Source organism: Hemiscyllium ocellatum, chromosome 1 (assembly GCF_020745735.1).
Source record: "Hemiscyllium ocellatum isolate sHemOce1 chromosome 1, sHemOce1.pat.X.cur, whole genome shotgun sequence".
NCBI classification, from domain to species: Eukaryota; Metazoa; Chordata; class Chondrichthyes; order Orectolobiformes; family Hemiscylliidae; genus Hemiscyllium; species Hemiscyllium ocellatum.
This window is the reverse complement of record NC_083401.1, coordinates 36,414,644-36,558,822: the sequence shown is the minus strand read 5'-3', so window position 1 is coordinate 36,558,822 and position 144,179 is coordinate 36,414,644.

Sequence of the window (144,179 nt, the reverse complement as noted above, 5' to 3'; positions counted from 1 at the left end):
ACCCTTTGGATTCTCCTTTTTTTTTGCCAAAGCTATCTCATGTCCTCTGTTTGCCCTCCTGATTTCCCGCTTAATATACTCCTACTGCCCTTATACTCTTCTAACAATTCTCTTGATCTCTCTTGTCTATACTTGACATATGCTTCCTTCTTTTTCTTAACCAAACCCTCAATTTCTTTAGTCATCCAGCATTCCCTATACCGACCAGCCTTTTCTTTCACCCTGACAGGAATATACTTTCTCTGGATTCCAGTTACCTCATTTCTGAAGGCTTCACATTTTCTAGCCGTCCCTTTACCTGCGAACATCTGCCCCAATTAGGTTTTTGAAAGTTCTTGCCTAATACCATCAAAATTAGCCTTTCTCCAATTTAGAACTTTAACTGTTAGATCCTTTTCCATCACTATTTTGAAATTAATGGAATTATGGTCGCTATCCCCAAAGTGCTCCCCCACTAACACCTCAGTCACCTGCCCTGCCTTATTTGTCAAGAGTAGGTCAAGATTTGCACTTTCTCCAGTAGGTACATCCACATACTGACTCAGAAACTTTTCTTGTACACTCTTAACAAATTCCTCTCCATCTAAATCCTTAACACTGTGGCAGTCCTAGTCCATGTTTTCCTGAGTTCTACCATACCAACTGAAATCTTTGACTACAATGTCTTTCACCTTTGTGAATACAGATGGTAAGTATTCATTTGCGACCTCACCCATGTTCACTGGCATCACACACAGCTTGCCTCTTTGGTCTCTAATAGGCCTCATTTGCTATAAAACACTTACTCGTATTATACATGTCAAAAGCCTTGCAGTTTTCTTTAATATTTCATGACCCTTCTTTGACTTTTAATTTCCTCTTTTAAGCAATCTCCTGTACTCTCTATACTTTTGGAGGACCTCCCCTGTTTATAATGTACCTGACATATGCTTCCTTTTTTCCCTTAACAAAATTTTCGATATCCCTTGACATCCAGGATTCCCTGAACTTCTAGGCTGTGGGAAGTACCTGTACTAGGAACTCAAAAGCAAAAGACTCTAGATACTGGAAAAACTCAGCGAGTCTGGCAGCATATGTAGAGACAAAGACTGAGTTAACATTTCAGGCTAACATTCAGGTCCAGTACTTCCTGTATTTACGACCCATGCTTTGCAAAATGGTGAGTGATGAGGGGACAGGTTGCATGCACTAAGCTGGTGTTGTCAACTGAATATAGAAGATTGAGACACTATCTCTTTGAGATGGTTAATAGATTGAGTAGGATATTAGCGAGTTTTGAGAAGATTTGTAGCTCAGGTTGAGGTTTTGGATGTAGGTTTGCTCACTGAACTGAAAGGTTCATATCCAGACATTTTGTTACCTTACTAGGTAGCATCGTCAGTGAACCTCAGGTGAAGCAATGCTGAAAATTCCTGCTTTCTATTTATATCTTTGGGTTGGTGATGTCATTTCTGTGGTGATGTTATTTCCTGCGGTGAAGTTACTTCCAGTTCCTTTTCTCAGGGGGTGGTAGATAGGGTCTAACTCAATGTGTTTGTTGATAGAATAGGGTATTGAGTAGAGTATGTTTTGTAATCACCAGTCATGTCATGATATGTATCACTAACCTTTAGGCATGCTGCTCCTAAATGTACACAGACTGCTGCATTGTGAATTTCACCTTTTCTGTTGTTAATTTCGTTCCTGGGCCAACTACTGGAGATCATATAAATTTAATAAAAATGATGGCATTGCATATGCTAAACAACCAATTACAATGAAGAATCCTAACAGTCATATAAAGAGTGGTGTGTGTATGGAATGAGCTGCCAGAGGAAGTAGTGGAGGCTGATACAATTACAACATTTAAAAGGCGTCTGGATGGGTATATAAATAGGAAGGGTTTAGTGAGATATGGTCAAAATGCTGGCAAATGGGACGAGATTAGTTTATGGTATCTGGTTGGCATGGACGAGTTGGACCGAAGGGTCTGTTTTCGTGCTGTACATCCCTATGGGTCTGTATCTGTGCTAAACATTTCTATGGATCTGTATCTGTGCTGTACATCTCTGTGGGTCTGTTTCCATGCTGTACATCTCTGTGCTGAAAATGTGTTGCTGGTTAAAGCACAGCAGGTTAGGCAGCATCCAAGGAACAGGAAATTCGACGTTTCGGGCCAGAGCCCTTCATCAGGAAGCCTTCCTGATGAAGGGCGCTGGCCCGAAACGTCGAATTTCCTGTTCCTTGGATGCTGCCTAACCTGCTGTGCTTTAACCAGCAACACATTTTCAGCTCTGATCTCCAGCATCTGCAGACCTCACTTTTTACTGTACATCTCTGTGGGCTTATTTAATGCTGTACATCTCTGTGGGTCTGTATCCATGCTGTACATCTGTATGGATCTGCTTCTGTGCTGTATATCTGTATGGACCTGTTTCCGTGCTGTACATCTCTGTGTCTGTTTCCGTGCTGTACATCGCTGTGGAGTGTATCTGTGCTCTACACCTCTGTGAGTCTGTTTCCGTTTTGTACATCTCTGTGGGTCTATTTCCGTCCTGTACATCTCTGTTGGTCTGTTTCCATGGTCTACATCTCTGTACATATCTGTGCATCCGTATCCGTGCTGTACATCTCCACGAGTCTGTTTGCATGCTGTACCTCTCCACGGGTGGGTTTCCATACTGTTTCCATGGTTCTGTTTCCGTGCTGTACATCTCTGCGAATCTGTTTCTGTGCTGTACACCTCTGTTGGCCTGTTTTTCATGCTGTACATCTCTGTGGGTCTGTTTCTGTGCTGTACATCTCTGTGGGTGTGTTTTCTTGCTGCACATCTGATGGGCCTGTTTCTGTGCTGTACACCTCTGTGGGTCTGTTTCCGTGCTGTACATCTCTGTTGTCTGTTTCCATGCTGTACATCTCTGTGGGTGTGTATCCGTGCTGTACATCTCTGTGGGTCTGTATCTTTGCTGTACGTCTCTGTGGGTCTGTTTCCATGCTGTCCATCTCTTTTGGTCTGTTTCCGTGCTGTCCATTTCTGTGGGTCTGTTTCTGTGCTGTACATCTCTGTGGGTCTGTTTCTGTGGTGTTCATCTCTACGTGTCTGTTTCTGTGCTGTATATCTGTGTGGGTCTATTTCCTTCCTGTACATCTCTTTTGGTCTGTTTCCATGGTCTACATCTCTGTGGGTCTGCGTTCATGCTGTTCATCTCTGTGGGTCTGTTTCTGTGCTGTACATCTCTGTTGTCTGTTTCCGTGCTGTACATCTCTGTGGGTCTGTATCTTTGCTGTACATCTCTGTGGGTCTGATTCCGTGCTGTCCATCTCTGTGGGTCTGTATCTTTGCTGTACATCTCTTTTGGTCTGTTTCCATGCTGTCCATCTCTGTGGGTCTGTTTCTGTGCTGTACATCTCTGTGGGTCTGATTCCGTGCTGTACATCTCTGTGGGTCTGTTTCTGTGGTGTTCATCTCTACGTGTCTGTTTCTGTGCTGTATATCTGTGTGGGTCTATTTCCTTCCTGTACATCTCTTTTGGTCTGTTTCCATGGTCTACATCTCTGTGGGTCTGCGTCCATGCTGTACATCTCTGTGGGTCTGCGTCCATGCTGTACATCTCTGTGGGTCTGTATCCGTGCTGTACATCTCTGTGGGTCTATTTCCATGCTGTACATCTCTGTGGGTCTGCGTCCATGCTGTACATCTCTGTGGGTCTGTATCCGTGCTGTACATCTCTGTGGGTCTATTTCCATGCTGTACATCTCTGTGGGTCTGCGTCCATGCTGTACATCTCTGTGGGTCTGTATCCGTGCTGTACATCTCTGTGGGTCTGTATCCGTGCTGTACATCTCTGTGGGTCTGTTTCTGTGCTGTACATCTCTCTTGGCCTGTATCTGTGCTGTACATCTCTCTCGGCCTGTATCTGTGCTGTACATCTCTCTCGGCCTGTTCCTGTGCTGTACATTTCTCTGACTCTAGTCAGCTAACCAAGAAGCAGAAGAACCAAAGTAAAAGAACTAAATATTTTACTGAAAATGAATGAAATGTTAGGATACACACATGGGTCTTAGTGGAAGCAGTATATAATAGACAACTCCCCAAATTTCAAATACATTGCAAATATCTCTGAAAACCTTCCTTACCACAGTGGGGAAAGTTGACATTTCACTCTATTCAAAGTCTGGAACTCCCTCCCTAAAGGTACTGTCCGTATCCTCACACCACCTGTACTGTCGCAGTTTGAGAAGACAATTCGCCATCACCTTCTCCAGGTAATTAGGCAGGGTCAATAACTGGCAACTTTAACATGTTCACAGTATTGAACAAAAAAAACCAAATATCAAATTAGCTTTTCAGATACAATTGTTTTTTTTTCTCTGCAGTAAAAATGATGTAGTACATGTTTCAAAACCAATTACTCCACATGCAATAAAGTGCAAATGTTTTCAAGGTATTCTATAGACACACTAATGATGCATCATGTTCACTTCAATTCAAGTCGATCGTCAAGATTTCCATGCGTTGGGACCTTAGCAGTGGACACTGTGGAGGATCAGGGAATCATAGATGACAATGTGGATTTCTGCTATTTACTGCATATGTTGCGAAAATAGATGAACTGACAGCTGTCAATATCATACGGCAATGATGCCAAATGGTGATGGTTTCACTGTTAATTCAAACTGCAAAATCCAGTCCCGATCCAGAACCCCTGAGTGTGCTGATGGACTGCTGATAAATTACAGGAATTATATTGGATTTATGGGTCCATCTGAAGCCTTAGTTTGCTTTATTGTTCTCTGTTTTCTTCAGCAAAGAGAGGTTGTAATGTTCTGTCACAGCTAATGAACCGATGCTTTACACTGTGCTGCGTTAATGCAAGTGACAGATGAATGACATGTCTTAACAAGGCCTTAAATGATCACCTTTTTACACAGAGAAATACCCTCAGGTAGCATAATTAAAGCTGTCAGGCCACATTTTACACACATCATTTGGTGTTATTTGAACTGGATGGTCTTGAATATAAAGAAGAATTGAGTCAGGCAGAAGCAATATTAATGTCTAAGGAAGGAGCAGTAAAAAGCCCTTACTGGCACTGAAACACTGCACTGCTAACAGTGCTGAAGGAAAACATGCCCAATTGAATTTTAAAGCAGGAACATGGCAAAAAGTTAGCCTTTTCAGATGGGTTTTGAAAATACTGCAAATGGGCCACAAATTGTTCATTAGGAGTTAACTAAGATAGTGATAGAAGACTTGCGTCATGGTGCATCATATTTGGCAGTACAGACTTGATATGGAAAAGGATTTCTTTTGCATGACTCTATGATTCCTGCTTCTGAACTAGATTCTTCATGTTTGAGTCCCACCGTGTTTGAGGTCTTGATGGCTAAGGAAGGGGCGTTTGTAACATGTCCAAAAAGATTATCAATCTTCAAATCTTTTCAATACATATCCTTTGACAATCCTCCTCACTTTCTGCAACTCTGTCAATTTTGGTGTTATTTGCAAACTTACTAATCAGACCACCTACATTTTCCTCCAGATCATTTATAAATATTAAAAACAGCAGAGGTCCCAGCACTGATCCGTGCAGAACACTATTAGTTAATGATCTCCACTCCAGCACCAACCTCTGCCTTCTTGGACCAATCCAGTTCTCTATCCATCTAGCCAGCACATCCAGATCCGATGAGACAACACCCACTGTCCTTCCCTCATCAATCATTCTTGTCACCTCCTCAAAAAACCCAGTCAAGTTGGTGAGACATGATTTTCCCTGCACAAACCCATGCTGCCAATCACTAACAAGCCCATTTGCATCCAAATGTAAATGAACCCTGTCTCTCAGTATCTTCTCCAACCAAGACATTTGGATAAGTTTATGAATAGGAAAGGCTTGGGCCAAATGCAGGCAAGTGGGACTAGATTAGTTTGGGAAAATTGTTTGGATGGACTACTTGGACTGAAGGGTCTGTTTCCGTGCTGTATGACTTGATGTCAAATGTGGATTTACCCTCAAATAGCCACTCCTAATCCACTCCATTGTTTGCTTAATTTGGTTATGGTTGGCCTTCCCCCAATTTAACACCTTCATCTGAGGTCCACTCTTGTCCTTATTCATAGTATCGGAAAATTTATGGAATTATGATCACACTATTCCCAAATGCTATCACAATGGAACTTTGAGCAACTCACTGGGCTCAATTCCCAATACCAGGTCCAATATGGCCCCTTCCTTTGTTGGATTATCCATGTACTGCTTCCAAAAATCTTTGTAGACACACCTAACAAGCTCCTGGCACTAATGATGAAGAGCTTTTGCCCGAAATGTCGATTTGCGTGCTCCTCGGATGCAGCCTGATCTGCTTGTGCTTTTCCAGCACTACTCTAATCTTGACACTAAGGGAGTTCCTGATGAAGGGCTCTGGCCCGAAACGTCGAGTTTCCTGTTCCTTGGATGCTGCCTAACCTGCTGTGCGTTAACAAGCAACACATTATCAGCTCTGATCTCCAGCATCTGCAGACCTCACTTTTTATACTAAGGGAGTTCCAGCCAATGTGGGGGAAGTTAAAATCATTCACCTCAATAACCTTGTTATTTTTACATCTCTCCAATCTAAATACATATTATCTTCCTTTATCTCCTGCTGGCAGCTGGAAAGTCTGTAGTACAATCTCAGCAATATGATTGTACCCTTTCTATTCCTGAGCTGTACCCATAATGTCTCGCTGCAAGATCCCTCCAGGGTGTCCTCCCTAAATACTCCCTATGCTCCCTAACCAGAAATACAACTCCCCTCACCTCTTTTGTTTCCTCCTCTGTCTTATTTAAAATATCAATATCCCAGAACATTATGCTGGCAATCTTGTCCCTCTTTCAACCATGTCTCTGTGATAGCAACATCATAATTGAAATGCATTAATCCAGGCTTCGAGTTCATCTATTTTACCTGATATATTTCTTCCATTGAAGCAAATACAATCCAAAGCCTCCAGTTCTAGTGAGCTCAGCAACCTCTCCCTGACTGGTCTTCACCTCAGTTATATTTGCCTTAGTCTCAAGGTCTTCTCCAGCCTCTTACTTACTGACCTGCTGCTCTGGTTCCCATCCACCTGCCACTGTAATTTAAATCCCACTGAGTGGCACTATCTAACCACCCTGCCAAGATATTGGTGGCCAGTTTAGGTGCAACACGTCCTTCTTGTACAGGTCCCATCTTCCCTGGAAGGCATCCCAATGATCCACATATCTGACGTCTTCTTTAGTGATATGTTCAATTATACTCTGTCTCTGTTCCTAGCTTCAGTAGCATATGCCATTAGACCCATTAGTTTGTCAAATACTTCGGACTTTGTGATATAGACTGTTCCAAGATTTTTCCTACCATTAGTATCTTGCTTATTTGTCATTTTTGAGATGTTTGTAGTGTCCCACCAGCAAGAAAACCAATACAAAACATTGTTTTAAGTTACCTACCATTCCTCTGTTTCCTATTATCAATTCACCAGCTCCCTTTTCCAAGGATCCTAAACTCAGTTTAGCTACGTTCTTTTCTTTTTACATACCTATGGAAGCTCTTGCTGTTTGTTTTTATATTGCTTCCCCATTTTATTTCCCCAAGTGATGTTTTTCCTTCTTTATTCAATTTTAGTCATCTGCTGCTGGTTCCTAAATATTCCAGTTCTCTGATCTACCACTAGTTTTTACCACTTTGTAAGCCTTTTTAGATTGAATATTCTCCTTAACTGTTTTCATTAACTACAAATAGTTAATTCTTGCCTTGAGTCCTTCTTTTTGACTGGAATAAATTTTTGCTGAGCATTATGAAACATTAAATACCTGCCACTCCTCGTTTACTGACCTTCCCCTGAGTCAATTTGCCTCAAACTGCTTTAGATGGCTCTTTCTTTAAACCTCTGTAATTCCCTTTATGCAAGTTGAGGACATTGGTTTGAGATTTGAGTTGCTCTTCCTCAAACTGAATTTGAATTTCTATCATGATGTACTTGCCATTCCCTAGAGGATCATTAAATTTGAGATCTCTTATTAATCCTACTCATGATACCTTGTTAGCTCTGAAATATCGTGTTCCTGGGGGAGTTCGATAATGTACTGCTCACAGAATAGAACTCTGATATATTCTAGTAACTCATCTTCTACCTGATTTGTCCAATCTATATGCAGATTAAACTTGACCCAGTTGTAATGCCCTGCTTATATACTTCCATTATTTGTCAATTCAGACTTTGTGAGGCCACTGTTTAGGGACCCATAGGAGACTCCCACCCATGACATTCTTTCTGTTGTTGTTCCTTATTTCCACACGGACTGATTCGACATCATGATCTGCTGCAACTATGTCACCACTTATCCCACACTGATAGCTTTCTTCATTAACAATGCCACCCCACTACCTCTCTTTTTTTCCTATTCTTTTGGCATGTTGAATACTGCTGAATATTGAGTTCCAGGTCTTGTCACCCTATAACTATAACAAAAAAAACTGCAGATGCTGGAAATCTAAAAGAAAAAATAATTGCTGGAGAAATTCAGCAACATCGTGGAGACAAAGCAGAGTCAATACTCTGAGTCCAAGGACTGTTCTCCTACAGATGTTGCCAGACCTGCTGAATTTCTTCAGCAATTTTTGATTTTGTTTCAAGTTATCTTCATTTATGCCAACAGCTCATCTACCTTGTTACCAATGCTATTTGCATTTGGATAAAAGAGCCCTCAGTTTTGTCTTTTTAATCATTATTACGCTCTCTGGCTCTAATTTCTGCTAATTTCTTCTCATCTGCATATATTTCCTTCCCAGCTCTGATTATCATTGATGACTATTTTAATTATCATTCACCTCTTCACCCCACTCTATCTCTGATTTCAGATTTCTTTTTAGTTTTTAAATGTCTGTCCCATCAATTAAACCTTTGCACATTGTATTCACTAATGTCCTTCAGCAGGAAATTTTTACCCACTCTGGCCTGTGGCAGTATTAAACCAATCTGTTATGAAACAAGATAAAACATGGATGGACCAATGCACAATATTGGGAGAAAGTGAGGACTGCAAATGCTGGAGGTCAGAGTTGAGAGTGTGGTGCTGGAAAAGCACAGCCGGTCAGGCAGCATCCAAGGAGCAGGAGAATCGACGTTTTGAGCATAAGCTCGTTGTCAGGAAGAGCTGATGAAGAACTTATGCTCAAAATGTCAACTCTCTTGCTCCTTGGATGCTGCTTGACCGGCTGTGCTTTTCCAATACCACGGTCCCAACATGCAATGGTATCTTCATGACAAAGGCACACCCAGTGTGGTTGACAATGGAGCATTCTTTTTAATAACATCTCCAGGCTTCTGCTAAAACTGGGAGAGCTGACCCTAAGACTAAGTAAGCAAGCAAATCACCCCAACTCACCAAACAGGCAATTGTACAGACTTCTCCACCATAATCCCTGGCTATGCCGTGACCAATGGTTGCGCAGTGGTATCCAGTGCTGCTCTGAGGGTCACAACACTGCCTCTGCACAGGAACAGGCCCTTCGCCCACCAAGCCGGCGCTAACACAACATTCCTTTCCAAATTACAAACCTCTTGCCCATACATGGTCCATATCCCTTTACTCTAAGCCTATTCACGTATATGTCAAAATGCCTCTTAAACATTGCTTTCATATCTGCTTCTACTACTTTCTCTGGCAGTGCATTCAGGCATTTAAATTCTGTGTAAGAAAACCTACCTCTCACATCTTTAAGCTTTCCCCCTTTTACCTTAACCCCAAGTTCCTGAGTCACTGACATTTCTACCCTGGGAAAAAGATTCTGACTATCCATTTTAGCCATGTGTCTCATAATTTTGTAAACATCTAACAGGTCACCTCTCAGTCTATAATGTTCAAGTGAAAACAAACCAAGTTGATCCAATTTCTGTTCATCACTAAAAGTGATGGGAAGTATGGCGTTATGGTGAACTGTTGTCTTTCTGATTAGCAAACTATATTTAGTTTCTCCCGTGGGTCTGTCTTAGGAAATTGCTTGTCTCAATCTGCATCAATGTCCGAGACCTAGGTATACAGGCCACCCTTTATACTTGTGGAGCACATAAAACTTTAAGGTATTGAGAACTGGTTGAAGGAATGACAGATGACGTTCAATGTAGAGAAATGTGAAGGAATTCGTTGTAACAGAAAGAACAAGGACAGGCATGTAATATCAATTGTACAATTCAAAGGGAGTGCAGGAACAGAGGGACCTGACACTCACAGTAAATGTCATATCCACTTTCTATCACTAGCAACTCTTCCACCACCATACACACAGACACACACACACAATTACACACTCAGAGACACATACACGGTCACACACACACACCCCAAAACACATACCCTGACAAACATGCATACCCTAACCCACACAGAAATAGACATACAGACACACACATACGCCACGCACAAACACATGCACAAGTACAGACACACGCATAGACACAGGATGCTGAGGTTGCCACTTGCCTTTAGCGATGGGAAAAGGTCATTGACCACTGGCAGAATTCCAGCCAGATTTTCTGGTTGGCCAATAACTATCAAACCTCCCCTGCTCGCTCCACCTAGACTTGCTGGGAGGGAAGTCTACCTTTTTGTGCCTCAGGGATAAGACATTGCCAACACACACAAACAACATGAACATGTGCAGAGACATCACTGAACTGTAGGAACCCTCTTCCATCTTGCTTCTATCCTTCCTGCCTGGCTTCCTTGAGAGGATTGAGGATGGTAGCTGGTTGCTGAGTGTGGAAGGGAGAGGTGGGCACAGCTATTCAGATTCTTGCAGGCCTCTGTTTAGAGTAGGATGCGGGTTTTGGTGGGCCTTTAAAAGTGGTGTCAGCAGCTTCATTGGGGACAGATGATGTCTGGAGGTTGATTGGTTAGTGAAGCAGCCTGGTTTGTCATCCAGGATACATCAGCCCATTTGTTTGGCATCTCAGATGCTACCTTCAACTTTTATCTCTTAAACACTGGCACTTGGTTGTAGCAGTGTTTATCATCTACAAGATGCATTGCAGTCATGAAACAAGGCTCATCCAACCTTCCAAAGCCATTTTCCATCCAGAAGGACAAATGCAGTAGATCCATGTGATCACCACCTTCTGTGAGTGCCTCTCTAAGTCACACATCATCATGCCTTGGAAACACATTGCTATTACTTCAGTGCAATAACATCCTGGGGTAACGTTTTGGAACTTTGTCCCTCATGGCACTGTGTGACCACCCCCACCCCATACCCCAAGGTCTGCAGCAATTCAAGAATACAGCTAACTACTACCTTTCCAAGGCAGTTAAAGGTTGACCCAGCCAGAAAGATCCACATCCTATAAGCAAATACTACTTGTGCACCAAGATTTATTTTTGGTTAGAGAATTGGATTTACAAGGATATTGCCAGGATTGGAGGATTTGAGCAATAAGGAGGGGTTGAATACGCTGGGGCTGTTTCCATGGAGCATTGGAGGTTGAGGGGTGACCTTATGGAGGTTTATAAAATCATGTGGGGCATGCATAGGATAAATAGGCAAGATTTTTTCCCTAGATTTGGGGAGTCTAGAACTGGAGGGCATAGGTTAACATCTTCACCCAGAGAGTGGTGGCTGTGTGGAATGCTCTGCCCCAGAGGGCAGTGGAGGCCCAGTCTCTGGATTCATTTAAGAAAGAGTTGGATAGAGCTCTTAAAGATTGTGGAATCAAGGGTTATTGAGATAAGGCAGGAACAGGATATTGATTAAGGATGATCAGCCATGATCATATTGAATGGTGGTACAGGCTTGAAGGGCAGAATGGCCTACTCCTGCACCTATTGTCTATTGTCTATTGTTTATAGTGAGAGGGGGAAAGTCTAAAAGGGATCTAAGGGGCAAAGTGTGGTGTATGTATGGAATGAGCTGCCAGAGGAAGTGCTGGAGGCTGGTACAATTCCAACATTTGAAAGGCATCTGGATGGGTACATGAATAGGAAGGGTTTAGAGGGACAAGGGCCAAGTGCTGGCAAATGGGACTAGAATAATTTAGGATATTAAGTTAGCATGGAGAAGTTGGAGTGAAGAATCTGTTTCCGGGCTGTATATCTCTATGACTCTATAAGTGGATAAGATCTTAGGCAGGCCTGATATAAAAGACCACATTATTTCTAAAGGATGTAGAGGCATTGGAGAAAGCTGTACAACAGTGGTAACACCTCTGAGGCAACTCAGTTCTCAGGAAAGATTGAGCTGGATGAGATTTCCTTCTTTAAACATTCAGCTAAGAAGAGACCTGCTATGGGCTGAACTGGGTCGATTGTTAACTAACTCCATAGAAGCCGGTAACCCATCACCAAGTTCCCCTTTATTTACAGGCAGAGTCCTTGACGCTGATTCAGCTTTTTCAGTGCCAGCTCTCAGAGTGAACAGAACCTCTGACGCTCCTGTTTATTTTCTTTTTTTTCCTCTTCTTCTTCTTTTTTCTTTTTTTTTCTTTTTAACCCCCGCACTACTGCCTCACTGCGGTAGTGCTTATTTTTCCCCAGCACCCATGGTGTGTGTGCAAGTGTGAGATGCAGTGAGAGACACAAAGTGCACACGCTCCTGTTTATATCTGTCAGCCAGGGCTTCCTGATTGGACAAGATTAACAGCCCCAATTAGAGAACTCATATTCTATGAGATTCATGTGGCTGACCTTGTTCCCATCATTATCAATTAAATATTTCCAGTTGTGGGAGAAGATAGAAGGACTATAATGTGTGGCAATTGCTAATAAATCTAGGATGAAAATAAGGAGTAAAATGTGTACTCAGAGGTTGGATAAGATATGGAACTTGTCAGCACAAAAAATGGCTGAGGCAGATAACTTAAATGCTACCAAAGGGAAACTAGGTGGCCATGTGAAAGAGGAGAGTACAAATATATGTTGAGATTGGATTTGATAAAATGGGGGAAGACTGTTGTTGAAAGTAAACTCTGAGTGGATGGGATGAATGTTATGTCTCTTTGCTGTATTTTCTGTGTAATTATTATACAGACAGGCAGGCAAAATGTTTTAGTTTGCAAGCCACAAACATATGACCCTGGGCTGCTTAAAGATGAAGAGGGACTGTTGACAACACAAATGAATTCCAGTTGTGCTGGTGGTAGGATCAGTGTAATTACTTAGCTCAAAGACGCAGCGACTGAGCCACATGGGTTTACATTATGTAAATATAGGCGTCTCTGTCGAATAACGACAAATGCTGTGGGAATACAGCCCAGTGATGGCCAAGTCAATTGAACGAGACCTCCCAAGAGAAAATGTTGGCTGTAATGATTGGAACAGTCTGTCCTTCAAAAAGGCGTTAAGATGTCGAGACGAGGCAGGGATTAAAGCATGATTCACAAGTCATCGTATGAAATAGGAACGATGGCTTAACTTAGGCCACATAAAGCCACTGTCTTGCTCTGTCAGTGCTGAAGGCTGGTATAATTTCTTCCTCTCAATGGAACAACTAACAACAAGCATTAAAACGTATTGGCACAATAATGCTTGGCAGCTATAGCATAGACATACTACTAATGACTTACGCATTTGCTCTATTTTGTACACACAAACCTTTGCCCATGCTCTTTTTTGATTGGCGTGGCGATGATGCGAAGCGTTTATTTTCAGTGGATTTGTTGGGAACTGACGTGGCTTGGTGTGAAACTGTGTTCCCTCACGAGTGAGGTTGTAATTTAAATGAAAGAAGTCGCCATGACGTGTGAGTGAATGCTGAATCTGCACAGTTTCAGTCCTCTTATAGTCAGCCTGAGAGAAAGGATGATAAAAATATTCAGAAAAAAAATCTGTAACCACTTGCAAACTTGCTCCTTTCTTGTTTGTATTGGCGCCGTTAACTGTGTGTGATTTTTCCTTTAGATGTGTTTATTATTTTTAGAAGAAACCAAATACATATTTGTTTTTGTAATGTTCCAATTGATTAGAAACAGAAGCTGTTTTCCCTCTCTTTCCTTGAAGGTAGTTACTCATCATGGGATGCTGTTTCTCTTGTTTCGGTGAAATTGTCCAAGGGGCCTTTCTTGCTCGAGTGACTGGTCCAAAGTGGGAAAATGGAGGCTGGTTGATTTATACTCATTACAGTACATATTGCTAACCAGGTGCTGGATCAACTACTTGTTAAAACTATGGGACTGAAGGTTACAGAGATGTTGGACTATTGTTTCTTGGGAGGTGTGGGGACTGAAGTTCTTAACATTGTGACAGTTGTCAAGGATGTTGCCCCTCCCTGGCATTAAGCACAGAGGTCAAGTGAAGCTATTGGTAGTGGTTTGGTTGGTAGCAGTCTTGGCTCAGATCCAGATGATTCTGGGTTCGAATATTGCACTGTGGTAAATTCAGCACCAATTTTAGGCTGCCACAACTGAGGCAGTGTTGCTCTGTCAGACATACTGTTATTCTAGGCCGAGATACACTCTCTCACCTCTCAGGTTTACATCCAACATGGCAGCAGAATCAGGCTCAACTGCTCTATCTGTATTTTTGCTCCTTTCGTTGTGCATTTTTTGAAACTTACTCAGATGGGAATGGAGGAGGTGACTCCCAGACCGGAGGGATGTCATGGGGACATGAGTCCTGGACTGGATGGATGTCGTGGGGAAGGGAGTCCTGGACTGGAGGGATGTTGCTGGGAGGTGAGTCCTGGACTTGAGAGATGTTGTGGAGAGGGGAGGCTTGGACTGGAGGGATATCATTGGGAGGTGAGGCCCTAACTGGAGGGATGTTGCTGGGGGATGAGTCCCTGACTAGAGGGATCGTCGATAGGTGGTGAGTCCTGGACTGGAGGGATGTCACTGGAAGGTGTGGCCCAGACTGGAGGGATGTTGCTGGGAGGTGAGTCCCTGACTGGAGGGATGTCACTGGGAGGTGAGTCCCTGACTGGAGGGATGTCGCTGGGAGGTGAGTCCCTGACTGGAGGGATGTCGCTGGGAGGTGAGTCCCTGACTGGAGGGATGTCGCTGGGAGGTGAGGCCCTGACTGGAGGGATGTCATGAGGAGGTGAGTCCCTGACTGGAGGGATGTCATGAGGAGGTGAGGCCTTGTGGACTGGAGGTGAAGCTGGTGCGGTCTGGAGGCTATGCGCTGGCACGGACTTGGATGGAAGAACCGTAAATGAGCATTTGTTTTGCTTTTTATTGTTATGCTGGACTTCTTATTTTCTTCTATTTTATACCAACTACTTAAGTATCTGTACCTAGATAACTTGTACTTAAGATGGTGGTGTAAGTGACGACATTGGAAATATTTCACTGTACTCATTCAAGAGCATGTGACAATAAACTAATTCAAAGCTAAAGCTAATTCAAAGCTAAGCTTTCATTGTAGTAATGTGAAGATCAGGTCATTATCTCATTGCTATCAGGGGAAGATGTGCACAAGTTAACTGCGGTGGTTCCTACAGTACAGCAGGGACTGTGTAACAAAGTAGCAACACGACATTGTAAAGTAATATAGAATACCCTTAGGTTCTGGAACAAAATATACTGTATAAATGTAAGATTTTCTTCTAAAGCTTTCCTGATGTGTAACTCTTTATCTCTGACCTTCCTGATTGAATGTTGCGCTCCAAGAAAAAAAAACTTGTAGCACATGGGCCAGCAGGGGAGCAGAAACAGAAGCTGGTAACATTCTATTCTATTAAAGGCACTACAGAAATGCAAGGTATTTGTAGTCACTACTCTGCAGAACTCTCTACTTTGTTAGAAATCTAAAGTCTTGGAAGCCTTTCCCCAAACACTTTAGTTAAACAATTTTCAGACCATTCAATAGTAAAAAGAGGCAAAACAAGAAAACTACAGACATTGGGAATGCACTGGAACTATAAAACATCTCAAGGAAAACAGGCAGAATACAGTTTTAGGTAAAAGCTTGGCATTAGGACTCCTGAGCTCTGATGCTGAATGAGCTGCCCGGATTCCCAACACTTCTCATACTTGGATTGAGAATAAAGCAGAGGCTGTGCAAAACTGATTAAATATCCCCAAAGATATATCATCAACAATTCAAAACTGGGGGAAGTGATAGGAGGGAATTACCCACAACAATTACCATGGCAAAAAAAAATCAGTTAGGGAATCTGATGAAAAGTGATAATTGAGTGAAGACTTCAACTCAGGCAGATATTACATTTGTACATACAAAAGACATGAGTGGAGTAATGTATGCAGTTCTGGTTGCCCTACTATAGGAAGGATATTATTAAATAGGGGAGGGTGCAGAATAGATTTACAAGTATGTTGCTGGGAATGGAACGTTTGCGATTTGAACATCGATTGGAAAGACTGGGATTTCTTTCACTGGAGTGTTGGAGGTTGAGAGGCGATCTTATTGAGATTTATAAAATCATAAGGGGCATTTTTCTTATGGTGAAGGAAAAGGGTCTTTGGGGGAGTCCAGGACTAAAAGGGCATAGTTTTGAGGTGAGAGGAGAAAGGTTGAAAAATGACATGAAGAGCAACCTTCTTACCTGGAGAGTGGTTTGTATGTGGAATGAAAGTGGTGGACGCAGGGACCGTTTTATAACATTTAAGAAACATGAATAAGGAAGGTTTGGAAGGATATGGGCCAAATGCGGGCAAGTGGGCCTGGTTTATTTTGGGAATATGGTTGGCGTGGACCAGTTGAATTGAAGGGTCTGTTCCCATGTTGGTTGACTGCATAACGCTATGACAATGACTCTATGCGAACAGATGTGACAACACCGGAGACCCTCTATCCCATTCAACACAGGCAAAAGTGATCCTCAGTACATCCACGTATGTACTTGCAACTTGCTTCATGTAATAAAACAAAGTCCCTTGATTGGGCCATCATTGGCACAGTGGTGCAGCTGGAACAGTTAATTGTCAATCTTAGTTCCCAGACCAGGCAGATCGACTCTGATTGGCCAGTGTGTTCCTTTGGGAATGCAATGGGGATTGACAGTCTCCATTATCCCTTTCCCAATGAAAAATGCGCAATGTATGTTCAATGGCTTTTGATTGCTAAGAACAGTGTCCCTGTGTATTAATGCTTACAGTTTTTAGAACACACAACTGCATCATGCTGGAAACCAAACTGGTGACCTTAAATTTATTCCCAGTGAATTCTTAGCACCGTCCGCATGATTTAATCATAGATTTCCAGGATCAGAATTACATGTAATGATTGAGAACAGTTGGCATGCTGCTCACTATAATGGTCAATGGGACTCATTGCTTGATATGAGACTCTGCAGGCACCCTGCCTCTATTCCAGATGAAGGGCTTTTCCCCGAAATGTTGATTTTCCTGCTCCTGGGATGCTGCCTGACTTGCTGTGCTTTCCAGCACCACTCTGATCTAGACTCTGGTTTCTAGCATTTGCAGTCCTTGTTTTTACCTTATTGCTTGATATGGGGCCTCTATCACTGGGATGTACATACCTTTCCTGCTCTGTCGTGTAAGCCATATGTCGCAATGACTGGTGGACCACAGCAAGCAAAATAATTAAATATCCTACTCTTAGTATTTCACGAATTTAGTGTAGTGACGAGATGAAGCAAACTGACAAAGAAAGGCTGAGGTAGAATCCATGGTGTGTACATAACTGCACGGTGACAAGAGCAATAGAGCATCTGATGGCTCTAAACCACTAATTCTCCTGGTCTGGCATACACGTGAGTCAAAATCCACCACAATATGGTTGACTCTTAAATACTGTCAGTAAATAGCAGCGCCAATAGTGGCAAGAATATTAACTATCCATAAGATATAAGTCAGCCAGGCTCCTTTGGTAGCATTTTCCAACCCTGTGAGGTGGTCAAACCTGTTTGGACAAAGGCACCAAGTACTTAGGAATACCATGAAAGGTTTCACATTGATTAGGGAGAAGAGTTGGATAAACTTCTGGTCCTTAAAGCTGACAAAGCCTCTGGGCCTAAATGAGGTGTACCCAAGGAGTTTGGAGAAAGTGAGATTACCATTGACTCAGGGTAGGTGCCAGATCCCTGGAAAACTATTGATACCACACCCTTGTTCAAATATGGCTCTAAGCATAAGCCCAGCAATTACAAACAGTTTAATTTCAGCCATGGAGATGTTTTGAGGAACAATTAATCAGGATATAATTAGTAATCCCATGGAAAAAGGTGGGCTAATTAGGAAGACTCAGCATGGGCTTTGACTAGATTAGATTACTTACAGTGTGGAAACAGGCCCTTCAGGTCTACACCGACCCACTGAAGCATGCCCACCCAGACCCATTCCCCTACATTTACCCCTGCATCTAACACTACGGGCAATTTAGCATGGCCAATTCACCTAACCTGCACATTTTTGGACTGTGGGAGGAAACCGGAGCACCCGGAGGAAACCCACGCAGACACGGGGAGAACGTGCAAATGCCACACAGTCAGTCGCCTGAAGCGGGAATTGAACTCAGGTCTCTGGCGCTGTGAGGCAGCAGTGCTAACCACTGTGCCACCGTGCTGCCCATCCACGCTAGGTCGCTGGAGATTTTTTGAAGAGTTAACAGAAGGTTTGAGAGGGTATTGCTGTTGATGCGGTTTACCATCGGCTTCCAGAAGCTGTTTTAAAGAATGTGACACAAAAGCCTCGTGAGGAATGTTCAAGCTTATGGAATGAAAGGCACCGTAGCAATTTGGGTATACAATTGTCTGAGTGAGAGGAAACCCAGAGTAATGTTGAATGGATATTTTTCAGTGTGAAGGGAGATTTATAGTGGAATTGCCCAGTGGTCAGTACCAGGATCTTCACTTTTCCTGATGTACATTAAATTATCTGTATCTCAGTATCTCAGTAATTTCCAACTTTGCGGATGATACAGAATTTGACAATGTTGTAAACAATGAGGAGGACAGTGCAGAATTTCAAAAGTTTAAAATCACATGACGCCAGGTTATAGTCCAACAGGTTTGTTTGGAAGTACAAGCTTTCGAAGCACTGTTCCTTCATCAGGCAGTGCTCCAAAAGCTTGTACTTCCAAATGAATCTGTTGGACTATAACCTGGTGTTGCGTGATTTTTAACTTTGTCCATCCCAGCCCAACACCGGCACCTCCACATCAGAACTTCAAAAGGACATTGACAAGTTGGTGGATTGGGCAGCTAGGTGGCAAGTGAAGTCCAATGCAGGAAAGGGTGAGGTGATGCAGGAAGAGAAGTATTCATTGGCAGGATTGGTATAATAATAGGCTAATGTCAAATATACAGTTATTTTTTAGCTGCTTATTCATGTTCAAATTTGACTGTGTACCTGACGACCATCAAATATCTTTAGACACTACATTCTTATAAGTCTCACGTTCAGTTTGTACTTTGTGGTTTGTTCTGTCTGTTCTGTTCTCTTCCCTTTCATCTTCAGACAAGATAGCTACACTACTAGGAGGTAGAGTTCATCTCTCTGAAATAACAACATCAAAGTTATTCAAGAATCTTAATAATTCTTTCCCCTAAGCATGAACAGCGCTAACAATGCTTGTCAGGTAAGGCTGGTTGATTTCTGCTTATTCTCTCTTTCTGGGGCATTGACATCTTCATCTTGGGTAAAAGCAGTGCTGAAGCTCTCCAAAAATGGAATAGTTGTGACAATAGCTGCAGACTGATTCTGCTGTGCTATTGCTGTATCAGATGAGGATTTACTGTTAATGTCAAAGCTTTGACTCTGTTAGTCAGAGCAGAAACCTATGCTGCAGACTCAAAGAATCCCTACAGTGTGGAAGCAGGCCATTTGGCCCATTGAGTCCATACTGACCCCCTGAAGAACATCCCACCCACAACGCCAACCTATTCCTGTAACCCTGTATTTCCCATGGCCAACCCACCAACCCTACACATCTTTGGACTGTTGGAGGAAACCGGAGCACCCAGCAGAAATCGACACAGACAGTTGCCTGAGGGGGGAATCAAGCCCAGGTCCCTGGCACTGTGAGGCAGCAGTGCTAACCACTGAGCCACCATACTGCCCTATAGCCTGGAAAGGAACACTAAGCATTTGCTTCAGTCATTCCTACTTCAAAAGAGAGTATAGGAGCATCACAGATCGAAATGGATCTTTGTCTGTGCAAGTAACAAACTGTTTCCTGTGGACGTCTGCATGGAAATGAAAGACTTGTTTGTTTGAAAGGATAGTTTTACAGTTCATCATAAGGGCCACTGGGGACACAATTCAAAGTCTGAGCACACATTTCCAATATACAGCAAACAGATATTTCACAGGGAAGCACAGGTTCAAAAGGAATTTAATTCTCTTGATTTTTCTCATTTTCACCTGAAGATCTGTCTTAGATATAGCGAGAGATAGTTATTGTTTTGTGTGATGTATTGATTATGAGTCATCTTAGAACTTTTTTTGACTGCATAGAGTCAATGTACAATTGTAAATTGAATTGATATTGCTCACAGATCCTGTTAAGAATTTACTTTCCTCCATTTACTGCTCTGTTACAGCAATAGGACTTATTGATAATCAGAGGCAGTAATACCAGGAGCAAGCACATCTGTATGTTCCCACAAGCATAAGCATAAGCTGCTCAATATCTGGGTGCTGCAGTGGGAATTTAGACCGAAGTCATAACAAGTTCATCTTGTTATCTCACACACACTCAGATGTCTGTGGATACCAGAGTTCATAATGGCTGAGGAGCTGACCTAGGACAGTTGTCCTTAGAGCTCGAACCTGCAGCCCTCTCTCAGGATGACAACAGTCACTCTCCGATTAGTGCCACTCTGCCAGAGTCCCTGTTGTTGACTGTCAGTAAGCCAGCCCAGGCTGCTGCTGCCAGTGTTTTTCGAACCTGGAATCTGGGACCCTGGTGCTGTGAGGCAGCAGTGCTAACCACTGAGTCACCGTGCCACCCACACTGACACTGCCACCAGATGCTGCATCATGGATTGGTCCACAGGCGCTCTCAACATGGCCACCATTTTCAAACTGGGAATGATGAGCACTGGAGGCAGCAGTCTGAGTGTGTTGAGGTGGCATAGTCCAATACAGGCTTTCTAGCACCAGAGATATTCTGTTGGCATCCAATATGGCTTAATTATATCAACTTTGTTCCACTACATTACAATATCATATTGCTTATACATCAATTGCATTAAAGTTAATAGAAAATTAAAACACACTTTAATCTGACAATGACTACTACTTACAACTCAAACTTCGTCCTTTTCTCTGACACGCCAAAAGACAACCTCTAACATTATGAAGGACTTACCTACACCTGCCAATGACACCTTACTGCTACAGATATGTATGTGAAATAATTTCACTGCTGTGTAGGGAAATCTTTTTTTTTGTCGAGTTCAGGAGTTCTTTTGTGTTCAACCTTGAAGACAGACAGGAAATGTCAGTGAACAGTACAGCACTATCTCAGCACTGTGCCAAGTGCTAATCTGACTCTTTGTGCTAAAATCTCGGGACTGGAATTCAAACACAACCTTCTGGCTCAAAGGTGAGCATGCTGCTACCGAGCCCGTACCGTCGATATACAAATATATTTTCTGAACCGCAGACACACACTCGAAGGAATCCTTCCCCTTGATGAAAGCCGCAAAAGTCTGAGTAAGTTAAAGTAACATGGGCTTAATTAAAACAGGGGTGTGTCCAACAAACCAAACTGAGCAACTCAGGCCATTCCATTGAGGTCCATTGAACCCAACTCAATTGTTAAGGGTAGCAAAGGTCATGTTGATCTTCGGTCAGCTTTGAAGAAGACTGTAAGACATAGCAGCAGAAGTAGGCCATCAGCCCATCAAGTCAGCTCCACCATAGAGTCAGAGATGTACTGCACGGAAACAAACCCTTCAGTCCAACTCATCCATGCCGACCAGATATACGAAACTAATCTAGTTCCATTTGCCAGCACTTGACCCATATCCATCTAAACCCTTCCTATTCATATACCCATCCAAATGCCTCTTAAATGTTGCAATTGTACCAGCCTCCACCACATCCTCTGGCAACTCATTCCATACACGTACCATCCGCTGCGTGAAAAAGTTGCCCCTTAGGTCTCTTTTATTTCTTTCCTCTCTCACCCTAAACCTATGTCCTCTAGTTCTGGACTCCCTGACCCCAGAGAAAAGACTTTGTCTATTTATCCTATCTATGCCCTCATAATTTTGCTTATTCTGAGAGGAAAAAGGTTTGAATGGGCTCGGAAATTGGATCCAGCTCAAACTCAAGGAACTTGTAAGTCATGAAGATTCAATGGGGTTGCACACTGCTGATACTCAGGAAACTGATTAAAACTACCAGCCAAAGTGTAATGTAGGATCAAGCAGATTGATGTTAAATAGCCACAATGGGATGATGCTGAAAATGCAACATTTCCATGTCACAGATCAAACTGAATTGCAGGTGGAGTAAATGAAAGTGACATAAGTGGAGTTTGTAAATTACTACCAAAAATCAGTCAAATGAAAGCATATACTCAACCTAAATTTTAAAAGAATCACACCTATCTTTAAGGACATTTTCCAATTGCTAGGATTTGGAAACAGATTTTGCTTTCCCTGTGCTGAAGTGGTAGGCAGAATGTTGTGTACTTTCCACACATATAAATAATACGAGGATGACCCGATCAGGCCTTCAGGGCTCTGCCTGAATCTAAAGAGGTCCAGCTCCCAGATGAGTGGACTGAATGAATGACATAATTGTGGATGGGAAATTATACTCCTGTTACTTGTAGAAATATAAACTGATTAAAATATAAATTTAAAAAAGGGGCTTGTTATTGATGTTCAGCCCCAGTCTCTTGGTTACAAAGGTTAGGTGCAGACTAGATGGACTGAAGGGCCTTCGCTGTGCTCCATGAGTCCACGATTCTAATCACTCATAAGGGACGGCAACTTGAGTGAACATAGAACATAGAACATATAACATAGAAAAATACAGCGCAGTACAGGCCCTTTGGCCCTCGATGTTGCACCGACCCAAGCCCACCTAACCTACACTAGCCCACTATCCTCCATATGTCTATCCAATGCCCATTTAAATGCCCATAAAGAGGGAGAGTCCACCACTGCTACTGGCAGGGCATTCCATGAACTCACGACTCGCTGAGTAAAGAATCTACCCCGAGCATCTGTCCTATACCTACCACCCCTTAATTTAAAGCTATGCTTTACTGTACTGTACTTGGCCCTGACTCAGACATTAGCTTATATTTTCATTTCATCTATTTTAATAATCACCTTGCTCATTCTGGTAAACACTCAAGTGTAAATTTTGAATTTGTTTCTTGTCAAAGATTAAAAACGAGTGAGACACCGGTGTATGGTATGGGGGGGTGTAGGTGTTTGCAGATACAAACTGTGACAAAGCAGTAGGTGAGTACAGTACAAGCCAGCCATATCATGGCAACATCTTCTTCATCCGTGTCAGTAGTCGGACTTGCACAGGAGGAGTTGGGGGGAGGAACAGCTGGATAGATTTGGCCCCTATTTGGCAGCTGGACTAAGTTTGAAAAATCTCCAAGAGTAAGATGACAGGACCATTGTGAGTTGTTTGGTTGATGAGCAGCTGCTATTAGTCTTTAATTTAAATTAAGTGGTACTTAAAATATAAGGAACAAGGTAGGATCGCTAGTTTGTACCTAATTATCTCTAAACCTGAGGGAAAAGTGATGCAGGAAGTAATTTAAGTGGAAGCGCTGGGCCAACAATTATTTACAATGGATGAGGAAAGTGAATACATTATAGCCAAATTTACTAATAACATAAAAGTAGGTTGGAGGGTAAGTGATGACACAAAGAGCCTGTAGAGGAATGTAGATAATATAGAGTTTTTGTTTCAATAGTTAGACAATCATGCAGTAACTTTATCACCTTTAACAGTGTTGACCTATGAGGTAGTCAGACTTCTGCAGAAGCAGTAGGGGAGAGGAACAGCTAGGCAAAAGCTTGGCTGATGGAATATATTGGGAAAATATGAGGCTTGGTAGGAAAAATAGAGGAGCTGACTATTGTCTATATGACTGTAGAAGGACTGTAGAAAACTACAGTTCAGATGGCTTTGGGAGTCCTCCTACATGAATCACAAGAAGTTAGCTTCTACATTCAATGGGTAACAGGGAAACCAGATAGGAATGTTGATCTTTATTTCAAAGGGAATGGGCATATAAAAAAGGGGAGGTTTTGTTTGAAATACACCAGGCACTGGTCAGACCACAGCTGGAAGATTGTGAAAAATGTTGGGCACTCATTTTATAGGGAAGATAAACTAGTATTGGAGGCAGACCAGAGAAGGTTTCCAGTTGAGATCAGGTATGGACAGATTATTTTATGAGGAGAGGTTGAGTTGATTGCGTTTGTATTAATTGGCCTTTAGGAGAATGAGAGGTGATCCTATTGAAACATACAAGAATCTTCGGGGACTTGACAGGGTAGATGTAGACAGGCTGTTTCCCCTTGTGTGAGAGACTAGCGCCAGAGGGATGGTCTCAGAACAATGGATAAGAGAGAGGTGAGAAGGGATTTCTTCTTTACTGCAGAGGACCTGTTGAAGCTGGGTCATTATTTATACTCAAGGCTGATAATGGACAGATTCTTAATTAATAAGGAAATCAAAGAATACTGTTAGGGATAAGGCAGGAAAGTGAAGTTGTGGGTTATCAGGACACACACAATCTTGTTGAATGACACAACAGACTGTATGGCTGAATGGGAGACAGTGAGGACTGCAGATGCTGGGAAATTAGTTAAAAAGCAAAGCTTCAAAAGTAGTCTACCAGCCTTCCTTTACCACTTGCAAGATCAGAGGGAGCAAAAAAGGGATCAGGGCTTGGAAGGGTGCATAAAGACACACGAAATCTGGAGCAGGGAGAGGCAGTGGGACAGGAGTGAGGAGTGGGATAAGACATGTGCAAATTGAAACTGGAGAAACCTAGAAAGGAAAATCAAAAGAACTGCAGATGCTGTAAGTCAGAGACAAAGATAGAAATTGCTGGAAAAGCTCAGCAAGTCTGGCAGCATCTGTGGAGAGAAATCAGAGTTATTGTTTCTGATGGAGTGACCCTTCCTCAGATCTGGAACACTTGACCTGAAATGTTAACTCTGATTTCTCTCGAAAATGCTGCCAGACCTATAAAGGAGCAAGATTTGGGAGAAAGCAATTACTGCATTTGATGGATGGAAGATGGCCTTACCCTTTTTGAAAAAAAAAATCATTAAGAGCCAAATATGTTAAAGTTCAATTTAAAACATAATGATCATATGGTGAGCACAAACCTTGCCTCAGCCACATGGCTATCCTTATTTATTAGCTTTTCTCTCACCCTCTTCCCATGTAATTAATTCCCTTGGGGCCTCATTAAAGAGAATCAAGCATGTTTCACAGAAAATCAATAAGATGTGTTAGTGGATCATAGAATCTTTCTCTCTTGAATTTAATTATAATGTTTTTCCCTTCATGTTGATACACAAACGCTACATATCACTCAGTGATATGTTCAGTCAAGATAGAACAGTGGAAATACACCCAAAAACTGCAAACGTTAGTTATTCTTCACATGGAAATCATTAATCTGTCCCTTGCTCTGTGGATGCTGACTCTGTATTGGCAGTATTTTTTGTTTCATCGCATCATATTTTCCCCCTTTATCTGCGCCTTTTACCAAACTGTTGCCCTGTGATCCCACTTGGCTACAAAAGCAGGTCAGAGGTCAGGAATACTGTTGCGAATAATTCACATCCTGACTCCCCAAACCTTACCCAATACCTGCAAGGCACTAGTCAGGAGTGTGATGGAATACTCTCCCATTTGCCTGGATGGATGCAGCTCCAATGACACTCAAGAAGCTTCACACCATCCAGGACAAAGCAGCACTTCACATCCCTCCACATCCACTCCCTCCACCAGTGACGCTCAGTAGCAGCAGTCTGTACTAGCCCTGCAAGATTGACTGCTGCAATTCACCAACCAGCAACTTCCAAATTCATGACCATAAGGGCAGCAGATACACGGGAACACCACCACGCTCAAGGTCCCCCTTAAAGACACTCCCCATCCTGACTTGGAAATATATCGCCATTCCTTCACTGTTGCTGAGTCAAAATCCTGGAATTCCCTCCCTAAGGGCATTGTGGGTCAATCTCCAGTACATGGACTGCAGTGGCTCAAGCAGACAGCTCACCACCACCTTCTCATGGTTGGAATGGCTCACATTCCCATGAGTGAATTAAAAAGAAAGAGCAATTGGAGATGGCCAACAAATGCTTGCCTTCCCAGTAACCCACATCCAATGAAAGAATAAAGGGAGAATGGTTTCTGTAGGTGGACACAGCAATGATTTTCACATTAGTTCTGGTCCTTCACCAACTCCAAACAAATTGTGCCTATTTTCCTTTCAATATGCTTCACTCATTTGAGGGAAGAGGTGATGAGGCCTGGCTCGAGTGATTGTGGGTGACTGAGAGTGAAGAGAAGGAGGGCAGTTGTTTGATGGAACTGCTCCCTCCCTCAACACAGTTGTTTTCGAAAGCCTGCAACTAGATTAGAGTTTGGTTTTCCTTTCCATGTAGGTTTTAATAATTGAGTATTCTTGTTGCTAGACCAGAGATCTAAAGCAGTGCTGATGGCAATGTTTTACACAAATTCAATATCATGTCTGACACTTGTACTCCAGCCTTCTTCTTATCGATCTCAAAATCGTGATTACTGTCTTCTGTGCATCCCTTTTCCCTTCATATCTCCAATGGGACAATTTAAACATTGCCTGACCTTGCGAGATCTAAGAGAAAATACAGAGCCATATTGTATCTGAAGGGATGTTGTGGTTGGGTTCTTCACATTTTAGTTGCTGCCTTTAAAAGCCTGCAACTAGATTGCTGACTCACAATGCAAAGTTTGTGGTAAAATTTCTATTTTAATTTGAAGTCAAAACAGTTTCATGAACTGCTAACAAAAGGTTGATCAGACTAGGGGCAAATAAATTGGATTAAGATTAAACAACCAGGCAAAGGAAGAAAACTGAGATGCTGTGTGCTGAGAAGGATTATCAGAAGACAATTTGCAGTTTGCAGCTCTCTTTACCCAAGTTTGTGACTAGTGCCATGAGTAGTTTCAAATTTCCCATATTCTGGGGAATAATGAGTCACAACAGCACAGCTAGTTTGAATCTGCTCTTTGAACAGCTTATGAATGCAGAGGAGATGGCTGTTGGTTGGAAAGCTCTGACGAGTGTTGGTCCTGATCATGCAGATTCAGACTTCAGCCTTGACCTTGCTCAGGGGCTGGTGCATTCCACAAGCTGCTAGACAATTCCAGCTGAAAGCCTGTTTAATCAGCAGATTTAAATTTCCCACAATCTGGGAAGCTCCAAATCAGTAACCACGGCAATGCAAGGTCATTTTAATCCACTGTTTGGATTTTTCGCACAGTGTCACTCAGAGACTTCATAACTGATGTTGCTGGAGCTTGGATTATCCAATAGTCATGTCCAGCAGAATTGCTTATTGCATCCCAATCCGTGCCTGTGTGGGAGAGAATGTGTCAAGAAAGAGATGACTCTGTGAGGATTTTGTATTGTGGAATACTCTCACAATAATGTTGTTCCTAGGCATACATTTCGTAACATAAACAGAGCAAATGGGAGGCTAATAGATGCCCATGTGATCCACTACTTGGAAGGCACATCAGATCATATGTTACACAGACAGCAGATCGATGTAAAACAAATTAGGTTTGGCAGCCTCCTAACAACTTTTGATCAATATTTCAAAACCAGATAGAACACACTGATGAGATCATCTTTCAATAGCAGATACCAACTCTCAGAAGTGTCTGCAGATCACTTCATTAATGACCTCTCTGTGTTATCTGAACCACACAACTATGAAAACTTACAAGTGCAACAGATTCATCATCGGTCTCCTTGATAACTCAGTTAGTGAACTTCTCCAATCAAAAGAGGATCGAATTGTAGAATGGACGGTCTTTTTCCTCCCCTGCTGTGCAGCAGAGGCCAAACACGGTATCACAAACCTGGCTGGAGCTACTTTCCCCCGAGGGGCCACTCCCACTCCCCCTCAACAATATTCAAAATGGGACATCTGTTTGAGAGAGGGATGGCCACAGGAGACTCCTGCACTGCTTACCCACGTATATGAGTCTTTTTGGTGGTCATTCAACGCTTTTCTGTCTGTGTAGCTCTTGTTGGTGGTGTGACCAGCTCAATAACCATGCTATCCAAAACAGCCTCAGCTTCAGGATATTCGATAGTGAGTCCACCCAGGCACTCCATATGGTCAATCAGGAGCTGTAGTTGACTACATTTCCTACATACATAGTCACCACAGACAGCATCTGTACTTCCCAGGGTCCTATCATTCAGGGTGTATTCTTTTGCCTTGTTAGTCCTCCAAACTGCATCACCTCACTTTTCATACCGTAATGTAACAAGTTTCTTTACATGAGCAATGACCACCTGTGGTCACTCTACCTAAGGAGAAATTAAACAGTCAGCTGATGTAGATTTGACAGATGTCATCTTATTAAATGGTTATCCAAACAAATATAAGACACTGGTGCCATTCTCATGGTTATCTCAGATGATATTCCATGCTTAGCTGAGATGAACATCTGACCTCCAGACTTAACAACATGTGTTACTGGCTTGTACACACAGACATATAAAGAAATCATAGAATACCTACAGTGTGAAAGCAGGCCATTCAGCCCATAAAGTCCAGCATCCCAGCCAGACCCATCCCCCTACCATATCCCTGTATCCCCATGGCTAATCCACCTAACCTACACAATCTTGTTTTCTGTGGGCAACTTAGCATGGCCAATCCATCTAACCTGCATGTCTCAGAACTGTAGTAGGAAACCAGAGCACTGGAGGAAAATCATGCAGACACGGGGAGAATGTGCAAACTCCACACAGACAGTTGCCTGAGGGTGGAATCGAAACCAGGACCCAGGCACAGTGAGGCAGCAGTGCTAACCACTGAGCCACCGTGCCAGAAGTTGAATGTTGTAATGACATTTAAAGATCACAAATATGAAGAAAACGCATACGCCATCAGTAAGCAGCAATCTTCCCAATTGAGTAAAATGCACATGTAACCACTGTAACATTTTTTAAACCACAGGATTTGGGTTTGAAGACTTATTTCAAACACAGGCATCACCTTTCTAGCATTAAGGATTCACTTCCTTTCACTGGTCAATTTTTATCTTTTTTCAATAATCAATTTCCCTGTTCCTCCCAGATGTCAGGGTTTGTGATGTCCCAGATCATGTTTTTGGGATCCATAAGCTGGGGGGTGAGCAGCCCCAAGTCATTTTCCACATAGGCACCAAAGACATAGATAGGGAAAGGGACGTGGATTTAAAACAGAAATTCAGGGAGCTAGGGTGGAACTTAGAGCTAGAACAAACTGAGTCGTTTTCTTTAGTTTGTTACCTTTGCCATGTGCTAGGACATGGAGAGAGAGGGGTTGAACATATGGCTACAGGGATTGTGCAGGAGGGAGGGATTCAGATCTCTGGATAATTGGGGCTCATTCTGAGGTAGCTGGGACCTCTACAAACAGGATGGTCTACACCTGAAACAGAGGGGTACCGATATGCTGGGGCCAAATTTGCTAATGCTCTTCGGGAGGGCTTAAACTTAGTCAGCAGGAGGATACGAACCTGAATCGTAGCTCTCAGGTTTAGGACATTAAGTAGTGAGCTCATAAATAAGGTTTCAAGGTCGCAAGAGTGTACAGACAAAAAGGTGGTATGAAGTGTGTCTACATCTCCACTAGGAGAATCCAGAATAAGGTGGATGATCTTGCAGCATGGGTTGGTACTTGGGACTTCGATGTTGTGGCCATTTCAGAGACATGGATAGGGGCGGTACAGGAATGGTTATTGCAGGTTCTGGGTTTAGATGGTTCAGTAAGAACAGGGAAGAGTTTATAAGAGGGTGGGGTGTGGCACTGTTAGTCAAGGACAGTATTACATTAGACATGTGATGAGGACTTGTCTACTGAGGTAGTGTGGGCTGAGGTTAGAAACAAGAAAGGAGAGGTTACCTGTTGGGAGTTTTCTATAGGCCTCTGAAAAGTTCCAGAGAGGTAGAGGAAAGGATTGCAAGGATGATTTTGGATAGGAGTGCAAGTAACAGGGTAGTTGTTACGAGGGGGTTCAACTTTCCAAGTATTGACTAGAAACGCTATAGTTTGAGGACTTTAGATGGGTCAGTTTTTGTGCAGTGTGTGCAGGAGGATTTCCTGACACAGAATGTAGATAAACCAACAAGGGGTGAGGCCACATGGATTTGGTACTGGGAAATGAGCCAGGCCAGATGTTAGATTTGAAGGTAGGTGAGCAGTTTGATGATAGTGCCCACAATTTGGTTACATTTACTTTAGCAATGGAAATGGATAGGTATATAACGCAGGGCAAGAGGTTTAACTGGGGAAAAGCAATTACGATATGATTAGGCAAGATTTAGGATGCATAGAATAGGAAGGAAACTGCAGGAGATGGGCACAATTCAAATGTCGAGCTTCTTCAAGGAACAGCTACTACGTGTCCTTGATAAGTATGCACTTGTCAGGTAGGGAGGAAGTGATCGAGTGAAGGAACTGTGGTTTACAAAAGAAGTTGAATTTCTTGTCAAAAGGAAGAAGTCTTATGTAAAGATGAGACGTGAAGCCTCAGTTCAGGTGTTTGAGAATTACAAGTTAGCCAGGAAGGAACTAAAGATAGAACTAAGAAGAGCCAGGAGGGGTCAGGAGAAATCTTTGGCAGGTAGGATCAAGGAAAATCCTAAAGCTTTCTATAGGTATGTCAGCAATAAAAGAATGAGTAAGGTAAGATTAGGGCCAGTCAAGGACATTAGTGGGAAGTTGTGTGTGGAGTCTGAAGAGATAGGAGAGGCACTAAATGAATATTTTTCATCAGTATTCATACAGGAAATTGACAATGTTGTCAAGGAGATTACTGAGATTAGGGCTATTAGACTAGATGGGATTGAGGTTCATAAGAAGGAGGTGTTAGCAATTCTGAAAAGTGTGAAAATAGATAATCCCCTGGGCCAGATGGGATTTATCCTAGGATTCTCTGGGAAGCGTGGGAGGAGATTTGCAGATCTTTATGTTGCTATTGTCTACAGGAATAGTGCCAGAAGACTGGAGGGAAGCAAATGTTGTCCCCTTGTTCAAGAAGGGGAGTACAGACAACCCTGGTAATTATAGACCAGCGAGTCTTACTTCGGTTATGGAAAGTATTGGAAAGGATTATGTGAGATAGGGTTTATAATCATCTACAAAAAAGTAATTCTATTAGGGATAGTCACCACAGTTTTGTGAAGGATAGGTCATGTCTCACAAACCTTATTGAGTTCTTTGAGAAGGTGATAAAACAAATGGATGAAGTTAAAGCAGTTTGTATGTGGATTTCAGTTTGATAAGGTACCTCATGGTAAGCTATTGCAGAAAATATGGAGGCATGGGTTTGTGGATGCCTTAGCCAATTTATGATCTAAAATGCAATGTGAAAGAAGTCAGAGGTGGTGGTTGGTGGGAAATGTTCATCCTGGAGTTCAGTTACTAGTGGTGTACCGCAAGGATCTGTTTTGGGTCCACTATTGTGTGTCATTTTTATAAATGACCTGGATGAGGGCATAGAAGGATGGGTTAATAAATTTGTGGATGACACTAAGGTTGATGGAGTTGTGGACAGTGCAGTTTGGTAGGTTACGGAGGGATATAGATAAGCTGCAGAGCTGGGCTGAGCAATGGAGTTTAATGTGGAAACGTGTGATTCACTTTGGAAGGAGTAACAGAAACAGAGAGTACTGGGCTAATGGTTAGATTCTTGGTAATGTGAATGAGCAGAGAGATCTTGGTGTCCATATACATAGATCCATGAAAGTTGCCACCAGATTGATAAGTTTGTTAAGAAGGCATTCAGTTTATTAGCTTTTACTGTAAGAGGAATTGAGTTTTGGAACCATGAGGTCATGCTGCAGCTGTACAAAACTCTGGTGCAGCTGCACGTGGAATATTGTGTACAGTTCAAGTCCCATTGCATAATGGTAAGGATGCAGAAAAATTGGAAAGGGTGCACAGGAAATTTACAAGGATGTTGCCTGGTATTGAGGGAAGATGTTATGAGGAAAGTCTGAGGGGCTTGAGGCTGTTTTCAATAGAGAGGAGAAGGTTGAGAAGTGACTTAATAGAGACATACAAGATGCTGAGAAAGTGAGGACTGCAGATGCTGGAGATCAGAGCTGAAAATGTGTTGCTGGAAAAGCACAGCAGGTCAGGCAGCATCCAAGGAACAGGAAATTCAACGTTTCGGGCATAAGCCCTTCTTCAGGCTTATACATCCAAGATGATCAAAGAATTAGATAGAGTAGACAGTGACAGCCTTTTTCCCTGGATGGTGATAGCTAGCACGAGGGGACATAGCTTTAAAGTGAGGGGTGATAGATATAGGACGAGTGTCAGAGGTAGTTTCTTTACTCAAAGAGTAGTAGGGGTGTGGAATTCCCTGTCTGCAACAGTAGTAGACTTGCCATTTAAGAACATTTCAATGGTCATTTGATAAACATGTGGACGATAATTGAACAGCATAGGTTAGATGGGCTTCAGATTGGTTTCACAGGTTGGCACAACACTGAGGACCAAATGGCCTTTACTGTGCTGTAATGTTCTATGTTCCCTGGGGAACATGATTCACCAAGGATATAAAGAGGAGAGCTCCTGGAGCCGTATGGTGGCCAGACATCTTAAAAGACCTCAGGCATAACCTTGTAGGACCCTGAGTGATGTGAGCTATGGCGAGTTTTGTGGCAGATTTGGGCATGACATCTGGTAAGGCCCATCTTAACATCAGGAACCCCTTGTTCCACGTTATATGATTTTGACAAGTGGCAAGGTCAAGCAGTGGTAATTTGTCATTTCGGAGGTTATAGCTTCTGAAACACTTTGTTTATGGTCCAACACACCTCATTAATATTCACCGTACCAAACACATCAAGCATGTTATGCATTGAGAACTCCTTAGATGAAGCCAGGAGGGGCACTTGGCAATTTCAGCTCACTGCTGACTGTGAGACATCCCCATGTTAATCAGGAACATACAGCATTCTCAGGGCATGATCCATGGCACAAGCACCCCTGTCCACAGACATTGGCATCCTACATTTGCCAACACCATGACCATTATGACATTTCTCCAGTACATTTGTACATGGAGACGAGGCAGCAGCCTGAAATCTAAACTGTCTTTAAATATTGTGACGAGACTTGAGTCTGTTATATTGGTGATTTCCATACATTGTACTATCGAGTCGTACAGCTATACGGCATGGAAACAGATCCTTCGATCCAACTATTCCATGCTGACCACGATCCTAAACTAAAGTTATCCCACCTGCTTGCATTTGGTCCATATCCCTCCAGACCTTCCTTATTCATGTACGTGTCCAAATGTCTTTTATTGTATTTAACTGTGCCTGGATCCGTCACTTCCCCGGATGTTCATTCCACACACAACCAAATGAGTAAAGAATTTGCCCCATTTGTCCTTTTTCTCCTCTCACCTTAAAAATATGCCACATAATCTTGAAATACCCACCCTAGGGGAAAGACACTCGCTATTCATCTTATCAGTACCCCTCATGATTTTAAAACCCTCTATGAGGTCACCCCTCAACCTCTTACACTCCAGTGAAAAAGGTCCCAGCCTATCCAGCCTGGTCCTATAATTCAAACCTTCCATTCTTGGCAACATCCTGATAAATCTTTTCTGAACCTTCTCCAGACTGATAATACCCTTGCTATGGCAGGGTGACCAAAACTGAATACAGTAGTCCAGAAGAGGCCTCACCAATGTCCTGTACAACCTCAATATAACATCTCAACTTCTTTATTCAATGGTCTGAGCAAGATAAGTGAGCATGCTAAATGCCTTCTAAACCAACCTGTCTACATATCTTAATACGTAATAAATGTTTTTATAAAGAAGGTCAAGTCTGAAGACATTTGTTTGCCATCCCTTCAGCCACTCTGCCTTGAAGTCAAATTTACTAATCATGCTGAATTCACAAAACATGCAATAAAAGAAGGCTGTGTTCTAGTTCTTAATTTTGACACTGTGTCAATATCAAGAATGCAGAATACAAAGGGCAATCTACTTAAAGCTTAGCATCAGCAAGACAATGTTCAGTAAAACTGCAAAGGATGGCAGTGGAGCTTGAAGAATTTCTATAATGGTGCTTTGGCATTTGTCATTAGTGATGCACACAATGTTATTGCCTCTTACACAGGATGTGAGCATTGCTAGCAAAGATTTGTTGCCCACCGTTAAATGCCCTTGATTTGAGTGCTTTGCTAGGCCATTTCAGACAGCTGTACAGTGTCTCCTGCATTGCTGTGGATCTGGAGTTACATGGACGCCAACCCAGCTAGGAAGAATCAGATGGGCATTTACAACAATTGTTGAAAGCTTTGGGGTCTGATTTACCAGCTTCCTATCCCAGATTTATTATTGAATTGAAATTCTACCAGCTGCCCTCTGGTATATGAACACAAAGCATTAGCGAAGACCTTGTGCTATCCCAGTGACGTTATCACGATGCCACTATCGCCCCAGATGTTCAGGTCTTTGAATCTTTAATAAAATATAATGCAGGGAGATGTGGCTGACGTTTAAATGCCCTGTGAAATAGTCTGGCAAACAACTTAGTCCAAGGGTGATTAGTGATGGGCAATACATACTGGCCATGCAATTGATGCCTGTATTCCATAAAGAATTCCAATAAGTAATGGCGCAGATTAAGTATTACTTGCACAAGAATTGATTCAATTGATGTGCCTGCTTTCAATGAACCAGAAACCCACAAATTAATTCCCACGGGCATTATGTATGTAATCTCCAAATTTACCAGCAGGTTTACCAATAGAGGTTTTAAACTCTTTCTGAATCACTATACACTCTCAGCAAAAAGTAAACAGCTCAAATCTTTCCAGTAGAATAATCAGACAGGTACCAGCCAGTGTCAGATCAGTTATCACATGAGAATATGTCCTACCAATAGGATTACATTACAAAGACTGCAGTTAACACATCCAGACATAACTTACTGATAATATCAGCTTTACTGCTGTTCACAAGCAAACTATCCAAGGTATCAGCCACCCATCATTTTTCACTATTTCTAAGTCTCCTAAAACATAAACAAAAAATATGCAGTGATTATGTCCTTCATTAACTAACCTCAGCTCACAGTTTAGATGCAAGACTATACAATAAGTTAACTCACTGAGTAAGTTGTTAACCATTGATTAAAGCCACAGCTAAAACCATAAAACCACAAGGTATAGCAGCAGAATTAGGCCATTCAGCCCATTAGGTCTGTTCCACCATTTGAATATGGCTGATATGGTTCTCAATCCCATTCTCCTGCTTTCTCCCGCAACTCTTGATCCCCTTACTAATAAAGAACATAGATATCTCTGTCATAAACAGAATTAATCACTTGGCCTCCACAGCCCTCTGCGGTAATCAGTTCCACAGATCACCACTCTCTGACTGTAGTATTCTCTCCTCGAAAGGGATGTCCCTTCACTCTGACGCTGTGCTCTTGGGTCCCAGTCTCTCCTACTGGTAGAAATATCTGCTGCATATCTACTCCATCCAGTATTCTATAAGTTTCAGTGAGGTTCCACCTTATCCTTCTGAACTCCACTGAATACAAACCCAGAGTTCTCAACCACTCATCAAAATTAGAAAGCCATTCATCTCTGGGATAATTCTTGTAAATTAATCTTAGGCATTTGTTAAACCATCTGTGTCCTTAACAAGCAGGCTCCTTTGCTTCTGAATAACATTCAGTTTCTCCTGCTGGTAAATCAGCAAATTTAGGTATCAGATAAGAGCATGAGTTGTAATCTTTCCCAGGGTTAAATACCCTGTCACACATCAATGACTGCAATTCAGGTGAAGTGCTGGAAAACAGCCAGTTCCCACTGAAGTATTTTCCAAAATCTGTCAGCCTCTTCTGAAAAGATTTGGTCTATAAAAATGGTATGATCTTTGGTTTTAAATTTTGATTCAGGCTCTACTTGCTAGCATACCTAGCAGATGAAAAGTATTCATCCAGTAATTTAAAACATATACAGGTCTTAATAGATATGTTACAAAAAAAGTTAAAACATTCCTTGGCTCATTTCAACCAGCCAAATTATCATATTGAAGCTGCATAATGATCAATTTGTTACAGAACTCGATGCCACTGTATTCTTAGATATTTTTTCAAGTCACTGGACAGGCATTTGTTTGTTGACCATCTCTAATTTCCTTCAGAACATGGTCATGAGTTCCCTTCTTGAACCTCTGGTGTGAAGGCACATCCACAGTTCCGTTAGGAAATGAATTCCAGGATTTTGACTCTGTGAGGGGACAGTGATATATTTCTCTGTGTGTGTAAGTGTGCTTATAGAAGATTTTATGCAAGCCTTTTCATTTCTCTTAGTTGATTTTTCCCCTCCCCTCGTCACCTCTGTTCTTGCCCCATTGAAGTCGGTCCTACCCCAGTCAATTATCCTTAACTTGGATTGTTTGTTGTTCTTTTCATGATTTGGAGATGCCGGTGTTGGACTGGGGTGTACAAAGTTAAAAATCACACAACACCAGGTTATAGTCCAGCAGGTTTGATTGGAAGCACACTAGCGTTCGGAGGGACAATCACCTGACGAAGCAGCGTTGCTCCGAAAGCTAGTGCGCTTCCAATAAAACCTGTTGGACTATAACCTGGTGTTGTGTGATTTTTAACATTGTTTTTTCCTCTGTCATCCTATATCTTATGATAAAACAATGACTGCCCCCTAAATGTTCTCCCACTGCCACTTGATCCCACCTTGTTCCCAAGAATTGGATCAAGCAGTGTCTCTTTTCTTGTTGAACTGGATGCACATTCTCCTGAACACAACCTTGGATCACTTGACCATTGGTGATCTTTGTGCCACCACAATCAACATCCAAATTCAGGTAAATGAAGTTCCCATCATTACCTCTCTGTAGTGTACGTACCTCTCTGTAATTTCCTTGCTCTACATAGAACATATAGAACATAGAATGATACAGCACAGAACAGGCCCTTCGGCCCATGATGTTGTGCTGAACATTTGTCCTAGCTTAAGCACCTATCCATGTACCTATCCAATTAAATCTTTCCCATTAGTTGACCGTCTATACACTGCACCAAGCAATACCATTGTCCCTGTTTTCATAGAATCACAGAATCCCTAGAGTGTGAAAACAGGCCTTTCAGTCCATCAAGTTCACACCTACCCTCCAAAGAGCAACCCACTCAGACTCACCCCTCCTTGCCACCTTTTCCCTGTAACCCCGCATTTCCCATGGCCAATCCACCTAACCTTTGGACTGTGGGAGGAAACTCTGCAGATGTGGAGAGAATGTGCAAACACCACACAAACTGTTGCCTGGGGCTGGGATTGAATTCAGGTCCCTGGGCAGTGAGACAGCAATGCTAACCACTGAGCCACCATGCTACCCCCTCCTTAGTTCCAGCTAAATTGATTTTGTCTTTGAAACCTCTTGAAGATCCTCTTTTGGTAGTTATAAATGGCTCTCCTTAACTAATATCTCCTCCTTTTTCTCCTTTCCTATCTTTTCTGAACACATTAGATTCAGGAAAATTTAAGATGCATTTGGTCTCTTCCTCCAGCCAGGTGTTGTAGCCACAACATCCTAACTGCACATGCTGATCTGTGTTTGTAATACCCCAATCTTTTGCCTGCATATATTCACAAACCTTCAATGTAAGCACAGGTCAAGATTCTGTTTCTTTCTTGCTTTCTGTAACTCAGCCAATTGACATACTGTTCTCTATTGTAATGCTATCTGTCTCTCCCAGTTTTCCTCTAACTTACCGTGTGGTTTAATAAATAAAAATGTATAGACTTTCCTGTGTCCAGTTTTCTCTGCAGGGAAGTGAAGACCCCAAGCCTCCCACTCCCTTTTATCTGCTCCTGAGTAGACATGTCTCCTGCAGGTCTGATTCTCTCTGCTACATTAAGCATTAATGTACATTAACCACTTTCATTGTGGATTTTATAGAATTAATTTTATGATTTCTGAAATAACTCCACAGAGGCTGTGGAGTTATTTCAGAATGAGGTCAATTTAAAAACAATGACTTTTGAATTATTTGCTCAGAGATTATTCCCTGTTTTTGAAGCTTTAGTTTTGTGAAATTAGTTGTAGACTTTCACATCATAAAGATTATGGGATTAAGCACTTCCACAGAATTGTGGGTGTATACGTTTGGTTCAGACTTGACGTCTTCTTATTCTATTCATTCTTGAGTTGTGAGGTTCCCAGTCAAAGTCAGCATTGATTGTCCATCCAGTATTCACCTATGAGAAAGTGGTGAAGACTTGCCTTCTTGACTCACTTAAAAGTATATCTGGTGTAGATGCAGTCATTGTGCTGTTAGGAAGGGAATCCCCAAACATTGACTCATCAACCCTTCCATCACCTTAGACTTTGGCACACTATGACTCTGCTGTATCCTGTCTATAACATATACACAGCAACTCATCAAGGCTTCTCAGAGAAACTTCCCAACATTCTGCACCTGAAAGGGCAAGGCAGCAGGTAGATGTGAATGTCATCACCTCCAAATGTCCATCTTGGCTTCACACCATTCTCAACTTAGACCTAGATTGGTTTCTGGAACTCCTTCCTGATGAAGGGATCCTGCCCAAAACATCGATTTTCCTGTTCCTCGGATGCTACCTGACCTTCTGTGCTTTTCCGGCACCACTCTAATCTTGACTCTGACCTCCAACATCTGCAGTCTTCACTTTCGCCTTCTGAAACTCCCAACCAACTGCACTGGGGAAGCACCATACAGATGGCAAGGGTTTACGAAGAAGGCTTATGGCCACCTTCTCAAGGGCAGCTGGGGCCTTGCCTACCATGTTGGCAACAAGCCCTGATTATACTTCAAGCAGCCTGTGCAAATAACATCTCACAAGACCTGAGCAATTGAGTATAATCTCCTACATTTTATTTTAATTAATACCTTGCCTTCCTTATAGGCCCACCCGGCTCCTCCCCCCCCATTAGACTATAAATACTGTTTCCGAACACAGCGTGGCACCCCCACGTGATGGAAGACATGCTGAGTTATTTAGCTGCAGCGTGTATGTGATGTGAAAGAAAACCACGACCAGGCATCGAACCAGGGCCGGAAGAAACAAAACATTTCTCTGAATCTAGAAACTTCACCAAGCTGCTTGGCCTGTCCTTGTCTATCTATTTCAACCGATGTAAAATCCAGAGGCTCTGCCAAGTTTTCACAGTATCCAACGGCTGTAAGGCAGAACAATGGTTTTCAGCACTTTCTGATTTGGCTCTCTTGATGGGAGATGCTTTACTCATCTCGAAAAGTGACCCAATCTTTCTCATTTTTAGAAAAGCACACTTATGAATAAATGTAGATTTATTCAGCCTCACAACCAGCGCAAAGTGTATTGACGACATGTTCTGTACTGAGCAGGTGCCCTCTACCTGACCTGGATTTTAAATAATAACACACAAGGCAATTTCTTTAACGACTCCTGAACAGAGCTGACCAGAATGTTGAAATCATTTTCTGTAGCAAGGGAAAAGCGTAAACACAAATGAGAGCTGATATCTGTGTGAGAAAATTATCTCCAAATAAAACTTCTGGAATTCAAGTTCAATATTGAGCAAAAACGCTTTGCTCGGGATTTTATTAATTTGTTTAAGTGATTTCACAAGAGGTTTCAATTTGCTTGTTTTTCTTCCTTGATGGGTTCAAGCCACAGCCCGGTTTGATTAAAGACGGAAAGAGAATTTATTTAGAAGTGACCCATTGTGAGACACAGGGAGACAGACAGAAGCTGACTATCATGAGCAACTCAAATTGTTTGGATTGGAATGAAATCAATTGGAAAGGGGAAGAACGGGGTGAAAAAAAATGCGATTGAACCATAAGCTCAGAACATCAAACAGAAAACTAGCTTTGGCTCAAAACAACCATTTTGATGGTGCTCACGTCTGTGTTCTGAAGATGTGGAAATCTCCTCAGCCCCTCCTTGCCTTCATAGTAAATGCTAGTTGTCTCTACCCTGACTGTTGTGAATCTGGGGTTGACATTCCATTGTGTAACCTTCACACTTAGGAAAGTCACTTTACTAAAGAAAAGAAAACAATTAGAACCTCTGCAGTCAAGTTCAAATTCTGAGGCCCAGAGCACAGTTAGTTATATGAAGGAAATCAGCTGCCCGGAGACAATCAGCCTCATTATCATTCTGCTCTGGCACTTTTCATGGCTCCATTCCAGAATTCTTTGTTGTTCAATAGACCCTCTTGTTAGAGCTGATCCCTTTTCTTAACAGTTCAACACAGCTCAATCCAACCTCTTTTCTTTCTGAAAACTTTTACTTTCCTTTCCACCATTTCCATCTCTAAGGTGATGGGAATGTGACCAGGAAACTTGCAGCTCCTCCCCCACCCCCCACCCCCATCCTCAGGTGGCCCTGAACTGATGTCCTCTACTCCAGTCCCTATTGTATCCTGCTGCCAATCTCAACCCTGGCCTTTCACTCAGTTGGTATTTAAATGCCTCATGATTGTCGCCACAATCGCACAAGGAGCATTCCACCTCCCTGCTCAAATAAAAATAAATGAGAATAATGTAAACTCAATGTTGCAACAGGAATCACATACAGAATTCTGAAATGATATTAATATATAATTAAAGTTGATAGTTTTGAATATGTTCACTAGTTGGTTTTGTTTATTCAATTTTATAAACAATTAACTATACAGTGTAGTGTTTCAGTCTTTAAGGTATCAGCACCTTGTAGATGGGCATACAGTTGGCAGAATGCTGCTTACTGGTGCCCTCTGCCCAGCAGCAACCCAACTCTATGCATGTGTTTTCCTTTCAGTTGATCATGAGATGTAAACAGTGCTGGCAGCACAGTACTGATCATCCACCCCTACTCCTGCCTTTTACTGTGTGATGTGCCATTTGTGAATGTTTTTTTTTCCCCCAGCACCAATGCTGTGTGTGTGCAGGTGTGAAACACAGTGAAAGATAACAGGTGTACAAATCTTTATTCAATTCCCACCACCAGGAAGGGAGGAAGTACCAGGGTAGCTGGTGACAAGCAATGCCCTTCTCATCATGAGGCAATGCTGCATGATCAAAAAATGAAGGACAGGATAGGGATTAAATCAAAATAGAATTGGAAGGGGAATTAAAGTACTCCACTCCCTGGGGTGCTCACCTCTTCCTGAAGAGCTCCAAAGAGTTGGTAGACACTGTGTGCTCCTTCTCCAGGGACAGCTGGGCTCGGACGTAGCTGCAGTAGAGGGGCAGGCAATCGGCACTAGTTATCCCTTCCACGGCCCTCTGCTTGGACCTGTTTTGTGAATGCATTGTTTACTGGGAGTAACATTGAAGAACAAGACTGATTATTACTGACAAAGTAATTGCCATCAAATCCAAACATACTGATGTAACTGCTCACAGAATGGGAAAAGTATTTTTTAAAGTCGATGTTCCAAACTGTATCATGCACCATTGGCATATTCGAATTCAACAGTGCACATGCTCCAGACTGTATGACTAGAGTGATCAAATACTGAGACATGTTGAAAAAGTATGGGAAGGTGAGGTTTCATGATGATTAATATGTTGGGTGACCAATGGTAGGAGTCTCAGGGAAGGGCACTTGATGGTGAGTGACCATGTAATGTCCAGCCAGAGATGGCAACACTATGCTGTAGATCATTTTAATGTAAATCATCAGCAATGGAGCTGTCTGCACCAAAGCAGTCCATGACAATGCCCTTGGTCACAGTTTCTGGGCGGTGGATACAGGGACATTGATTCACTGCATGCAATTCAATTCGGTGGAGTGGCTGTTTACCAAGGAAGGGTATTTTTCCTCATTCACAGGATGTGGGTGACGCTGGCTGGTCCAATGCCCAACAGTACACTAGCAATAAGTATAAGAAATAAATAACATTATAGTATTATTAGTAACATAAATAATCAAGTTTGTGCACTTAGTGTTGTACCTTCTACAACATATTGATCCCTCTCAATTAAAACCTGACTGTCTGTAGAGTGAGATTGTTTAGCTTAGTTGGCTGGATGGCTGGCTGGTGATGCAGAGTAACAACAACAGTATGGATTCAATTTCCACCACTAGCTGATGTTAGAATAAAGCATTCTCCTTCTCAATGTTGTCCCCTACCTGAGGCATGGTGCACCACCAGTCACCTCCTTGTAATAAGAGATACCAGAGTTGTACTTGGGTGGACAAGGTCAAAAAACAAGCATTCAGAGCTCAGTTCCTCCCTCAGGCATGGTATAGTTCAAGTAAACCTGACGGACCTTAACCTGGTGTTGTTTAATTTTTGACCCTGTAATAAGAGAGCAGCCCTATGGTCTATTAGGTCAATGGTGACTTCACCTTCTGTACATGCAGGTGGTTTATACTATTTGCTTGCTCACAGAACATGCAGGAAATAGCTTTTCTTGGTAAGAGAATGAAGGGCCGGGAGTTCCCATTTTGAGTTTAAAGTATAGTCATTGGCTTCTTAGATGGCATCTTCGTATCACGATTGGCATTTAATTTTCTCAGGAACCATTAACTTTTCAGCTCTTTCCACAGATACTATAGACACTTAAACAATGAACCATTTATAGGTGGCATGTGGACGTTCTTGCCCCCATTGGGTGCCATGTTTAAGGGCACACAGGAAACTCACCACAAACCAGGAGCTCCATAACAAAATCTTATCATCGCTCCCACCCCAACTCCCTGCTTGAGGTATCTGCAAGGTGCCAGAAAGTGACTTTCCACTTTGTAGTGTCCTCATTGAACTCCCTGCTCCAGGCCAGAAAGAAGCTCCTCTTCCCCTGTGATGATGAAGAAAGCCCTGGGTGGGTATGGATGAGGTTTCCTGTGAGCCCACTGCCTGAGCAGGATTTGAAGAAGCGGGAGCCAGTGCAGGAAAAGGGTGAACAATTTCAGTGGTCAGTGCCACCAGCTTCTCACTGCCACCTCATGTTCCTAGGGCTGTAACTCAGCCTGACTGTGCCACTGTATCCCATAGCCCTGCCAGCCTCATAATCCCATCTACAGTACTCACTGAGGGCATCACACCCATCTTATTCTGGCACCACCCAGGCACTATGTTTCCTACTCACTTGGAGGGGGTGTGGAGGTTCACCACTGCACAGGGCACACATTCCCAACACACGCAGACCTTCCCAACCTCTCAGTGCAGCACCAATAAATGTACAATAATAAAGAGAGGGCCTGACCTGCAGAGGCACTCCAGATCGTCTCATCCTCATTTCCTTTCACAGAGTCACAGTCCAACTGGCAGGTGAGGTACAATGGAGAAACTTTTTGTTTATCACCAACTAATTCTCTCTCTCTTAGGGTCATAGAGTCATAGAGATGTACAGCATGGAAACAGACCCGTCGGTCCAACCCGTCCATGCCAACCAGATATCCCAACTAAATCTAGTCCCACTTGCCAGTACCTGGCCCATATCCCTCCAAACCCTTCATATTCATATAACCATCCAAATGCCTCTTAAATGTTGCAATTTTACCAGCCTGAACCACATCCTCTGGCAGCTCATTCCATATACGTACAACCCTCTGCATGAAAATGTTGCCCCTTAGGTCTCTTTTATATCTTTCCCCTCTCACCTTAAACCTATGCCCTCTAATTCTGGACTCCCCGACCCCAGGGAAAAGACGTTGTCTATTTATTCTATCTATGCCCCTCATAATTTTGTAAACCTCTATAACGTCACCCCTCAGCCTCCGATGCTCCAGGGAAAACAGCCCCAGCCTGTTCAGCCTCTCCCTGTAGCTCTTCCTTATTCATTCACTTCTTCTTTATTCATTCATGTGATGAGGGTATCACTGCATGGACTGGTATTTATTGCCCATCCTCATTGTCCAGAGTGTGATTAAGAGCCGACAACAATACTGTTGGTCTGGAGTAACCTGCAGGCCTGACCAGGTAAGGACAGTAGATTTCAAGAGACAATAGACAATAGATAATAGGTGCAGGAGTAGGCCATTCAGCCCTTCGAGCCTGCACCACCATTCAATATGATCATGGCTGATCATTCCTAATCAGTATCCGCTTCCTGCCTTATCTCAATAACCCTTGATTCCACTATCTTTGAGAGCTCTATCCAACTCTTTCTTAAATGAATCCAGAGACTGGGCCTCCACTGCCCTCTGGGGCAGAGCATTTCACACAGCCACCACTCTCTGGGTGAAGAAGTTTCTCCTCATCTCTGTCCTAAATGGTCTACCCCGTACTTTTAAGCTGGTTCAGCACTCATCCATCAGCTGAAACATGTTTCCTGCTGCCAGTGTCCAATCCTTTCATAATCTTATATGTCTCAATCAGATATCCTCTCAGTCTTCTAAACTCAAGGGTATACAAGCCCAGTCACTTCAGTCTTTCAGTGTAAGGTAATCCCTCCATTCCAGGAATTGACCTCGTGAACCTACGCTGCACTCCCTCAATAGCCAGAATGTCTTTCCACAAATTTGGAAACCAGAACTGCACACAGTACTCCAGGTGTGGTCTCACCAGGGCCCTGTATAGCTGCAGAAGCACCTCTTTGCTTCTATACTCAATCCCTCTTGTTATGAAGGCCAGCATGCTATTAGCCTTCTTCACTACCTGCTGTACCTGCATGCTTGCCTTCATTGACTGGTGTACAAGAACACCCAGATCTCTCTGTACTGCCCCTTTACCTAAATTAATTCCCTTGAGGTAGTAATCTGCCTTCCTGTTCTTGCCACCAAAGTGGATAACCATACATTTATCCACATTAAACTGCATCTGCTATGCATCTGCCCACTCACCTAACTTGTCCAGGTCACCCTGTAATCTCCTAAGATCCTCATCACATTTCACTCTGCCACCCAGCTTTGTATCATCAGCAAATTTGCTAATGTTATTTCCATCCCTAAAAACATCAGTGAATGAATTTGAGGCAATTGACTTGGCGGCCATTAGATCAGCTTAGTTTCCTCCCAGATTTGTATTGAATTTGAACTTCATTATCTGCCATGACAGCATTAAAACCTATGTCCCCACAAGCACTAGCCTGGAGTCCTGGATTACTGGTCGAATGATATTGCCATTACACCAGCACCTCCCCTCTTTCACAGGAGCAGTCAGCAGACAGCAAAAATCAAGATGCTGCATGGTTCCAACCACTCTGGGGTTGTAGCCTGGGAAACTCAGAGATCAGGACTTAAAAATGTGTTGCTGGAAAAGCGCAGCAGGTCAGGCAGCATCAAAGGAGCAGGAGAATCGATGCTTCGGGCATAACCCTTTCTTCTGAAGAAGAAACGTCGATTCTCCTGCTCCTTGGATGCTGCCTGACCTGCTGCGCTTTTCCAGCAACACACTTTTAAACTCAGCGATCACACTGGTTTACCTGCATAACCACAAGTATAGAGATCACCATCTCATGGGGGGATGGTACTGCAACTGGAGTAAACTTAGGGGCACTTTCTGATAAACACATTCTTGACCCGCATGTACAGCTGCAGAAGGAAGAAATGTTTAAAATCTGTGACACTCAGAAAACTGCTAGAGACCATGTAACTGCTCAGCTCTACTGTTCTTGGAGACATGTGACATGCTCAACCTGTAGAGACAGGTATAGGATGGGACCTCAATAAACTGGAATGGAAGATAAAGGAGTCTGTCCACTCTCAGTCAACTGCTGTGGTTCCTGTTTATCAGCACTTGGCTGTTTCCATGGAAAGTGAGAGCATTTGCAACAATCTCCAGACAGAATAGCAAAGTGGATGATCCATCTCATTCCTCATCCCAGTCTTCAGCCAATTCGATTTATCCCACATGATATTAAGAAATAATTGGAGGCTATTGGATCTTGTAAAGGCTATGGGACCTTACAACATTCTGGCAATAATACTGAAGACTTGTGCTTCATGGAGTCCAGTCCATCTCGAGAAGCAGCCTTCCTCCCATTGACTCCATCTATAATTCCCACTGCCTTGGGAAAACAGTCAACATAATCAAAGACCTCACTCCCCCGCCCCCACCCCCCCACCGATTTTATTTTCTTTTGGATGTACGTTTGTTTGCTGAGCTGGAAGGTTCATTTTCAGACGTTTCGTTACCATACTAGGTAGCATCATCAGTAAGCCTCCGGATGAAGCTTACTTTCTTGTAGCCCACTTTCTATTTATTTGTGGGTTTCCTTGGGTTGGTGATGTCATTTCCTCTCGTGACGTTGTTTCCAATGGTGTTGTCATTTCCTGTTCTTTTTCTCAGGGGGGTGGTAAATGGGATCCAAGTCAATGTGCTTGTTGATAGAGTTACGGTTGGAATGCCATGCTTCTAGGAATTCTTGTGCATGTCTCTGTTTGCCTTGTCTCGGATGGATGCGTTGTCCCAGTCAAAGTGATGTCCTGCCTCATCCATATGTAAGAGTGAGAGTGGGTCATGTCTTTTTGTGGCTAGTTGATGTTCATGTATCCTGATGGCTAGTTTTCTGCCTGTTTGTCCAATGTAGAGTTTGTTACAGTTCTTGCAAGGTATTTTGTAAATTATATTAGTTTTGCTTGTTGTCTGTACAGGGTCTTTCAAGTAGTCTGGCAGTCATTTCCAAGATGTCTTTGATGTAGGGGAGAGTGGATAGGGATCAACATCAACCTGGCCAAGGAAACACTGATTACACTATGAGATGAACTAAAGACACAAACACCAAACACCACCAACTTCATCAGCAAGGACAGTATCATCAAGCTAGTGGATCGCCCTCTTAACCTTCAACAATAACCTTGACCTACAGACAAACCAACAGAACACCCATGGGATCTCCAATATCAGGGTTCTTAGCAGAGGCAATAATGCAGAGACTCCAACAAACAGCTCTGCCAACCATCCAACCCAAACTTTGGGTCCGCTATGTGGATGACAACTTTGTTATCACTTAATGAAACAAATTAGAGGAAACCTTCAAGACCATCACTAATACCCTTACTGGAATAAAATTCACTAAAGAGGAGGAAAACAACAACAAATTGTGATTCCTAGATGCTGCAGTAGAGCGGACAGCCAATGGGGAACTTCAAATTAACGTCTACAGGAAAACAACACATACTGACCAAATACTTAACAACAGAAGCAACCATCCCAACATCCACAAATGAAGCTGCCCTAGAACATTATTTCAATGAGCCTCGACACTCAGCAGCATAGTGGAGCTATTAAGAGTAAAGGAAAATCATCTATAAAATGTATTAAAAAAGAACTGGTACCCAACAGACTCTGTCCACTAAGTTCTCAGAACAAACCCGCACAAGCAGACAAAACACATCCAGAAACCTTAACCACTCTCCCATATATCAAAGACATCTCGGAAATGACTGCCGGACTACTCAGACCCCTTGGCATCATGGTAGTCCACAAACCCACCGACACACTCAAACAGCAGCTAATGAACTTGAAAGACCTTATACAGACAACAAGCAAAACTAACGTCATTTACAAAATACCTTGCAAGAACTGTAGCAAACACTACATTGGACAACCAGGCAGAAAACTAGGAGAAAGTGAGGACTGCAGATGCTGGAGTACCAGAGTTGAAAAATGTGGTGCTGGAAAAACACAGTAGGCCAGGCAGCATCTGAGGAGCAGGAGAATCAACGTTTCGGGCATAAGCCCTTCTTCAAGAATGAGGCTGGTGTGCCAAGCAGGCTGAGATAAATTGTAGGGGGGAGGGAATTTGGGGGAGGGGCGCTGGGAATACGATAGGTGAGGGTGAAGGTGATAGGCCGGAGAGGTCGGGAAGAAGATTGCAGGTCAAGAGGGCAGTGCTGAATCCGAGGGTTGGGAAGGAGATAAGGTCGGGGGAGGGGAAATGAGGAAGCTGGAGAAATCTACATTCATCCCGTGTGGTTGGAGGGTTCCTAGCCGGAAGATGCGGCACTCTTGCTCCAGGCGTCGTGTGGCCAGGATCTGACGAGAGGGAGGCCAAGGACCTGCATGTCCTTGGCGGAGTGGGAGGAGGAGTTAAAGTGTTCAGCCACAGGGCGGTTGGGTTGGTTGGTGTGGATGTCCCAGAGATGTTCCCTGAAATGTTCTGTAAGTAGGCGGCCTGTCTCCCCAGTATAGAGGAGACCACATCGGGTGCAGCGGATACAGTAAATGATGGAAGTGCAGGCGAACCTGTGACAGATATGGAAGGATCCATTGGGGTCTTAGAGGGAGGTAAGGGGGGAGGTGTGGACGCAAGTTTTGCATTTCTTGCGGTTGCAGGGGAAGGTGCCGGGAAGTGAAGGTTGGGTTGGTGGGGGGTGTGGACCTGACGAGGGAGTTGCCGAGGGAGTGGTCTCTCTTGAATACTGATAAGGTGGAGAGGGAAATATATCCCTGGTGGTGGGGTCTGTCTGGTGGTGGCGGAAATGACGGAGTATGATATGATGTATCCAGAGGTTGGTGGGGTGGAAGGTAAGGAACAGTGGGCAGAAAACTAGCCACCAGGGTACATGAACATCAACTAGCCACAAAGGTACATGACTCTCTCTCACTAGTATGCTTACATATGGATGAGGAAGGATGACTGGGACAACACATCCATCTGAGGATAAGCCAAACAGAGACATGCACGAGAATTCCTAGAAGCATGGCATTCCAACCGTAACTCTATCAACAAGCACATTGACTTGGATCCCATTTACCACCCCTGAGAAAAAGAACAGGAATATCACCACAGAAAATGATGTCACCAGAGGAAATGACATCACCAACCCAAGGAAACCCAAACACACAATAGAAAACAGGCTACACCACCAGTGTTTCATCCGGAGGCTTACTGGTGATGTTACGTAGTATGGTGACGAAACATCGGAAAATGAACCTTCCAGCTCTGCAAACAAACCTATATCCAGAACCTCAACCTGAGCCACAAATCTTCTCAAAACACATTTACTCTCTTCCATTGGGTAGAAGGTACAAAAGTTTGAAAATAGGTTTAAGAAGAGCTTATGAACAGTCCTCTCATATATTAAAGCTGATTTTTCTCTGCACCTTCTCTGTAGCTGCAATACTATATTCTGCATTCTGTTCTATTACCCTTTTGCACACAGGTAAGGTATGATTTGTCTGGTTAGCATGCAAATCAGTACTTTTCACTGTATATCAATACATGTGATAATAATAAATCAAATCAAATCAAAACTTGCTGCTCCCAAAGCAAGCTGTTCCAGTATAGTTACAATACTGGCATATACCTGACAATGTGGAAAATTGCCCAGGTATGCCCTGTACATGAAAAGCAGGATAAACTCAACCTGGCCAATTACTGCCCCATCAGTCTATTCTCAATCATCAGTAAAGTGATGTTAGGTGTCACTAACAGTGCTATCAAGCAGCACCTGTTCAGTGACACCCAATTTGGGGTCCACCAAGTCCAATCAGATACTGCCTCATTACAGCCTTGGTTCATGCATGGACAAAGCTGCTAAATATCAGAAGTGAGGTGAGAATGACAGCCCTTAACATCAAGGTCACAGTTGTTCCATTGTGGTATTGAGGGAGCTCACCGGTGATTGTGCAACGTTCAGCACCATTTGCAGCTCCTCAGCAGTCCATGTCCAAATGAAGCAAGATCTGGACAATATGCAAGTTCGCCCTGATAAATATCAAGCAATCTTTGTGCTAGACAAATGCAAGGCAATGGTTACCTTCAATAAGACAGAAGCTCATCATAGCTCCTTGACATTCAATTGTATTAACATTACTGAATCCTGCTCTATCAATATCCTGGGGGTTTCTATTGGAAGTGCTTGTGTTGGTGCCCTGTGACAATGGGGATGTTTCTGGACAGCATTTATCTTCCTTGCTGCATTGCTTACCACAAACCTGAGAGATCATGAGGTTGCAATCAACTGGGAATGTCTCCAAGAGCTCTCTTTGGGGTGTGAGAGACAGAGTTCTGGTGATCCAATGGCAATGTAACAGTTGAGGATAGTGAGACCTGATTTCCCATGCACTGGACTCCTGATTAATGGGAGACCCCCCCCTTCTCTGTCAGACAAAACTTGCAAGGTGTAACTCCAAAGGCCCGCTTCTGCTCCTCATTTGTATGTTCATACATAGAGACTGATCGGCCATCATTCAATTAAATGATAGCGCAGACTTGGGTGGCTGAATTATCTTCTTCTGTTTCTTGCCAATTTGACAATATCTGTTGGAAGAGAGCTGTGGACATTAGTGGGCATAGACCATTTATTGATCTGCACCTAAGATGTTGAATTCCCTGTTTTTCCAAAAGATTCTGACTGACTTGTTGAATTATTTCTGTCTTGATTTTCTGATTCTCAGCACTAATATTTTGCTGTTCTTTGTGGTGTTCTCTAATGCTTTAGCTTTGGGTTCTTTCTTATTATGATTGAAAAGCTTGCCCTCTCCCGTTATATTATAGCTTTGATCAAAGTGTTATCTGGTTGGTACAGACTGGTACAATGGTGACCTCCTTGTCACATCAACTAGATGACCAAGGGTAAGATAGACTGCTAATATGTCATAGGATCTGAGAAAAGTAGGCAGAAAGGATCATAAATAATAATATGTTTAAAGTATATTTGTTTTGTATGAAGCATTAGAAACATGAACCATGTACGGCCCTGGGAAAGGGGAAATGAAGAAAGGGGTGAGCAGTATTACCAATACTGTGTCAGGAACATTCAATTCACATTCAGCTGCCAGGTCAACAACAAAAAAAATTATATTTTATATCGTGCCTTGAATGCAATGATGGATCCTATGCCTTTTCATAGAAGTGTTATAAACCAAAGGATCAACATGGAACCACACAATGAGATACCAGGTCAGATGGCAAAAATAGGAGAAAGTGAGAACTGCAGATTCTGGAGTACCAGAGTTGAAAAATGTGGTGCTGGAAAAACACAGCAGGCCAGGCAGCATCCGAGGAGCAGGAGAATCGATGTTTCAGGCATAAGTCCTTCTTCAGGAATGAGGCTGGTGTGCCAAATGGGCTGAGATAAAAGGTAGGGGGGAGAGAATTTGGGGGAGGGGCGCTGGGAATACGACAGGTGGAAAGGAGGTGAGGGTGATAGGCCGGAGAGGGGGTGGGGGTGGAGAGGTCGGGAAGAAGATTGCAGGTCAAGAGGGCCGTGCAGAATCTGGGATTGGGACGAAGATAAGGTGGGGGGAGGGGAAATGAGGAAGCTGGAGAAATTTACATTCATCCAGTGGGTTGGAGGGTTCCTTGGCAGAAGCTGAGGCACTCTTCCTCCAGGCATCGTGTGGTCAGGGTCTGGCGATGGAGGAGGCCAAGGACCTGTACGTCCTTGGCGGAGTGGGAGGGGGAGTTAATTGATCAGCCACGGGGTGGTTGGGTTGGTTGGTGCGGGGGTCCCTGAGGTGTTCCCTGAAACGTTCCACAAGTAGGTGGCCTGTCTCCCCAATGTAGAGGAGACCACATCGGGTGCAGCGGATGCAGTAAATGATGTGTGTAGAGGTGCAGGTGAATTTGTGATGGATATGGAAGGATCCATTGGGACCTTGGAGGGAGATGAGGGGGGAGGTGTGGGCACAGGTTTTTCACTTCATGCGGTTGCAGGGGAAGATGCCGGGAGTGGAGGTTGGGTTGGTGGGGGGTGTGGACCTGACGAGGGAGTCGCGGAGGGAGTGGTCTCTCCGGAACACTGATAGGGGTGGGGAGGGAAATATATCCCTGGTGATGGGGTCTGTTTGGAGGTGGCGGCAATGATGGAGGTTGATATGATGTATCCAGAGGTTGGTGGGGTGGAAGGTGAGGACCAGTGGGTTGTGTCCTGGTGGCGATTGGAGGTGCGGGGTTCAAGGGTGAAGGATGTGGTGGAGAGCAGCGTCAACCATGTCAGAGGGGAAATTGCGGTCTTTGAAGAAGGAGGTCATTTGGGTTGTTCGGTATTGGAATTGGTCCTCCTGGGAGCAGATGCGGCAGAGGCAAAGGAATTGGGAATATGGGATGATGTTTTTACAGGGGGCAGGGTGGGAGGAGGTGTAATCTAGGTAGCTGTGGGAGTTGGTAGATTTGTAGAAAATGTCTGTGTTGAGTCGGTCGCCCAAGATAGAAATGGAAAGGTCTAGGAAGGGGACGGAGGTCGGGGTGGAAGGTGTTAGTAAAGTGGATGAACTGTTCAACCTCCTCGTGGGAGCACGAGGTAGCGCCAATACAATCATCGATGTAGCGAAGGAAAAGGTGCGGGGTGGTGCCAGTGTAGCTGCGGAAGATGGACTGTTCCACATATCCAACGAAGAGGCAGGCATAGCTGGGGCCCATGCCCCAGGAAGTGGGAGGATTGGAAGGAGAAGTTGTTAAGAGTGAGGAGCAGTTCAGTCAGTCGAAGGAGGGTGTCAGTGGAAGGGTACTGGTTGGGTCGGCGGGAGAGAAAGAAGCGGAGGGCTTGGAGGCCTTCGTGATGGGGGATGGAAGTGTACAGGGACTGGATGTCCATCGTGAAAATAAGGCGTTGGGGACCGGGGAAGCGAAAGTCATGGAGGAGGTGGAGGGTGTGGGTGTTGTCCTGAATGTAGGTGGGGAGTTCTTGGACTAAGGGGGACAGGACAGTGTCAAGGTATGCAGAGATGAGTTAGGTGGGGCAGGAGCAGGCTGAGACAATGGGTCAGCTGGGGCAGTTGGGTTTGTGGATTTTGGGCAGGAGGTAGAAACGGGCGGTGCGGGGTTGCGGGCCCCAGCTATGCCTGCCTCTTAGTGGAACAGTCCATCTTCTGCAGCTACACTGGCACCACCCCCCACTTTTTCCTCCGCTACATCGATGATTGTATTGGCGCTACCTCGTGCTCCCACGAGGAGGTTGAACAGATTATCCACTTTACGAACACCTTCCACCCCGACCTCAAATTTACCAGGACCGTCTCAGACTCCTCCGTCCCCTTCCTAGACCTTTCCATTTCTATCTCGAGCGACCGACTCAACACGGACATTTACTACAAACCGACCGACACCCACCGCTACCTGGACTACACCTCCTCCCACCCTGCCCCCTGTAAAAACGCCATCCCACATTCCCAATTCCTTCGCCTCTGCCGCATCTGCTCCCAGGAGGACCAATTCCAATACCGAACAACCCAGATGACCTCCTTCCTCAAAGACCGCAATTTCCCCTCCGACGTGGTTGACGATGCTCTCCGCCGCATCTCCTCCACTTCCCGCACCACCGCCCTTGAGCCCCGCCCCTCCAATCACCGCCAGGACACAACCCCACTGGTCCTCACCTTCCACCCCACCAACCTCTGGATACATCATATCAACCTCCATCATTGCTGCCACCTCTAAACAGACCCCATCACCAGGGATATATTTCCCTCCCCACCCCTATCAGCGTTCTGGAGAGACCACTCCCTCCGCGACTTCCTTGTCAGGTCCACAACCCCCACCAACCCAACCTCCACTCCCGGCACCTTCCCCTGCAACCGCAAGAAATGCAAAACTTGCGCCCAGACCTCCCCCCTCACCTCCCTCCAAGGCCCCAATGGATCCTTCCATATCCGTCACAAATTCACCTGCACCTTCACACACATCATTTACTGCATCCGCTGCACCTGATGTGGTCTCCTCTACATTGGAGAGACAGGCCGCCTACTTGCGGAACATTTCAGGGAACATCTCTGGGACACCCGCACCAACCTACCCAACCGCCCCGTGGCTGAACACTTTAACTCCCCCACCCACTCCGCCAAGGACATACAGGCCCTTGCCTCTTCCATTGCCAGATCCTGACCACATGACGTCTGGAGGAAGAGAGCCTCATCTTCCGCCGAGGAACCCTCCCACCACATGGAATGAATGTAGATTTCTCCAGCTTCCTCATTTCCCCTCCCCCCACCTTACCTCAGACCCAACCCCTGGATTCAGCACCGCCCTCTTGACCTGCAATCTTCTTCCCGACCTCTCCGCCCCCACCCCCTCTCCGGCCTATCACCCTCACCCTCACCTCCTTCCACCTGTTGTATTCCCAGCACCCCTCCCCCAAATTCCCTCCCCCCAACCTTTTATCTCAGCCCGCTTGGCACACCAGCCTCATTCCTGAAGAAGGGCTTATGCCCGAAACGTCGATTCTCCTGCTTCTCGGATGCTGCCTGGCGTGCTGTGTTTTTCCAGCACCACATTTTTCAACAGATGACAAAAATAGTCAAACAGGAGTGTCTGAAAGGTGGAAAACAAAGTCAACAGGAGGAGGACAAAGTTGTGAGGTGGACAGATGGAGGAATATATTCCAAAGCTGAAGGCCTTAGCAACTGAAGACGAAGAGACCAGAGCAATAAAAACTGGGGATTCATGAGGATTTGAAGAGGGATGAGAGGCTGTTGGATGTTACAGAGATGGGGAAGGTGAGGCCATGGAGAGATGTGAAAATAAAGATGAGAGTTCTAAATTCAGTACATTGTTTGACTAAGAAGCAATAAAGGGTAGGTAAGTATTACTGACCTCAAAATATTACCTCTGTTTCTCTCCCCATGGATGCTGCCAGATTTGCTGAGTTTCTCCAACATGTTTTTGTTCTCTGTGTTTGTTTCGGATTTCCAGCAAAAGTATTATCTCGCTTTTGTTTGAAGGTTGGTAAGTAATGGATTGGGTGAGAAAGAAATGGGACTTACTGTGAATTAAGACACAGGGATTTGAATGACCTCAAGTTTAAGGACTGTAGACAGTGAGGATCCCATCCAAGAGAACATTGGAATAGTTGGGTCTAGAGAAATTAAAGCATGAATGAGGGTTTCAGCAGCAGACAAAGGTAAGGTGGGGTGAAGCCAGACATTATTACAGAGATAGAAATAGCTGCTCTTAGCAGGCGGCATGTGGCACGGTGGTTAGCACTGCTGCCTCACAGCGCCAGAGACCTGGGTTCAATTCTTGCCTCAGGTGACTGTGTGGAGTTTGCACGTTCTCCCCATGTCTGCATGGGTTTCCTCCCACAGTCCAAAGATGTGTAGGTCAGGTGAATTGGCCATGCTAAATTGCCCGTAATGTAGGGGAATGGGTGAGTTTCGCTTTGGCGGGTCGGTTTGGGCTGAAGGGCCTGTTTCCACACTGTAAGTAATCTAATCTTATTGATGGCATTAATATGAGGTTGAAAGCTTATTTGGGGATATGATATGTCACCAAGGTTGTGAACAAAAGTTTAATTTCTGCCTTTGAGGGTAACTTGGATGGATGGCTGGTTTGTGATGTAGAGTGATGCTAATAGCAAAGGTTCAATTCCTGTACCAGCAGAGGTCAACATGAAGGTCCTGCCTCCTCAATGCCACTCTTTGTCTGAGGTATGGTGACCACAACTAGTCATTTCTTTCTAATGGGAGAGTAGCCCTCTGGTTCTCTGAGACTATGGCAACTTCACAAACATATTGGCCCAGAGTGAAGTCATGAGCTCGAGAACAGAGTTTAGGGTAGGGACCCAAAATAATCACATCAGACTTTGAATTACTTGTTGACAGGCTGATGTGGTAAAATTTATTGTGAATTATTGTGGATTTAAATTGTAAAGAGAGAATTGAAGAACTTTACTTGTGGTTCTTTGGAGAAAAGATTGAGGGGGGAGACATCTGGGTCTATAAGTTGTTGAAGGGGTGTGGACCGTGGAGATACAATAAAAACATTTAAGTCGATTGTAACAACAAAATGGATGGGGTGGAAAAAGTAACAGAATTCAGATGAGGCAAGGAACCATAAATTTTTTTTCCATCTAAAATAGGGAGTGCTTGGAATAAATTACCACCAAAGCCAATTAAGTCCTTCAAAAGAAAGTTATATAAACATCTGGTTAGGAATAGATTTGTTGTTTTTAATGTTTAGTATAGACGGTTGAGTGCTATACAGAACATTGTGGTGGCGAGACCATGGAAATATCACCTGTGGGATGGAGCTGATTCAAGGTGTATAGTTAGATTTCTCTGGATATCTTTGGGAATAAAGCCAGGAGAAATTATTTGAGAACTTTACATCTGTGGACTCATGTACAATTGAATACAAGACCAGATGGGTCAGATTACACATGGGTGGCCTCTAACACAGTCCTTGGGCTGTTCTAGCTATGGTGCCGATGTAATTCAGACCCTCCTTCCATTTCTGCAGGAATACAATGACCTTGTCTAATAATGTGATGTCAGCTGTTTGTCAGGTTTTTCTGGTGCTCTGTGCAAGCTGGTTGGTGATGTGCTGGGAGGAGTGGCACTAATTGGATAGATATTTGAAAGAGCTGCCTCAAGTACAATGGACTGATCCTGTGATCAGTTGCAAAGCTTGGGATTTTGGACACAAGTGATCAGTCAAGAGACGCTGAATACAAATTGTATGAAAATTTGCCATGCCTTCCTGTTGACTGGGATTGGGAGCTGTGACAGCTGGGAATCTTGGATGTGCAAGCAACAAACTTCTGCAGCATGAGAGAGGGAATTAGCTCTATTGGTTAAACAGTTTGCTCGCAGGAATAAAGTTATAAAATGTGTTTGCTCTCTTACTTCAGAATCAGGATGTATATCGTATCTGGGAACATTGACTTCCATGCTGAATTATCGAAAGCTTGGTGTAAAAAGTTGAAATACGATAACAGTCAGTGATATTACACACTGATCTCACTTCCAAACACTGCATTCAGTTCCGGTCTCCCTGCTATAGGAAGGATGTTGTGAAACTTGAAAGGTTTCAGAAAAGATTTACAAGGATGTTGCAGGAATTGGAGGATTTGAGCTGGGACTGGGGTTGGGGCTGTTTTCCCTGGAGCGTCAGAGGCTGAGGGGTGACCTCAAAGGTCTATAAAATCATGACGGACATGCATATGGTAAATAGACAATTTTTTTTCCCAGGGTAGTGGAGTTCAAAAGTAGAGAGCGTGGGTTTAAGGTGAAGGAGAAAGATTTAAAAGGGACCTGAGGGGTAAATGTTTCATGCAGAGGGTGGTGTGTGTATGGAATGAGCTGCCAGAGGAAGTGGTTGAAGTTGGTGCAATTACAACATTCAAAAAGCACCTGGACGGGTACATGACTAGGAAGGGTTTTGAGGAATATGGGCCAAATGCTGGCAAATGAAACTGGATCAGTTTAAGATATCTGGTCAGCATGGATGAGTTGGACTGAAGCATGGACGAGTTTCCATGCTGTACAATTCCACGGCTCTATCTGAATAACTTCTCTGCCTTCCTATTTAGTATGTTGCCATGACACTGCTCATTGTGTCGCAAGACCTCCCATATGGAACTGCAGGGGTTAATCAAATGAGTATATAATTCTAGTTGAGAGATTTATCTGCGGTTCCCACATGTTCGGAAGCCCTGAACAAACATCCATGGCTCCACTATGAATGGCTGGTGGGCAGTGCTTGGTGTCAGATGTAGATGTACTTGGAATCTCAGTCTACCATGCAAAAATGCAATTGGTTTTAGCACTGACATCCTCTGTGGACAAATGGGAAGCCAAGATTCACTCACTGCATGCATACATGAAGTGAGGTCCTTGACATTCTCTGTCCCTCTTGAAACTATACCCTAATAGCCAGTTCGAATTTCCTGGAGATGAACCAGGGAGAGAAATGGCATAAAAGAGAAATTGGAATAGGAAGGATAGAATTTGCTTTGCACTTTTGGAATCAACATGATGTGTTTGCAATAAAATAATTGCTTCAACATTTCCTAACCAGTCCCATTTTCAAATGTGGCTCTCAGCCATGCTTTGCAACACAGCAATAAGACTCGAACTGTGTGTGTGGTGCGTCTTTTAGCAATTTTGTGGGCTTGAGAAGCCTGCTTGATGCAATTAACGCAGTTCTGTGAGGCAGTGACATGATAAAAATAACAAAGAGAAACAGTAGACAATGAGGAATTGGTCTACACAATTTTGTGACTTGACATTACACCTAATTATTAGTTGGAATATATGAGGAGTTCGTCTTTTTGTCAGTCAATAAAAAATGCTGCGGTATTCCCAGATGGAGACAGGACATGATCAAGAATGAGAATCACAACAGAACAGTATACTGAAGGCAGGGCATTTTGCAAATGCCTGGAACATTTACACATTTTAAATTTTGATTGATTTATCTGTGCTTTCACAAAGGATTCTGCTATTGACACTGTGTCCAGCTCTATGCAGTACAGCTTTAGGCTGCACAACTCAGTGAGTTTGTAAAATCAATAGCAAATTGCATCAGCGCAAAAGTCAAGAAGAATACAAGGTCAGTCACTGGTCTGCTTCTGAGCTAATCTGAGGCGACGGTGGGTTCCTAAAAGTGCTCTGATTGTGTAGTTTATGACTGGGAAAATCAGCCTGCTTTCTCTGGTGCTGGTTGCTGTTCTGTGAGCCCTGTTGGAAGCCCATTTGTATGGACGAGCTGTGATTTTTCCATGATTGAATAGCCTTCTGGCAATCAACTGCCAAGATGCAATCATTGAGCAGGGTACCTGTTGCTATCACTCTCAGCAAGACAGAAGTACCTTCAGGAAAGAAAGCAGCAGTGTAAATTGATGCAGGAAAGGAAACATATCTGTTTGACAACTATATAATGTCAGCACAAACAGAATGATCACATACTTTGTTTCTTATTGATGTGGCCTTAGGGAAATGCACTGACCAAGCCCCTGGGGGGAATACTCCTGTTATTCTTCAAAATATCGCCATGGAATCCTTTGCATTCAGTTGAGAGTCTCTAAGAGGCATAAAGTCAACACTATCAATGCAATGTAAAATTGAATTTTATTCTTACAATGTAATAACATCTGAGTATTATGAAAACAAGAATGAATCAGTTTAAATGGTTAGGTCTAGGACACTCCTGCAATGATTTCCTGGAGCTGAGTAGATTCACCTCCAGTAACCACAGGCATGATCGTTTCTACCAGGTATGATTCCAGTCAGCAGAGAGTATTCCTCCTGGTTCCTCTTGACTTCAAAGGGACTCTAAGGTCCAGACTCGGTAAAAAGCTGAAGTAAAAGGCAACCATTCTCACCTCAGCTTTGGATTATTTGGACATTGTTAGACCAAACTTATATTGACATCTGGTGGAACCAGGTGAATATTGGTGAGCAAGCTATTGCTGAGTAAATTCTACTTGACAGCCCTGTTGATGAAAACTTCCATTACTTTGCAAGTTTGTCTTTACCAAAGAGCTGCATACTGCCCAGGCCATGGGGGCAGAGGGGGAAAGTCTGTCTTCAGAAGCTTTTAAAATAGATAAGGAGGAATAGTCTGTTGATTTTTAAAGTTGTGACTAGATAAGATGTGTCCATGGGTACTGAAGTAGGTGAGAGTGGAAACTGTAAGGGCATTGGACATAAGCTTTGATTTCTCCCTAGACTCAGGCAGAGATGCCAAATGACTGGAGAATTGGCAGCAATGACCTTGTTTAAGGAAAGTTGTATGGATAAACAAATCAATTGCAAACTAGTCAGGTTAAATTCAGTGATAAGAACCTTCTAGAAATAATAGCCTGCTATAAAATTAGTAGTTGCATGGAGAAAGGTATAAAGAGTGATTACGTGTTTCATAAGGTGAAATTGTGTTTGGCTAACTTGTCAGAATTTTTTGAAGAGGCAACAGAAGAGTTAATGAGGGCAATGCTGTTGATAGGCCTTCAGAAGACATTTGATACAGTGCCACATAACAGATTGTGAGGAAAGTTATAGGTCAATTTAGTTAATGTTGTGGTCAGCCAAAGAAACATAGTCACATAAGAGTTGCAGATTCTCTTTATAGAGTCATAGAATGACAGAGTCAAACAGCAAAATAAAACAGACTTTTATAATCTAATCAGTCAATGCCAAAAATAGTGCTGTTAAGAAGGCATATGGTGTATGAGGTTTTATTAGTAGGTGGATTGAGCTCCAGAGCCACAATATCATGCTGCAATTATAAAAACACTAGTGCGGCCACACTTGGAATATTGTTTACCGTTCTGGTCGCCATATTTCGGGAATGATGTGGAAGCATTGGAGAAGGTGCAGAGGTGGTTTACCAGGATGTTGCCTGGTCTGGAGGGAAGGTGTTATGAGGAAAGGGTGAGAGACTTGTGCCTGTTCTCATTGGCAAGAAAAAGGCTAAGAGGAGATTTGATAGAGACATACAAGATGAACAGAGGATTAGATAGGGTAGACAGTGAAAGTCTTTTTCCAAAGATGATGACATCAGCTTGTACGAGGAGGCATAACTACAAATTGAGGGGTGATAGATTTAATACAAATGTCAGAGGCAGGTTCTTGACTCAGAGAATGGTAAGGGTGTGGAATGCCCTACCTGCCAATGTAGTTAACTCAGCCACATGAGGGAGATTTAAACAATCCTTGCTTAAGCACATGGATGATGATGGGATAGTGTAGGGGGATGAGCTGAGAATAGTTCACAGGTCAGCGCAACATTGAGGGTCGAAGCTGTATTGTTCTATGTTCTATAATCTCAAACTAAACTAGTTCCACCAGCCCTCTCCTGGTCCCTATTCCTCCAAACCTTTCCTATTCATGGACTTAGCTAAGTGTCTTTTAAACATTGTAACTGTGCCCTCATCCACCACTATCTCAAGAAGTTCATTCCTACGGCTGATAATTATGAGCTGATCCATAAATCTATACCTTTTGTTTTCAGTCATCCTCACAAATGTAAGAAAGATAGATTAGATTCCCTACAGCATGGAAACAGGACTTCAAAGTGTAACCTACCCAGACTTACCTCCCTACATGGGGTGACCAGAGCACCTAGAAGAAACCCACACAGACACAGGGAGAATATGCAAACTCCACACAGACAGCCATCCAAGGTGGGAATCGAACCCCAGTCCCTAGCACTGTGAGATAGCAGCGCAAATCATAGAGCCACCATGCTGCCCATAGAGTTGTGGGATTTAAAGGAAGTCAAGAGACCAAGGTAAAGAAAGGACACTTGGGAATCCCATAAGATCCCCTTTACCAGATTGGAAAGGAAGGTGCTGAGGATGGAAATGAAATTTGAAGGTCTCAATGGTTCTATTGTAATGCTTTGAATACCTTAGTTAAGGATACTGGAAGTTGTGAGGGGAGTCCATGAGACTTACTGGGGTTCATAATAATGAGTCTGAAATGGGAGCTCAGAAAGAAAATTACATGAATTACATTGTAGCTTTCATTAAAATTAAGACGCTAGAGGTAAACGCTTCTGCGGATTGAGAAAATCTGAATTGGGAACATATCAATAAAGAACTGCAGATGCTGGAGATCTGAAACAGAAATGGGAAGTGCTGGTGAAACTCAGCAGGTCCGGCAGCAGCATCTGTGCAAACAAAGCAGAGTTAATGTTTCAAGTTCGGTGACTCTTTATCCAACTCTTACTCAGTAAAGACAGTGTTAGTAAATGGGATAACTGGAAAGTACATCCTGTTCTATTGCACATGTGCAATTGGTGTGTGACTTGTTGACCAGAGCGGCAAGATTAGAAGTTAAGAAATCACTGGTGGACAGATGGGAATTACTCCTGGGGAATAATTTGGTTGGACTAAAGGCTATAGCTTCATCCATAATCACAGCAAGTGAGGTTAATGAGGTTAAAGAGATAGAGCAGTTTCAAGAACAAAGCCCAGGTTTTTTTTCACCATATGTGTGACCACAGCAATGACTAAACAAAGGATATCAGCACAGATCAAAATAACACCATTGCTAGCTGAAACTTTACTTAAAGAAGGAGAAAATTCAAAGGAAATGTTTGACATGCCATCAATTAATTGAGGATCAGAAAGTAGATCTAGAGTTAAATAAATTAACACAAACAGTTCATACTGAAGCACTTAGAATGCTTACAGTGTGGAAACAGGCCCTTCAGCCCAGCAAGTCCACACTGACCCTCTAAACAGTAACCCACCCAGACCCATTCCCCTACATTTATCTCTGACTAATAGGCCTAACTTACACACCCCTGAACACCATGGGCAATTTAGCATGGCCAATTCATCTAACCTGCACATCTTTGGACTGTGAGAGGAAACCCACACAGATAGAGGGAGAATATGCAAACTCTATAAAAACAGACAGTCGTCTGAGGTTGGAATCAAACCCAGGTCCCTGGTGCTGTGAGACAGCAGTGTTAACTACTGAGCCATCACTTTTCAATAGCTAGTTCATTAAAAGTGGAACTCTGACATGGAAGTGGACACATTTTCATGGACCTGAGAATGAAGAATGGGCAACTGTACATGAGAGTCAAGATTGTGGTGCTGGAAAAATACAGCAGGTCAGTCAGCATCCGAGCAGCAGGAAGATTGGTGTTTTGGACATAAGCCCTTCATCAGAAATGAGGCTTATAGACCAAGGGGTGGGGGTTGGGACTAGGGGCGAAGGTAGCTGGGAATTTGATAGGAAGATAAAGATGCTTTTCCAGCACCACACCCTCGACTCTGATCTCCAGCATCTGCGGTCCTCACTTTCGCCTAACTGTTCATGAGATACTGGCATCACCCAGATATTGCAAATAGCACATGAAATCTACGGTAGAACATATAGGAATACGGAAAACACAAGCAACAATAAATGGGAATTTTACTTGGCTAAGACTTTGTGGGGATGTAGTGCAGCATTAGAATTAGAATTAGGTTTATTGTCACGTGTACTCAAGTGCAGGATTCAGGGGTACACTGAAACATTTACAATGTCACCATTCATGGTGCCATCTTAGGTACAAGGTACCTATGTACAAAGTCTTAGGTAAAGAGTAGAAAAATAAAGAAATAAATTAAACGTTGAACATTACAGTTCTTGCCAGTATAAAATTATAAAAAAGAAATGAAGTCAAAAGTTCTAAGTTACTGCCCTTCTTTAGCCATGGACCTGCAGTCACTCCATGCTGAGCATTCCCTGTGAGGGCTTGATCTCTCCTCCATGCTGGGTTCAATTTCTCAATCCCTGCACCTCCATGCTGCCAGCTTGCTATCCTCTCCCTCCTGCACTGAGCTCAATCCCCATGCCTCTGCGCTAGTGTCTTGCTCTTATAAACCATATCATATGTGATAGGTATTAGGAAAACCTCAATGTGTAATTAAACTGGTACCTTAATACCTTTTGAATGACAATATAATCAAATGTTAATCGATTGTGCAGGACCACTGCCAAAAGCTAACGCAGGACATCAGTATATCCTTTTAATAGTAGGTATGAGAAACCAACTTCCAGAGGATATTCCTTCAAGAACAATTACAGTTAGGTTTTGGTGGAAAAAAATAACTTAGGTTTCTACTTTTTATGGATTACAACAGAAATGGAGACTTTGAGATTATTTTTGGTCTTTAATGTTTTGGAGTCTATGTCCAATAGGATTGCAGTGAAACATTAACTCAGACTGAGCATAATCTGCTAGCATTCATTGAAAAGTTTAAAACACAAATCATGAGATTGTTCAGATGAAGTTTGCTGATGCAACCATTCAACTTAAAGACTGTCCACTTTGCTAGTGAAGATAATGTGATAGCAGATACATTTTTCAGAATGCAAAAAAGGATGAATAAGTTAAGAATTTGAGGCAAAGATGATAAGGATTGGAGATGAATATAACTCCTTATTTTGTTGTCTGTCCGTTATATATCTTGTGGTGAAACCTTTTTTTTGAAATGACGTTTCAACTTTCCCAAGTGTGGAGACTAGTCAAGATCACCTTTTTTTGGTTTATGGACTAAGAATGGGAAATGCTATTGCTTTAAATGAAGGAAACTGGAAGGAGATATTGGAAATTTGTAAAAGAGTTAATAGAACTCAATGTGAGTTTTATCTTATTCAGGCAATGGGGAAGGATGTCAAACATATCAGCAATGAAAAATCTGTTGCTGGAAAAGCGCAGCAGGTCAGGCAGCATCCAAGGAGCAGGAGAATCGATATGATGTTTCAGGCATAAGCCCTTCTTCAGGAAGATTCCTGAAGAAGGTCTTATGCCCGAAACGTCATGTCAATTCTCCTGCTCCTTGGATGCTGCCTGACCTGCTGCGCTTTTACAGCAACACATGTTTCAGCTCTGATCTCCAACATCTGCAGTCCTCACTTTCTCCAAACATATCAGCAATGTTTGTAAACGTTCAAGGCAATTTTGCTGAGTGACACTCTTTTGATTCATTTTTTCCAACAGGGCCAGTGTATGGGTTGGAAGTGCTCAGCATAATAATGATTTTGTGATTGGTTCCTGCACTGCTGGCTACAGCCTGGAGCATGGACATTACAGTGTAAATATCTAGCCTGTAAAGTGAAAACAACCATCCCTCTCTCTCTCTGCTTTATGTGGAGAAGTGAAAATAATTCCAAGCAACCATTTACACAGACTCTCTTTGTCATCAATTTCCTGTTGAAAGGAAAATAGATAAAGGGGAAATAGGCATTTAGTTTACATTGGCAACTTAGTGAGTTAAATAGCTCATCAAGTTTGTGACTGGTAAATATATTCCCATTCCTTTACTGATGCTGTGTCAGAATATTACAACTTCCTCTCTAATTGGATTGTGGGTATACAATTGGACTGCAGCGCTTCAAGGAGGCATCTCATCACCACCTTCACAAGGGCAACTAGGGATGGGCAATAAATGCTGGCCAGTCAGCAATGCCCATGTCCCTGGAATGAAGAAAAAAACTCAGGGCTACATGTCACCTGCACCGGAGACTTACAGATTTGCCTTAGAGGGAATGCAACAAATTTATTCTTGGGATAACAGATTTATTTTATGAAGGGACACTGGATACTTTAGTTTAGATTCTATGGGGTTTATAAGAATGAAAGGTGATCTTACTGAAATGTATAAAGTTCGGTGAAGGTTGGACAGAGTTGATGCTGAGATGCTGTTATTCCTCACTGGAAAATCTAGAACGGTGTGGTTCAAAGTCTAAGGCATATAATTACAATAAGTCAGCTGTTTATAATGAGGTGAGGAGACATTTCTTCATTCAAGACACTGAACATTTGGAATTGTCATCTCCAGAGGATTATAGATGCTCAGTCTATTTGAGACCAAGATCGATGAAGTTTTGGATACTGATAGAATCAAGGGGAATGTGGATTGAATGTGAAAGGTCAACCATGAGCCTATTGGATGGCAGAACATGTTAGAAGGGCAGAATGTTTTTTTTTCTCCTCCTATCCAGTTTGTTCTTCTTAGAATCAAAGAGTTATACAGAACAGCCCTTTGACTCATTGAGTCTGAGCTGATCTACCCACAGTAATCCCACTTTCCAGCACTTGGTCCATAGCTTTAACTGTTATAACATTTCAAGTGGGTCATCCAAGTATTTTTAAAAGGTTGTGAGGCCTCCTGCCTCAACCGCCCTCCCACATTGTGCATTCCAGACCCTCACCACCCTCTGAGCGGTAAAGGTTTTCCTCAAATCCCCTCTAAACCTCTTACTTTTCAATTTAAAATGAAACTTCCTCATCATTGATCCTTCATCTAAGGAAAACGGTTGCTTCCTATCCATCCTGCCCATGCTCCTCAACATCCTGTCCCCTCTCAGCCATCTCTTCTGGAAAGAAAACAACGCAAGCCCGTTCAGCCTCTTTTATACCTCACCCAGTTCCTTTAGATATGTTTTTACAGGCTTCATACCCGGACAGCTGAAGACAAGACTTGTCAGCGTCAAGATGATGAAGGTTGTATGGGATGAGAGGCTAGAGTTGGAGGAGTCGAGACATCTCAGAGGATTGCAGGGTGGATGAGGTTACAAGGGACTGAGAGTTTCAATGAAAACAGTACGATCGATTTACATCTTTTGATAGAAAGGATAAAAATATTGGCAGAGAAAGAGAGAGAGAGCCCAAGGGCTAGACAACTGAATGGCTAGCGTTTGATAATATGGCAGGGAACAATGCTTTGAAAACAAGGATCATGACATACTGTAATCAATACCATAGGGGACTGAAAATCTGGAAAGGCAAGGTAATGGGAACGCTGGTCTTATGACTGAAAGGCCAAAGAAGTTTAAATTCATAGAATTTTTTGAAAGGTTCTGAAGAGGACATAGAGAGGAGTGTTTTGAAAAATGAAACCATTAAATGATATGGCATGGGTGAGTGTTTCAGAGGCAAAGGGGGAAACTAAATAGAAATTGTTTTTAATGTAGACAGTAGAGTTTTGTAAAGAACCAGTTTGGAATCAAACAAGAGGCCAACGTTGTGACCCAGCACATAGAATACAAATTGTCAGCAGGACGTTGACATGAGTAGGACCCACAAATTTGTTATTTATTCATTTATCTTAATTACTTACATTTCAGGAATAAAGTAAGTCCTTTCATTTGAGTGGTTTTTTTTTAAGATTAGACTCCCTATAGTATGGAAACAGGCCCTTCAGCCCAACAAGTACACACCGATCTTGCAAAGAATAACCCACCCAGATCCATTCCCCTACCCTGTATTTAACCCTGACTAATGCACCTTACAATATGGGCACTTCAGCATGGCCCAACCTACACGTCTTTGGATTGTGGAAGTAAATCCACACAGATACAGGGAGAACATGCAAACTCCATGCAGACAGACAGTCACCCGAGGCAGGGATTGAACAGGAGTCCCAGGTGCTGTGAAGCTGTAGTGCTAACCACTGAGCCACCGTGCCACCCATTTGGATTGGGTTTTCCATTAAAATTCTTTTAATGACTAATCATTAAATGAAGCTATCAATCTTCCTGGAACTGGATGCAATCCAGCACGGATTAATTTTCAACTGCCCGAACTTGGGCGTTTTATGTCAAAATGCAGAAGCAAATGCTCAGTGCACTTTTTCACTTCACTTGCCAAGTGTCTTCATCCAGAGGGACGTCCCACCTGACACTCAGCCGAGGGTCAGTGCTTGTGTTTGCAATGTTCTCTGGGGTGTAGTCACACTAACAGCTCCCTGACCAAAATAATACAGAAAGATTACATGAGCTGTATTTACTGTGAGCTCTTTGAATTATTCCAATCAGACTGCTTTGTTGTCCATTATTTTTGTTCGTCATGCAGTTGTGGGCTAGATAGAACTCCTCACTGTGTTCATTCTTCGGCAAATAAAGCTGCCCAGGAATCACATTAGCTGGCTGATCCAGACATGTTATGTATCTGACACACCTTATTTCTATTTTGAATATAGAACACAAAACTTTTCAAAAATTGTCATAGTGTCAGTGTACTCATGGATATTCCTTACTGCTTATATTTTACAATGTCCTGAATCTGTGTTGGAGATGGTGGAAGGCACTATTTAATATTTGGGTGCCATGGTGGTGGCTCAGTGGTTATCACTGCTGCCTCACAGTGCCAGGGACCTGGGTTTGATTCCAGCCTTGGGTGACTGTCTGTGTGGAATTTGCACATTCTCCCTGTGTTTGCGCGGGTTTCCTCCCAAAGTCCAAAGATGTGTTGGTCGGGTGAATTGGCCATTCTATATTGCCCATAGTGTTAGTGCATTAGTCAGAGGGAAATGGGTCCGGGTGGGTTACTCTTCGGAGGGTCAGTGTGGACTTGTTGAAGCTGTTTCTACAATGTAGGTAATCTAATAAGTTCTGTTTTAAGCTTCATAACTGTTGTCTATTAGCTTTGTGGCCTGGTTTGACTGAGTGGATGTTGTTGACACGTACCAAGGTGGTTTGTTGGAATGTCATGAGGTGATGAGTCAATGCCCAGATGAGGCTCTCTCAATATAATGTATGTGTTATTATTAGAGAAAATGTTTACCAACTACACATGGGCATTTAAACACAGAAATCAACACCTTTAGAGCTATCTTGTGCTTTGAGAGCATGCCTTGGGCTGCTACAACTGTATCTATGGACTGTGCCTCTTTATTGTTAATTCTATCCAGCCTGGGTTCTGTTGGGAATTGCCTGTCTGTATTGTACTACGTTACTAGACTGCTACTGTGCTAAGTCTGTTACATCTCATCCTTCACTGAAAGTATCTCTCCCTCATTCTCAGTCAGCCGTTCAAACTCTTCTCGTACATCATACAGCTTTCAGGTACCATGTTTCTTGGCGAGGCTACATCACAGGATGGCATTTCCGTCCACACTAACAGTCATTTTTCACAGTATGGCTCCCTGCTCCTCCATGGAATGAATCTCAGCTCTCAAATCAATGTGATGGTGTGTATTCATGGCCAACACTTGACCATACCATGAAAACTGCATTCAAGAGTAAGTGAAGATTTCTTGGTGTGGTAAGTGTTCATTTCACAATCGTGGACATAAGTCAGCGAATACAAAGGGGTTGGCAAACACCTGGCATGTGTGTGCTGCAAGGGTAAAGGTTATAGGATAGAAATAAATGGACATAGGGCTATAAGAAAATAGGAGTATTAAAGGTCAATGGCTAGTGTGTTGAGCTAAACTGTAGCGATTTGGCAAATACAGAAAATCAAGCATATGTGTACTCATTAGATAGAAGTGGAGGACGGTTATTCTGTTGCTCAGGGATGGCAATGTTATATGTGTGTTATTGGGCTCTGTTCCAGTGCACCCTCAGATACATGTGACAGCAAGAAAATTACAAGAAGTTAGCCAATCACTGTCTGAACATCATGCTATTTTTCCTAAAATTCAAGGAACAATTTGAGCCCAAGGTCTGCAAGTCAGAGTATGTGGGATAGAGATGGAACTCTATTAGAAATGGCATTAAAGTTGTATTTAGAGTTTCTAATCTATGCATAATGCATGTAAGACCTCTGCACATTAACTGAAATGTGTTAGGATCACTGAAAGACAGGAATTGGCTGGGAGATGGTTTTGCAGGAAAAGCGCAGCAGGTCAGGCAGCATCCAAAGAGCAGAAGAATCGATGTTTCGGGCATGAGCCCTTCTTCAGGAATTTTTACGTTTCGGGCATGAGCCCTTCTTCTTTGGGCTCATGCCCAAAACGTCGATTCTCCTGCTTTTTGGATGCTGCCTGACCGGCTGCGCTTTTCCAGCAACACATTTTCAGCTCTGATCTCCAGCATCTGCAGTCCTCACTTTCTCCTGGGAGATGGTTTTGTCATGTTTCACAGAGGGTTTCTCTCTGAGAGGCCTTGTGTGTTTTCTCAGACTTTCATCCCAAACCAGCCTCATTAACTATGTATCACACGCTGGTGTACCATTCTTGTGCAACACTAGCCCCATTCTCCTGCTTTCCAGAGGCGGAGATGTTCACCTCTGTCAGGATATTCTTGGCACCAGCATTTCTAAAGGCTGCTGTTTGCCTGGTCAGGTATTGGCAGTTTGGAGGTGACCGGTACAGTTTGTGACATATGCCCAAGACATGGTAGACAAGAGGAAATTGCCCTGCTTTGTAGAAATGAACCTGACGAGAGCAGTCCTCCTCTCCCAGGACATACAGAGGTCACCATGACAACTGACTACACCAGCTGGGTCTGAAGTTGTAACCTGGTTCAGTGCAGCACCACAATACAGAGGAATGCCCAGCAATGTTGGTAGAAGGTCATTGATCTTCTTCCCTCTGCCAGAATAAACACCACTGTTTTCTCTCTGCTACTTCAGACCCTATCGTTAGGAATGAGGGGATGGCCCAAGGGGTCTGAGAGATAAATGGGAGGGGGTAGGACTGTGGGGAAGGTAGCTGAGAATGCCATAATCATATACCATAATCAATGTATTAGCCAATGTACACAGTCCTGTCCAGTGCAAGCTCTTCAGCTGCTGTTTTGTGAGGTTACAGTGAATGATGGTGCCTCTTTGGAGATACAATCCCTCAGTAGCTGATCCCAACCATCTTCCTGTGCCATAACTAGAGAGAAATGGAAGATGTCGAAAGTTATGACGTATACTGGATAGCACGGTTTATAAAATGACTGACAAATAATTAGTGTTCACTGCCCACTTTCACTGGGTGGAATATTAAGCTGAGAAATTGAAAAAAAGAACTGGGCACAAAACCTGAAGGGGTTAAGCAGCTTGCTTTCTCTAGGACAAACTCCCAATTCTTCATTAGTGACCAATATGTCCCTTCAAACGACTAACTCCAAATAAGAGGCATTCAACAGGGGATGGACTGCACTTGCTGGACTTTGGAGTGAATACCATTGCTTTAACCTCTTTGGTGTTTATTCTGTGTCATGTCGGGTGGCTGTAATTTAAGTTGGATTGGCTGAGGAGCTGGAGTGTATTGAGCATGAGGTCATGGAGGCTGGGCAAGGGGGGAATGTCTTTCTGGCCAAGAGTGGCTGGCAGAGCAGGGGAGGGTGGCAAGCAAGTGCTGATGGGCCAGCAACAGGCATTCACCTGGAGAGTCTGAATTTTGTCCCTGACCTGTAGAGAATGTATCCCTATCTAGGTGCCTTTAAACCTGGCACCATATCCTTTAACCCACTCAAGGTTATAGAGGGGGTGGGAAGGGGAAATCAGTCCACTGTGTACACCCCACCACACAATTGACCTTGCTCATTGTGCATGGATACAGAATGAGTTGAGAACCATTGTTGAGAACCTTAGGAAATTTGACCTATCCTCTGAGTAGAGGTAACATGTCTAACACTGACCTTATCATGGAAGATTCCACCCTTTCTCCGTATTCAATACTAAATAAAAACCAAAAGTATGCCCTCACCTACCATCCCACCAGCAGCCACATCAAGAGGATCTTTAGCCATCATTTCTGCCACCTCCAGTGGGATGCTACCATTGGACACATATTTCCCTCCCTTTCCTGTTAGCCTTCTGCATGGACCATTTTCTCCGAGGTGTCCTAGTCCCCTCTTCCGTCACTCCCAACACCGCCCCACAGCCCCATGGCACCTAGCCCTGCAATCCCTTACGGTGTAACACCTGACTGTTTACCACCTCCCTCCTCAGCATCCAAAGGCCTAAACATACCTTCCAGGTGAAGCAGCACTTCAGCTGCACTTCACACAATCTAATCTACCGCATCTGCTGCTGACAATGTGGTCCCCGCTACACTGGGGAAATGAAACGAAGACCGGGTGACCGCTTTGCAGAGCATCTATGTTCTTCCCACAAAAATGACCCCGAGCTTCCAGTTGCCTCCCATTTTAACAGCACAGCATGTCAGGCAGCATCCGAGGAGCAGGAAAGTTGATGTTTTGTGCAAAAGCCCTTCATCTATTCCTGATGAAGGGCTTTTGCCCAAAACGTCGATTTTCCTGCTCCTCGGATGCTGCCTGACCTGCTGTACTTTTCCAGCACCACTCTAATCTAGACTCTGGTTTCCAGCATCTGCAGTCCTTGTTTTTTCCACTTTAACAGACCACCCTGTTCTCTGGCCAACATCTTTGCCTTAGGCTTGCTGCAGTGCTCCAGTGAAGCTCAGAGCAAGCTGGAAGAACAACATCTCATTTTCTGCTTGGGGACCCTGCAGCCTTTTGGATTCAATATCAAGTTCAATGACTTCAGGGCTTGAGCTCTCTCCAGTCACTACCCCAAGGCGCACACACCAGGCCTTGTTATGACACAATTTGCTGTTATACACACCCATTGTTAGCCATTAACAGTTACCTTTAATAACTATTCACCCTCTTAGCCAGATTGTTATCTCCTCCTTCATCTGTCCAACTGTTCTTCTCTCTATTTGGGCTTTATGTCCACCTATCGTTTACTCCTTACCCCCTGCCCCCACCATATCTTCTACATTTTCCTAGCTACCATCAGTTCTGAGGAAGAGTCACTGGACCTGAAACGCTACCTCTGATTTCTCTCCACAGATACAGCCAGGCCTGCTGAGCTTTTCCAGCAACTTCTGTTTTTGTTTCTGCATTTAATACCCGGAAATGCAACATTAAGGTTAATGCTGAGAAACACCACACTCAGCGGTGGTCCTTCATAACTCCCAACTGTTGCCACACACTGGAAAAGATGGGCTTCAGACAACAAATACTTTATCTTTGCAGGTGGTCCGAACCGTGCAAATCTTGTTGTCACATACTGACGTTTATCTTGGCAGACTCACTCCTGTCATTAAAGTATTTCCTGACATTGTCCAGCTTCTTTTAATTTGGGGGATTCCATTCTACCAGTTTTTCCACATATGTTATGAGCTTGCTTCTTTCCACAGGATTGGGCTCTTGGAAATTCTACACAGTGACTTATTTATAGCTAACAATCTTCCTTCTGGCCTTGTGACGTTGGCTGAAGGAAATCTTGTGAAGGTTTGGTGATTTTTACCATCTGCAGCACTGAGGGGAACTGTTTCACTGTGATGATTGTGACCTGTTAATTCATTTAGGGATTTGTGTTGGTCCATCTGACTTAGATGTGTGAAAAGGCAATATCCAGATGAAAATTAATGTTGGCTTTTAGATTTGGCTTACCTCCAGGTGAAAAGGATTTACTGTATTCAGGTGTTTCTGTCCTGTTTTTGTAGGCAGTGTGCTGTGCTGAATGGGAGCGGAGCCTGGAGTTAAGTTTACCATAATTGTAGTACTGGTTTTCTAACCGTGGGCACAGAACAAGTGAAGTTATCATGCAGTTACAGCTGAGCAAGATACAAAGGAGGATTTGGAACACACTCAGCAATGCCTCAAACTTCGAATAACTCATGCTTGTGTTCAAACCTTTCAGGGGCCTCTCCTGATAAGTCCCTCATCCCTGCAGCCTGATGAGATCTTGCAGGTCTGGGTCCCACACTCAGCCTGGACCCTGCTGCTGCCAAGCCTACTTCACCAAATGCTTCGAGTCAATACAGTTAACTGCATTTTGAGGTACTAGTCTGAAGTATCCCAGCTTAGTGGGTCATTGCACATACAACTGTCTCTGAAACTCCTCGCTCTTCATCATTAAGTAAGGCTCTTCAACCCCTTATACATGTTACAAACCTTTATTTCCATCAGTGCACAGTAGATTATCAAGGACAACTCTCTAATGTAGTATCTAAAACCTCATTCTAGCCTGATAGCTGCTTTCCTACTGTGGTCGGAGCCATGTGATCAGTGACATAATAATTTACTTGAATTTCATTATACTGATTGGCCCATAAATTTTGGAAATCTCTCCCAAAACACCTTTGCCTTTTGATCTCCTTCTCCTTCTTTAATATAATGTACCTTTCTGGCCAAATGTTTGTACACAAAGCTTTACTGGCCAAATGTCTGCAAAAATGCAAAATACTGCAGATGCTGGAAAACCAAAATAAAAACAGACCGTGCTGGAAATACTCAGCAGATGCAGTGGCATCTGTGGAGACAGAAACAGAGTTAGTATTTCAGATTGATCACTTTTCATCACTGCACAGGGTTGATAGCTGAAATTTGAGGAACATGTGGGGCCTCCTGAATGTCTGCTCTAACTCCAGAGGAAGAAGTGACATAGATGACCAAGTTGGAGCATTCTGTTTGAAGTTCTCTCCCAGATTATGTTCAATGTTTGAAAGATCTAGAATAAGAAAACTGATCAAATATCAGAGAATTTGGATGGACAAGACGAATTCTGGATTAGTGGTGCTGGGAAAGCACAGCAATTCAGGCAGCATCCGAGGAGCAGTAAAATCGACGTTTCAGGCAAAAGCTCTCCATCAGGAATACAGGCAGAGAGCCTGAAGCGTGGAGAGATAAGTGAGAGGAGGGTGGGGGTGGGGAGAAAGTAACATAGAGTACAATAGGTGAGTGGGGGAGGGGATGGAGGTGATAGGTCGGGGGAGGGGGGAGGGTGGAGTGGCTAGGTGGAAAAGAAAATAGGCGGGTAGGACAAGTCATGGGGACAGTGCTGAGCTGGACGTTTGGAACTAGGGTGAGGTGGGAGAAGGGGAAATGAGGAAACTGTTGAAGTCCACATTGATGCCCTGCGGTTGAAGTGTTCCCAGGCGGAATATGAGGCATTCTTCCTCCAGGTATCGGGTGGTGAGGGAGTGGTGATGAAGGAGGCCCAGGACCTCCATGTCCTTGACTGAATGGGAGGGGGAGTGAAAATGTTGGGCCACAGGGCGGTGTGGTTGATTGGTGTGGGTGTCCCAGAGATGTTCCCTAAAGTGCTAGGAGGCATCCAGTCTCCCCGATGTAGAGGAGACTGCATCGGGAGCAACGGTTTACCTGTATATCCACCAATATCATTGATTGTATCCGTTGCTCCCGATGTGGTCTCCTCTACATTGGGGAGACTGGATACCTCCCAGCAGAACGCTTCCACTCTCCCTCCCATTCAGTCAAGGACATGGAGGTCCTGGGCCTCCTTCATCACCGCTCCCTCACCACCCGATGTCTGGAGGAAGAACGCCTCATCTTCCGCCTGGGAACACTTCAACCCCAGGACATCAACGTGGATTTCACCAGTTTCCTCAGTTCCCCTTCCCCCCACCTCACCCCAGTTCCAAACTTCCAGCTCAGCACTGTCCCCATGGCTTGTCCCACCTACCTATCTTCTTTTCCACCTATCCACTCCACCCTCCTCCCTGACCTATCACCTTCATCCCCACCCCCACTCACCTATTGTACTCTATGTTACTTTCTCCCCACCCCCACCCTCCTCTCATTTATCTCTCCACCCTTCAGGCTCTCTGCCTGTATTCCTGATGAAGAGCTTTTGCCTGAAACGTTGATTTTACTGCTCCGCGGATGCTGCCTGAACTGCTGTGCTTTTCCAGCACCACTAATCCAGAATCTGGTTTCCAACATCTGCAGTCATTATTTTTACCTATGGACAAGATGAAGATCTTTCTGATGCAGAGACTATGCTCAGCCTACTGCTGTGTTTTCCCTGTGGTCAAGTGTTATTATAGACAGGAGGTAGAATTAAATGTGGCTGTTCATCAGGATCCTCTCCGGCCCAGTATATGAAGCAGGGGCAAAAACTTCAGGTGTAGAGGGGAACAGCAGGAAGAAAGCACAATAGAGATGATCAGCAATTATCTCTTGTTTCTCATGACTACAGGACATATTGAAGATCTTCACAGACAATTGAGTATTTTTGCAATGTAATCATTGTGGGATTTTCAGAAATGCTCTAGCTATAACGCAGCCAGCAAACCATTACCAATGTAAGTGACAAGTTACATAGTGTAACATAATAGTGATACATTATTAGGTTGCAATGTTATCTCGATTATCTGGTATTCAATTAACCGAGCTACAGATCATCTGAACAAGATCGCGAGGTCTTGATGCCGGGCTAACTATGTTGTCTGGCATCGATCATCCGACATCCGATTAACCGAATGAAATCCTTTGTGCCTGTGTCCTTCAGATAATTGAGGTCCCTCTGTAGAATGTGTAATTACATGTGTGGTAAAGACAAGATGATCTTGTTTTGAGTTGGTGATTGAAGGATAAATATGGGTCAAGACATCAGTTATAAGTTGACTGCCCTTTTTCAAAATAACATCATGGGTTTGTTTCCAACCACCCAAGCATGGCTACTGCTGTCTCACAGCACCAGAGACCCAGGTTCAATTCCCGCCTCAGGCAACTGACTGTGTGGAGTTTGCACATTCTCCCCATGTCTGCGTGGGTTTCCTCCAGGTGCTCCGGTTTCCTCCCACGGTCCAAAAACATGCAGGTTAGGTGAATTGGCCATGCTAAATTGCCCGTAGTGTTAGGGGTAGGGATAAATGCAGGGGAATGGGTCTGGGTGGGTTGTGCTTTGGCGGGTCGGTGTGGACTTTGAGTCATAGAGATGTACTGCATGGAAACAGACTCTTCGGTCCAACCTGTCCATACCAACCAGATATCCCAACCCAATCTAGTCCCACCTGCCAGCACCCGGCCCATATCCCTCCAAACCCTTCTTATTCATATACCCATCCAAATGCCTCTTAAATGTTGCAATTGTACCAGCCTCCACCACATCCTCTGGTAGCTCATTCCATACATGTACCACCCTCTGTGTGAAAACGTTGCCCCTGAGGTCTCTTTTATATCTTTCCCCTCTCACCCTAAACCTATGCCCTCTAGTTCTGGACTCCCCGACCCCAGGGAAATGACTTTGTCTATTTATCCTATCCATGCCCCTCATAATTTTGTAAACATCTATAAGGTCACCCCTCAGCCTCCGACGCTCCTGGGAAAAGAGCTTCAGCCTCTCCCTTTAGCTCAGATCCTCCAACCCTGGCAACATCCCTGTAAATCTTTTCTGAACCCTTTCAAGTTTCACAACATCTTTCCAATAGGAAGGAGACCAGAATTGCATGCAATATTCCAACAGTGGCCTAACCAATGTCCTATATAGCTGCAACATGACCTCCCAACTCCTGTACTCAATACTCTGATCAATAAAGGAAAACATACCAAACGCCTTCTTCACTATCCTATGTACCTGTGATTCCACTTTCAAGGAGCTATGAACCTGCACTCCAAGGTCTCTTTGTTCAGCAACACTCCCTAGGACCTTACCATTAAGTGTATAAGTCCTGCTAAGATTTGCTTTCCCAAAATACAGCACCTCGCATTTATCTGAATTAAACTCCATCTGTCACTCCTCAACCCATTGGCCCATCTGGTCCAGATCCTGTTGTAATCTGAGGTAACCCTCTTCGCTGTCCACTACACCTCCAATTTTGGTATCATCTACAAACTTACTAACTGTACCTCTTATGCTCACATCCAAATCATTTATGTAAATTGCAAAAAGTAGAGGGCCCAGCACCGATCCTTGTGGCACTCCACTGGTCACAGACCTCCAGTCTGAAAAACAACCCTCCACCACCATTCTCTGTCTTCTATCTTTGAGCCAGTTCTGTATCCAAATGGCTAGTTCTCTCTGTATTCCATGAGATCTCACCTTCCTAATCAGTCTCCCATGGGGAACCTTGTCGAATGCCTTACTGAAGTCCACATAGATCACATCTACCGCTCTACCCTCATTAATCTTCTTTGTTACTTCTTCAAAAAATTCAATCAAGTTTGTGAGACATGATTTCCCACGCACAAAGCCATGTTGACTATCCTGAATCAGTCCTTGCCTTTCCAAATACATGAACATCCTGTCCCTCAGGATTCCTTCCGACAACTTGGTCAGACTCACCGGTCTATAGGTCCCTGGGTTGTCTTTACCACCCTTCTTAAACAGTGGCACCACGTTTGCCAACCTCCAGTCTTCCAGCACCTTACCTGTGATTATCGATGATACAAATATCTCAGCAAGAGGCCCAGCAATCACTTCTCTAGCTTCCCACAGAGTTCTCAGGTACACCTGATCAGGTCCTGAGGATTTATCCACCTTTAACTGTTTCAAGACATCCAGCATTTCCTCTTCTGTAATCTGGACATTTTGCAAGATGTCACCTTCTATTTCCCTATAGTCTATATCTTCCATATCCTTTTCCACAGTAAACACTGATGCAAAATATTCATTTAGTATCTTCCCCATTTTCTGTGGCTCCACACAAAGGCTGCCTTGCTGATCTTTGAGGGGCCCTATTCTCTCCCTAGGTACCGTTTTGTCCTTAATATATTTGTAAAAACCCTTTGGATTCTCCTTAATTCTATTTGCCACAGCTATTTCACATCCCTGTTTTGCCCTCCTGATTTCCCTCTTAAGTATACTCCTACTTTCTTTATACTCTTCTAAAGATTCACTCGATCTATCCTGTCTATACCTGACATATGCTTCCTTCTTTTTCTTAACCAAACCCTCAATTTCTTTAGTCATCCAGCATTCCCTATACCTACCAGCCTTCCCTTTCACCCTGACAGGAATATACTTTCTCTGGATTCTTGTTATCTCATTTCTGAAGGCTTTCCATTTTCCAACCGTCCCTTTACCTGCGAACATCTGCCTCCAATCAGCTTTCGAAGGTTTTTGCCTAATACCGTCAAAATTGGCCTTTCTCCAATTTAGAACTTCAACTTTTAGATCCAGTCTATCCTTTTCCATCACGATTTTAAGACAAATAGAATTATGGTTGCTGGCCCCAAGTGCTCCCCCACTGACACCTCAGTCTCCTGCCCTGCCTTATTTCCCAAGAGTAAGTCAAGTTTTGCACCTTCTTTAGTAGGTACATCCACATACTCAATCAGAAGATTGTCTTGTACACACTTAAGAAATTCCTCTCCATCCAAATCTTTAACAGTATGGCAGTCCCAGTCGATGTTTGGAAAGTTAAAATCCCCTACCATAACCACCCTATTATTCTTACAGATAGCTGAGACCTCCTTGCAAGTTTGTTTCCCAATTTCTCTCTGACTATTGGGGGGGTCTATAATACAATCCCAATTTGTTGGATCGAAGGGCCTGTTTCCACACTGTAAGTAATCTAATCTAATCTAATGGGCCTTGTTTTAACTCCATATCCAACAAACAGTACCTGTGACAAGGCAGCACTCCTTCAGTACTGCCCTTGCATGGTCAGACCTGATTTTTGTGCTGAAGCCCTGGAGTGAGATGTTGATCTGCCACCGTGGTGAGGGCTTTTGCCTCCAGAAGGGTATTTGCATTTGATGAAGTAATGGTTATGTTAACTCCCAAAACAACGGACACCAATAATGTAACACCAAACGATTTATGCCAGCTTCTGGTGTATATATACATATTCCAGTCATCAGCTCTTCTGTATCTGCGATAATACTAAGCCGTTTGGTCACAAACAGCAGCGCACTTCCACCAGTATGCCAGGCTTCAAGTGACCCCAGTTAAGATGGAGTCTCAGACCTTTATACTCTCAGCTTCAAATGTCATGATGCTATTGCAAACATGTCTCTGAAAGGTATATTGTGGACTAGCTGTGAGACATAACAGTTGGAACCTAGGACCTTCTAACTCAATTACAAAGCTGCTACCAACAAAGTCACAGCAAGGAATAAGCTCAATCACCCAATTCAAATGAAAAGTACCATACAGTTTACCTTTCTAACACTCTTTACAAATACAGGATTTCTGTGTCAAGCTCCTTTTGGGGCACATCAATAATTTTACTGTTAATTATATCCATCTGGGCTTTTACCAAGTTGTGGTTGTGAAAAGGCATGTTGCAGTGTGCAAATTAAATACTGATTTCTTCGAATTTGATGCAAATTTTCAATGACTTAGAAAGGAGCTTCAGTTCACTGCCAAGGTTTCTCCAATTTTAAATTAAACCCAGAGCTGCCTTCAGGCTTTGAAGTTTGGATTCAGTCAGAATCTCATTAATCTTTTGCAGACAACATTTGACATTTTTTTAATTCAGAGGCTGAATTTAGTTTCAGTTTTCTTTGAAACACTTTCATTTTATATCAGAGAAAACATCAGTCTCTTTGAGTGAATGATTCTCCAGTGGCACCCTCCACTCTGTTGCCTCTGGCTTACTGTGTATCCCCTCGACCTGGTCTCCACCATCAGTGCCAGGTCCTCCAGCCACAGCCTTACAGTGTAAAGCTCTCTCTCAAATCCCACTCTGCTGGCACTACACAACCCTTCACCTCCATCACACTTTTTAAAAATGAGGCATTTATTGCTGTCCCTAGCTGCCCTTGAGACGGTGATGGTGAACTGCCCTCTTGAACTGCTGCCGTCCATGTGCTGTGGAGTAACCTATAATACCCTGTGGGACAGAGTTCCAGGATTTTAACCCAGTGATAGTGAAGGAACTGTGATATATCTCCAAGTCAGGATGGTGAGTGGCTTGGAGGGGAACCTGCAGGTAGTGGTGTTCCTATGTATCTGCTGCCCTTGTCCTTTTAAATGGACGTGGTCACGGATTTGGATTTGCCTGAGGATATTTGCTGAATTTCTGTAGTGCACCTTGTAGATAACACACACATTTATTTGTCATTATATAACTGATTTAGATGAAAATTTAGGAGGCATGGTTATTGAGTTCGCAGATGACTCCAAAATAAGTAATATAGTGAACAGTGAAGAAGGTTGTCTAAGATTGCAAAGGGATCTTGATCAATTGGGTCAATAGGCTGAGGAGTGGCAGATGGAGTTTAGTTCAGATAAATGTGAGATATTTCTTATACAATTAATGATAGAGCCCTGGATGGTATTGTGGAACAGAGACTTAGGGATTCAGGCACATAAGTCTTCGAAATTTGTGTCACGTAAAGATAGGGTGGTTATGAAGGCAGCAACAGGATAATGCCATTAAAAGGCCATTAACTGATCATTTAAGGGACTTGATTGACCCAAGGGAAGTTGATAACTCTGCTGCATTTGTAGCTATCAAGGTAGAAGGAGCAGGGGGAGGTGGGTAGATACCAGCAGGGTACTTTCTGGATTTTACATGGACCCCCACCTGTGGGTAAAACCCAGCCCCACTTGCCTTTTTTAAGTTCTTTGTTACCTTGACGGAGATTGTACAACAGCACATTCAGAAGCAATCAAACTCATCGTTGACAAACATGAGGCACAGCGTTATGGAGTTGCTGGAGTTGTTGCAGTTACTTTCCTATTTACCAAATATCAGCCCAACCAGTACAAAGGGTGAGAGAATGTCAGCTGTAAGTTATACCCAGTGCACATTTTGTTTTTCGGAACCTTTCGCAATTGCTTTATAAAAGAAGGTGGCGCTGGACGCTGGCATTGTCCATGAAGCCTGCAATGCCCCAGATTGTGTTCATCACCACAACAGGCTTCTCCTCAGTTACATCCATTTGTGGGGCTTTGAGAAGTTCTTAATTATGTTTTTTTTTCATGAATAGGGATTTGAATACCTTTTAAATCTTTCCAACTTCTTTCTGAATTTAGAGTCATCGAGTCAAAGAGGTCAAAGTTATCTTTGGCCCATCATATCTGTGCCAAGCATCAAGTTATTTCAATCCCACTTCCAGCACTTGGCTCATAGCCTTTTATGCCTTGGCATTAAAAGTGCACATCAAACTTAATCTAACTTAATACTCATTAACTGTTATAAGTGCTTCTGCCTGTACCACCCATACAGACAGTGGGTTCCAGATTCCCGCCACCCTCTGGGTGAACACTCTGGGATTTCTTCACATCCCCTCTAAACCTCCTGCTCCTTACTTTAAGTCTATGCCCCATAGTCACTGATCCTCTATCAAGGTGAATGTTTATTCCTGTCTACCCTATCTATGCCCATCAATTTTATACACCTTAATCATATCCTCTCAGAGTCTCCTCTGCTTCAAAGAAAACAACTCCATTCTGAGTTCATAACTAAAACTTTCCAGTGCAGGCAATATCCTGGTAAATCTCTTCTGCGCCTCTCCAGTGCTATTAGATCCTTGCTGTAATGTGAATTCTAGAACAGCGCACAATAGTCTAGCTGTGGCCTAACCAATGTTTTATACAGTTCCAGAATAACTGCTTTGCTTTTGAGCTCTATGCCTTGACTAATAGAGGCAAGTACACCATATGCCTTTTTAACCACTTTATCCAACTGACCTGACCTGATACCTAAATGGAGGAGAAAGTGAGGTCTGCAGATGCTGGAGATCAGAGCTGAAAATGTGTTGCTGGAAAAGCGCAGCAGGTCAGGCAGCATCCAAGGAACAGGAAATTCGACGTTTCGGGCATAAGCCCTTCATCAGGAAGGGCTTATGCCCGAAACGTCGAATTTCCTGTTCCTTGGATGCTGCCTGACCTGCTGCACTTTTCCAGCAACACATTTTCAGCTCTGATACCTAAATGACCTAGGGCACATGCACACTAAGTTTCCTCTGATTCTTGATATTTCCCAGGGTCCTACCGTTCATCATGGATTCCCTTGCGTTGTTTGACCTGCACATGTGCATCACCTCGCAGTTATCCAGATCGAATGCCATTTGCTATTGATCAGCTCATGTGACCAGCCTATCTATAGCCTTTTGCAGGCTAAGGCTATTTTCTTCACTATTGTTCACTCCATCAATTATTTTTGTATTGTCTGTGAACTGACTGATCAACCCTCCGACAGTCAAATCAAAATCGGGCGTATAAACCACAAACAGCAAGGCCCCCAACACTGAGCCCTGTGGAACTGCACTGGACAAGGCCTCTAGTGATAAAAACACCCATTAACCATGACCCCCTATTTCCTGCCACTCAGCCAATTCAGGATCCAATTCCCCAGATTTCCTTGGAGCCCATAGGCTCTTACCTTTACTATCCATTTACCAATAAATTGACTACAACACATCAATTTAAACAGTTCCTAAAGCGGTGCCTGGTTTGCAAAAATAAAATCACCACTGAAATCTAGTGTAATTTTGAATGGAATTTGCATCTGGATCATTGATAGTGCTCAAAGTGGAAATTTGACAAATGTATTTTACAGGAGGGAATAGTGAAAGATTTTCCTGTTTGCGTTTTTGTAAGGGTAGACAAAAAGAATAGAAAATGGGACTCTCTAATGGGGAGAAGGAAAGGCAAAATCTCTGTAAAACATCAGAAATAGTGTCTAAATTGACAGTCTGTTTGAACTGGTGGAAATGCAGGAAACTTGTGTTTTCTGGCTATTTGTGCAGGGGTGGAGCTGGGTTCATGAGCCAAATGTGATTCCAGAGACATGACAAATGATTGAAGAAATTTATGTGTAGCAATGTTTCGGTCGACAACAGCTATGACTTTGTGCGAATGTCCCCAGAAAATAAAGAGCCAATGTAGATCCAGACTCAGCTGTAATTCCAGCAAAGTCTTCCAGGGATATCCAAGCTGTTGTTCTTGCATTGCACAGGTTGGGTTTGAAGCTGCATTTCAAACACTTACTGGATTATCCATTTTGGAGATAAAGTAAGACAACAGGTGGCTTAGATGGTGTCATGTCTGCCGTTGGCATCTGGTGAGGTTTTGTGGAGGTACCAATCGCTTTTCAACCCATTTTGTGTCTAAGTGACTTTCTTGGGGGTTTAGTGAACCTTGTATAATTGTGGGTTCACATTTCTGTTAACACTGTTTGTATGGTTGAGAGCTCAGGCACTATTTTTAAAGAGTGCTCCTTCACTCACTGTAAGCTAGGAGCTCCATCACAACCTCTTATCATTGCACCCACCCCAACTCCCTGCTGGAGGTATCTGCAAGGTGCCAGAAAGTGACTTCTCACCTTCTAGCCTCTTCTTTGAAATCCCTACTCCAGGCCAGAAAGATTAGATTAGATTCTCTTCAGTATGGAAACAGGCCCTTTGGCTCATCAACTCTCCAAAGGCTAATCCACCCAGACCCATTCTCCAACCTTATATTTACCCCTGACTAATGCACCTAACACTATGGGCAATTTAGCATGACCAATTCACCTGATCTGCACATCTTTGGATTGTGGGAGGAAACCAGAGCACCCAGAGGAAACCCACGCAGACATGAGGAGAACGTGCAAACTCCACACAGACAGTCACCAAGGCTGGAATTGAACCCAGGTCCCTGGCGCTGTGAGGCAGCAGTGCTAACTACTGAGCCACCATGAAAGGAGCTCCTCTTCCCCTGAGACGAATGAAGAAAGCCATGGGTGGGTAGAGATGAGGTATCCCACGGGCCCACTGCCTGAGCAGGATTTCAAGAAGGAGAGCCAGTGTAGGAAGAGGATGAACAATCTCTTGCATTTCACCAGGGTCACTGCCACCAGCTTCCCATTGCCCTCTCACGTTCTTAGAGTTGTCACTCAATCTGGCCTCACCATTCTATGTGCAGTGTTCATCCACATTATTCTGCCAGTCTTCTAGCATCACCCAGACACTGTGTTTCCTACTCATTCAGAGGGGGCTATGGGGTTTCCCACTGCACATGGCTGTTCACACTCAGAAAGTGCTCCTGCACACATTCCCATCACACTCAGGCCTTCTTGAGCTTTAGGTGCACAATAATAAAGAGAGGGTGTCGACTGGTGAGGCACTCCTGATCGCCAAATCCTCATTTCCTTTCACAATCACAGTCCAGCTGGTGGGTAAGGCCCAAGACTGATTTGGTACTAATGGAGAGCTCTTACACAGGTGATCGTGCCTCAGCAGGCTGGCCCGCAGCTGGTACTGTTGGTACTGTCTCAGCAGTTCACATTCCAAAAAGCAAGACAACCAGCAGAATGGCAGCATTGATCTGCTTCATCTTGATCTCACTCTCAGGAGATCCATGGAGTGAGGATGATCATGCAGGTAGCTACGTTTCTCGCAGACCTCAGTACGGCTGATCTGCCCGCATGCCTGGCAGAAACTGTGCCTCATGATGTTTCCCATTTGGCCTCCTCACCAACCCTAGTGTGTTCTGTGGGAAACTGGTCAGTGCAGGTTCAGAAGACAGCTCCTTGTGAGCACCATGACATGGGCACCATGGACAAAAGCAGCCTGTTCACTTTTCCATTCATAACTGTCAGCTTCCCCTCAGGAATATTGAAGCAAAGGCCTTTGAATGTGGCATTGGATTAATGGTGCTGCCATCTTTGCCCACACTTAAACCCCAGCGCTTGACTTCCTTCCCCTTTTGTGGCAGTGGAATCCTGCCAGGCTGCCAGAACAGGAAGTGCTTGTGTTGGTGCCTTGTGCCAATGGGGCAGTTTCTAGATCATTGCATTGCTTACTGCATTTCTGAGAGATCATGAGGTGGCAATCAATTGGAACGTACTTTGTCTCCCTGACTCCAACAGCTCTCTCTGGGATGTGACAGACTGAGTCCTGAGGACCCACTGACAATGTAAGAGTTGGAGGTAGCTGGACCTGATTGTCCATTTACTGGACTTCTGATGAATGGGAACCCCCTTCAGTTGGACAAAACTGATGTAATTCCCACTCCTCAACAAAGCCTCCATCCAGGTTGAGCGCAGCCATTACTACTTTGATGTGATGTTTAGCAGATGCCTTGAGAGATTTTTCCATATAGTGTGATCTATTTGCCTGTTGGACACTTTGCGTTCTGGCATTAATGAGCCACATATGCATGCAGATTACCCTCTTACCAGCTGGGCCCACCACCTGAATGTGTGGGGGGGGGGCAAAAGGAGGTGTTAATCATTGACATTTCTCCTTGACCATTCCTCTCAGCATGGTGGCAGGGCAAAATCCCAATCACATTGTGCAGACTTCGAATGTTTAGAAGATCTTGGATGTACTGGAGAAGGATTAGAGACATAGGGAGGCAGTTAATAAAATACCTTGTTGCATAAACAGAAACATTCTGTAATGAACCATATGCAGGGCGCAGGATGTTAGGCTAACAATTCAACTTGGTTATGGAATTCCAAATGGAATGCCGAACTGCTAAAGTGTGAAAACAAGCTCAGGAAACATGGTCAGTGCATTGAGTACAGGAATTGGGATGCTATGTTTTCTCATTCATTCAAGGGCTGAGGATGCCCCTGGCCAGGCCAGCATTTATTGCCCAAAGGGCAGTTATGAGTCAGTCACTTTGCTGTGGGTCTGGTGTCACATATAGGCCAGACCAGGTAAGGATGGAAATTTCCTTCCCTAAATGGCATTTGTGAACCAAATGGGGTTTTCCCCAACAATTGGCAATGGTTTCATGGTCATCATTAAACTCTTAATTCCTGACTTTTATTGAATTCAGACTTCACCATCTACCGTGGTAGGATTTGAACCTGAGCCCTTGGGTCTCTGTATGAAAAGTCCAGTGATAATACCAGCAGGCGATTGCCTTCCCTATTGGAGTGATGTTGTGGCTATACAGGATACTAGTTAGGCCACTTTTGGAATATTGCATTCAGTTCTGGTCTCCCTGCTAAAGAAAATAAGTTGTTAAATTTGAAATGGTCCAGAAAAGATTTACAAGGATGTTGCCAGTGTTGAAGGGTCTGAACTACAGGGAGAAGCTAAATATTTTCCTGGAGCATTAGAGGCTGAGAGGTGACCTTATCAAGGTTTATAAAACCATGAGGGGCATGGATACGGTAAATAGACAAGGTCTTTTCCATGGGGCGGGGGAATCCAGAACTAGAGGGCATATGGTAAAGGTGACAGGGGAAAGGTTTAAAAGGGACCTGAGGGGCAACTTTTTCATGCAGAGGGTAGTGTGTGTATGGAATATGCTGCCAGAGGAAGTGGTGGAGGCTGGTAACATTTAAAAGGCATTTTGATGGGTACATGAATAGGAAGAGTTTAGAGGGATGTGGGCCAAGTGCTGGTAAATGGGACTAGATTAGCTTGGGATAGCTGGTCAGCATGGATGAGTTTGACCAAAAGGCCTGTTTTTGTGATGTACAATTCTATGACTCTATAACACTATATGTATAGTTTATCATTTTGAATCAGTATCATTGGAAACATCAAGGCACATTCCACACTCTGTCATCATCTTGAATTCTGCTCTGCTATTGCTGCAGGTTCGGGTAATAGTGTGGGCTGTACAAACATGTTAGACAAACTGTGTTGCACCTCAACCTCCAGCAATGGTATATAACACCTTTATAAGCTGTGTAAAGTACTGTATTTCCATTGTCATTTACTTTAGTGTTAAGTGCTGTATAGTCAGTTTTCATTGTGTAATATTCCTGTATTTGAAAAGAGGATGTGGTGCTTTCGATGTGAACTGGATATTGCAGGTTTTAGTAAAACAAAGACAGAAGCTCAGGAATGACATTGCAATGTTGGACAATCTAGAAATATTCAAAGGATACGGGAAGCATTCACACTGCTGTTGCAATGCACTTTCTGAAAGTATTGCAGTTGTGTAGATTCTGTAATCCCATTTGCTGGGGGCTATTTGTTAAAGACAGTAATAATTCAACACTTACTATTGAATCAGTAGACTCACAGACCACTGGACCTCGTCTTAAAGAAACGTACTTCTTCAGAATCGTGTTAGTGCTGTAAAAGCATTTTCTTCACAGCTTCTCAAAGACTGAGCTGTGTGGGTGGTGTGCCATGTGTGGGATGGTGGGGAAGGAGAGGTATGGGGACTGTTAATGACTCATTGCCCTATTCTGGCTTTCTGTCAGGTTGTGTTTGGCCATTGTACCTTGATAATATTTCCCTTTGCTTTTCTTTCCTGACTGTAAATAGCAATAAAGTTCCAGATGCTTGAAAGCCACTATTCACGCCACTCATGGGGAGATTTTATGAAGGTAACACCTAGAAAAGGAGCAACCGAAAGTACAAAGGAAGGTCTACTTGCAGAATATTCGATTCCTTAGAGTCTCTGGCTTTAGTGCTGTGGTATCTGGATAATGTGTTTCTTTAAGGGGCATATAATTCATGCAGTGAATTCCAGTGTCCTGACTGAAATGCCTGAGCACCCGCAGGAGGAACCATTCGTTTCACAAAAACATTGTTAGGACTATTCACCATCTTATACATTTTAATCGTGTCACCCCTTACTCTTTTAACCTCCAGTGGAAATGTGTCCAGTCTGTCCAATCTTTCCCTGAAAGACAACCCACGCATAATAAAGTTGTTCTTAAGTGGCTCCAATGTATTTACTTCCCTCCTTACAAGAAGGAAGACCAAAAATGCACACACCAATGCCACATACAACTGAAACATAACGTGTCTCTTTTTATGTTCAGTTTCTCTCTTTCTAAAGGATATCGTTCCACTAGCCTTCTTAATTAGTTGTTAGAATTAGAACCAGAATTAGGTTTTTTGTCACATATACTCAAGTTATAAAAGAACAGGTTAAGCCACTTGTGGAATACTGTGTGCAATTCTGGTCTCCTTCCTATTGGAAGGATGTTGTGAAACTTGAAAGGGTTCAGAAAAGATTTACAAGGATGTTGTCAGGGCCGGCAGATTTGAGCTATATAGAGAGGTTAAGACCATGAGACCATAAGACATAGGAGTGGAGGTAAGGCCATTTGGCCCATCAAGTCCACTCTGCCATTCAATCATGGCTGATGGGCATTTCAACTCCACTTACCCACATTCTCCCTGTAGCCCTTAATTCCTCGAGACATCAAGAATTTATCAATCTCTGCCTTGAAGACATTTAGCGTCCCGGCCTCTACTGCACTCTACGGCAATGAACTCCACAGGCCCACCACTCTCTGGCTGAAGAAATGTCTCCGCACTTCTGTTCTGAATTTACCCCCTCTAATTCTAAGGCTGTGTCTATGGGTCCTAGTCTCCTCGCCTAACGGAAACAATTTCCTAGCGTCCACCTTTTCCAAGCCATGTATTATCTTGCAAGTTTCTATTAGATCTCCCCTTAATCTTCTAAACTCCAATGAATAAAATCCCAGGATCTTCAGCTGTTCCTCGTATGTTAGACCTACCATTCCAGGGATCATCCGTGAGAATCTCTGCTGGACACACTCCAGTGCCAGTATGTTCTTCCTGAGGTGTGGGGACCAAAACTGGACACAGTACTCCAAATGGGGCCTAACCAGAGCTTTATAAAGTCTCAGTAGCACAATGGTGCTTTTATATTCCAACCCTCTTGAGATAAGTGACAACATTGCATTCGCTTTCTTAATCATGGACTCAACCTGCATGTTTACCTTTAGAGAATCCTCGACTAGCACTCTCAGATTCCTTTGTACTTTGGCTTTACGAATTTTCTCACTGTATAGAAAGTAGTCCATGCTTGTATTTTTTTTCCAAAGTGCAAGACCTCGCATTTGCTCACATTGCATTCCATCAGCCATTTCCTGGACCACTCTCCCAAACTGTCTAGATCCTTCTGCAGCCTCCCCACTTCCTCAGTACTACCTGCCTGTCCACCTAACTTTGTTATCATCGGCAAACTTCGCGAGAATGCCCCCAGTCCCTTCATCCAGATCATTAATATATAACATGAACAGCTGCGACCTCAACACTGAACCCTGCGGGACACCGCTTGTTACTGGCTGCCATTCCGAAAAAGAACCTTTTATCCCAACTCTCTGCCTTCTGTCAGACAGCCAATCCTCAATCCATACCAGTAGCTCACCTTGAACACCATGGACCCTCACCTTGCTCAGCAGCCTCCCGTGTGACACCTTATCAAAGGCCTTTTGGATGTGTAGATAGACCACATCCACTGGGTTTCCCTGGTCTAACCTACTTGTCACCTCTTCAAAGAATTCCAACAGGTTTGTCAGGCACGACCTCCCCTTACTAAATCCATGTTGACTTGTTCTAAGCCAACCCTGCTCTTCCAAGAATTTAGAAACCTCATCCTTAATGATGGATTCTAGAATTTTACTAACAACTGAGGTTAGGCTAATTGGCCTATAATTTTCCATCTTTTGTCTTGATCCTTTCTTGAACAAGGGAGTTACAACAGCGATCTTCCAATCATCTGGGACTTTCCCTGACTCCAGTGATGTTTGAAAGATCTTAACCAACCCCTCCGCTATTTCCTCAGCCACCTCCCTCAGAACTCTAAGATGTAGCCCATCGGGGCCAGGAGATTTATCAATTTTAAGACCTTTTAGCTTTTCTAGCACTTTGTCTTTTGTAATGGCAACCATACTCAACTCAGCCCCCTGACTCCCTTTAATTGTTGGGATATTACTCATGTCTTTCACTGTGAAGACTGACGCAAAGTACTTATTAAGTTCTCCTGCTATTTCCTTATCTCCCATCACTAGGCTTCCAGCATCAATTTGAAGTGGCCCAATGTCTACTTTTGCCTGTCGTTTGTTTCTTATGTATTGAAAGAAACTTTTACTATCATTTCTAATATTACTGGCTAGCCTACCTTCATATTTGATTCACTCCTTCCTTATTTCTCTCTTTGTTATTCTCTGTTTGTTTTTGTAGCCTTCCCAATCTTCTGATTTCCCACTGCTCTTGGCCACTTTATAGGATCTCTCTTTTTCTTTCATACATTTCCTGACTTCCTTTGTCAGCCTAGGCTGTCTATAATCTCTCCCCAGATAATCTTCCTTTTCTTGGGGATGAACCTCTGTTGAGTCGGCTGGGAATGTTTTCCCTAGAGCATCGGAGGCTGAGGGGTGACCTTATAGAGGTTTATAAAATCATGAGGGGCATAGAAAGGATAAATAGGCAAAGTCTTTTCTCTGGGGTGGGGGAGTCTGGAACTAGAGGGCATAGGTTTAGGGTGAGAGGGCAAAGATATAAAAGAGACCTAAGGCGCAACTTCTTCATGCAGAGGGTGGTACGTGTATGGAATGAGCTGCCAGAGGAAGTGGTGGAGTTCTGGTACAATTGCAACATTTAAAAGGCATCTGGATGGGTATATGAATAGGAAAGCTTTGGAGATATATGGGCCAAATGCTGGCAAATGGGACTATATTGGGTTGGGATATCTGGTCGCCATGGACGGGTTGGACCGAAGGGTCTGTTTCCATGCTGTACATCTCTATGACTCTATGACTGGAGTAAGTGAAAAGTGTAAAATGTCATCATCACATGTGCCTCATTCCTCTGCAGCTCCGAATTCTGCAGTCATTCGCCACTGAAGTAAGAGTCTGCTTCCACTGCCTTTTGAGAAGAAAGTTCAATGGACTCAGACCACACCCAGAGTTCCCTGAATGATGAAAGTTACAGAGAGTAAAGTAGAAATGAGAAAACAAATGTGTTGACAGAAATCAGGTAGATAATATGTTTGAGAATTGAGAATCTTCAATATAGAAGATTCAGAGGACAACTGTAGAAGCAAATACAAGAAACAATGAGAGTAAGGGAAGGGACTGTCTACATAGTAAAAGTGCTTGATAGATAAAGGTTCCATTTAAAGAGTTAATATACTGGTCTGACTAGATGGGATATATAGAAAAAGATTGAAAATAAATAAAAATAAATAGCTAAATAAACAAGTAAATAAAAAAGAAAGAAAAAGGGTAGAAATTAGGAATGCAGTGCCCACAGCTTACTAAACTTCTTCCATCGAAGTGTGTTTCCAGATTTCTGGCGAATGTGAAATGTTGCACCCTTCTTCAAAAAGGAATGTGAGGAAAATCCCAACAACTACAGGCCAATCAGTCTAACCTCGGTGACAGGGAAGCTTTTAGGAACCATAATAATATAAGAAATCGTATCCGGAGCAGACCATTTGACTCCTTGCCCCACAATTCAACAATGGAATGGGGAAGATGCCCCATGCAAAGGAGGGAAAGTTATTAGTGGGCATTAGAGGGTTAAAGGGATGAGGATAGATGCCCATGAGGGAGGAGGGGAGCACTGATAGGAAGGAAAGCTTCAGATGGCATGGGAGAGAAGAGTACAAATGGCACTGTGGGGGATAAAAAGATCATTTGGCAGGAGAATGTCAAATAGTAATGGGAAGGCACGAAAGGGATGAATGGTAGGTGGGGATGTCACAGGAAGGAGGGCTGGACAGGAATAGCATTTGAAGAAAGAAACAGCAAGGGATTGAAAGAGATACAGCTGCTGTGGGAATACAAATTTTACCGTAAATGTTTTGTGAGTCTCTGCTAGTATATAGAATCATATTCATGTCTAATCAATGAACGATGGTATTCTATTAACCTTGATAAAATATGACTCAGAGTTCAAGGTTAAATGTACAAGTACTTGAAGTGAAAGAAAAGGTCATCACCAATGTACTCAAGGACAACAAACAAATATTGGGTAATAATAATCTTTTCACAGCCCACCTTAGGGCAACACAGGTTACAATCTGATTGAAAGCAGCTCTGTTTTCTGATGAATGGTTATGTTGAAGCACACACAGTGGAACCAAAAGCACCAGGGATTCAGACAAAACCTTAAAATTGAAAATTTGGAATGATTTCAGAGTCAACACATTAAAACTGCACCAATGAGCTTTTATTTTCTTGCAGATCAGAGTTTGAATTCTGCAAATACCTTTCTCCCAGATGCTCATTATCTGAAAGTCTGATGTGCCATTAAGTTATGTGACATTAACTAATGATCCATTTCTTTCCAGGGTACGGAAAGAGGAAATCATTTTCATTTTAAAATTTGGGAAATTTGTAAGTACAGTTTTAAGATGTAACAGGAGTTGAGTCTGAGAGTCACTTGCCTTACAAAATGGATTTTAACATGGCAATACAAAAGGATATCAGCGGGTGTACTGGTCAATAATGATTAACTGTTTTTATCAAACTGTGCAGTTGACAGAGAATGGATTCTGGGTGCTGACATTTACTTGCAACACTGATTTTTTTTTAAACAGCTAGTCAGTCACATATCTGTGACAATCAGGTGATCTAACATTCAGGAGACAGTTAGACTCAGTTCTGTATGAAATGTCAGGCTGTAGAACAGTAAAGGATCAGAAACTGCTGAATTTCTTATGTCGAAGGGTTTGAAAGATAATGAAACCAAGCTACTGGACACAGAGGGGACACACAAGGAATACTTCGTTTCTTTTGACCAGGGTTTTCTTCCTTTGCTGAATGATCTGAACTCTGCTGTTGAGGGTACTGTCCAACTGGCCACCAGTATTCTCATTTCTGATATTTATTCTGACATGTTTATGAATATGTAGCTAGCTCAGGATTACCAATGGATCTCTGTCCATACCTTCACCCATGGAATTCCAAAACTACTTGGCAGCCTTTTCTTTCTTATTTACACATGACTTCCTTGTAACATCGTCCACAATGACTGGGTCAGTGTCTACATACACACCCCCAATGGCAGAGAGAGATACTTTTTCACCTACTACTTTCTTTGGACTGTTGATTATCTCTGTGAATGGTGAATGGCTTCTATAATAATGAACCTTAAGCGAGTCAGATTTGTCCAGCTATATAAGAAGATGGAAACCATTGACTTCAACCTTTTGATTTCCCCTTTACCCTTCCTGGTCACAGTGTGAATTCTAATTCTGTTGAAGCTGGTCTTATTTGATCCTGAGTTTAGCTTCAGACATTCTAAGGGGCAACAGAGCTGTCCCTTTGCAAAATCACAACATTGATTTGGTTTGTTATTGCCACATGTATCAAGATAAAGTGAAAAATGTTATTTTGTGTGCTATCCAGACAAATTATACTTTACATAAGTATATCTGGGTAATAGAACAGAATGCAGAACAAGCCTGATAACAGCAGTAAAGACGTTGTTCTTCAATCTGTCTGTATGTGTTTCATCTCCAGTCAATTCTGCACTTTTACTGCTGAAAATTATTCTAGCATGAGGAAGGATTTTCCAGAGAATTGGAGCTGAAAGGGGAGAAATAGGAAGCAATTTTAAAGAAACTTTACAGTAACAAAGAAACTGAAGTAGGCCATTCAGCCTGTCCTGAAAGGTTCTGACCTGAAACGTTGACTCCCCTTCTCCTCTGATGCTGCTCGACCTGCTGTGCTCTTATCAGCTCAACTCTCTATCCACTCATTCAGTCTGTTAGCCATACCCTGCCATTCAAAATGCTCATGGCTTATCAAATACTTCAATGTTTTTTTACCCACACATCCCCTATAATTCCATACACCACTGGTAATCAGAAATCTGTCAGTCAATCTCTGCTGAAAACAAAAAAAACAGTTCTGGAGATTACAGCAGATCAGACAGCATCCATGGAGAGAAAGCAAGCTCATGTTTTGAGTCTAAATGACTCTTCATCATCTACCAATCTCTACTTTAAACATACTCAATGAGTGAGCATCCAAAGCCTTCTGTGGTAGGTAATTCCAAAGATTCACAACTTTCATGATCTTGGCCAGCACGGTGGCTCAGTGGTTAGCACTGCAACCTCACAGCACCAGGGATCCGGGTTCAAGTCCCAACTTGGGTAACTGTGTGGAGTTTGCACGTTCTCCTCGTGTCTGTGTGGGCTTCCTCCGGATGCTCTGGTTTCCTCCCACAGTCCAAAGATGTGCAGGTTAGGTGAATTGGCCATGCTAAATTGCCTGCCCGTAGTGTTAGGTCCATTAGTCAGGGGGGAATGGATCTGGGTGGGCTGCTCTTTGGAGGGTTGGTGTGGACTTGTTGGGCTAAAGGGCCTGTTTCTACACTGTAGGGAATCTAATCTAAAATACATATTCTCCTTGTCTCTACCCCCTTATTTATAAGTTGTACTCTCAACTTGGGGAAGCATCTCACTGGCATCTCCCTTGTCTATCCCTTCATGCTTTTGGCTACCCCTTCACTTTTGAAATGACCTAAATAAAAAATAAGAAGTTATCTTTCTGCTCCATAGAATGAAAACCCCTTGCCTAATGTATACCAGAATCCTTTTGTGAAAGGTGTTCAAAATTTGTTATCCATATTTTTTAATCCTATAGTGGAAACCAAATAAGAATAATACTGCCCTTCATTTTACATTTCACACAGAAATCATTTTGATTTTGGATTATAATAGAAGAAAAGATAGCACACTGCAGTTCTTAGTTATGCATAATTGAAAGATTTTCAGTTGCGTGTGTGTCTGTGTGTATACACATATATCCCTGTAACAGGCAAATGTGCAATAGTGGCATGTACATATGATGTGCAGGTACGTAATAATGGCATGGATAATAACATCTGCAATGCAGACATCACTCTGCATGTCCCCGAACCCCTGTCATTTGGCAATAGCACAATTTTTATTCTCGTCTTTTCATTTAATTACACTAAACATTTAAAAACAACTCTTCGCTCTAAGAGCTATTAACAATTTACACAAATTAATAAGCATCCAGACTCCCTGGAATCAATCCCACAAACAACTCTTCAAAAACGTTACTGCTTTCTTCACACAAAAAAAATAAATTAGCATTAATGTACACCCTTAAGGAAGGATGAACAGGCTCCCCTTCTTATTCATCTATTCCCCTGGTTAAGGATAATTTAAAAAAAACCCTTTGCTTTTGATATCTTTATTCTAGACCACATTATCTAACGTTTTAAAAAGACCCTGGTCTACGTGTGACTCTGTGCAACAGCTCTCTGAATTGGCTGAGACAGTGAATCAGTTCATGGACAGTCAGAATGGGCAGCAAAGACTGGCCTTGTTGGTGATGTCCATGTACCAGGCAAGAATATATTAAATTCTCTCAAATGTTTGGGCTATACTTGCCTTAGTTGGCAGCTTTCATCCCCCTGGGTCAAAGGGTTATGGATAGATGCATTGCCACAGTATATGATATAACCTGACATTGGAGGGAAAGTTACCGAGCTGCCAACCTCTAGGCAAACTTTTAAGCTTGTAAATGGTTCAGGAAAATGTTAAAATTCCCAAGGCACTATTTGCATAGATGGTGGGAAAGCGAATATGCAGCATGTTTGGAAAAAGAAATGAGGGAAGCTGGTTCAGAAAATAAACAGTTGGTCCAAATAGCCTGCTCCAACACAATGTAAGTCCAAATTGCTCTTGTGACAATTTTGTGCAGACATACATTTTCACTGAAGCTGCAAGGGGGAGGGGAGGGAACTAAAATATTCTTCCCTGTAGTGGATCTGACCTCTGTAGTACACAGAATCTTTTAACAATAAATAACAGAACTTTGAATAACTTTCTTAAGAATTCTTCCAGCAAATTTTCCACTCATCCTGACCCAGTTCCAGATGGAATTATCTGGCAAAGGAATTTGAAGGACTTTTGCAAGTAGAGGTGGATGGATAACATCATTGTTAATTCTACATATTAAGTGTTCTCTCTTTGGTTTTTCCTGTCCTCTTCCCCTCATTGTCTAGGTCCCTCCATTACTTTCTACTCAATGTTGAGATGATAGAACAACTCTGTAAAGGATATTATTAACACAAATATAAACACTGAGGGGAAAAGGTACTCATGCCATCTTGATTCCCTCTGGAAAACTCCGCTCTCTTCATCACAGCAGCCAATTGGCAGTAGCACTCAGCAATTATCATCTGCAGAGAAATGATAATAACCTCAAATTCACCGAGGAAGAGAAAAAACACGACTCTGCTTCCCAGAGGGATCCTGCTGTGATCTTCGGTTAACTTCATAAGAAACAGATTACATTGGACCACCCAGATGAGAGCTAGAGACAGGAATGAGAAGCAAGACTAGGTGTTTCGTTTTCTTTGGAGAAAAATGAACTCAGAATTGGCCGGACTGTTCTGGCAGCTCAGCTGGACAAAGGCGTCAATGTCAGACCCTGCTTTGAGGCAGGTCTTGAGCCATGGGGAAGGGTAGTGGGAGTCATCAAGACTCCTGGGGAGGTGAGGGAGGAATCCTGCTCCTTCTGGTTCCAAAGAAATGGTCATCAACAAATTTATTTTTAAACTCAACTGGAGTTTTTCATTCATGGGATGTGGGTGTGTCTGGCTAGATCAGCATTTATTGCCTCTCCCTAATTGCTCACAGGCCAGTTCAGAGTCAGCCACATTACTGTGGGTCTGGGGTCACATGCTGGCCATGCAGCAGGGTCTTTTTCCATTGAAAGCCATTAGTGAACTTAATGGGTTTTCACCAAATAATTGGCAATCGGTTCATGTCCGTTAGATTTTTGATTCTAGATTTTCTCTTCCCCAATTCAAACTTCACCATCTGCCAGTTAGGATTAGGACCAAGGTCCCCAGAATGTTACCTGGGTCTCTGGATTAATAATCTATCAAGAACACCACTAGACCAATGCAGCTGACAGCTACTCGTCACTATAGAGTCTGTGTCATTAATGGTCAATAAATTTCTTGATGTTAAGCTCTTCATCCTTTCTGATATATGTAAGATGTCCATTGCTTGTGCTAGATATTTGTCCATGTTGGCTTAAACAGGTTCTTCATGAGGTCAGGCTTTGTGTGATTTGGGTTAATCTTGTCCAACATGTATTGCTGTTACGTTGAACTCAATACACAATGGCTGACATTAAGGAGTTAGTATTCTATCCTAGGGTAAGAGCTGCCCTTAGTTGCAGGGTGTGTCAGCATTTCCAGTTGTTACAGTACATAATATTCAAAGCAAAAATACATTTACATGGGGACGTGGGTATGTAACCCATTGAATTTAGGCCCTTTCTCCTAATGGTGAAAGGAAGGTAAGGCATAGATGAAGAGATAAAGATGACAAATAAACAATGCTGCAACCAACATCTTCTGTGCACAAGTGTAAATCACTTCCAGAGTGAGACGGTAGAACACTGATAATGTCACTGGATGACTGATCCAGTGGCCCAGGCTAATTTCTGGGTAGTTGTTGTAATTTATATTTAATTAGTAAACCCAGAGAGATTTATTGTACAATAGTTAGCATTATTCATGACTCCTCAGATACTAATATTGTGTACATAAGCAGCAAGATCTGGACAATATGAGGTTTGACAAATAGCATGTCACATCTGTGCCAAAAAAGTGCCAGATAAGGACCTTCTCCAAAAACAGAGAATCCAACCATCACCCATTGTCATTAAATGACATAGTCAGGGATTCAGTTATAGCAATCAACATCCTCGGGTTTACCATTAACCAAAAAAATGAACTAGACTAGCCATACCAACAGGGAGATTTAAACAATCCTTAGATATGGGCGGCACGGTGGCACAGTGGTTAGCACTGCTGCCTCACAGCACCTGAGACCCGGGTTCAGTTCCCGACTCAGGTGACTGACTGTGTGGAGTTTGCACGTTCTCCCCGTGTCTGCGTGGGTTTCCTCCGGGTGCTCCGGTTTCCTCCCACAGTCCAAAGATGTGTGGGTCAGGTGAATTGGCCATGCTAAATTGCCCGTAGTGTTAGGTAAGGGGTAAATGTAGGGGTATGGGTGGGTTTCGCTTCGGCGGGTCGGTGTGGACTTGTTGGGCCGAAGGGCCTGTTTCCACACTGTAAGTCTAATCTAAAAAGCACATGGATGATTTTGGGATAGTGTAGGGGGGTGAGCTGAGAATAGTTCACAGGTTGGTGCAACATCTCTGCGCTGTATTGTTCTACGTTCTAAATACTGTGTCTGCAAGAGGATGGCATGGTTGCTCAGTGGTTAGCACTGCTGCCTCACACCTGCATTCGATTCCAACCTCAGGTTAAAATTGTTCCAACCTCTGAAAAACATAGGCCAAGTCAAGAATGTTTGGATGATCGAGTGTGATGTCCAGCAAGGATTACACTGTTGATCAGACTGAGCTAGGGACACATAGTATCTCAGTGACACTTACATCACTTTCCATGTTCTCTTGACTCCTAACAGTGAAGTGTCAGTGGAAAATGTCTGTGACCATGCCCAAAGTGAAAGGGGTTTCTGTTTGCTTTCTCTGTCAATACATGGGCTCCATCCTGATGAAAGATGCCCTTCAATGGGTGAATGCATCCATCAAGCACTTGCAGAGTGAAGTTTGCAGTCATACTATTGAGCATGTGGAATGCATGTTCTGTCCAACTGGGTGGATGCAAATGCTGCTCCAAACCAATCCTGACCAGGTCACTGGCCATTACAGATCAAAGATAATTGTCTCTGTGAAGCAGAACTAATCTGAGGTGATCTTATACGTGCTGTCTGTGGGACTCAGTAAGGAGAGATCCCATCCAGAGTGAGACACAGTCCAAGTGAGGAGAGTTCAGGGAATTTGGAAGCTGCATGGGAATTTGGTGCAGAGGGGAAGAGGTGTTTTTTTTGGTTTTTTTTGTATGATTTTTCTTTAACAGGATAAATCAAAGCCCAGGATCAGGACCCAGCACAATTAATGACATGATTAGAGTGGAGCTGGAAAAGCACAGCAGGTCAGGCAGCATCGGAGGAGCAGGAAAATCGACGTTTCAGGCAAAAGCCCTTCCTCAAGAATCATTCCTGCTGTGCTTTTCCAGCACCATTCCAATCTTGACTCTGATCTCCAGCATCTGCAGTATGCACTTTCGCCACAATTGATGACATCACAAGTAAGTCATAAGTTGTAAATTTAAAGGCTGCAAACTAAAAGACCAGTAGGATTTTTTTTTAAATTAAGAGCTAAGTAAGTAGAGATGGGCTGGGCTAGGCAATGTGTTGTAACTGCAATGGTGTGGGAGCTGGTAGATACCTTTGTGGTTTCATAGTGGCCACATCTGTAGCAAGTGTTGGTGTTTGAGGAACTACCAATGAGACCACCCAACCCCTCTGCTCCCTCTCGACAAGATGCATATCCTTGGATATTTAATTCCCAGCTTTGATCCCTGCAGCCACATCATTGTGATACCTCCAACATTGTGACTGCAATTTCAACTTGCACTACAAGCTCATTTACTTGTCTTTGTACATTGTGTGCATTTAAGTACAACATCCTCAGTCCTGCATTGACTGCCCCCCTTCCAACAGTTGCCCCTCATCTGCTATACCTGAAGTTCTTCCTTACTCTTTGTCCTATTACTTGCTCTGGAAACATTCATATTCTCTGTTGAGCTTCTTGCTTATTTTCTATGCAACTAAACCAATGTCTTGCTATTTTGTTGGAAGTTATCCACAGCCCTGGTTATATGATTCACCAGGACTCTGGTCCCAGCAGGATTCAGGTGGAATAGCTGAACAACATCCTATTGGAACAGTTCCCTCCTTCCCCGATACCAGTACCAATGTCCCATGAATTCAATCCCATTTCTCCTGCATCAATCTTTCTGCTACACATTTACCTTTTTAATCTTGTTGACCCTGTGCTAATTAGCTCATGGCTCAGGTAGTGATCCAGGCATTATTACCTTTTGCATCTGCTTTTTAAATTAGCCCCTAGCTGCTCATATTCCCTCAGCAGAACCTCTTTCTTATTTCTGCAGATTTCATTGGGTCCGACGTGGATCACAACAACAGGATCTTTCCCCTCCCACTCCAAGTTCCTCTGCAGCCCAAGTGAGACACCCCGAACCCAGGCACCAGGTAGGCAAAGCAGCCTTCGGGACTTTCGATCCTGGTCTCAGACGACAGTACCCATGACTATATTAACTCCAATTACAACTCCATTTCTCTTTGCACCCCCTCCTCTTGAATGGCTCCCATGGTGCAATGGTCAGTTTGCTCATCCTCCCTACAGCCCCACTCTCATCCACACGGGAGCAAGTATTTCAACCTTCAAGCTCAGCACCATCTCCTGGATCCCTCTACTGCCTCACTTGTAGTCACACCCTTCCGTCCCTGACCACTGACCCAATTCGAGGTAGTTAGTCTGAGAGGTGTGACTGCCTCCCGAAACACAGTTTCCAGGCAACTCTCCCCTTCCCTGTAGCTCAGACTCCAGCTTATCAACTCTGAGCCAGAGTTCCCCAAACTGGAATCAGATGTATTGCAGTTGAGCCAAAGTAACGACAAAGACATGAGGGAGGAGCTGGTGAGAGTTGATTGGAAGGGGAGCCTAACAGGGAAGACAGTAGAGCAACAATGGCAGGAATTTCTGGGTGTAATTAGGGAGGCACAGCAGAAATTCATCCCAAGGAAGAAGAAACACACTGAGACAACCATGGTTGATGAAGGAAGTCAGGGACAATGTAGAAGCAAAAGAAAGAGTATGTATATGGTGAAGATTAGTGAGAAGCTGGAGGATTTGGAAATTCTCAAAACCCAATAGAGGCTAACTAAAAAAAGCAATGGGCGGGGGGGGGTGGAGAGATGACATATGAGGGTAAACTAGCTAGTAACATTAAAGAAGAAAATAATGGTCTGATCGAGGTATACAAGGTAATGAGAGGCTTGGATAGAGTCAATAGACAGAGACTTTTCCCCAGGGCAGGATTGATTGGCACGAGGGGTCATCATTTTAAGATATTAGGAGGAAGATATAGAGGAGACGTCAGTGGAAGGTTCTTTAAACAGAGAATTGTGAATGCATGGAATGCGTTGCCAGCTGTGGTGGTGGAAGCAGAGTCATTAGGGACATTTAAGTGACTGCTGGACATGCACATGGACAGCAGTGAGTTGAGGGTTGGGTAGGTTAGGTTATTTTATTTTAGATTAGGAATAATCCTCAGCACAACATCGTGGGCCAAAGGGCCTGTTCTGTGCTGCACTTTTCTATGTTCTCTATGTTCTCAGATTGAAAGATTTTTTTAAAAAAGATATCTAAAAGATAACAGAGAGAGAAGAGTGACAATTGGACAGCTGGAAAATGATGCTGGTGAAGTAGTAATGGGGAATGAAGAAATAGCAGAGGAACTGAGTGGATACTTTATATACCGTTTCACAGTGGAAGACACGAACAACACACCAAAATTTCCACAGGGTCGGGCAGAAGTGAGTGTAGTGGCCATCACTAAGGAGAAGGTGCTGGGGAAGCTGGAAGGTCTAAAGGTGAATAAAACACCCAAACTGCCAAGAGTTCTGAAGGAGATAGCTGAGGTAATCATGGAAGCATTGATGGTGATCTTTCAGGATGATTGGAGGCAGGGAGCATCCCAAAGAACTGGAAACTAGCTAATGTATGGGCAGCATGGTAGCACAGTGGTTAGCACTGCTGCCTCACAGCGCCAGAGATCCAGGTTCAATTCCCACCTGAGGTGACTCTCTGTGTGGAGTTTGCACATTTTCCCAGTGTCTGTGCGGGTTTCCTCTTGGTGCTCCAGTTTCCTCCCACAATCCAAAAATGTGCAGGTTAGATGAATTGACATGTTAAATTGCCCGTAGTGTTAGGTGAAGGGGTAAATGTAGGGGAATGGGTCTGGGTGGGTTGCACTTTGGTGGGTCGGTGTGGACCTGTTTCCACACTAAGTAATCTAATCTATAACCCCCGTTGAAGAAGGGAAGGGACAAAAGACAGGAAAGTATAGGCTGGCCTAGCCTGACCTCAATCATTAGTAAGAATTTAAACTCCATTATTAAGGATGAGATTATGGAAAGCATGGTAAAATAAGGCAGAGCCAATATGGCTTCATTAAGACGAGACCATGCCTAACAAATCTGTTAGAATTCTTCGAGGAGCTAGTGAGCAAATTAGACAAAGGAGAGCCAGTGGATGGGATCTATTTGGATTTCTAGAAGGCCTTTGACAAAGTGTTGCACAGGAGCCTGCTCCATAAGAGTCCATGGTATTAGGGGCAAGGTACTGGCATGGATAGAGAATTGGCTGACTGGCAGAAGGCAGACAGTGAGGATAAAGAAGTCTTTTTCAGGATGGCAGCTGGTGACTAGTGGAGTTCTGCAGGGGTCAGTGTTGGGACCACAACTATTCACATTATATATTAATGATCTGGATGAAGGAACTGAGGTCAGTTGATCAGTTTTCAGATGAGACAAAGATAGGGCAAGGAGCAGGTAGTGTTGAGGAAGCAGGGAGGCTGCAGATCAATTCAGATGCACTAGGTGAGCAGGCAAAGAAATGGCAGATGGAATACAGTATGGGAAAACGAGGTTATATATTTTGGCAGGAAGAATACAAGGGTAGATTATTTTCTAAACTGGGGAAGGCTTCAGAAATCTGAAGCCCAAAAGGACATGCAAGTCCTCATTCATTGATTATTGACTGCAATATTGTTGTTCGAAAGGCAAATGCAACTTCTATTGGTTTGATTTCCATTTGCTTTTGACACTGTTGAATGGAAGTGACTGGTTGGAAGGGTTTTCTGAATGGGGTGGTCCTACATTGAACAACGATAAGATGCTGGGCTAGGGTGGAGATTGGAGAAAGAGTGGCAGTGACTCAGAGAGGGCTTCAAGATGAGATGTGGTTATGGACAGGTAAGCTGCATGGCCTGGGGTGCTGAAAAAGTGACAGGTATCAGAACGTGCATGTGCTTTTGCCACCTATGAGCCCTGTGAAGGGTTTGGTGTGTAGATGCTGTCTCACTGCAGCATGATGTGGGCACTATTGGGGGATGATACCTCGTTAATGAGGCGAGTTTGGGACAAGAGTATGAGAAAACTCACTGAGCCTTGGAGAGAGAGACCTAAATGAATCTCAACAAAAATGAATCAGTGGATTTCTGCTAAGATTCAGCTTGATGTTCCGAAAAGGCAATTCCTAACTTGCTATTTTTTTTATAATGATCTGAATTTTGTATTTGTATAGTTGTGAACAGTACATTGGCAAGTTTGCCAGGAGGCTCGTTGTGAGGCCTAGAAATGAGACGAAGGCACTGTCACTCTCCGTGGGGCCTTGTTTGGGGCAGAGCCTTCATTATTTCCAACAAACTGTCTCCCAAGTCACAAGAGCACTCCTATGCAGTCCAGTCTCAGCTCTGGCTTCTGATGCACTGGATGTCAAGTCTGCAAGATAAACAGAGATATTCTGGTCTATTTGCCAACAGAAGCAAAGGCCATCTGAACATTCAAGCCTGGGTTCAGGCGAAGAAAGCAAAAGAGAGTAAGAATAAGTGAATTGCTTAAAATTTTATTGAACATTCAGCAACAGGCCACAGTGCAACTCTGTCTACAGCAGCACTTACATTCCACTTGAGCCTCCTCCTTTAACACCTAGGGTGGAATCTGGTGCAGGCTCTGTGGGTCTTGGCCACTGGTTGGAAGAATCCCCCACTGCCCCACTTCGAAAAGGCCTGGACTACCTTGTGCCAATCAGACATTTGACAGACCAGTCATTGTTGCTCCTCTGGGGTCAAGGAACAACCCCTACATAAAAATCTCACTCACGAAAAGCTGCTGACCAATCAGAGGGAAGTAACTCTATTGGGGAGGCAGTAGCTGCTGCCATTATAATACCCTACCTCCCGAGTCTGGTAAGTAATGCCATGAATGATCTTGTATGTGTAATTTGCCTTTAAGAGTATGAAGGGCTCCATGCACTGTGTATACAGCATTGTGACTCTGCCTTCCAGTTAGTCTGCTGTTCCAGTTAGTCACACATTCAGAAATCAAACAAAGGTCTGCTATAAAGTCTGGCTTATAACTTGAAATATGTTTTATTGATTTAAATAATCAAACCGACCACCCTCGTCAATCCCTGATGAGTGGTTGATTATTACCACATTATTATAAACTTGACAGAGGGAGTAATGTGAAGGAATGAGTGTCAAGGTGTGGGGGGAGGCACTGAGTGTATTTGAACGTGGGAATGAGAGGTCAGTTAGAGACAAACAAAACTGCGGATGCTGGAATCCAAAGTAGTTAGGCAGGAGGCTAGAAGAACATAGCAAGCCAGGCAGCACCAGGAGGTAGAGAAGTCGACGTTTGAGGTGTAGCCTTTCTTCAGGACTGGGGATGGTGTGGGGGAGCTGCAGATAAGGGGGTTGGTGGGGGCAGAGTGGTAAAGTGGGGATAGGTGAAGACATGTAGAGGGCACGACCTGGTTAGTCAACGGGAGGAATGAATCTGGTTGGCAGCAAGGAGGAGTGCAAGGGAGGGGAAGGGGATGGGAACGGAGTTGGGGGATGGGAATGGAGGTTATTTGGAGTTGGAAAACTCAATGTTGAGTCCTCTGGGTTGTAAGCTGCCCAGGCAGAAAATGAGGTGTTGTTCCTTCAATATACAATTTGGATCGTTGTGGCAATGGAGGAGGCCAAGAATGGTCATGTTGGAAAGGGAGTGAGAAAGGGGATTAAAATGGGCGGTGACTGAGAGGTCTGGTCGGCCCCTGCGGGCCCGGCTGAGATGCTTGGCAAACCGTTCCCTAATTTAATTTTTGAGGTCAGTTGGAACAATTATAGAATCATAGAGTCATAGAGATGTACAGCATGGAAACAGACTCTTCGGTCCAACCCGTCCATGCCGAACAGATATCCCAACCTAATCTAGTCCCACCAGCCAGCACCCGGCCCATATCCCTCCAAACCCTTCCTATTCATATACCCATCCAAATGCCTCTTAAATGTTGCAATTGTACCAGCCTCCACCACATCCTCTGGCAGCTCATTTCATACACGCACCACCCTCTGCGTGAAAATGTTGCCCCGTAGTTCTCTTTTATATCTTTCCCCTCTCACCTAAACCTATGCCTTCTAGTTCTGGACTCCCAGACCCCAGGGAAAAGACTTTGCCTATTTACCCAATCCATGCTCCTCATGATTTTAAAAACCTCTATAAAGGTCATCCCTCAGCTTCAGACGCTCCAGGGAAAACAGCCCCAGCCTGTTCAGCCTCTCCCGATAGCTCAAATTCTCCAACCCTGGTAACATACTTGCAAATCTTTTCTGAAACCTTTCAAGTTTGACAACATCTTTCCAATAGGAAGAAGACCAGAATTGCACGCACTGTTCTAACAGTGGCATAACCAATGTCCTGTACAGCCGCAACTCCGGTACTCAATACTCTGATCAATAAAGGAAAGCATACCAAACACCGCCTTCACTATCCTATCTACCTGCGACTCCACTTTCAAGGAGCTATGAACCTGTACTTCAAGGTCTCTTTGTTCAACAACACTCCCTAGGACCTTACCATTAAGTGTACAAGCCCTGCTAAGATTTGCTTTCCCAAAATGCAGCACCTCGCATTTATCTGAATTAAACTCCATCTGCCACTTCTCAGCCCATTGGCCCATCTGGTCAAGATCCTGTTGTAATCTGATGTAACCCTCTTCGCTGTCCACTACATCTCCAATTTTGATGTCATCTGCAAACTTACTAACTGCTCGCATCCAAATCATTTATGTAAATGAGAAAAAGTAGAGGACCCAGCACTGATCCTTGTGGCACTCCACTGGTCACAGGCCTCCAGTCTGAAAAACAACCCTCCACCACCACCCTCTCTCTTCTACCTTTGAGCCAGTTTTGTATCCAAATGGCTAGTTCTCCCTGTATTCCGTGAGATCTAACCTTGCTAATCAGTCTTCCATGGAGAACCTTGTTGAATGCCTTACTGCAGTCCATATAGATCACATCTACTGCTCTGACCTCATCAATCTCTTTGTGACTTCTTCAAAAAACTCAATCAATTTTGTGAGACATGATTTCCCACACACAAAGCCATGTTGACTATCCCTAATCAGTCCTTGCCTTTCAAATACATGTACATCCTGTCCCTCAGGATTCTCTTCAACAATTTGCCCACCACCGAGGTCAGGCTCACTGGTCTATAGTTCCCTGGTTTGTTTTTACCACCCTTCTTAAACAGTGGCACCGCGTTTGCCAACCTCCAGTCTTCCGGCACCTCACCTGTGATGATCGATGATACAAATATCTCAGCAAGAGGCCCAGCAATCACTTCTCTAGCTTCCCACAGAGTTCTTGGGTACACCTGATCAGGCCCAGGGGATTTATCCACTTTTACCTGTTTCAAGACATCCAGCACTTCCTCCTCTGTAATCTGGACATTTTACAAGATGTCACCATATATTTCCCTACAGTCTATATCTTCCATATCCTTTACCACAGTAAATACTGATGCAAAATATTCATTTAGTATCTCTCCAACTTTCTGCGGCTGATCTTTGAAAGGCCCTATTCTCTTCCTAGTTATCCTTTTGTCCTTAATGTATTTGTAAAAACCCTTTGGATTCTCCTTAATTCTATTTGCCAAAGCTATCTCATGTCCTCTTTTTGCCCTCCTGATTTCCCTCTTAAGTATACTCCTACTTCCTTCTTCTAAGGATTCGCTCAATCTATCCTGTCTATGCCTTACATTTGCTTCCTTCTTTTTCTTAACCACACCCTCAATTTCTTTAGTCATCCAGTATTCCCTATACCCACCAGCCTTTCCTTTCACCCTGACAGGAATATACCTCCTCTGGATTCTTGTTATCTTATTCCTGAAGGCTTCCCTTTTTCCAGCTGTCCCTTTATAGAACATAGAACATTGAACAATTCAACACAGAATAGGCCCTTCAGCCCTCGATGTTGTGCCAATCTGTGAACTTTTCTCAGCTCGTCTCCCTACACTATCCCAAAATCATCCATGTGCTTATCTAAGGATTGTTTAAATGTGACTGAGTTGACTACATTAGCAGGTAGGGCATTCCACGCCCTTACCACTCCCTGCGTAGAGAACCTGCAAACATTTGCCCCCATTCAGCTTTCAAAAGGTCTTGCCTAATACCGTCAAAATTGGCCTTTCTCCAATTTAGAACTTCAACTTTTAGATCTGGTCTATCCTTTTCCATCACTATTTTAAAACTAATAGAATTATGGTCGCTGGCCCCAAAATGTTCCCCCCACCGACACCTCAGTCACCTGCCTTGCCTTATTTCCCAAGAGTAGGTCAAGTTTTGCACCTTCTCTAGTAGGTACATCCACATACTGAATCAGAAAATTGTCTTGTACACACTTAAATTCCTCTCCATCTAAACCTTTAACACTATGGCAGTCCTAGTCTATGTTTGAAAAGTTAAAATCCCCCACCATAACCACCCTATTATTCTTACAGATAGCTGAGATCTCCTTACAAGTTTGTTTCTCAATTTCCCTCTGATTATTAGGAGGTCGATAATACAATCCCAATTCGGTGATCATCTCTTTCTTATTTCTCAGTTCCACCCAAATAACTTCCCTGGATGTATTTCTGGGAATATCCTCCCTCAGCACAGCTGTAATGCTATCCCTTATCAAAAATGCCACTCCCCCTCCTCTCTTGCTTCCCTTTCTATTCTTCCCGTCGCATTTGTATCCTGGAACATTAAGCTGCCAGTCCTGCCCATCCCTGAGCCATGTTTCTGTAATTGCTGTGATATCCCAGTCCCATGTTCCTAACCATGCCCTGAGTTAATCTGCCTTCCCTGTTAGGCCCCTTGCATTGAAATAAATGCAGTTTAATTTCTTAGTCCTACCTTGTCCCTGCCTGTTTGACTCACTGCTGTTCTCAACTGTACCAGTCTCAGATTGATCTCTTTCCTCATTATCTCCCTGGGTGTCCCCCCCCCCCTCCACCCCCACCTTACTAGTTTAAATCCTCCCGAGCAGCTCTAGCAAATTTCCCTGCCAGTATATTAGTCCCTTTCCAATTTAGGTGCAATCCGTCCGTCTTGTACAGGTCACTTCTACCCCAAAAGAGATTCCAATGATCCAAAAATGTGAATCCTTCTCCCATACACCAACTCCTCAGCCATGCATTCATCTGCTCTATCCTCCTATTCCTGCCCTCACTAGCTCGTAGCACCAGGAGTAATCCAAATATTACTACTCTCGAGGACCTCCTTTTTAAATTTCTGCCTAACTCTCTGTAATCTCCTTACAGAATCTCAACCTTTTCCCTTCCTATGTCGTTGGTTCCAATGTGGACAATGACCCCTTGCTGGCCCCTCTCCCCCGTGAGAACATTCTGCACCCTCTCTGAGACATCCTTGATCCCGGCACCAGAGAAACAACACACCATTTTGATTTTTCGCTGCTGGCCACAGAAACGCCTGTCTGTACCTCGGACTAGAGAATCCCCTAACACAATTGATCTCTTGGAACCCGATGTACCACTCGTTGCATTACAGCCAGTCTCAATACCAGAAACTTGGCTGTTCGTGTTACGTTCCCCTGAGAATCCATCACCCAACATTTTCCAAAACAGCACATCTGTTTGAAATGGGTATATCCACAAAAGACTCCTGCCCTAGGTGCCCACCTCTCTTACCTTTCCTGGAGTTAACCCATCTATGTGACTGTATCTGACACTTTCTCCCCTTCCTATAACTGCCATTTATCACATATTATTGCTGCTGCAAATTCCTCATTGCTTCTAACTGTCTCTCTGACCGATCCATTCAATCTGATAAGATTCGCATCCAATAGCATTTATGGTAGATATAATCCGCAGTAATCCTTAAACTCCCACATCTGACAAGAAGTACATATCACTCTACTAAAGGCCATTTTTGCTCCTTCACAATCCACAGACCCAGAAAATAACCCTGTCTTATTCCTCTACAAATACTGCCCCAGGTTAAATTAATAGTTATAACTTATATTTTAAGTTTAATCAAGAGGCATATCTCCAAAAACATATAATCAAGAAAGAACCCACTATACTCACTACTGCAGCCTTTCTGTTGGACACACTTAAAACAATGATTAACTTCTCTGATTCTGTGCTGTGAACCTTTCCCAAACAGCTTCCTCCAAAATTAGTTGTGAATTTCACTGTTTGATCATTTTCCCAGATGCACTCCGATATCCAGTGATACATGAATTCAAAAAACTGCAAAGGCAGTAAATGCACATGTTCTCTCTCTCTCTCCTGCAATTATCTCACCATGTGCTTCCTTTGTCTGTTCTTCTCCCTTTTAAAACTGCTGTTGTTTTTACTTTTTTTTCCCAAAGTTCCAAAACAATGCAATAGCATATGAAACAGTAATTGCTGGTTCTGGAATTTGAGGAAATCACCTCCAGCACCTAAAGTACCTCAGAAAAAGGAGCAGCTGTTATAGCCAGAAATTATTCCCGATGTCCATCTTGGATGACCCAGAATCCTTGTCAAAAGGCTATTCTAGTTATACAGTCATACAACATAGAAAAGGGCTATGGCCCATTGAACCTGGGCTGATAATAACCACAACTAAATGTGCATTAATCCCAATTTCCTACACTTGTCCCATATCCTTTAATGTTACAATATTTCAAGTTTTTGGATAATTGGACTGAAATGGGCAAGAATTAATATCCTGTGGTGAATTTGGTTAATGCATCATTCATTTAATTTCAATGATAAATCATAGAATCCCCACGGTGTAGAAACAGGCCATTTGGCCTAACAAGTCCACACCACCCTCCCTCCTCCCCGAAGAGTATCGCATCCAGACCCATTCCCCAACTCGATTAATCTACATTTTTGCCTGACTAATGCACCTAACCTATACATCCCCGAACACTATGGGCAATTTAGTATGGCTAATTCATCTAGCTTGCATGTTTTGGATTGTGGGAACAAACTGGAGCACCGAGAGGAAACCCACACAGACTCAGGGAGAATGTGCAAACTCCAGTCAGATAGTTGCCCGAGGCTGGAATTGAACCCAGGTTCCTGGCCCTGTAAAGCAGCAGTGCTAACCACTGAGCCACCATGCAGCCCCATGTTAAAAATCACACAACACCAGATTATAGTCCAACAGGTTTAATTGATTGTCTGTATTTTTCAACGTGTAATTTCAGTTACATTACACTGTAAACTTTTGCTAAAAATTCTGTGCCTTACAATTGTGTCCTCCATACTCCCTGATGAAGGAGTACTGCTCTGAAAACTAGTGTGCTTCCAATTAAACCTGTTTGGCTACAACCTGGTGTGTGATTTTTAACTTTGTACACCCCAGTCCAACACTGGCATCTCCAAATAATGCAGCCCAAGGCAGACAGCAAGGTGATGTTTTGCTGTGAATCAGTGTCAGGCAGTAGCGTATATATTTCTCCCTTTAACCGCTCATCCTCCCCTCCATCAGAGTTGATCTCCCATATTGCACAAAAATCAGCAGCATTAAATTGCATGATACATTGACAACAGATTCCAACTGTTGGCATTCTCATTGATCACAAGTTTAGGAGGAGGCGGTTTCAAATATTCAGCTTGGATATCTTTCAACACTCCTCACTTATACTCAGCTCAAATGGGAGCTGCTGTAAGCTAGCATTGCCTTGCCCTGAGCTGAATCTTTGTGGCTAACAGCAATAATACTTTCTAACTGATTAGATTACCTACAGTGTGGAAACAGGCCCTTCAGCCCAACAAGTCCACACTGACCCTCCAAAGAGTAACCCACCCAGTCCCATTTCCCTCTGACACCTAACACTACAGGCAATTTACAATGGCCAACTCACCAGACCTGCACATCTTTGTGACTGCAGGAGGAAACTCACACAGACATAGGGAGAATGTGCAAACTCTACATAGACAGTCACCCGAGGCTGGAATCAAACTTGGGACCCTGATGCTTTGAGGCAGCGGTGCTGACTACTGAGCCACCATGCCACCTGAGTTCTATCAGGAGAGAAGACAAATGCACTGAAGCAGCTTGTGTGATGTAGAACTAGTTTCCCTAACTCAGGGTTAGCAGATTTGGTTCCCAGTTGCTGTGGAGATATGTCAGAACAGGTTAGCTCAAAATAAATTTTAAATTTCCTCATTACCTCTTTTCTGAGTTTTTGTTGATTCTTTGATTGTTGTTACATTGTCCTGCCAGAGGCTCTCTAGCCTACATTTTAGACAGAGTTCCTTTCAACAGAATAGAAGAGAAAATGCCAGGGGCAGAATTTAATCCTGGGTGAGCAAAAGAGGCAGGTCGGAGTGTTGATTAGGCAGGAAGTGAAGTTTCAAGTTCCCCTCATCGAGATAGAGGTGCTGTAGCGCCTGGTACCAGGTTGGAAGGGGGATTGCAGTGCTGATAGTACATGGCACAGAATGAATAGTAATGGGTTTTCACTCCTCAATCATCCACTCACTGACTGATCCAATCACCCACCCACCCATCACTCACTTATCTGTCCACTCACCTGACCACTCACGCACCCACCTGCTCACCCACCCATCCACCCACTCACCTGTCCACGCAAAGACTTTAGACCTTCAGAAACATATGCAAGTATTGCAGCTCCTATAGTAAAAAGGGGTCGTGACATCTCCTTCCGCTGACTCTTTTCAGCTCATTGATTTACCCAGAGTGCTGCCTTTTTCTTCTGGCTGAAAATGAGCAGCACCGCTGAGTCAAAGAAAACATCGTGGGCAGCAGCAATCTGCCCATCATTGCCAGCGTTTGGAAGACCAAGGCCAATTATTTAACTATAATTAGTTCAGTTACTTCTGTGTGAAACCTGAAAATATTAACATGCCTTGCCACTTTGTGTCCTGGGTTGTTTGGAACGATATTTTCATCTCAACAGGGATAGGCATTCGGATCAACTGGGGAAACGGGGTTACCTCTTCCCAAAGTGAGTTTAACTCTTTTGTCGGCTTCTGCCACCGTGATGCAATATTCTGGTATGACAGAGGAGCTCTGTGTTCTCTTTGTGGTGCCTCTGACTTACTCTTTGAAGAGGGAGAATAGAGAAGGAGGTGTTAAAAGTTTACTGATATCTATGTTTAATATAGATTTCTTAACTGCTCACAATTCAAGCCAATGCAGTATGCCTTTAAGAAGAGTTTGAAGTTCTTAACATGATTGACATGAGATGGCTTCCTCTAGGGCTTAAGCAGAAAATCTCCTTTTTGGCAGTAATACTGTGATGTTTCTCCTTCAATGCTTGGGGACCTTATTGTTTTCGATGACATGCTGGCATATCTCGTGGATAGCTTGCTGAATGAAGTCTCAACCATTTTTCAACAGAGATTGACCAGTCACATCCTGCTGCTTTGCCAGTTTCTCAATGTCTTTCTTTGCATTATCTGGCAGATTGGTCCAGCATTGACAGGGAACACAGTCTGGCCTCAGGATGGAAAGCTTTTTGTGAGGTATTCAGCATTCAGCAGCTCAGGGACAGACCGAGTGCCAAGGAGTTTACTGAATTCTTCACTCACTTGTCACTGTTATTGAAAAGTTGAAAAGGTTGATTCCAAATTAGTATATCACGGACAGATTTTCTTGACAGATGTATTAATAGCTGAAAATGTGTTGCTGGAAAAGCGCAGCAGGTCAGGCAGCATCCAAGGAGCAGGAGAATCGATGTTTTTGGGCATGAGCCCTTCTTAAGGAATGGCTCATTAATATGCATGGGATAGGGGGATACAGACAGTGGAGAGGGGAAAGGATCTTAGTTCAGAAAGGCGTCGTGTCTTGGTGGGCCGAAGGGCATGTTCCTGTTCTTTATATCACTTTAAAGTTCCCCGATCTCCTCCCACACCCACTAATTGAATATTGTCACACCTCTCTGTTATTGCAATGGCTTGATGCTAGCCCCACTCGTTCGTATGTTCCTTGAGGGCTGGCGCAGGCAAGGCAGGCTGAATGGCCGTCTACTATGAGCATACTCGATTAGGATTGAAGCCAGTTCATTGGAGCTGGGTAGAAGCTAAACTCTCTCGTGGTGAGCTGTTGAATGGGGTATGCAATCGCATCTTGAATCTTAAAGAACTTTGGCATATTTATTACAACGCTGGTGCAGGTCACTTCAGCCAATCACTATCACCTTGGTTCAACAGTGACACGGCCAATGTTATCAAAACTGATACCTGTTTGCTTTGGTGTAGACATTTTATTTGACAAAGCAATGCAGCCTCCATCCAGAAGACCCACAACGGAGACCAGAATTGCACGAGAATGTAAATGGTTCAGCACTGAGGCAACAGAATCATTAAATCTGAGTGAAACTGAACCACAATTTCACACAACTCCACTCTGCACAGGAACATGAATTCTCCTCTGTTTCAGACATTCAACCTCTTGGCAACCACTGCCAGCCTGTGTTGGATCAAATAAACAATGACAATTGCTGGAAAAGAATGAAACTTCCTAACAAGAAACAAAACTCTGCTCTACTTGTAACCATTGGCAACTTGAGTGCTGTACAAAGCCCATTCCTGCCCAGTGATGGAATGTTACAGTTTGGCAGGCACCAGAGAACACCCATCTCGTGTATCAGACAGATTCACAAACTAACACAGAACAGATGTTTTCAATACATAACCACAAGATTACAAAGTATACTGGAGACTCTCTAATATGGATCTCAAATAGGTTTTCATTTGCTGCAAACACGTTTATATGTCATATGGCTGGTGTGGTAAATGGAGCAAACTCAGTGCTGAGGTTATCATGAATCCAGTTCAGAAGTAGAAGTTGAACTTCCCTTTTTCTTGTACATTTGAGGAAGGCCAGGATAGGGGTCACGGCCAGAAGGGTCTGTAATTGAGGATGATTAATGCAGGATCTGAACAAGTTGAATACAACAAACAGAGAGCTTCAAATTTTAGGTCTGTTGGAATGGTCTTCAGTAATCAGTAGGATGACCTTCTCCTGTACTTCCCTACTCCCTGTCCTGCAAATGGGAGGTAACATGCCTTTCTATTTGCCATCTTCAAGTCTCAGGATCGAGCACAGCATTTTGAGAGGTAGTTATAGCTTGCAGCGTTTCAAATGGTCAGTAACTGGGTTTTAAATATGGGGCTGGAGGTGAATAAGTCGGACAGTTCTTTCCGTGGCGAGTGCTTCTGCGTCTTGGACCCTGCAAATCTCCAAGAACTGGGCCCAACAGACAAATGAGGTGAATATCGAAAAATTTCTCCCGGATCATGGGTGGACCAGCCACCGTGAAACTCACTCAACATCAATTGACTAACTCAAAATTCAACTCCCTGCTACATTCCACTGACAAAGTATACATTTAAGAAAAAAAAGTGATGCTTCATTTGTTTGGTTGGTATCTGTGAGGGCTTCAGCACTGTACTCTGTGGTGGACCAGGGAATCAATGACATCAACTTATGATTCTCCATGTTTAGTTGCACAAGCATTGATGCTAAAAGTCACTGTCAGTCTCCCAGGTTAATGATAGCAAACACTCACTGCTTCATCATCACTATAACCACAAAATCCAGCCCATTCTAACAAAAGAAAAATGAAGGAAGGAGGCACCTTATTGGATACTATAGGTTTACAGCCTTCACCCCTTCTCTAATGAAAATTTAATCAAAGTACGCTGCCCATATTTTAAATGTCACAAAACACCATTAGTAGTCTGCACTTTAGCATCGAAATTGTTAAATGGTGGCACTGGTTCCTGCATAAAGCCTTCACTCTAATTACATGGGTCAAGACTGAAATGGAGACCATCGGTTTGCAAAAGGAAACAAGTTACTTGCACTATGCTACAAATCTAACTTTACTGGCCTCACCTCACCCTCCTCACAAAGTCTCCAGTATTCCTGTGTAAACTGTAGACGCGCAGACTGCTAGTACAAAGGTGATTCATGATATTTATAGACTAAGTCATAAAAAGTGGCAATGGATTTAGTCATTAAAAACTGGCACTAAAAAATAGTCATGAGAAGGGCACTGGTACTGAAAACCAAACTGAATCTCTCACTGTGGCAGCCTTGGATATATTTTTTGAAGACTGTCAGAAGCAAGTCTTATGGACTTAATTCTTTGAACAGCTTAAGGACAGTCTCCACAGGTCAAATGGAAGAGGTCAAGGTGCTTACAAAGAGTCTGCAAAATTTCTCAGTCATGCTGTGAACTGTCTGATTGCTCCCATTATTGTAGAGCTTGAATTCAGTCTGTGAGTAGGCCCTGCTGTGTAATTTATATGCTCAACACAGCAAACACATTGACTATTTTTGCAGTATAAAATTTGAGTCTAAATACAACTGGTACTAAAAATAATCAACTTCATGAATCTAGAGCAATACCAATGAATATTTATTTAGTTTTGGAAACACTAAATTGAAACTTGTTTCAGGAATGTTTCCTTACTTAGGGCAGACAGAGGGCCAGATTCTGTCTACTTAAGCTATGTTTGTGCTTCCTAACAAAATGGCTGTATGTTTTTAACATTTATTCATCACTTGGCTTCCATCCATTTGGATCTTGGGATAAGCTTAAATCCAGGTAATTGGAGACTTTGGGGCAATCCATCTTTGATGCATTTGCCATCTTTCACCATTATGCTACCTCGAGTTGTTACACTGACTGACTAAGCATAGATAGCAGACGTTAGGTGTTTCCCAGTTTGAGACTACATGAATGGGATTCCAAACTGCAATCAAGAGAAAGGTTGAGGTTTCTTCAATTCATGCCTTTGCTGTTCGTAAGTTGCTGCAAGTATTTTGAGAGTTTGTTGGATGTGTTCAGAGATCAAATGGTTAAACCTCCAAAATATGACCAATCGCGGTTGATGATCCAAGCCTAAGGCTCTAAACCACAGCCTCTCCAACTCACTTGCTTCCAAGAGATTTGTTTAAATCCCTCCCCTTGACCAAGTTGCCCCAAACTCTCCATATGTGGTTCAGTATCCAATTTATATTGCTAATAACTACTGTGATGCACCTTGGACCATTTTGCTGATTTAAAGATGCCTTTATAACAGTAAGCTGTTGCTGTGCATAAGGATGTAGCATTAACTGGGCAGTTCCAGAGCACAAAATAAATTCAATTGGCAGCACAGAGAGGAAGGAGTAAGAATTACACGTGTGAAGTATTTGTAAACTATTTTCTCCAGGATGTCTAAGTAATGTGACCCTCACCGAGGGAAACTTCCCCTGCTCTCTCTTTCCCTGTCCTATTGCTCAAGTTATTAAACGTAAATCAATACCTTAATTATTACAACCACATGGGGCAGATTTGATCCTCTCTTTTTTTATATTGTATGTGGAACTTGCTGGAGTTCTTTATAAAAGGCATTCTCAAGCTAATGGTATTTTGATGGCTGACATTCCTGAAATGTATGTCAAGATGGCACATCAGGAACTGGCAATACAGCATCATTGAACAGCCCCTGCCATGCACAATCCTATGTGCAGGAAGAATTTAAACTGGGATCAGTACAAAAGCATGAATTGAGAGAGAATTGCTTTGGGTGTTAAAACTATAAATGTGTTCAGGTGGGGATCTGTTGGCAGAAAGTTAAATTGTGTGTCACCATGGTTGGACATTATAGAGAATCATACACACCATTTCTCAATCAAGAAGCCCAAATCCAGCTGCTCTGTTGCAGACATAGCAGTCTTCAATGATACAAGGTGAGAAGTCAGATGAGCGCTGAAAATGTGTTGCTGGAAAAGCGCAGCAGGTCAGGCAGCATCCAAGGAACAGGAAATTCGACGTTTCGGGCATAAGCTCTTCTTCAGGATTCCTGAAGAAGGGCTTATGCCCGAAACGTCGAATTTCCTGTTCCTTGGATGCTTCCTGACCTGCTGCGCTTTTCCAGCAACACATTTTCAGCTCTGATCTCCAGCATCTGCAGACCTCATTTTCTCCGAGAAGTCAGATGACACCAGGTTATAGACCAGGTTGATTTCTGAAATCACAAGCTTTTTGAGCACTGCTCCAGTGTCAGGTGAAGTTGCCTGTGATAATATGGGCTATCTATTCTAACAAAAGTATTCCTATCCTTAGATAAGGTGATCAGAACTGCATACAATAATTCAGGTGTAGTCTCACAGGACTGAATCCAGACATCTTTGCTAGGTCTTGTTTAAATCTTAAACTAGATTGGTTGGTTTTGATTGGTCAGGGAATTGCCTTGACAAACCAATCAGTGAGTGGATTTTGCTACTGTAATCCTTTTGTGATAAAGACTAATATACCATTTGTCTTCTGAATTGCTATCTGCATCTGCATATTGGCTTTCAGTGGCTTCTGACAAAGGACACCTGGATCCTCTGGATATCCTCACCATTTGAGAAACAAAATACACCTTGGTTTCTCCTAAGCTTGCAGCCACCCATATTATATTCCATCCGTTACTCCCTTGTCCATTTACTCTCCTTAAAATCTTTTTCCATCCCCTCACAACTTGCATTCTCACAAGGTTTTGTATCACCTACAATCTTAGAAGTAGTTGTATGCTAGTACAGGATTTCAATATTGCTGCAATAAATCAGTATCAAGGCTTTTCATCTCTCACTTCTGAAGATATTTCACAGAATACAAAGTCAGATTAAAAACCACACTTTATACCACACGAGAAGAAAGTGTTGATTGCTTGACAAGTAGATTCTGATTGTTCGGGACATGGCATAGAGAATGCGCCTATTAATGCTGATCGATAGTTAACAGCCAGGTCTTGTTTAAATCTTAAACTAGATTGGTTGGTTTTGATTGGTCAGGGAATTCCTTGACAAACCAATCAGTGAGTGGATTTTGTTGTTTGGCTTATTGTGTGGCACTTGCTTGTGAACTGGAAGCTAGCTATATATATTAATTCACAGGGCCCTGTTCTTTGCAATCAGAAGAATATGTGCCCATTTCAACTTAACCAAACAGGTGATAACCGTATGACAGTGCACTTATTAGGGAGATTAAAAGTGATCACATAGTCATGACCTTTGGTGCAGGTGGGGAGATGACTTGAGTGAGTAAACAGCACTGAGGGCACACAGGGTTAGGGGCATCACAGGATTGATGTGAATTAGATTGAATGATGGAAGATGTTTCAGGCAATAATGAGACAGGTAGAGTATGAGCCCTTGTGGGGAGTGAATACAATAGTGGGGAGAGAGTGAGTGCGCGATATTGCAGTGAAGATAGTGGCACTTAGGTTGGCATTCTTCCTACAGTGTTGAGTATTCTGTAAAATGGGCAAGACTGCACGGAGCCAGATAGAAACCTCAGACCAGGCTGGCATGGTCTGGTGTTAGAGCTTCCACTGCTGGTCCTGGGGGTGGAGAATGTCCTGTCGCTGAACAATCCTATGCACCAGCTCAGTGGCTACATAGCAGGGTACCAAGTCTGTCATCTTGGGGGCAAATGTTAGGAACTCAGCAGCTCCAGATCAACAGCTGTTGTCCGGGTGCACAATAGACTTTCAAAGATGGCACCATAGCCCCAGTAGAATGTCTCTCAGTCACTCTGTGACATTCTTGACTCCAGCACCAGAGATGTAAAACATTCAACTATCATTATTTCTCTTGCTCAAGTTCCTTTCTGGACATTCATTCTGATCATGAAGTGAGAGATTATATTCATCTAATTTCTCTCTTCTACCTCACCTATTCTTGGATAATAAAGAACACTTTCTTCCTAAAAGGGAAATAATTTGATGGAATTGAAGAAAGGTGAGTTATCATCCACCCAATCACAAGGGACAGTGCAGCCAGTAACTTGTCACCATTTACACACTGGACCTGATGAGTGCAAGCCTCAGAAATTATTTAAAAATCAAACTTAGCAGAAGAAACAAGTCTTGTATTCATTTCAACTCAACTCACTCCCACTGACTAGGTGCGACATGAATTCAAGTTGAAATTCACACCAACTAGCAGATCTTCAAAGAGCAGGGTTTTCTGCCCAGCCCAGGCTCCTGCCTTGCTATTGACATGCACTCCCCATGCGCGATGGATTGTGTCCTTTGAGTTTTAACGTTGCTCGTTGACGCATGAGTATCCCTATCCAGTGAAACCACAGTCGGATGATCTTAAGGGAATGGCAAAAAACAATGTTGAATCAGAACTCAGCAAGGGCAGGAATGAGCTGGGTTAATCAACCATTAGACATTGTTTACCACTCATCACTTGTTGTGTAGAGCATGCACTTTATTTATTACACCTATTACCCACCACCAATTATTTATATGACATAAAAACTATCAAACTTTATTACTAAAAATCTAAAACTTAAAATATCTAAAATTACATAAAACAATTAATACTACTTAAAATTCCAAAATTAAAAAAGTTATTAAATTATGTCGTAAGGAGAAATTGAGTCCATAAAAATTCGTAGCAGTTCAAGGATCAGAGATAAAACATGGGTTGTGATGTTCTGAGCGAAAGATTTAAATTTCGAGATCCAGAGGCTTTTCATGAGCTCATCGTTTTTTTCCAACCATTTCCCTCGGGAACCTATCACAAAACTATGGAAGGATACACTTCCTCTTCCCATGAGGTCCATTATCTCTTCCTTTAGATGTTTATATTTACTTGTCTTCTCTTCCCATACTGCTTCCAGGGAGTTAATTTGAAGGTCTGTTCTTATTGTTACATCAGCTACAACTATTTGCTGTTCTTTCTTGAATCTTAGATCGGGGATCCATAATTTCCCATCATTATCCTTGATTCTACGAAGATTGTCCACCCATTTTTCCTCACAAATTTAGTTAACTCTTCTGCCACCCTATTATGTCTTTTTATTCTCATGTTCTTGACATAAGGGCACCATCCTGAGATGTGTGCCAGCGTCTCTGAAGGTACATTACATCTTCTGCAAGATTTAATATTAAAAGGTCTTCCATACGTCAAAGATGCCCTTGTCGGAAATGAATTAGTCCTCAATAAAATCAAATTAATCACTTTAGATGTCTTCATAAATTAGATCTTCTTCAACCAATAATTCAAAATACTATCGTTTTTATAGTAATGAGTGCCAGCTCTTTGACATGGGAGGGCTATCCATCTATCAATTTCAGTTGATGTCCAGTTTGCGTTGTTGGTATTACTGAACTTGTCCAACTCCTCATCACTATCTTCCCCAATAGTACCGATTTCTCTCACTTGTCGATTAATATTTGGGATCCAAATCAATTCGAATGACTTTAATTTACTCAATTTACACATTTTCTCCACTATACTTGCATCTCAAAATGAAAAGAGGCATGCAAAATTTCATCTGAGAATTTGTAGAACTTCCCAAACTTTCTCATAATCGAGATTGGGATGAAAGTCGCCAATCTATTTAATGCAAGGCCTCCGTCACGAGACTTAGCATATAATACGCCATCTGTGATCGACTGTGGAAGATGTAATATTTCTTTTGCAGTATTTTTAATTATGTTATCTAATTTGTTAAGATAATTAATTGAGGATTCTGATAAAATTAAATAATACAATCTAGGAATAAAATAGGTTTTTAAAAGTTCTAATTTTTGTATAGGTTTTAGGGGCAATAATTTTAAATTACTAATCCAGCTCTCTAACTGACCTTCCCAGTCTGCCTGGCCTATGCCAATCCACGGGTCTATTTTGGCACGTAAATACTTATCTGTTTGACCTGGTTCTATGAATTGAATATTCCCGTCATTAAGTTTCCAATTAGCCTTATCATTATAAATAATTGTTTTATTTTTAACGGTAAAATAAAATCCCTTAGTCTTTTTAACATTTACCTCCATTCTCGTATTAGCACAGAATTTTTCTACTAGTTTTAAATTGTTTCTCATTCCCTCATAAGATTCGTTAATTAATGCTATGTCATCTGCAAAAGCTAAAGTAGCGCAGTGACAACTCTTCCCTTCTAATCCTAAAAATATTCCTTTTTTCCTTTCTTCAATAGTTGCGATAAGAGGGTCCATCACTGTATTAAAAAGAATTGGTTTGACACCTCTTAAAAATTTAATTCTTTCTCTTCTACAATTAAAACCCTCTATCGGTGTAGAATTATCATCATATAAATTTGCTATTAATTTAGTAAATAGTAATGGGAGACGGAGTCTAAGACCTGTTAAAATTAATTTATGATCTACTGTATCGAATGCCTACCGCTAAGTCTTTCCTTTTCTTTTTAGCTCCCTTAATAATATTTTCTAAAATTTTATTATTCTCTTCGCATCTCGCAACACCGGTCATAAAACCCTTTTGTCTTTTATTAAGGCTTATAACTTTATTTAACCCACCCGCCATTAGTTTAGTAAATAATCTCAGCATAATTGGCCCAATTGTTATAGGTCTCCAGTTATTTGTGTCCTTTAACTCCTCATTACTTACTTAGGGGATCAATACGGTCCTACTCACTTTCATTTCATCCGGGATTTTACCAGTTTTAACCCAGATAGTATAGAGCCTAGGTAGCAGTGTATTATCCTTATTAAAAATCTTAATTATTTCTTTTAATGTCATCTTGTCGGGTCCAGCAGCGGTATCAATGTCCATCGCCTTGATAGCCTGATTGACGTCATCTACCATCACCGGACCCATCAGGACAATATCCTCAGCTTCCTCACCTCCGTTTACATATTTGACGAATCCTCTTAAGTTACTTTTCTCGTTAACCTTAGAAAGTCTTACTTTATAATATTCTTCTAAATCTTCTTTACTAAGGGGACATTCACATCTAGATGGAGCCCCCATTAGGGTTCTCGCCAAATGTTGCCTATTCTTTTTATACAGGACTTGCATTTCCTAAAATTTTCTTTTTTTCCTGCTATATCTCCTTTTAGCATTATTCTCTTTTCCTCTCTTTCTTTGCCCACTATCCTTTAATTTTACTCCTACTTCTTTAATCCTTTTCTTAGATGTTACACCTTTACCCTTGCCTATTTTCACCATTACTCTACACATAATCTCATCAAATTCCTTAATAATACCTCTAGTCCTACCTATTTCATCTTTCATTATTTTAATTAAGTCCTCCAATGACTTATTACTATGGTCCAATTTATCTATCCTACCCTTAACCTCTTGATTATCACTATCAGGAGGCCTTCCTTCCTCAAATATCCTTTCCACTTCTACCTCCTCATTATCTATTTCCTCATTCACACTAATATTATTAAGTACTATTTCCTGATCCACGCCCATATCCTCATCACGGTTTCTATTCTTTTTATTCAATAGCCTTCTCTTATCTGAAATCTGTTTAGCTGTTTTAGTTTCTATTTTTTCCTGTGATGAGCTTATTAATATTTTTACATCCCCTTAATTCCAATTCTAATAGTTGCAATTTTGCAATTTCTTCCTCAGACCATACCCCTTTCTTACTTTTCTCACTATTTACTACCTTTTCCTTGGTCTCTATTTTCCCTTTTTTCCTCTTTTCATTCCTCAAATTGGGATGCGCATGCCTCTCATGCTGGCCCAACCCTCTGGCCGTCTTAAATTTTAATGGGCATAGTTCACAACAATTTAATTTATCACTCTCTACCTCTTCATTAACATCTTTATTATTAGTTGTATTACACTCAGAATAGTGGCAGGCTACCGCTTGGTAGCTCCCTTCCCATCCACACTTACTACACTTCGCTCTAATTGATTTAATCCCCCTACATACTTTTAAATGTTTCCTAAATAACCCGGTCGTATTATAAATATTTTTACAATAATTACAACTAAAATTATCAGATAATTAATAACTAATTCTAATTTTTCAGTCTCCCTATTTACTGGGTGAATAATTGTACCTACATTCCTCTCCTCACTGTGCTCCGATTCTCCATTACGACTAAAATCAATGGGCCCTTTAAAATTCGAATTAAAATAAGTCCGGCTATTAAATACACTGGGCTGTAGAGGGGCCTTCTCCATCAGTCCTTCAATTCGAATTCTGTCTGAATTACTCTGGACATTTTTAACGGCTTCCTTGTGCCTGACCAAGGACAGCCTAGCTGGAGTAATAATTATGGTCTCGTCTGTCTGAGTTGAGACAGCCTGTCTAGTCCATTTTTGGCTAGTACACTTTGCGCACGGTGCCGCCAATAACGGCTGTGCGGGGCAGTTATTCTCGTGGTTTCCCACCCAAATGGAATTTTCAGTGTTAGCCATAATCGCCTCCACCAAAATTGGATTTAATTTGACCGAAAGGTCACCAGCCGTCTCGTATCTTTTCCGTTAGGTCGTATTTGCCGGCCTGATCAGAGTAATGCTTTAGCAACGGGATAAAACAATAAAACTGTCAGAAAGGCATAGCACAGGTTAAAACCGAGGTAAAACCAACCATAAGGTCAAGGTAAAACCATCAGTAAAACTGAACTAAAACCCTCAAACAGATAAAACTGTCCTCCCGTTTAAACTCCCTCTTCCAGGCCATTACCAGGGGGAACCACGAGGAGGTTCGACCTTATTTTGTGATTGACAAAATACGTACAAATGAATCACAAGGGTGACCACTCAGGCACCGGTCGGAGACCAACAACCTTAAAAACACTGTAGTCACATCCCCCCAACAAATTAACAGCAACTCTTTCTTCCCACCCCCCCACCCCACTTCCTTCTGATGGTTCCCCCGCAGCCACAAAACTCTTGGAGGGTCAGAAATTTCTGACCCACCTAAGGAGGAAATCCCTTGTGAAAGCTGCCAGTGGTTAGTCAGATGATCAGGAGTCTGTCACCACCAGGGATGGGACTTACTGCTGGGACTGCAGCCAGTCCTCACTTTAGGTCATTGCTGGAATCAGGATGGCAGGCATTTGGGTGGGGGGGCAACTGGGCGATTTTAATGAGATCCAGGTAAGGGGTTAGGGCTATGGGCCTGCAGGGGTCATGAGGCACGTATCCTTACCAGGCTAGAAGCCCTAGAAATGGTACCTTCAAACATGGAACACAAATACAAATCAGGAGCAGGAGAAAGCCATATGGCCCCTCAATCTGATTGGCCATTCAAGACTGATTGATTAGCTGATAATTGGGGTGGGGGAGCAGTTCAGTCGCCACTGAACATGTCCATGTTCACATGCAATCAGGAACTCAGATTTACTGCTACATGGAATCAATGTTAATAACATACCCTGGGAGTCAAAATCAATAACCACCCAGAAGTTCACACACATTACCAGCTTTAAAGTTGGGAAATCAATTTCTATAGAATGTCTGACAGGAAAATTATATCCAAGAGCAAGTGTCAAACACATTATCAGTCTGAAGGCTGCTGAAAGATAGTATAACCTGTGATACAAACTCAGAAATAAGTGTAAATCTTACTCCAATTATGGGACTAAAGGACACAATTAAGAGACGATTATGGTGCAGACTGAGATATTAGTTACAAACCTAGCCGAAAACGTCATCTCATTGCAGAAAAAGGCTGAAAGGAACTGTATCAAATTCTTCCATACAGACAGGGTTCCCAGATCCTCCTTCAATGTCAGACCAAATGAAACACTATTGTTATGATTCACTGGGGGAATGGGCCATAAATCGAGCTTCACTATTCCTGGAGTTGTACCAAGTGTTCACGTTTTTTTAAGGTACACACACTACCCAATTTACATGACTTTTAAATGGAAGGCTGCGACCAGGGTTTTTGTACTTCATTAGAATTATTGTTAATTCTGAGCAATTAGACTATAGCTACAAGTAAATAGAAAAGAAATTGGAGTATAACATTCCTAATGCAATCTCTGATCCGCTTCTAGGCTCCCCCACACACAGACCCACACACTAACAAACAGGGAAAATGGATTATTGGCAGAGATAGAACAACTAGAAAGTCAATTCAGTGGTCTTTGCTTCTCAATTCTGATTTTAAGAGGACTTGTCTTTAGCTGGCCAGACCTTTATTGTTCAGTTGTCATTCTCTGGAAGCTGTGAAAGACAGGGTCACTGATTTACTTGGAAAATGTCTCCAATTCATTCAGTCAAATGTCTCAGCTTTTAACAACTGCTGGCAAATGGACTAGGTCAGATTGGGATGTCTGGCCCGACTGGTCTGTTCCTGGGCTGCATGACTTTGTGACTCTATGAATGGTTTACTTCAAGTTTAAACTTTTTTTTAAAAGCAGAGGACTGGCAAGTCCTGCTGGGGAGTGCAATGGCACACCCTTGTGTTTTTAACTCTCTCTGTGTCGGTGTTTCTGTCACTTGTTTCCAGTTCCAACCTGCTCAGCTTGCTGAGAGCCAACTTGATTCCTCAGCTTCTGATTGTCTGCATGTCACATGAGCCCCCAGCAACAAAACCCAGAATTCACAACATATATTGCATTCTTTGCTGTGAAATTATGCAGCCATCTTGATAAATCCTCATTTTTAAAAAAAGTTCTTTCTCCTGTGGACCACAATTTTCAAAGGCACAACTATAAAAAGACACGGATCTTAGACTATCAATTCAGCAAGCAGAAAATAAATTACAACTACATAACATTCCCAGTTCAGTTTGAGAGAAAGATTATGTTTTTCACAATTGTGTTCATAGAGGGACAGATTTAAAACACGTATGTAACAGACAACTTGCAAGGACACCTGCCTAATTTCCTTCTGGGAGGCCAGTGCTATTTAAATGCAGTTGGGTAATTACCTGGTCAGCATTGGGCCTCATATAAGCCTGAAACTCTATGAAGGGTGGAACTGCTGCCGCTGGAGCCAAACAGAGGTCTACAACCTTCCATTTGCAGGAGCAGTGAGAGTGGTGAAAGCGAGGACCAGGGGGCTACTGGGAAGGTAAACGAATCCTTTAAAAAACTAATCTCGTGAATAGACGGAGCGCGGCACAGTGGTTAGCACTGCTGCCTCACAGCGCTAGAGACCTGGGTTCAATTCCCGCCTCAGGCGACTGACTGTGTGGAGTTTACACGTTCTCCCTGTGTCTGCATGGGTTTCCTCCGGGTGCTCCGGTTTCCTCCCACAGTCCAAAGATGTGTGGGTCAGGTGAATTTGGCCATGCTTAATTGCCCATAGCGTTAGGTAAGGGGCAAATGTAGGGGTATGGGTGGGTTTCACTTCGACGGGTCGGTGTGGACTTGTTGGGCCGAAGGACCTGTTTCCACACTGTAAGTAATCTAATCTAATCACACTGAGCAGGAGCGGACACAGAATGGCTGAATAAGTGAGGTAATATGTCTGGGCGGTTACTTTACCCAAAACACTATTTAGACAGTGTCTCCCACCCTCCTCCTCTAACTAAAAAAAGGTTCTGTGTACCAGATTGGTAAGGTTACAAGTTTTTTTTCTCTCAATAGTCTCTTTGGGAATTCAGGACAGTGGAAATGGATGTAAGGGCATTTGGATGCTCCTCTTGTAGAATGTGGAAGGTAAAGGTCATCACTGGTGTCCCCACTGATTTCATCTGCGGGAAGTGCACCCAACTCCAGCTCCTTGGAGACTGCTTGAGGGAATTGGAACTGAAGCTGGATGAATTTAGGATAATTCAAGAAGCTGAGGTGATAATTGAGAGGAGTTACAGGGATGTGGTCACACCTCAGGTACGGGAAAAAGGTAGATGTGTTACAGTCGGGGACGGAAAGGGAACTGGCAGGTAGTGCAAGGATCCCCTGCGACCATTTCCCACAATATCAAGCATACTGTTTTGGATATTGTTGGGAGGACAACTTACCAGGGGTAAGCTATGGGGTACAGGTCTCTGGCACAGACTCTGTCCCTGTCGCTCAGAAGGGAAGGGGGGAGCTGAGCAGAGCATTAGTCATTGGGGATTCCATAGTTAGAAAGACAGGTTCTGTGGGGACTAGAGACTCACGGTTGGTGTGTTGCCTCCCAGGTGCCAGTCTTGAATCATGCTTTCAGGATCCTTAAGGGGGAGGGGGAGCAGCCTCAAGTCATGGTCCACAATGGCACCAACGACATAGGTAGGGAAAGGGTTGGGGATTTAAGGCAGAAATTCAAGGAGCTAGGGTGGAAACTTAGAGGTAGACCAAACAGAGTTGTCATCTCTGGTTTGTTGCCTGTACCACGTGCTAGCAAGGTGAGGAATAGGAAGAGAGAGGAGTTGAAAACATGGCTTCAGGGATGGTGCAGCCTGAACCAGAGGGGTACCAATATTCTTTGGGGGGGGGGGGGGGGAAGGGGGGAAGTTTGCTAATGCTGTTCAGGAGGGTTTAAACTAATTAAGCAGGGGGATGGGAACCTGAATTGTAGCTCCAGCATACAGGAAGTTGAGAGTAGTGAGATCATGAATAAGGTTTCGAGGTCACCGGAGTATTGGCAGGCAGGAAGGTGGTTTGAAGTGTGTCTACTTCAATGCCAGGAGCATCCAGAATAAAGTGGATGAACTTACAGTTGGTACCTAGGACTTTGATGTTGTGGCCATTTCAGAGACATGGATAGAGCAGGGACAGGAATGGTTATTGCAGGTTTTGGGATTTCGATGTTCCAGTAAGAACAGATAAGAGGGGGAGGTTTGGCATTGTTAGGCAAGGACAGTATTACTGGAGCAGAAAGGACATTTGATGAGGACTCCTCTACTGAGGTTGTATGGATTGAGGTTAGAAACAGGAATGGAGAGGTCACCCTGTTGGGAGTTTTCTATAGGCCTCTGAAAAGTTCCAGAGATGAGTGATTAGATTAGATTAGACTAGACTTACAGTGTGGAAACAGGCCCTTCGGCCCAACAAGTCCATACCGACCCGCCGAAGCGCAACCCACCTATACCCCTACATTTACCCCTTACCTAACACTACGGGCAATTTAGCATGGCCAATTCACCTGCACATCTTTGGACTGTGGGAGGAAACCGGAGCACCCGGAGGAAACCCACGCAGACACGGGGAGAACATGCAAACTCCACACAGTCAGTCGCCTGAGTCAGGTATTGAACCCGGGTCTCTGGCGCTGTGAGGCAGCAGAGCTAACCACTGTGCCACCATGCCGCCCTTAATGTAGAGGAAATGTTTGCAAAGATGATTCTGGATAGGAGTGAAAGTAACAGGGTAGTTGTTATGGGGTCTTTAACTTTCCAAATATTGACTGGAAATGCTACAGTTTGAGTACTTTAGATAGGACAGTTTTGGTCCAATGTGTGCAGGAGGATTTCCTGACAGTATGTAGACAGGACAACAAGAGGCGAGGCCACATTAGATTTGGTACTGGGTAATGAGCCAGGCCAGGTGTTAGGTTTGGAGGTCGGTGAGCACTTTGATGATAGTGCCCACAATTCAGTTACATTTACTTTAGCAATGGAAATGGATAGGTATATATCGCAGGGCAAGAGTTATAACTGGGGAAAAGCAATTATGTTGTGATTAGGCAAGATTTAGGATGCATAGTATGGGAAGGAAACTGTTGGGGATGGGCACAATTCAAATGTCGAGATTGTTCAAAGAAGAGCTACTGCGGGTCCTTGATAGGTATATACCTGTCAGGCAGGGAGGAAGAGCTCAATCATGGGAACCATGGTTTACCAAAGAAGTTGAATCTCTTGTCAAGAGGAAGACAGAGGTTTATGTAAAGGTGAGACCGGAAGGCTCAGTTAAGGCACTCGAGAGATACAAGTTATCCAGGAATGACCAAAAGAGGGAGCTAAGAAGAGCCAGGAGGGGTTCTGAGCTGTCTTTGGCAGGTATGATCAAGGAAAACCCTAAAACTATCTTTCGGTATGTCTGAAATAAAAGAATGACAAGAGTAAGATTGGGGTCAGCCAAGGACAGCTGTGGGAAGTTGTGCGTGGAGTCCGAGGAGATAGGAAGGGTGTGAAATGGATATTTTTCATCAGTATTCACACAAGAAAATGACAATTGTCAAGGAGAATACTGAGATACAAGCTATTAGACTATATGGGATTGATATTCATAAGGAAGAAGTGTGAGCAGTTCTGGAAAGTGTGGATGGGATTTAGAGTTATAGAATCATAGAGATGTACATCATGAAAACAGACCCTTTGGTCCAACCTATCCATGCTGACCAGATATCCCAATCCAATCTAGTCCCACCTGCCAGCACCCGGCCCATATCCCTCCAAATTCTTCCTATTCATATACCCATCCAAATGCCTCTTAAATGTTGCAATTGTACCAGCCACCAAGACTTCCTCTGGCAGCTCATTCCATATCCGTACCACCCTCTGTGTCAAAAAGTTGCCCCTTAGGTCTCTTTTATATCTTTCCCCTCTCACCCTAAACCTATGCCTTCTAGTTCTGGACTCCCTGACCCCAAGGAAAAGACTTTGCCTATTTATCCTATCCATGCCCCTCATGATTTTATAAACCTCTATATGGTCACCCCTCAGCCTCCGATGCTCCAGGGAAAACAACCCCAGCCTGTTCAGCCTCTCCTTGTAGCTCAAATCCTTCAACCCTGGCAACATCCTTGTAAATCTTTTCTGAACCCTTTCAAGTTTCACAACATCTTTCCGATAGGAAGGAGACCAGAATTGCACACAATATTCCAACCAATATCCTAACCAATGTCTTGTATAGCCGCAACATGACCTCCCAACTCCTGTATCAATACTCTGACCAATAAAAGAAAACATAGCATCCTATCTATCTGCGACTGCACTTTCAAGGAGCTATGAACCTGCACTCCAAGGTCTGTTTGTTCAGCAACATTCCCTAGGATCTTACCATTAAGTGTATAAGTCTTGCTAAGATTTGCTTTCCCAAAATGCAGCACCTCACATTTATCTGAATTAAACTCCATCTGCCACTTCTCAGCCCATCAGCCCATCTGGTCCAGATCCTGTAGTAATCTGAAGTAACCTTCTTCACTATCCACTACACCTCCAGTTTTGGTATCATCTGCAAACATACTAACTGTACCTCTTATGCTCACATCCAAATCATTTATGTAAATGAGAAAAAGTAGAGGACCCGGCACCTGTCCTTGTGGCGTTATCACTGGATTGTTGTTCCAGAACTCATCTGTGGATCTGGGTTCAAATCTTACCACAAACGGTGGTGGAATTTGAATTTAATTTTTTAAAAAAGTCTAACGTTTTCACAAATCCATTGTTGATTGTTTGGGAAAAACCCATCTGGTTCAGTAATGTCCTTTAGAGAAGTGAACCACCATCCTTTACCTGGTCTGGTTTACAAATGACTCCAGGCCAACGTTTAACTGCCCTCTGGGTAATAAATACTGGCCAACCAGTGACACCTCTGTCCAACAAGTGAATAATTTAAGAATTGCCAGATTCACGAGTCAGATGAATGGGTGGCACTGGGAAGAGTGGCCTTCAAGGGGTTGGTGGTTTGAGATGCAAGGATAACGGGTGACTTGCAGTAACTCTCCAATTTTCCGATTTCAAGGTATCTGGATTAGACATTGTCACCTGTCAGTGAGAAAGAGAGAGCCTCTCTGTAGGCTGGTGACAAAGCTAACATGGCGGCTTTCTGACCACCTGTCCGAGTCCTGTCCGTGTGTGTGGTGGGCGGGATCACTGAGATCAAGTTAGAAGATCCTGACAAGAAGAACGAGTGGGTGAGGTTGTTGGGGAGCTTTGTAGACAGGCCAAAGGGGTGTGACTGGAACCAGGGAGAGTGAAATGGGGTAAGCCTAATGATGGCCTTAGCAGATTTGATAAGGAGCCCCACCCTCACCCAGCTCGTGTAGGGAAAGATGCCAAGATGATTGCCTGATGCTGCTTCTCCTGTCACTGCTTAAATACGAGTGGCAGTGGGATGAGACAATTAAGTGGAGCCTCATTTGGCCCTCAGGCCGAGGGGTCGAAAGTGTGACATTGGAAAAACACAGCAGGTCAGGCAGCATCCAAAGATCAGGAGAAAGGGGGCTGAGTGATAAATAGGATGGTGGAGGTGGGGCTGGGGCAAAGGTAGTTGGGAAGGCAATAGTTAGATGAAGGTAGGGGGTAATGGTGATAGCTCAGATGGGAGGGTGGAGCGAATAAATGGGAAGGATGATGGACAGATAGGACAGTTCAATAGGGCAATGCCAAGTTGGAGGGTTGGATCTGGGATGACATGGGCTGAGGGGAGATGAGGAAATTTCTAAAGTCAGCATTGATGCCACGTGGTTGAAAGGTCCCAAAACGGAAGATGAGGCATTCTTCCTCCAGGTATCAGGCGGCTTGGATTGGTGGTAGAGGTGGCCCAGGACTTGCACATCCTTGATTTGTGGCCCTCCCACCCACCCACCCCATTGCAAGGAGGGGCTGTAACATCACCACATGACAGGCTTACAGCAGAGGAGTCCATCCTATCTGTGCCAGCCCTCTGTCTGAGTGTCTCTTCCAGCTCCACTTTCTTACCCTTTCCCCATAAACTCTGCAAATTATTCCTTTGTAGGCAATTATTCAATTCCCTTTCCAAGCTACACATGCCTCCATCACACTCTCAGACAATGCGTTGCAGATCCTGACCACCCACAAATTAAAGGATGTTTTTCTTTTGTGTCACCTATTGGTTTTACTTTTGCTATTCACGCTGCACTGGTGTTCACTCACTTCTAACAATGAGCTTTTCTCTAAAATTTGCCCTGTTGCTGACAGAAGCTGTCCATGGCTGAGTGCTGAGAGGGTCAAGCTCTTTTCTAACTGAACTCTACCTCCTCTGTCCTGACAATAAAGTATCCCTGTGTCTAATGGGATGTTCCTGCACCAGCAACAACTCAAGGTACATGGAAGAGTTGAGGTGGATGACAGAGTCATAGAGCTGTTCAGTACAGAAGTAGACCATTTGGTCCAACTTGTCCATGCTGACCAGAGATCCTAAACTAATCTAGTCCAATTTGCCGCATGTGGCCCAGATCCAGATGCCTTTTAAAAGTTGTATTTGTACCAACCTCCACCACTTCCTCTGGCAGCTCATTCCACACACTCATTTTACCTCATTTTTAGAATAATAGAACTTTACAGAAGGAGGCCATTTGACTCTTTATGTCACTATCAGCTCCTGAAAGAGCTACCCAGCTAGTCCCATTCTCCATAGCCCTCTAACTTCGTCACTTTCAAATGTATATACAGCTTTCTTTTGAAGCCGCCAATGGAATCAGCCTCCACCACTCTCCAAGGCAGCATGTTCCAATTTCTAACAACTCTCATATTGAAGGACTTTACTTCATAAATGTTACATTTTACATCACTGAGCCAACTCTTCAGAAAAGAGACGTGACAAAGCACAGCCTATATCCATCCTTAATTGATTAGTAACTTGTTGGGCAAGACCAAATATTCTAGGCCAAGGCTTTCACTACATTTACAAGCCCTAATAGTGACCAAAGAATGCACTAAAAACCCACATTAATGCAAAATACTGCAGGAAAATGTTTTTCAATCGTCAGAATCCAGAAAACAATTTACCAATCTATGTCAGAAAAATCTGGCGTTTGACAAAATCAGATTATTTTTCATATAAATAGGAGCTGGCAAAAGCCAGAATGACCACCCACACACACGTGAAACACAGACACTCTGATTCACACACACGCTCACTCACTTACGCACACACTTGCACACATCCAAACTGGCGCACACAGACACACACACTCCCATACTAACACCCATACACACAGACACACACATTCCCATACTAATACCCGTTCACACTGACACACAGACATGCATGCGTGCGCATGCACACATATATACACAAAAACATATTGTGAGTGACTTTCCATGCCTTGTATCGTACTTCATAAAGTTTTAACTTGTTTTCTGTAATCCACAGTTTGTCAGCTTAACCCGTGAGGCAAAGTTCTTTGGTAAACATATGCTAATATTAGTTCTGGCTGCTGCCTAAGAAAGTTTTGTGAAGAATAGTAGCTCGATTCATAACTGTGCCCAGTAGGAACCTGGAAAGGTAAAATACTGATCTCCTTACATCAGGTTTTATGAACTCTGATGGCAGTAATTTGTATCAGCCATAAATTACTGTAAATGGATGTGAGTGTGAGTGAGAGTCTGTGTGAGAGTCTGTGTGAGAGTCTGTGTGAGAGTGAGCGTGGGTATGTGTGTCTCTCTGTGTGGGTGTGAGTGTGAATGTGAGTGAGTGTGTCTGAGTGTGAGTGTGAGTGTGAGTGTGAGTGTGAGTGTGAGTGTGAGTGTGTGTGTGTGTGTGTTTTGGCAGTTCAGTTTGACTTTGTGGGGATGGGATGAGTGAAGAGTGAGGGACACAGTGGAGGGGTTGGGCGGAGAATTGAGAAAGAGGAAGATGCTGTGTGGAAACTGGCTGAGCTCATTTTTCACAGCCCACTTCCTGTATTTCTGATTTATGTGTAGCTGGAGCATTTACTAAATTGAACAGCACTGTTCGCACCAAGGCATGTGGGTTTGGCCACTTGGATTTCAAAACTCAGTTACTTTGTAGACCATAATCTTTCTGAAGATTTATCAGTCCTTGTTTTTCAGACAGTAATTTCATAATCTGATCCATAAGGTCTACAAACCGCTCAGTTTGTTTTTATTTTCCTCATCATTTCTCTTTCCCTCCTCCCGCCACTGCCTTTAATTGTAAAGCCAGTCAATAATCACTTGGATATGATTCCCAGGCTGCACTCTGTTATGTCTTGCTCAAGTGTTTAATGCATGCTTTGCGAGGCGAGGTATTTTTAATCAATCTGTTCAGATGTGTTCTGTCACACCCCTGGGGCAGGTGGGAGTTGTACCTGGGCCTCCTGGCTAAGCAATAGAGACACTACCCCTGTGTATAAGATCCCTTCAATTTGCAAGGCTATTTGACTGCAGTGAGTGTGAACAAACTGAATAGAGTTCTGTCCTCACCTATTATTTGTAAATCAGGTTATAAAAGGAAAGAAAATGCATTTATATAGCTTTTTTAAAATGATCTCAGGATGTTGCAAAGTGCTTAAGAGCTAATGATGTGTGTAGTTATCATAACAAGATCAGCTAGGAGGATGTTATAGAACATGGACCAATTTAACAGCCCCAATCAGGTAACCCTGGCTGATAGATTTAAACAGGAGAGTCTCGCACACACACACTATAGGTGCTGGGGAATAAATAAGCACTACTGCAGTTAGGCAGTAGTGTGGGGGAATTAAAAAAAATTAAAAAATAAAAAGAATAAAAAAGAAAAAGTTAACAGGAGATTCCGTCCCCTTCACTGTTTGATCACACAGCATTGCCCTTTGCAAAAAAAGAATAAATAAATAAACAGGAGTGTCAACATGACATTCTGGCTTAGTTGGTTAAAGTACTAGCTCGCTAAACAGTGAAATTTGGGGTTCAAATCCTAGCTGTGCCTACACGTCACATGAACTATATTTGATCACACAGCATTGCCTTTTGTGAAGGGCACTGCTTGTCACTGGCCACTCGGGTGTTTCCTTTCTTCCTGGTGGTGGAAATTGAATAAAGATTCGTACACCTTGTGTCTCTCACTGTGTCTCATACCTGCACACACACACCATGGGTGCTGGGGAAAAAAATAAGCACTACTGCAGTTAGGTGGGGGTTTAAAACAAAGGAAAAAAGAGAAGAAAAAAAAAGAAAAAAGAAAATAAACAGGAGTGTCCTTGGGGATCTGGGGTGGAGGGTGCTGCATGCTGTGGTCCCCTGCAACCGCAGACTGTGGTGGTTCACGGACTCCCAGCCCAACTGCTTGTTCTGTGGTGCTGTGGAGTCTGTGGACCACGCACATATTGGGTGTGGGTGTTTGCACTCCCTTTTTGATTTTCTTAAAAACTCCTCCTCTGCTTTTGGTTGCACTTCAGTCCCACGATCCTGATCTTTGGGCACCCAGTGTGGAGGAGGGAGGGCGGGTCTGAAAACCTCCTCGTGGGTCTGCTCCTGGGCCTGGCCAAACTGGCCATAGGACAAAGTGAAGACTGCAGATGCTGGAGATCACAGCTGAAAAATGTGTTGCTGGAAAAGCACAGTAGGTCAGGCAGCATCCAAGGAGCAGGAGAATCAGCGTTTCGGGCATGAGCCCTTCTTCAGGAATGAGGAAAGTGTGCCAAGCAGGGCTAAGATAAAAGGTAGGGAGGAGGGACTTGGGAGAGGGGCGTTGGAAATGCAATAGGTGGAAGGAGGTTAAGGTGAGGGTGATAAGGTGAGGGTGATAGGTCGGAGTGGGGGTGGGGGCGGAGAGGTCAGGAAGAAGATTGCAGGTTAGGAAGGTGGTGCTGAGTTCGAGGGTTGGGACTGAGACAAGGTGGGGGGGGGGGGGGGGGAGGGGAAATGAGGAAACTGGAGAAATCCGAGTTCATCCCTTGTGTTTGGAGGGTTCTTAGGTGGAAGATGAGGTGCTCTTCCTCCAGCTGTCGTGTTGCTATGATCTGGCGATGGAGGAGTCCAAGGACCTACATGTCCTTGGTGGAGTGGGAAGGGGAGTTGAAATGTTGAGCCACGGGATGTTTGGGTTGGTTGGTCCGGGTGTCCCAGAGGTGTTCTCTGAAACATTCGGCAAGAAGCGGCCTGTCTCCCCAATATAGAGGAGGCCACATTGGGTGCAGCGGATGCAGTAAATGATGTGTGTGGAGGTGCAGGTGAATTTGTGGCAGATATGGAAGGATCCCTTGGGGCCTTGGAGGGAAGTAAGGGGGGAGGTGTGGGCGCAAGTTTTGAAGGTGCCAGGAGTGGAGGTTGGGTTGGTGGGGGATGTGGACCTGACGAGGGAGTCACGGAGGAAGTGGTCTTTTCGGAACGCTTGTAGGGGAGAGGAGGGGAATATATCCCACCAACCCAACCTCACTATCAAACCCGCAGGCAAGAGAGGCGCGGTGGTAGTTTGGCGCACCGATCTTTACACCGCTAAGGCTAAACGCCAGCTCGCGGACACCTCCTCCTACTGCCCCCTTGACCAAGACCTCACCTCCCACCACCAAACCATCATCTCTCAGACCATCCATAGCCTCATCACCTCAGGGGATCTCCCATCCACCGCCTCCAACCTCATAGTCCCACAACCCTGCACCGCCCATTTCTACCTCCTGCCCAAAATCCACAAACCTGCCTGCCCCGGCCAACCCATTGTCTCAACTGGCTCCTGCCCCACCGAACTCATCTCCCAATACCTCGACACGGTCCTGTCCCCTTTAGTCCAAGAACTCCCCACCTACGTTCGGGACACCACCCACGCCATTCACCTCCTCCACGATTTTCACTTCCCCGGTCCCCAACACCTTATCTTCACTATGGACATCCAGTCCCTGTACACCTCCATCCCCCATCACAAAGGCCTCAAAGCCCTCCGCTTCTTCCTTTCCCGCTGTACCAACCAGTACCCTTCCACTGACACCCTCCTTCGATTGACTGAACTGGTCCTCACTCTGAACAACTTCTCTTTCTAGTCATCCCACTTCCTCCAAACCAAAGGAGTAGCCAGGGGCACCTGCATGGGCCCCAGCTATGCCTGCCTCTGCGTAAGATATGTGGAACAGTCCATCTTCCGCAGTTACCACTCCCCACCTTTTCCTCTGCTACATCGATGACTGTATAGGCGCTGCCTCATTATCCCACGAAGATGCTGAATAGTTCATCCACTTTACTAACACCTTCCCGACCTCAAGTTTACCTGGACCGTCTCAGACTCCTCCCTCCCCTTCCTAGACCTCTCCATTTCTATCTCAGGTGACCGAATCAACACAGACATTGACTATAAACCGACTGACTCCCACAGCTACCTAGACTACACCTCCTCCTACCCTGTTCCCTGTAAAAACACCATCCCATATTCCCAATTCCTTTGTCTCCACCGCATCTGCTCCCAGGAGGACCAGTTCCAACACCGAACAACCCAAATGGCCTCTTTCTTCAAAGACCGCAATTTCTACTCAGACATGGTTGACAATGCTCTCCACATCTCCTCCACATCCCGCTCCGCCGCCCTTGAGCCCCGCCCCTCCAATCGCCACCAGGACAGAACCCCACTGGTCATCACCTACCACCCCACCAACCTCCATATACTTCGTATTGTCTGCCGTCGTTTCCGCCACCTCCAAATGGACCCCACCACCAGAGATATATTTCCCTCCCCACCCCAATCAGCTTTCTGAAAAGACCACTCTCTCCGTGACTCCCTCGTCAGGTCCACAACCCCCACCAACCCAGCCTCCACTCCCGGCACCTTCCCCTGCAACCGCAAGAAATGCAAAACTTGCGCCCACACCTCCCCCCTTACTTCCCTCCAAGGCCCCAAGGGATCCTTCCATATCCGCCACAAACTCACCTGTACCTCCTCACACATCATTTACTGCATCCGCTGCGCCCGAAGTGGCCTCCTCTATATTGGGGAGACAGGCCGCCTATTTGCGGAATGTTTCAGAGAACACCTCTGCGACACCCAGACCAATCAACCCAACCACCCCGTGACTCAACACTCCAACTCCCCCTCCCACTCCACCAAGGACATGCAGGTCCTTGGACTCCTCCATCGTCAGACCATAGCAAGACGACGGCTGGAGGAAGAGCGCCTCATCTTAAGCCTAGGAACCCTCCAACCACAAGGGATGAACTCAGATTTCTCCAGTTTCCTCATTTCCCCTCCTCCCCACCTTGTCTCAGTCCCAACCTTCGAACTCAGCACCACCTTCCTAACCTGCAATCTTCTTCCTGACCTCTCCGCCCCCACCCCCACTCCGACCTATCACCCTCACCTTAACCTCCTTCCGCCTACTGCATTTCCAACGCCCCTCCCCCCAAGGAGAGCCTACTGGTCCTACTGACATTCAGCAGCACAGTATAGCAAGTCCCAAACTTGCAGGGCCCAGCCGCACCTTCGCCAGGGTAGCCGCTGCCTTAGGGGCGGCTGCTCCAACCCCGGCTGCAACCCCAACCTCCTTCAGGCACCTGACTAAACGCCTGGGGGTCAAGGCCTATCCCTACCCAACATGACCAGAGGCCTGCAACAAGGCCATGGCTAGTGTGGTTGGCCCACTGGTCATCGTCGCTGTAGCCAGGATGTACGGGAAGGCCGTCTTTTTCCTGAAGATCGAGCAGGCGGTCCACCTGGCCGTGGAGAGGGGGCTCACTGTGGGCGGGACACATCTGCCCGTCGACCCTTTGGAGGTTACGGCTCAGAGGGTTGTGATCTCCAATGTCCCGCCCTTCATTGCCAGTGAGCTCCTTCTTCCCACCTCAACACCTTGGGGGAGATCCGGTCGGGTGTCCAACCGCTCCTGCTCCGTCTTAAGGACCCTGACCTTCGGTACATATACTCCTTCCTACGCCAGGTATTCATTTGCCTGGCCCGGGAAGAGATCACTGAGGGCTCATTTACCCTCTCCCACGAGGGTGTGGCCTACCGCGTCTTCTGGACTGCAGATGGCATGTGGTGCCACCTGTGCCACAAGGTGGAGCACATAAAAAAGAACTGCCCCACCCAGAAGGCTGCCCAGTCCACACCAACAGCTGAGGGTGGCACCGCTGCACCCACTCCCCCTCCCCCGAAGTCAACACTGCAAGCCCCGGCAGCGAGGGCTAAGCCAGAGGTTTCCAATTCCTCAGCCTCTGGCAGTGAGGGGGGTGAGCATCTGACCAGACGGAAGGCACCCAAGAAGACTCAATGCACCAGGCCCGCCCATGGGCAGATCACCCTATCACCTTCCCCTACGACTAGCCCACAACCTGCCCCACCCCAGCACGGCGATACTCCTGCAGCCGTGCCAGCGCCGCCCCAGCGCGGGAACCCTGACCCCCAAACCCATACCTGATCCTACCCCTGCCGCACCCACTGATTCCACACCCCATTACAGAAACCCCAGGGGCTTTAACGCATGCTCCTGGCTACAACACCTGGCCCGGGGGCCCCCCGAGCCCGAGCCCCATCCAGCCACATCCTAGTACTGACCTAGGGTGAACCACTGCTGCCTCACCTCCTGCAGCAACCATGTCTCTGGGCCGGAGAGGGAACTGGGCCTAGGCCCAGCCCCACCATCATCTGATAAACCAGGGGCGGGGCAGGAAGTGACAGCTGACCCTCTCTACCCTGGACATGCCCCCTGCCTTCCCCCAGCCAATAGTATTCCAGGAAAGACTGGGGGGAGGGACCTCGCACCCCATGACCACCAAGGCAGGTGCGGAGGGGAAGGCCCATAAATCCCCCCATGCCCCACTGGAGAAGAGGTGCTGGTCCTTGGAGGGAAGAGCTGTCCTAGTAGTGTGTTGCTCCTCTCCAGGGGATGAGCCTGTGGTGTTTCTTGCCTGTCCCACACTGTGGTCTGACTTGCCTGAACCCTCAGGGACTATAGCAGGACCTTCTGCTGCCATGACTCCTCTGGCCTCTGGGGAGGACTTTAATAGCCATATGGGCCGTGGTGTGGGTGATAATGGCGAACCCTCCTCTGGGTTGTTGAGCGGTGGAGGGGAGGAAGGTGTTATCCTCACTCCTCCCTCCCAGACTGTTTCTCTGGGGGCCTTGGCCCTGGTGGAGGACCTTTTCCCTGAGGAGCTGGGTGTCCCAGTGTCGGGAGAGGAGCGGGGCCCTGAGCCTCTACCGCCTGATGACCTGAACTCGGGGTGTTCCAGGAAGGGGTGTGCTGAGGAAGGTACCGCTGGTAACCCTGGGAGTGGGGTCGCCAGGGGTTTGAGGCTAGTTGGCAGTGCCGGGCCAGCCCCCATTCTCTCGGTGGGAGAGGAGTCAGTGACCAAGGGCGACCTCCCGGAGGAGGGTTTGGGATCGGTGGCGGACACTGGGGATGACGCGGAGTCTGTCTCCAGTGACATTTTTGAGTCCCAGGTGCCCCCCACCAATCTCCCCCCTCATCCAGCTCAAGGAACTCTGGGAGTTTGTCAAGGAAACTTGGAGTCACCAGGATAGAGCCCAACTGGCGCTCAACTGCTGGAGCTCCTTTTTGAGACAGTCTACTGATTGGCCCACGCTGCTCGCCAGGTGCCTGGGCTCAATATGAATGAGCGAAAGCGCGTCAGGAACTTTCTGGGGGCACTCCTGGTGAGGGACTTCTGTGCCCCTCCCTCGTCCTCCTAGTAAATGTATATAGTTTTTTAACTGTACTGGTGGTGGTTGCACTATGCTTCCGACATGGAGACAACAATAGCCAGCTTCAACATCAACGGCAGCAGGGAGTCACAGCGCAGGTTCCAGACGCCCTCGGTCTTTCGGGACGGGAGGTATGCAGTGTGCTTCCTGCAGGAAACCCACACTACCCCAGGAGACGAAGTCACCTGGCTCCTGGAGAAGCGAGGGGGGAGATTTACATGAGTCACCTCATCCGCAGATCTGGCGGGATGCCTATCTTGTTGGCCCCGCATTTTCAGCCGGAGATCTTGGGGGTCAGGGAGCCAGTGCCAGGCCGTTTGCTTCACCTGACGGTTTGGCTGGGGGCGCGGTGCTTCACTTGGTGAACGTCTACGCTCCCCTGGCCGGGCTGAGGCAAGTGAGCTTCTTCGGAGAAGTGACGAGAACCAGTGCGTCGTCCTCGGGAGAGATTTTAACTGTGTCCTCGAGGACAGGGACCACAGCAGTGCCCACACCAGTTCGACGTCGGAGAGGAGGTTGCGGGACTTGGTCAAGTCCTTCGACTTGGAGGACATCTGGCGGAATCTTCATCCTGACTCCATTGCCTTCACCTTCATGAGGCCTGGGGTCGGACCGTCCAGAATCGACCGTCTGTATGTTTCACGGGCGTATGCCTCCTGTTTTCCGACGGCCTCCACGTGGCAGGTGTCGTGCACGGACCATCACCTGGTGTGGGCGGAACTCCTTCCGTTCGGCGCCAGGTTGGGCTCCGCGTACTGGCACTTTAACAACCTGCTGCTGGAGGACGAGCGGTTCCGGGACTCGTTTCGTCGTTTCTGGGCCGGCTGGAGAAGGGAGCGGGGAAGCTTCCCCTCCCTGAGGCTATGGTGGGACGTGGGCAAGGCTCACGTCCGCGTCTTCTGTCAGGAGTACGCGAGGGGGTCGACAAAGGGGCGGAAATCCAGGATCGGGGAGTTGGAGAGGGAGATGCTCGACCTGGAGTCACGCCTCGGTCAGCCCGACACGGACCCGGCCCTGCGCGGGGTGTACGAAGAGAAGAAGGCCGCGCTCCGGGACCTGCAGCTCGTCGGGGCTCGGGGCGCGTACGTGAGGTCGCGGCTCCAGCTCCTCCAGGACCTGGACTGCGGCTCCCCCTTCTTCTACCCGCTGGAAAAAAAGGCGTGGCACCCGTAGGCAGCTCCTTGTGCTGCTGGCCAACGACGGGTCCCTCGTCTCGGATCCAGAGGGTATCGGGGCCCATGTCCAATCCTATTACAAGGCTCTGTTCCCTCCGGATCCGTGCAGCGAGGATGCTCGCAGAGTTCTGTGGGAGAACCTGCCGCAGCTCGGCCCGGAGGACGCTGGAAGGCTCGACGCTCCCGTCACCTTAGAGGAGCTGACTGGCGCCCTCTAGGGGCAAATCCCCAGGGCTGGACGGGCTGACTGTGGAGGTCTTTCAGGGCGTTCTGGGACATCCTGGGGAGTGACTACACACAGGTCTAAATGCCAGAGCTGCCCCTTTCTTGGCGCAGGGCGGTCATCGTCCTGCTGCCAAAGAAGGGGGACCTTCGTTCTTTGAAGAACTGGCGTCCAGTCTCCCTCCTCAGCATGGACTACAAAATCTTCGCCAGGGTGTTGTCTTCTCGCCTGGCTTCCGTGCTGGCCCACATGATTCACCCGGACCAGTCCTACACTGTCCCGGGCCGGAGGATACACGACAACGTCCACCTGGTCCGGGACCTGATCCATTTCTGTCGACGGGCTGGTCTGCCGAGCGCCTTCCTGTCTCTCGACCAGGAGAAGGCGTTCGACAGGGTCGATCACGAGTACCTGCTCGGAACTCTGCAGGCATTCGGGTTCGGGACGCAGTTCGTCGCCCGGATCCGACTTTTGTACGCCGCCGCAGATTGTCTGGTTAAAGTTAACGGGTCCCTGACGGCACCCCTCCGCTTCGGGAGAGGAGTGCTTCAGGGCTGCCCCCTGTCCGGCCAGCTGTATTCCCAGTGCGTGGAGCCTTTCCTGCAGCTGTTGCGGAGGAGGTTGTTGGGGTTGGTTCTGCGCGGTGCGGGCACAGGGGTGGTCCTCTCGGCTTAAGCCCATGATGTGCTCCTCACTTTCACTGACCTGGGGAGGATGCGCGAGTGCCAGGCCGTGTACTTGGCAGCGTCTTCCGCCAGGATCAACTGGGCCAAATGTTCCAGACCAGTGGTCGGTCCGTGGCGGGTGGAGTCCCTGCTGGAGGAGTTACGGGGGTTCATCTGGAGTACCACTCATCTCCTCTACCTGGAGGTCTACCTCAGCCAGGCCAAGGTATCCTGGCTGGCCAACTGGTAGGAGCTGGAGGCCAAAGTTTCAGCTCGCCCAGGCCGCTGGACAGGACTGCTCCGAGTGCTATCTTACAGGAGCCGAGTGCTGGTCATAAACCAGCTGGTGGCCGCCATGCTGTGGGACCAGCTGGTCACTTTGGTCCCTCCTCCTGGCTTTGTCGCTGACATCCAGAGAATGTTGGTCGACTTCTGGGACAAAAAGATGCACTGGGTCGCTGCGCAGGTTCTGAATCTCCCTACTGAGGAGGGCGGTCAGTCGCTGGTGTGTCTGCACCCAGGTCGCGACCTTCCACCTTCAGACCTTGCAGCGATACCTTTACGTCGAGCCTCCTCCTAGGTGGTGCGCCCTGGCGACGTGTTTTTTTCCGCCAGGTGCATAACCTCAACTACGACACGCAGCTCCTGTTTGTCGATCGTGACGGTTTGGAGGACACCCTCAAGATGCTGCCTGTCTTTTACCAGGACCTGATCACTGTCTGGAACATGGTCGAATCGCGCCGCACCTACCCTCTGGCAGGAGTAGCGGCTGTCATCAGGGAGCTGTTACTCAGGAATCTGCACCTCCGTGCTCGCGGGTTCGAGTGGCTGTCGGAGGGGAGGGCCGTGGCGGTGAGGGCAACCAGGGTCGGTGACATGCCAGGGGCCTGGGCTGGATGCTGCCACAGGACATAGCGAGCAGGGCAGCGGTAGACATCTGGTACGTGGCCACCGCCATCCGACACCTTTAAACAGCAGTGCTCGGACCTGACGTGGTGCACCAGTTGGAGGACGCTCAGGTGTGCGGTGGGATCCTGTCTGCGCTCACCCCAGCCCGGATGGAATTTCACATTGGCCCCAAGGTCCCGTACTTCCTGCGGGAGCCTGTACCCCACAAGCTGAGCTGCCTCTGAATTTTTAATTTTGTCCCTTTTTTTTTTAAGGATGTAAAAAGGCATGCAGCAGCAGTCACTACAGGGCCTACCGTCCACCTCTTCTTCCCTCATCCACAGTCTGGATACGCCTTGGCATGCCCATTAGCCAATGGGCGGTGGGAATCCCCAGTGGAGGGCTCTCTATGCGGGAGTCCTCCCCCTTTTTGGGGATCTGGGGTGGAGGGCGCTGCACGCAGCGGTCCCCTGCAACCGCAGATGGCAGTGGTTCACGGACTCCCAGCCCAACTGCTTGTTGTGTGGCACTATGGAGTCTGTGGACCATGTGTATATTGGGTGTGGGCGTTTGCTCTCCCTTTTTTTTTTTGGATTTTCTTAAAAACCTCCTCCTCTACTTTTTGGTTGCACTTCAGTCCCACGCTCCTGATCTTCGGGCACCCAGTACGGAGGAGGGAGGACAGGCCTGAAGACCTCCTCGTGGGTCTGCTCCTGGGCCCCGACCAAACTGGCCATAAACAGGTCCAGGCAGCGGGCCGTGGAGGGGGTCGTTAGGGCTTACTGCCTGCCCCTCTTCTGTGGTTACGTTAGAGCCTGGGTGTCCTTGGAGAAGGAGCACGTGGTCTCCACCAAGTCTTCACCTAGAGTTGTTCAGGGAGAGGTGGGCGCTGCAGGGAGTGGAGTGCATTATTTCCACCACCAACTCGATTTTGATTTAGTCCCTGCCGTCCCCTTCACTGTTTGGTCACACACCATTGCCCTTTGTGAAGGGCATGGTTTGTCACTGGCCACTCAGGTGTTTCCTTTCTGCCTGGTGGTGGAAATTGAATAAAGATTTGTACCCCTTGTGCCTCTCACTGTGTCTCACACCTGCACACACACACAACAGGGGTGCTGGGGAGAAAAATAAGTACCACCGCAGTTAGGCGGGAGTGTGCGGGTTAAAAGAAAAATAAACAAAACAGGAGTGTCAGACATCCTAAGAAAAAAAATAATAAACAGAAGTGTCAGATGTTCTGTTCACTCTGCGGGCTGGCTCTGAGGGTGCTGGATCAGTGTCAAGGACCCTCCACCTGTAAATAAAGGGGGACTTGGTGATGGGATGCTGGCCTCTGTGCAGTTATTTCTATGTGGTTTTTAAAGTGTAATTGCTGTTGCAATGTCGAAAATGCTGCAGCCAAGTTGGACCAATTAAACTCCCACAAACAGTGATGTGATAACTGTTTCCAGTAATATGTTTAATGGCTGCCACAGGATTGTATTTATGGCGAAGATAGAGATCACATGACTGCAGTAGTTCGGTCATCCACTTTGTGCAAACGCATTTCTCTAAATATTCCCTTTGTCAGTAAAAATGGATACACTGCAATTTGCAGCAAAAAATTACGCAATTTATCCAATATCAATGATCAACAAAAAAAACTTAACAAAACTGTATATTGATTCTCGTTAGCATTATGTTTGTCAGTCTCTGCTCATCCATTGACTACATTAATTTTAAATTGTCCATGAATCTAATGGTACATATGCATGTTGTAGTTGACTCTATGTGGGGTATCCGCTTGTTCCTAGAGCAATGTTCTTTGCTAATGCATGTTACTAACTAATGGAAATCTTGTCTCGTTGTTAAACACTTGGTTGGAAAGTTAGACGTTTTGCACTCAACTTCAAGTTTCTCACTGGCTATCTCATGTGACTGTCCTAACTTTCTCACCAACATCTACCTCGTTCTGGGGCTGGGAAGATTCTACATAAAGTCCCAGTTAGAACTGAACCTGTATTACATAATGGTTCACCAAAATGTGCTT